Here is a 143,084-nt window from a genome sequence, read left to right as displayed (position 1 = left end):
AGATTGTGAGCCCTTTGGGGATCATTTTGTTTATGTTTATTTAATTTTCTGTGTAAACCACTTTGTGAACTTTGGTTGAAGAGCGGTATATAAATATTCGTAGTAGTAGCAGTAAATTAAAACAAAACAAAGATTATAATAAACTACAATATTTGATTTAAAAAAACTTTTTAACAGGTGTGGGTGAACAGAAAGGTCTTCAACTGGTGTCTGAAAGAACAAAGTGATGGTGCCAGGTGAATCTCACAGGGGAGGCTATTCCATAAACAGTGTGCCACCACCAAAAAGGCCCTCTCCCTAGTAAGCACCTGCCTCACCTCCCTTGGCAGGTGTCCTCGGAGCAGGGCCTCTGAAGAAGATCTCAGGGTCTGGGTAGGGACATAAGAGGCAAGGCAGTCTCTTAGGTGAGGTGGTCCCAATCTGTTTAGATTGGTGTGCCTGTACAGTTATGCACACATTGTGTTTAATGCATGCATAGTGGGGCCCTTCCTTTCTGTAGCTTGCATTTGAGGGGGCCTGTATCCTGGTTCATTTTTAAAGTGAAAGCATGTGCAGTCATTTATATAAAATATGTACGTGTGTACAGACATCAGTACTTATTTACAGCATAATGTCTGAATGGGGCTTGAATCTCCCTGAACTGGTCTAGACTCAACCACTACTGAGACCAGTGTTCCCTCTAACAGGGATACCTACCCGTGTTTCCCCGAAAATAAGACAGTGTCTTATATTAATTTTAGCCCCCCAAAATGCACTAGGGCAATTAGCAGTACATCAGAAACTACTGCTAGGTCTTACTTTCGGGGAAACAGGGTAGATGTTGTTGACTACAACTCCCACACTCCCCAGCCAAAGGCCATTGCAGCTGGGGATTCTGGGAGTTGTAGTGAACAACATCTAGGAATTCCTGTTATCGGGAACACTGACTGAGACTGACTGTGATACTGGTGTGACAGTGAGGAGTGGGAGAAGGCAAACTAAAGGTTGAGACTGATTAGGACATCTTTTATGTGGAGGAATTTAAAATGTTTTATTCTGACTGCAGAATTTTCAAGCAGTCCTCCTCTAATATCTGAAAAGCTGTCACATAGGAGATGATGCAGATTTGTTCTCTTTTGCTCCTGTGGGCTAGAACCGGTGGGTTGAAATTACAAGGAGATAGCTTTAGGTTAGACATTAGAAAGGATTTCCTAACTGTGAGAGCTGCTTGACAGTGAAACAGTTTTCCTTGTGCTGTGGTGGGCTCTCCTTTAGAGGTTCCCAAACAGAGGTTGGATGGCCATCTGTCAGCAGATTCCTGCATGAGCAGGGGATTGAACTACAAGACCCACCCAAGCTCCCTTCCAGCTCCAAAATTCTAGCATTCTACAAAATGTTTTCCTAGGTGGTTTTCACTACAAGACAAAGAGCCTCACTTAGAGATTTCCTTTCCCACGCTAGATTGGCACACAGTTTATTCGTGGAGTTTCTGGCGGGGAGAAGAAAAGGACAAGCATTGGGCTGGAGCTCATTACGAACCCCACAGTATTGTTCTTAGATGAACCAACGACTGGATTGGATGCCAGCACAGCCAACGCTGTCCTGCTGCTCTTGAAAACGTAAGTTGTAGTCGCATCTGGGAGTAGGATATGCCCGAAGCGCTGTTCGAAGCACGGTTCAAGTCCTTTGAAGGAAATTAGAAAGGGAACTTCAAGAAAACCGAGAGCAGGTGCTTACCTGCTCTCCGCCATCCCTTCCAGCTTCCTTCTGGGCTGGTACGTGTCCCCAAAAGCCCTGCACACCATTGGCACACACATGCCATATGCATGGTCAGCATGGTGTTGTGGATGCCATGTGTGTGCTGATGGCGCATGGGGCTTTTGGGGACGATGTGCTGCCCCAGCAAGAAGCTGGAAGGGATGGCGGAGAGCAGGCAAGCACCTGTTCTCTGTTTTCTTAAAGATCCCTCAAATCGCTTCGAACAAAAATTTGGATACATCCCTATCTGGGAGGCTGCAGATTTTGGAAAGAGATGTGCTCTCTGTATGAACAATTTACATGCATCCTGACCAGAATATTTATAGACTGATGTTCCTTATCCTGAATGGTATTTTTGAGGCCTCCAGGAACCTAACCCCCGCAATGCCACTGAGCTAATGCCTTGAGATCCACAGTTTCCTTATCCGCGGTAATTGCAGAGAACAGAACCCCTGGGAATACTGAGGTCCTTCTGTAGTTCTGAGAGCCAAGCTAGACATGATGTGGGAATTCCAAGAGGCTGGAATGCAGTGGAGAGCTGGTCTTGGGTTAGCGAGCATGAATTGTCCCCTTTGGTAATTGGGCTTTGCCTTGGTTTGCATTTGGATGGGTGACTATATGTGAGCATTTCGGCAAGTTATTCCTCTTAGGTGATGAGGCCATAACTCAATGGTAGAGCATTTTCCTTTTGCACATTTTGCACGCAGAAGGCCCCAGGTTTAATCCCTGGCATCTCCAAGTAGGCCTGGGAAAGACTCCTGCCTGAAAGCTTGGAGAAGCTGCTTCTAGTCAGAGTAGACAGTACTCAGCTAGATGGACCAATGGTCTGATTTAGTATAATGCAGCATCCTATATTCCTACTATGAATATTTACTGTATATACCACTTTTCAACAAAAATGCTCAGGGAAAAAGTGCTCAGTTTACACAGGGGAAAAAATCAATATGATATAATTAATTAATCAATCAATCATTCAATCAATTAATTAAACTTCTATACCACCCAAACCTACGTCTCTGGATGGTTAACATAAAACCAATTAAAACACAGATAAAAAGTTAAAACAATGCAACAATTTAAAAGCAGCCATAAAATTGAAAACAGACAGTTTTAAAAAGCTGGGAAGCTTTATATTGATATTATCTGTACCTTTGCATTTTAATTATGCATTGTTTTAATTATATTGTAAACCGCTTTGAGATTATTTTAATGGAAAGCGGTATATAAATCGAACAAGAAAGCAAGAAAAAGAAAGAAACACGAGGCAGATCCTAGCAACAGCCACTGGAGGGAGGCTGGGCTGGGGCTGGATAGGGGTAGTTGCTCTCCTGCTGCTAAATATAAGCGAATCGCCACTTTAAAAGGTGCCTTTTTGCTCAGTTAGCAGGGTTATTAGAATGGGAAGGGACACTTTTAGTCCAACTCCCTGCTCAGGGCAGGTAGTTGGAACTCCCCATGTCTTTTAATGTCTCAAAACCAGCTGTGGGAGAGGGGCATAGATTATTTGTTCATATTTATATACTGCCGCATCTCTAGGTGGTTTACATACAACATTTAAAATCCAGCAGAAATTAGAAACAGACAACAGTCAAAGGAGAGCTGGTCTTGCGGTAGCGAACATGAATGGTTAAGCAGGATCTGCCTTGGTGTCCATTTGGATGGGTGACTCCATGTGAGTGAGGGCTGTAAGATATTCCCCTTAGGGGTCAGGGCCATAGCTCAGTAGAAGACCTTCTGCATGCAGAAAATCCCAGGCTCAGTCCCTGGCATTTTAATGGAAAGTGGGGGCATTTCCAAGGAGGGCTGTGAAAAATCCCCTGCTTGAAACCTTGGGGAGCTGCTGCCCACCAGTGTAGACAATAGTGACCTAGATGGACTGTTAGTCTGACTCTATAAAGCAGCTTCTTATGTTAATTTTTTTTAAAAAAAAAACAATATAAAATTTAACTTAAAAGCTGGAGTAAATAGGTGTGTCTGAAAAGTAAAATTTTGAAATCAGCCAGAGACAGGAAGCTCTTATTCTGACACGGGGCGGAGCCACCATTGGGTCAACAGGTTCAAAGAACCCGGGCTGCGCTTAATCAGGGGCCGTGCCTCGCGGCCCCGACACCCCCACCGCATCTGACATCAGACTCAGGGGTGCTGGTTAACTCCAGTGCGGGGGCCGTGCGGCCCCTTCGGGAGCTAAACTGAGGCTGGCACTGCATTCGCAGTGCAGCCACAAAAGGCACTTCCCTGCCTTAGCAGCAAGGCTCTGTTCGGGAGTCAGACCACACCCCTCGTGTCTGATGTCAGATGCAGGGGGCGGGGCAGCGGCGGCAGCCGCACACGGGCCGCCAGCGGTCAGGCTATGCACCTGTTCTGACAGGGAGTATGTTCCAGAGTCCTAGGGCAGCAATTGAGAAGGCCCGTGATTCCAAGTCACCAAGAAATGACTTTGATTCCGAGTCACCAAGAATGATTCCAATGGTTTCAAGTCACCAAGAAATGACAAGTCACCAAGAAGTGAGAGAGACAGCGTGGTGTAGTGGTTAGAGTGCTGGACTAGGACCAGGGAGACCCGAGTTCAAATCCCCATTCAGCCATGATACTAGCTGGGTGACTTTGGGCCAGTCCCTTTTCTCTCAGCCTAACCTACTTCACAGGGTTGTTGTGAGGAGAAACCTAAGTATGTAGTACACCGCTCTGGGCTCCTTGGAGGAAGAGCAGGATATAAATGTAATAAATAAATAAATAAATGAGCCTTTGGCTACTGTAACCGAACCCCTCCTAATGATCTCAGCAGGTGGTGAGGTTTGTAACAAAGAAGGCACTCTCTTAAATGCTCTGGGCCCAAGCCATTAAAGGCTTTATAGGTGATAATCAGCACTTTATATTTTGCCCGGAAATGTGTGATTTGGATTGGGGCTGCAGGGGAATTTAACTCTTCCTCCCTAGTATTGCAGCCCAAATCCAAATCAGGCTCCTTTTCTCTAGAGAGGAAAACTTACAGGAAGGGCCATAGCTCAGTGGTACAACATGCACTTTCCATACAGAAGATCCAGGGTTCAGTTGCGAGCATCTCCAGGTAGGGCTGGGAAGACTCAACTCTGAAACCCCGGACACCTACTGCCAGTCCGTGTAGACCAGGCCTGCTCAACTTCAGCTCTTCTGCAGATGTTGGCCTACAATTCCCATAAACCCTGGCTATTGGCCACTGTGGCTGGGGATTATGGGAGCTGTAGTCCAAAAACAGCTGGGGGTCCTAGGTTGAGCAGGCCTGGTGTAGACAGTACTGAGCTAGATAGACCAATGGGTCTGTCTCGGTATAAGGCAGCTTCCTCTGTTCACTGTGATATTGCAATCTTATCTACATGTATTTGGCATGCTATTCTTTCCCAAGGGGAAAAAAAGGGAGGGCTGCAAGACTCAATGGCAGACATCCTGGCCAAGTTAAGTAATAATATTATTCAAGAGTTACTCTAAAGGACTACTAAATTTCATTAGGACTTCCTCTAGCAAATTTAGTCAGGAACTCATCAACCAATATCTGCAAGATATATGCCCCCAACCGCTTCTAGTAGTGCTAAAGATACAGACCAAGTATTTATTTATTTGTTTGTTTGCTCCGTGAACAATTTTCTATTTCTAAAATTTCTTCTTTTCTTTTCAGATATAGTGAGGGGAAATTAATATTGTGGAGGTTTTCCCCCACGACCCCATACATAGTTCAAATAACATATTGAATCAGATCACAATCTATTTAGGTGTCATAAAAACTTGTATCATAATTTTTTAAAAGGAAAAAATAACAATTCATGCAAATGAAGGGGAAATTTGCATGGGGAAATTTGGGAGAAAAATTTCCAATTCCAAAATGTCTGGAAAATCCATATCTCTGAAGGTTCTTTCTTTCTTCTGAAAGCACAGAGTTTAAAAAACAAAACAAAACATAACCCAAAACTGAAGGCAGCCTATAATTATTTTTCTTGTATTGCATTTAGGATGGCACAGAAAGGAAAAACAATCATTTTTTCAATTCATCAGCCTCGGTACTCGATTTTCAAATTGTTTGACTCCCTGACGCTCCTTGCTGCTGGAAGGGTTGTGTATCATGGCCCTGCATCCAATACTATTGCATACTTCAGATCTCTGGGTGAGTGTTCATGGCGTGTGCTCCAGTGCCCCACACTTTAGCCTCCCCCCCCCCAAATATCGTAAATTTATTAGTGAGTGAAAAGTGCTGGTGCTGCTTGGGAAAAAGGTTATCAGTAACACACAAAAGTGAACAGTAACACACAAAATCAAATCTGCCTGCCTGCTCCACCACATCCTCAGTTTGGTACTGGTCGTCAGGGCACTAGTCCATCATCATCCTGGGCCATGGCAATGGGCTGGGTGCATGTCTGGGTGTGTCAGCAGCACATCTGGTTTGGTGGTTGGCCAGGGTGGGGTGAGTTGGCAGTGGTGTTGCAGTGGGTGGTGTGGCCATGAGTCACTCGCCCGCCACATCCAGCTCAGGATAACCCAGTAGGGGGAGGTTGGCCTTCAGGAAGACCAGCTGCTCCAGCAAGCCAGCATCCAAGAGCGAGCAATGGGGCGTCACCACATCCTCAGATGTGAACGTTGGCCACATCCCTCTTGCTCTGACGTTGGTTGGCAGGCAGGAGAGGAACCATCTAGCAACTGCTGCCAAGTCTGGCCAGACTTGGCGATGCATTGCCCCAAACCCTGGATTGGTTCCATCTCTGGGTCTGCCACCAGCTCCTGCAGATACTGCAGAACAGGCTGCTCTGCACTGCCGCAGGGCTCAGTGGGCTCTTCCCATACCCCTGGCAAGGCGCCAAGGCACCCCCATTTGAACCACTGGGTGGAACTCCTTGGCAGAACTGCCGGCTTTGTTGGCACTTCCAGGAACAGCAGGAAATGGTGATGCCTCTGCTGGGGGTGGAGTGTGCACTAGAAGTAGGCATCATCTTTCCAGTGGCCAGGTGATGAGATGAGACACTGGCCAACCAGACTGCTTGTCCACCGATTGCACCCACTGTGCAACTGCCAACATCCTCTGCTTGAGAGCAGGAGTATCTGCCTTGCCGCTGCTAGGCAAGGGCACACCAAGCAGCCTCACGCTGCCAGCAGGAGCAAGGACCCCTGAGTGGTGCTGTTGCGGGTGCCTCAGCATTGCTGATGTCCCTAGACCCTTAGGGTCCTTACTCCTGCTGACCTGTGCCCTGCAGTGGATGCAGGCAGCATGTGTAGGGTCACCTTGGCAGAGCTCTCAGTGGTCCCTCACCATTCTGCTTTCAGTCCTGGAAGATTTGGTGGTGGTGGTACTGGGGCTGCTGGGTCCACCACCGCCCTCAGTCCAGGGCTGAGAAGGTCCAGGAACAACCAGAATGACTTCCTCCTGCTCCTCCTCAGCCTCAGACGGGGAGTGCGTCGCACTGCCAGTGGGGACTGGGGAGGAGGATGGAGACAGTGATCTGGCTGCTGGGCTAGCAGCTGATGACAACTTCTCCTCCTCGCGCTGCCGCTGTGGGAGCAGGCGGCCCCACCAGATAGGTGAGCCTGCATGTAACAACCTCTAGGGGGATGGTGGCGACTTGGGGAGTAGGCCCCTCCCCCATGAGCAGCAGCATCACCCCTCCCTCTGCCTGCCACTCGGCTCCTAGCTCTGCCCTGCACCTTCCTGGAGGACATCTTGTGGGTTTTAAATTAATGCCCCAGCTCTGTTGGGCAGGGAGAGGAAAGGGTTTGTGGCTGGGGATGGTCTATTTATTATGCTGTGTATGCCACACATGGTGCTATCTATGTAGTGCACACACAGAAGCTACAAAAATTAACACACACACACCCCAAATAAAGAAGCAGGCTTTATTTGAGGGGGGGGAAAGGCTTTTTTTGTGGAGGGAGCAAGTAACAATGGTGTAAGTCGAAGGGAAGGGAGGGAGAGGGGATTGCTGAGGCCTAAGCTACCCAGTACCCTCCTACCTCTGCTACCCAGCCCTCGTACCTACCTACCTACCTAAACCCCTTCCCCTAAACTAGGCCCCATTTAAAAGAAAGAACTCTAACCTAGCCAAGGGGGTTTGTGGGGTGGTTGGGGGGCTCACTAATCTGACGTTGTCATCTTTTGCTGTCTTCAGCTGGAGTCTGTCTGACCAGGAGCTCCAGGCAATCAGGCGAGGACATGCTGGCACTCAACAGCCGGGGTGAGGGGTGGGGCAGCTAGGGCTAGCAAAAAGCAGTTGGCATTGCAAAATAAAAAAGAAACAATGAGAGAGAGAGAGAGAGAGAGAGCGAGCACTCTCTCTCCAAAAGCAGAAGGCCTAGCAGAGCAGTGCACTGCTGCAGTGCACTGCAGAGTGATTCAGCAGCAAGCAGCGGGTCCAGCAGGGCTGTACAGAGCCCCAGCAAAAGCAGGGCAGCAGGCACAGCAAGGCAGCCAGCTCTCTTCCTCCAGATCCAGAGGCAGAGCGAAGCCAAGCACTGCCTGCCTGGACTTTAAATACACTTTGAAACTCCCTCCTTTTTGCTCCCCATCCCTCATCTCTTTCCTCCAGCCAATGGGGGTAGAGTTGCCCTGACAACACTTGATATGGAATGATAGCAAGCCAACCAGAAGAAAGGAGGTCGCAAGCCAATCAGAAGACAGTGGCAGAAAACCAATCCGCAAGGGAGAAAAACAAGTAAACAAGCAGACAAAATGGTGGCCTGAGGGCCAGTCCGGTTCGTAATCAAGCCAGATGAACCAACCTGAAGAGCCAATATATAAAAATATTGGCTCCTAATAGTGTGTTCTCTGGTAGATGTCAAGAGAAAACATATTCCCATGGCTGTGTGTTTACCAGGTAGTCATGGGAATTAACTAGTTTAATTTTAGCCAGCTGTCAGCATTGAATTTTAACTGGTTTAAAATGCCATTGCAGATTTATGTATAGAGTTGAGTGATTTTTTTTTTAATGCCCGACTTCCTTTAATGGACCCCAAATGACTCACTTTCCTGGGATCCCCAACACTCTCAGGCTTATGTTCAGTCACACCACTAGGCATTTACTGGACAATCTTCTGTTGCATGTGCTTAGGCTTCATTACGGTAGGGCAGAGGTTCTCCAATTTGGGACCCCAGATGTTGTGGGACTATGACTCCAATCATCCTAAGCCCCAATGGCCTTCTAGGAGCCAAGTTTGGGAACCCCTACAGTGGGGTATTTCAGGCTGTTAGAAAATGAATTTTCTTTCCTTTGCAGGCTATGTGTGTGAGCCGTATAACAATCCTGCTGATTTTGTTCTGGATATCATCAATGGAGATTCAACGGCTGTCACGAGTAAGGCTGACCTTAATGATCCTGAAGTTATAGGTATGGATGCTGAGAATCTTCAGACTAGAGATGTCTTGTTAAAGAAACTATTGATTCTGTGCATATTGAGCTGACCGAGTCCTTATTTGGGGGGCAGACAATGTTCTGAGTATGGTTAAGGTCTGATCTTAGAATGAGGTGGCAAAATGGACTGTACCACCATGGCAGGTGGGAGAAGCTACTTTTGATTGCTATACAAGCTTCCTGAAAAGTAAAAAGCTAGCACCCCAGGGAGAAAGGCTCTCTCCCATCTTATTCCCTGCTGTGCAAGTTTTCTGACTGTACAGCATTTTTTAAAAATCAACAACATAGGAGAGCATTCAGAAATGAGAATCTCTCCTGCTGCTAAATGTAAGAAGGCCACCACTTTAAAAAGTGCCTCCTTGCCCAGCTAGCAGGTGCAAGATCCCCCATACTAGTACACCAACATTCAAACTTCTATTACTCCTGTTGCATTGAAACTTCTCTACTACAGGGCCTTCAGGGTGAAAACAGAGATTCTACTGCAGACCAGTTTCAATGGGAACTCCACCCTAACCAGATCTTCTGAAGGCTAAATAAATGAATAATAGAATGAGAGCCCCAAATTCATTCTGCAACTGTGGTCAACCAGTCATGCAGATGGCCAGTGCACATTAGGGGTGTGCACGGAACCGCGGAGCTGCGTGCCAGCACTGGGGTGGGGGGTCCCCTTAAGGGCAGGGAGGGTTTACTTACCCCTCCCGCCGCTTTCCCCTCTCCGGCGCCCGTATTTCTTTGAGTAATTGGGGTGGCAGGATACCTCCCTGCCGCCCCTTCCCCCGCTTGGCGTGCAGTACTGTGCAAAAGGCTTTTGCACAGTACTGCACGCCAAGCGGGGGAAGGGGCGACAGGGAGGTATCCTGCCACCCCATTACTAAACGGATTTCCAAAGCGCCGGAGAAGGGGCGGCAGGGAGGTATCCTGTCACCCCAATTACTCAAAGAAATACGGGTGCCAGAGGGGGGAAAGCGGCAGGAGGGGTAAGTAAACCCTCCCCACCCTTAAGGGGACCCCCCACCCCGAACCACCCGAATCCGAACCGCCCATGTCCGGACCGGTCTGGAGGCCTATAGAATGGCCTCCGGACCGGTCCGGGCACATCACTAGTGCACATGCATGACAGCCTCCAAAATGTCTGCTGCCAGCGCAGAGAGTTCTGGAACGGGCTGATGCCGGCCTGAACTGGGCTGTTTGACACTGGGGGAGTCTGGCAGGGGGAGGGGGAACCGCTGGAGATTTCCTCGCTTCTGCGGCAGCACACCCTGGAGGCGGTGAGTTTCCCCCCACAAACATGTTAGAACCCCTGAACCAGCTTGAATTTGAGCCAAGCCAGGTGGTCTATTTTATGGGGGCAAAACTGAACATGCCCAGTTCAGTTTGATTCAGTTTGGACTCAAACCGAACCGGGCAAACTAGTTTTGTGCACACCCCTAGTTATGAGAGAGGAAGAAAAATTTCTCACTAAACACTCTCTCCACACCATGCATAATTTTATACACCTCTATCATGTCTCCCTTCAGTCTTTTTTTCTAAGTTAAAAAGCCCCAGGTGTTGTAGTCTTGCCTCATAAGGAAGGTGCTCCAGGCCCCTGGTCATCTTGGTTGCCCTCTTCTGCACCTTTTTCGGTTCTACAATGTTGAGATGCATCCCATAGACCAGCAGTTCCCCACCTTGGGTTCCTCGTGTTGTAGGACTACAGCTCACATCAATCCCAGTGTGGCTGGGGATGATGGAAGTTGTAGTTCTACAACATCTGGGGCCCCAAGGCAGGGAACTGCTGCCAATGGCATGCCTACAATCATGGGTGTGCCATTGTCCACTCACAACTGTGAGACAGTTGAGAGCACACGAGCTGTATGAACCAGTTTGTGTGTCTCACTTTTTTCGGCTTCATTTTTGTTGTCCTCCAGCAGAGATTGTTGAGTCAGACAGAGTAAACGAGACCATTGCAACAAGGTTGGCCGAACAGTTCTGCAAAACAGCTGCCTACAAAAATATGAAAGCACACTTGGAGGCAGTGTCGGCGGAGAACAAAAACAGGAGGATAATTTACAGAGCAATTCCATATACCACCCCCTTCTTTCATCAGCTCAAGTGGGTGTCCAGGCGCACATTTAAAAATTTGATAGGCAATCCACAAAGCTCCACAGCTCAGGTAACTCAAATGATTTTTTGCTTGGTTTTCCAGAAGTAATTATTAGGGAAGAAATGAAGCCTACAGGAAAACTCCGGTATTCGCGGGGGTTCCGTTCCCGGCTAGTGCTGGGGATACTGAAACTCCAAATACCGGGTAATTGGGACTATGGAACCGTGGGGGTTAAGTTCCCCCACAAGGAACCTAAGGGGTGGGGATGGGCCAAAAATGGTATTTTGGGTTGTCTTTTAAAAAAGAAGTTGGTGGGAAAATGGTCCCAAACCAGGTGAAAACTGTCCATGAGGGCTGGTCTGGACCCCATTTTGGGCCTCTCTGAGCATGCGCAAGTGCTCAGAGGAGCATGAAATGGGATCCAGACTGGCCCTCGCAGTCAGTTGGAAGAGAGGCTTGGAGGGAGAAGGAGCCCCCGTTGCTGCCTCTGCCACCATCCCTGCTGCTGCAGGTGCCTCCGTGGCGATTTCAAAAGGTAAAATGTGCCGCCTCCTCTATGCAGTCCCCACTGTTGCTGCTGTCATCTGTGGCGATTTTAGCAGGTAAAATGCGCCGCCCCCAGCACAATCCCACTGCCTCTGCTGCCCTCCTCCAACCCAATCCTTGCCAGATTCCCCTTTACAAGTATGGCCGTGGCTGACCCCTGACCTGCGGATACGCAAGCCTGTCTTTTTTCTTCTTCACGTATGCCGAGGTCGGGTGCCTGTTCCCCGACCGCAGACACACAAAACTGTGAGTCCTGAAATCTCGGATAACGAGGTTTGCCTGTATTTCTATCTGCAAATGAACGGACTTTTACATAACAAAGAGCTGCAAGCAGAAATGTGTATATAATGCATAGTATACGTTCTGTTCTTCCTTTCTTTACCTGGAACATGCCTGCTAGAGGAGAACAGGTAGTGGGACAGGGAATCGAAGCTGTGGGATCAGTTAACTGGCAAAAGAAGGATCCAGGAAACAATTGTAGACCCAGATACTCCAGCATGCATTTTGTCTGAGCTATCTTTGCTCTGGCTGATATCCCAATTAACATTGCACTAGTTAGTGCAAGGATGTCACACTAGTGCACTAACTAGTTCTGCTAAATTGGGTGCTTGCATTTCAGACTGTTTTTATTATGCTGATCATGATTTTAAAAAGATGTCTATGCCACCATTCTTCATAAATGAATTCATGGTAACAAAATTCATGAAAACACACAGTAAAGCACAAACCTCTAAATTAATAGAAAAATCATTAATCATAGAAAAATAAAAAGTCATTAAAACAGGGCAACCACAGAGAAGTGTGTAGAGTTAGGGAATGGCCTGCTGAGAGAGAGAAAAGTCTTCAACTTTCATTTAAAATTAAACAGGGAGGGAGCAAGCCTATGATCAAGGGTCAGGGAGTTCCAGAGAACTGGGGCCACCACTGAAAAGGCTTGCCCATCGGTCACTGAGAGTTGTGCTTGAGAAGGTGGAGGGATGTGTAGGAGAGCTCCTCTACCTGATTTCATGGGCCAGGCAGAGCTATATGGGAGTAGGCGATAGGCTAGACTGGTGGAACAGGGTATGCTTGTGCAAGCTGTGCCACGCCTCTTGCTGTGAAACGTCTTCCTCAGTCCATATATATGTTGCAGAAAATGATGCAAAGCTGTCACGCATTCAAGAGACGGAGCAATCAGCATCCACTCAACTACACAACCTTCTTGCGCAGGTTCATCTTTGTTCATTGCACTAGCACAGCATTAGCCCAGATGTCAGCCCGTGTTCCCTGTAACAGGGATTCCCAGATGTTGTTGACTACAACTTCCATCATCCCCAGCCGGATGATCTGGGAACTCCTGTTACAGGGAGCACTGATGTCAGCTATTGTCTCTAGAACAGCATGTCTGTCTTCTACTGTGTTTCCACTGAGCGCCTTTTTCAAAAAACTGTGCTGCTGTTTTTCAAAAATACAAAGTGTTTGCTAATCCTCTGTTCATGGTCCGTGAAGTTAAAAGCTTTGTGTGTGTATGTTGATATTATGGGGATCCCTATTAATTGTTTTGTAAAAGCTTGACCCTGTGACAAGAATTATGCTCTTAAGAGCTTTATAATCTTCCAGGGTTAATAGTCCTGACTTTTTTCTCACAATCATTTCTATCTCCCTATCCTCATTAGGGATGGATTTTCAAGGCATTCTTGAAAACAGTCCACATTTCCTTAAGCCCCTTTGGCTAATCTTCTTAAACTGGTCGTGATATGATCTTTGTTTCCCACTTCAGTTGGCTTAGCAGGAGAATTATCCTTGACATTTGGTCCTTTCAGCGGGGCCTTAGCGCCACGGTACCATGGATCAAGTGTTAAGGTTCATGCAAGCCCTCCTGCTTCAACACTGCTGAACAGCCTGTTACCATCATCTTGGCTAAGATTTCCATCACTTTTGCTTATTCTTAAGAAAGCACAGCAGACAGTTTTTAATCAGTTTGATTATTGTCATTAAATCAATTACTGTTTTAATAATTGGTCAGGCAATTCCATTTCTTTGATTTAATGTGTCAACAATACCTGGCTTGTTTTGAAACCCAGCAAACTTTAAACATCTTTCTGTTGGATTTTACCTTTCAGATGTTTTACTCTTCCCCAACCCTGCTTTAAACTCAAGTAAAATGTGTTCAAAAGATTTTTTTTTAAAAAGAAGTTTAAAAGCAAGGTTGATTTGATTTAAATCAGATTGATTTAAATTGCTTCACAGAAGGACTCAGTTTTAATTATTTAAATCACAATTTAAATTACTAGTCAGGAAGGTTCTTTTTAAGCATAGTTTTCTATAAAAGCACATTCTTGTTGTCTAATATAACCTTAATACAGTACATATTCAGAGGTAGATGCAGGTTTCATTTTTAGAAGGTAGGTACACTCTGTAATAGGTACACACTTCTTATAATGCTGTTTCATTTGAGCAACCAGGATTTTCATTGATTTTTTTAAAAAAGCAATTAAAAATCTGATTAAAATAAAAAATCTGATTTAAATTTTAAAAAATGATTTTTTGATTTTTTTTAAAAAAAATAATCGCTCTTTTATCAACTCTGTTTTAAAGTGAACATTATTTTATGAAGATGGGAAAAAGTTTTAGAAGCAGCTCAGATTTTAGATGGAGCTTCTTTTATTACACACAGTTCTAAGACCGGAGTGATATTTGATATATTTATTTATGACCCATGGTCAGCTTACAAATCAACTAGAAATAGTAGAATTAAAGGAATCCTACAAGAGGTTAACAGTTGCTAGAAAATAATAAAACATCAATCATATACAGTACCAATCAAAAACTTGACTAGCAATTGCTAACAATAAAATATAAATATAAACTAAAAATTCAGGAAGAACATACGCATGAAATAAAAAACTGACGTAACCACATAGCATTAGAGCAAAACTTCACCACCTTATATGTAATGGATGGAAATTGATCTGCCAGAAGATGAGAAGCACAAAAATCTTCTGAGCATCTTGGAAAGAGTGCCAGACAGGGAGATATCGACCGGAGTGGTAGAATACTTGTTCGGCATGGTGAAGACCCCAGGTTCAGTCTCAGGCCTCTCCAAGCAGCGCTGAGAAAGACCCTGGACTGAAACCCCGGAGAGTTGCTGCCAGCCAGTGCAGACAATATTAAGCACTACTGCGTAATAATGTATAAGGAAGTTCTGTATGTTGACAGGGGCGTATCTCTGGTGGGGCAGGCAGGGCATGTGCCCTGGGTGCCATTTGAAGGGGGGGCGCCATTTTTTAAAATTACATTTTTTTTAAATGGCCACCAAAAACAAAATGGCCACTGTGCATGCTCAGATGACCTCTGTGAGGCCCTAGGTCATGCCAGGCCTCTCAGAGGCCATTTGAGCATGCATGGTGTTCATTTTGTTTTCAGCGGCCATTTTTTAAAAAACAAAATTTATTTTAAAAATGGCCACCACACATGCACAAATGGGCCCTGCGAGGCCCTAGAGGCTAGTGGGGGGAGGGGGAACCTTTGCAGACCCCACCCCCATGGCCTTTAAGAAGCCCCCGAAGGTGCTGCAGCTAAAAATTTTTTAAAAAAAATTAATATAATATAAGTCACTGTACACATATTTACTTTGGCACTATGTACAGAGAATCAGGACTTGTGAATACTGACCTGAAGCTTATGATCTAGAATTGTATTCATTTGCTCTTACTTTGCTTCTTGTGGTAAGTGAGTTAAATGTGATGTCTTAATAATATGGCTATTAATGGTGAGTTTGTCTTTGAATCAGTGTGAAATCCTTAATATTAAGGCCCACTGGGAGTTTCTTGCTCTCTTTCTCTCATTTTAACTGTCATTCTGAAATACTAGAATATATTCCAAGCAGTGACATAGCTTATTCTGCATATCCTTTAATTATTTTCAGAGCATCTGGGAAAAGTCAAATTCTCCATTGATTTTTAAAACTTATGTAATAGTGATGCTACAATGCATAGTAGAGAATTAGACAGGCACTTCTGTTTAGTTGTCCAAGTACACCTCCACATAGTATTTGGGTATTTTAGGAGCCCCAGCATACTGAAATTTGTCATTTTCCAGCATTTTTTGGTCTGGCTATGTCCACTGCTAAATAGTTTTTGAAATATTAAAAGATTAACGAGCCTGACTTGTATTTTTCAGCTGATATTATGATAAAGTTATCTGAAAGAGGGGTGTCAGATGTTTGGACAGGGGGCACAATTTCAGTGCTTGCCCTAGGTGCTTTTTACCCTAGATACGCCTCTGTATGTTGGAGAAGGGCCATAGCTTAGCAGGAGAGCCTATGCTTTGCAGGCAGAAGGTCCCAGCCAGGGCCTGGCATCACCAGGTGGGCTGAGAACTTTCAGTCTGAAACTCTGGAGAGCTGCCAGTCCGTGCAGACCACGGGTGCACAACTCAAATGCCCCTGTGGGTCAGAACTGACCATAACTTGATGTGCAGGGGCAGGGGCAAGCACATGAATTATTATTACATTAAAATTAATTATTTAAAAATATTAAAGAGAGTGCAAAAGGTTGGAGTAATGGGGACAGGCAAGGGGGAAGAGGGATCGAGTCAGTAGTTGGGGAAAACCTGGTCTTGAGCAACCAACGGTGTTGAGCCACTGCTGCAGCTGGTCAGCAGGACATGCCAAGAGTGCTTCATGGCTCCTGCTGTTGCTGCAGGATGTTGCTACCTGCAGGCCATCAGAAAAGTCCTGAAGGCCAGATCCGGCCCCCGGGCCGTATATTGTGTGGGTCTAGTGTAGACAGTATAGAGCTGGATGGACCAATGGTTTGACCTCGGGAGAGCCATTTTTGGTGTGGCAATGCCATGGTCCGACTTGGTTTGGGGTAGCTTGTTCTATTCTAGACCATCTTTACCCACTATCTGGCAGGGCATGATTGCTGCCACTGCTGCCTTTCTGATTGCTCCTACGGGAGTTGTGATGCCAGATCCCCAATGTTTCAGGCAGGAGTCTCTCTCAGCCCTGCCTGGAGATACCATGGATTGAATCTGAAACCTTCTGCATGCAAGCAGGTGCTCTACTATTGAGCTACGGCCCCATCCCCTAAAGGGAATATCTTACGGAGCTCACATGTAGTCACCCCTCCAAATGCACCCGTCCAAATTGCAAAAAATGCAAGGTATATCCTGCTTAGCAAAGGGGGCAATTCACGCTCGCTGTCACAAGACCAGCTCTCTACACCTCACTCAGATGGAGTCTGCATTTCCCCCCAAATGTTTCCTCTCCCCGCTGCCGCATGCAAGGGAACCCCTGCTAACTTGGCAAAGAGGCACCTTTTACCGTGGTGATTCTCTTTATTTAGCAGGGGGAGAGTAACTGGCCCTATTCACCCCTAGCACAGTACCTCCAGTGACTGTTGCTGGTGTCTATCTGATGTTGCTTTTTAGATTGTGAGCCCTTTGGGGACAAGGATTCTTCTTTATTTATTATTTCTCATTTTTGGAAGGGCAGTATAGAAATTGAATAAATAATAATAATAATAAAATAATAATAATAATAAATTAATTTAATTGTTAATTTGACTCCCCCCCCTCTAGATATGCATTACAACTGTTCTGGGTTTAATTGTCGGAGCCATTTTTTCTGGAGTTAAAAATGATGCCAGTGGCATTCAGAACAGGTGAGTACATCTGAGGTATGCCTTTCGAAAGATGATTCAACATTGCATCTTTTGGAGTTGAAATTAACTGCTGCAGAAGACTTTAGAAAAAAGAAGAGTAGATCTCTCACGCTGTGGTCTTGAATATGCTTGTTTGGAGGGTCCTTTGACCATAAATTACTTGAAAGTCTAGTTGTGCAAATGTTTTAGGATGAGAAAGAGAGAGTGTGTGTAACCACTGTCTTAAGTACATTACACGTATACAATCCCATGAACTGACTGTCGGTCAGTGCCATCTGTTTCTGATTAGGTTTCAAATTTACCCTTGCAACTTGTTTTTAGGATTGAGATGCAAACTCCGTGCAAACCTGTTCCACTAAGGCAGGGGTTCTCACACTTGGGTACCCAGATGTTTTTGGACTTCAACTCCCATCATCACCAGCCAAAGGCCGCTGTGGCATGGGATGATGGGTGCTGAAGTTCACCAACAGCTGGGGACCCAAATTTGAGAACCCCCTGCGCTTAGGCCTGATTTACTGGATGGTATCGCTTTGCACTGCAAGTGAGAGAATGCAATTTTTGCTTACTCTCTGATATACCAAACTTTCTGAAAGTGCAATCCTAGCACACCTGGGAGGCAGGTTATCTCTCTCTCTCCTTTCCTGGTTTTCTTGTTTCAGCTTAGGGTGGTTTATTTTATTTTTTTTAAACGTAAGAGAGAGTTCAGCAATGCAGTTCCCTGGCAGTTGAATTCCAGTGGAGTTCCAACCTGCAATTGGAAGAACAGATCATTCTAACACCTTAGAACTCGTCCTCCTTATTTTATTACATGTGCACTACTTTATTCCTTGTACTGCAGGCCTAAGTGCCCATATTTGGGAATAAATCTCACAGTTTACGATGGGACACACTTCTGGAAAAGTGTGCCTGGGCCTGTACTGCCGTATCCAGAGTGCCCCTGTGGAAACATACAGCCCTCGTGGTGAGCATGGGCTGCCTTGTTCAAGGTCAAGGCATTGAAGGTGGCTCCTGTGCAGCTGAGCGCTGCAATTGCAACTGCACCATTGCAGGGCAGGAGGAAGCCTTTGCAGGGGAGGAAGCTGCATATGTCCTTTGTCTCCCCTGCACATGCAAAGAGCTTTTGGATCATCCCACTGTGCTCAACTGTGATATGTTCATTTTTAAAAATGTTCTTCCTGGTTTCTCAAACTGTGGGGTGGGACGCACCTTCTGGAAGCCCCAAGAAACTTCTGAGTGGTTGGGATTTTATGAGTGATCTTCCGCTGCTGCTGCTGCTGGAAAACAGATCCTTGTTTTCTCCTAAACGGGTGTTAGCGGGTGGTTCCCGGGTTCTGCAGCCCCGGGGTTGCTTCTGTGGCCACTGCAGGGTCTCCAGTGGCTTCTCCTCTCCCTGCTGGCCTCCCCCCAATCTCTGAAGGGCCAGTTTTGCCCTTTGAGAGTGTACAGCGACCATTTTTGAGGCTGCCGCACATCCACACTGGCCATTTGTGTGGTGACCTGGGTGCACAGAGGGGCCGAACCAGCCCCTTGGAGACCAAGGGGAGGCTGGTGGGGGGAGGAGAAGCCATCGGGGATCCCCCTGTGGCTGCAGCAGCATCCCCCACAGGGCCACTGAACCCGGCAGCCACAGTGAGTACAACTTTTTTTAAAAAATACTGCCCACTAACACCTCTGAACTGGCCCTGAACCAGCACAGGTGGGTTCGGTTTGAGCTCAAACCTGCTCACACATCCCTAGAAGGGAAAGGCTTAGGAGAAAACAGCAGCAGCTGAAGATTATTCATAAAATCCCATTATTCCCCAACCACCCCAGAAGAGTATGGCTTAAAAAAAAAAAAAAAAAGAATTGCCCGCGAACACCCGTGAACCGGTTCTAATTTGAACTGAGCTGGGCCCTCATTTGGGGGTGCCAGAACCGAACATGCCCGGTCTGGTTCAAATTCGGTTCGGGTTCATACCGAACCTTGCAAACCGGTTCCGTGCACAGCCCTACTCTCCCCCCGCCTGGGCCACCGCACTATAAAACTCGTCCCTACCAGTCTGGGGCATCACCTCACATTCCCTCTGACAAACCTCCTATCTTAATGAGATTGCATGGGATATTTTTTTTGGTGGATTGTGCCCTTTGTTTCCACTGGACTGATCAACTTGCTTCTGCCACTTCAGACCTATTCACATATTATGTTCAACACGTGTGCAATGAGAGTACAGTGTGTACAGATACAGATCTCTACACAGATACAGTGATTCACACATTATGTTGAATGCAGGTAGAGCAGTACACTTCCTATCTGTACTTGTATTTGAGGGACCTGTGCCCAGGTTTACTTTTCAGATGAATGCAGGCAAACACACACAAACGCGTATGCGTGTACAGACATCCATATACTTGTACAACATAATGTCTGAACAGGGCTCTTCCCTTGCTATAATGCGACCCCACCATATTCTCTTTCACTAGAGCTTCATGTCTGAGCCACGGGGTAGTTTTTTCCTGCCTAATGTTGGGATGCTTGTGTTTCCTTGCAGAGCCGGTGCGTTATTCTTCTTGACCGCCAATCAGTGTATGAATAGTGTGACAACCGTTGAACTTTTTATCACAGAGAAAAGGATATTTATGTAGGTAAATCTGCATCCTGATGGAAAATTGAGCTTATTCTCCTGTTAGTGGGCCTTATTTGTTTACCTGTCAGTTGGTGTAGTTGTGTGTCTGTCAGGGAACCCAGACGCATGATCATTTCACCACGGATCTGAACGTGATGTGTGATAAATCTTTCTTGCCACTTGACGGGATGGGCCCATAGCTCAGTGGTAGAGCAATCTGCTTTTCACGCCGAAGGCCCTAGCTCCAATCCCTGACAGCATCTCCAGGTAGGGCAATTAACAAAGGTTAATTGCGTTTAGCAGGCTATATTGCACCTGTTAATCTTTGATTCATATTGTTTAGAGCAGGGATTCTCAACGTTGGGTCCCCAGATGTTATTGGACTTCAACTCCCATAATCCCCAACCAAAGGCCACCGGGGCTGGGGATTATGGGAGTGAAGTCCAATAACGTTTGGAGACCCAGCGTTGAGAATCCCTGGTTTAGAGTCTTTACCACACATCTGCATCAGAGGTGTGGTAAAATCCTTCTTGCCACTTGGTAGGATGAAACTGAAGTTAGGCCCTAGAGCCTCTCTAGGAACAAGCCAATAAAATTGTAGGAAATGGAGGAGGTTGTGGCAAAGACACACGTTGTTGTTGTTATTTACTGTATTATTTATTCAAATTCTATACTGCCCTTCCAAAAATGGCTCAGGGCGGTTTACACAGAGAAATAACAAACAAACAAACAAACAAACAAACAAGATGGATCCCTGTCCCCAAAGGGCTCACAATCTAAAAAGAAACATAAGATAGACACCAGCAACAGCCACTGGAGGCAATGTGCTGGGGGTGGATAGGGTCAGTTACTCTCCCCCTGCTTGATAAAGATAATCGCCACGTTAAAAGGTGCCTCTTTGCCAAGTCAGCAGGGGGAACATACTGTGTTCCCCTAAAATGCCATCATTGCCTAAAAGTTGAGACCCCTTAGGTAACTGCCTTATACTGAATCAGACCATTGGGCCACATAACTCAGTATTGCCTGCACTGGCTGGCAGCAGCTCTCCAGGGTTCTAGATGGATCTTTCTCAGCCCTGCCTGCCTGGAGCCTTCTGCATGCAGACACAGATGACCTTCCACCAAGCTACGGCACTCCCCCATTCTCTTCCAAGTCACAAAGCTGGAATATTTTCCAATTCCAATTCCCCCCTCCCCTTTTTTGCTTTTCCATGTTTTTACGAGGCAAAACATGCTCCATTTCATGCCTCGTTTTTGCTGTGTAAACTGCTTTGAGGACTTTGTGTTGAAAAGTATAATTCCCACCACTTGTCAAGGTCAGCTGGAGAGGTAGACCAGCAGTTGCCACTGGCTCGTCTGGGGGCAGCTCGGGCCCAGGCCTTCTCCATGAGCTGCCTCTGAGCTTTGGAAGACACTCCCGAACGAGATACAAGGTTTGCCCTCTCTGCCAGCTTTCAAGAGGGCTGTGGAGGAATAGACACTTATCCCATCTATACTTTTACCGCTGCCACCAAGTAGACTTTTTGTATGGCTGGGTGTGCTACCACAGCCCTACACCTTTGCCAATAATCCCCCCCCCGCAAAAAACCCACACCCCTCAGTAGAGTAGAAAGGCTTATAGGTGTGGGGTGGAGACAAATAAGCAAGCTTCTAATCTTTATATAATAAAAAAGTTTACTTTGAGAAAAAATTGTTCAATTAAAACATTAACTTTTTGGGTTCTTTACACAGTAAAAATTTGAACACACAACAGTTACCATAAGAGCAATGCCCCTGAGGCAGGATTCTAGATGTTGGTGACACTACTGGGAGGGATGCAGACCCCAGAGAGCTCCAAGTGAAGCACATGTCAGGCGAAGGGGTCAGGACCTTGGATAGCTCCTAGCCAAAGCAAGTGAGCTGGATATAGCAGAGTAGATGGGATGCTGCTCCAGCAAATGTCTAGTGCTAAATGCAGGCTTTTGTAGCTGCTTCCCAGAGTGCTCTAGCTTGCTTTCCCTGGGGGATGCTCTGTAGCTTAAAGGGGTCTTGTCCAATTTAGTAGATGCTGACTCCAGTGGCACTGGTAGTCTCTAGTTTGTATCCACAGGTTGTAGCAAGAATGCTGGATTTGGTTTTCCTGATGTGAGGAGTTCTGGTGTAGAAAAGTTGCCCAGGTGTTGAGTTGTGAGATCGTACCACCTTACCTCATCCTCTGACCTGTCCACCTTGATCCCTGGGGGAAGGGATTCTAGAGCCAGGATGATGACAAAAACACACTGTAAGGATTCCCGGGGAAGATAAGCAGTGAGGCAAGCTTTCCTGGAAGGCTTGTCCACCATTACTGATCTTCTCATTGAGGAATCCTTCTGAGGAATCCCTGCTCCCAGGTTTTACTGTTTGCAAACAACTGCCATTTGTAAATGCATACGTTTGATGACATAAGTGAGGGATATTCATGCATATTTTTTATTGTAGGCATGAATATATAAGTGGTTACTACAGAGTGTCTGCCTATTTCTTCTCAAAGATAATTGCTGATTTGATACCCATGAGGACATTACTAAGCGTCATCATCACTTGTTTAAATTATTTCACGATAGGTAAGTATCCAATTAATTCTAATTATCCCCGCCCCCCTGCCACCCATTGTGAACATTGTGACTCTTCTCCTGCTTCTCTCGTGACATGTAAATTATATGATAAGTTAATTCTGAGTTAGCAGAAACTGTAAACATAACTGGTGCTCAGATGGCAGTGGTCCAGAGCAATGTTCCCTCTAACAGGGATTTTCAGATATTGTTGACTACAACTCCCATAATCCCCAAGCAAAAGCCATTGCAGCTGGGGATTATGTGAATTGTAGTCAACAGCATCTGGGAATTCCTGTTAGAGGGAACACTGGTCCAGAGGGGGCCTGACTTCTCAACCTTTTCTGACAACCCCTTTAGGTATTGATTTTGGAAGGCTATGGAAGGCATAATTTGATGGAAATTGAGAAATTGTCTATTTCACTAAGAGCCTACCTACCTCCCCCCCACAACCCCCATAATTCAAGCTCTGAAAATACCCTGATCTAGTTATCCCTTCCAGGTGCAAGAGCCCTAGAGCTCACATGAGCTTCATTCATTTCACATGCCATTGTGCAAGTCGAGCAATGGTCACGAATGGGGAGCTCTTCCAAGTGGGTGAATTTCTGTTTTCAAGGAGTTTGCTGGCCTGGGGTGCTTTACTGCCAGGCTATGTATCATGTACAATTGGTGTAGAACATTGCTCTAAATTTTCAGAATGGAGCCATCTCTGCAACAAGCTGATACCTATCATTTTATGTATGGTTCTAGTTTCAAGTTGTTAGTTTGATTTATATCCCACACTGCCCCACAATCTCAGAGTGCTTACAGCATTTTTGGGGGTGGGTGGGTAAAAAAATAATCCTGGTCCTAAAGGGCTCACCATCTTAAAACACAATTTTGGCATTCGCACAGCTTGTGTTGTGCAACTTGTGCACACACAAGATTACTAGGCTGATGTACCATTGCACAGTTTGTCAGCCGCTATATTTAAATATTGTAATATTTTGCACACTAACGAAATGCAACCAGGGTGGACCCTGCTTAGCTAAGGGGACAATCATGCTTGCTACCACAAGACCAGCTCTCCTCTCCTCAATGCTAGCAGAAGAGCTGCTTTGTTTTGAGCATGTAATTGTGTTGTTGCCGAGAATCCCTAAAAACAACAACCACAACTCTAGTTGATTGAATGAGATAGATGAACTAAGGTATCTAGTGCAAAATGTTTCATGTTTTTTGATGTCTTAAGCGCGTTTCATGGAAATACAACATGGATAGAAATCCAGTGAACTAAAACAATATAGCTTGTTTGTTTCCTTATCATTCTGTGCAAGTCGAGACTTTCCTGTCTGTGATAGTACTTGAGAGAACTGCCAATGTGTGTCAGAAGGCATCATTCCCCATACTTTCCCAATGGGAGAGTTATCCCTCATTTTCTGGGAAATGAATGCATTTTCCCACCATTTCTGATTTTTCTGGTAGTGTGGACCATGTCTGGAACCTAGCTGCCAAATGGCATGTTCCTATATTTCGTGGTTTGATCTGGGAATTTCATGTCAGTGAGTGAGGCCCACGTAGCTTTATGTATTTATTTATTTATCATTTGTTTAGGTTTCAAGCCAACTGTAGAAGCCTTCTTTATCATGATGATCACTGTTACATTAGTCAGCTACACCGCCAGTTCTATGTGTCTGGCAATAGCGACAGGTCAAGATGTGACATCTGTGGCAAATCTCCTCATAAACATTTGCTTTGTCTTTATGCTTGTGAGTGCTCAATTGTCCTTCTTTCCTTTTTACCCCGTATATTTATCGTCTTGAAGGTGCTTTGTTGCATGCAGCTATAGTATTCTCAGGGCTTCCACCCATTTAAAATCTTAGTTGATTAACCACATGGATGTGAGTGTGTTGATATTGTTGCTACATTAACAGTATCTTGAGTAAAAACAATATTCCTGAAGCAAGAAGCAGATTGTTGTTAAGTGGTGCATGTATGTGTAGTTATAGTTAAGGAATTGGAATGTATGATGCTTGGATCTATGTATGTTTTCAAAATTGTAATCTATAACTTTGTATAAGAATTGCTGCACAATTAATTAAAGGAGGCACACTTTAAATCCACTTCTGGGCCACCTGCAGCTTCCACACATGAAATAACTCAATGGGTTCAGTTGAGGTCAAAGGCAACAAGAACAGTAGCCGAGATGAAATGCCTCCCTGCCCTGCATTTTCAGTGCCCCATTTGTTGGTGATATTTTGGCAATTTGATGTGTGTGTGTGAGAGAGAGAGAGAGAGAGAAAAGGGAGGGCTTACTGGTGACAGCGGCAGCTGTCGTTTTGGTGGCTGCCGTTTCTTTTCCTTGCATGCCTCTCTAGTGGTGAAAAAAATTAAACCCCGTAACCAGACTAAGGCCACCTTCAGACATAACACAGAACTGAAAGTCTGCCCCGCACCCACGTTCTTACCTGTAAGCATTGGCCTCTACTCTGCACTGCAGTCTGCAGAAAGGAGGGAGAACTGGATGCTGGCCTTCCTCCTTTGGCTGATGGATAGCCACAGCAGCCAATCAGGATGGAGACAGGGAGGAGCTTCCTTGCCTCAACTCTGGTCCCAGGGAAGGCTGCCTCCATTACTGAATTCGGACGTAATGGAGGCAGCTGCAAACTGGAGGCCTGAGCAGCAAACCTCACTTCAACCCGAGGGTTTGAACTGGAGTTTAGTGAGTGAACCCTCAGGCTGAGCTAGGGTCCGAACTGCAGTTTCCTCCATTTGGATGTTCAGGTTTGGAGATCTGACTGCTCCACCTCCAGTTCCCTGTTATGTCTGAATCCAAAGTTCGTGGGGGGTGGGCACCAACAAATGGAGGGGAGGCAGTTTATCTGCTCTTTTTAAGTCAACTTGTGGCCTGGGGAAGTTATACCATTGCAGCACTCGTGGGCGGAGCAAAAAAATCAACACCAATCAATGCATGAGTTCATTTTAGTAATTTGCAAAGTATTTCATTTTCATGTGATGTGGTTAGCTAAGGAAAACCTAAGTCTGGCAAACTGTTTCATTTATGCCACTTCAAATGTTTGTATGTTGAAGTAGTGCAAAAGTCTACAGAAGTTGCAGTTCTCTAATTCAGTCAAAATCCACATAGTTTGTAAGCAGTTTTTATCAATGTGTCAACAAAAGAAAAGAAAAAAGAATGATTTATATACAAAGTTTTTCACTAAGCAACTTCACCAATGGTTACTTTTCTTGCCACCAATTAACAGAAATGCTTTCCCAGACCTTTCCCACAGAGTCATTGCCTAGCAAATTGTCCTAAAAGTTCTGTAATAAATTTAATTATTTGTGAAAAACGTAGCAGCACCTCTGTAGCATGACTATGGCCCTGCTTTTCATCTCCAGACACACCCCCTCCCCTCACTTTGTCTTTAAAACTCTCTGCTAAGAACTCCCACTCAGCCCTAAGTCATCTTCAGTTTGCTGGACTTCAGAAAGAAGCTGTATCTATGCTTACTGTAAATAGAGATGAAAAGCTCCAGGTTATAGTCAGTAAATATGAAAGTCAAATGTCCAGATATGTTTTTGAATGGCAGTGAGAATGTTCGCTGGACCCAGTGCCTGCGTTGACACAAGTGCAGAATTCCGTAGGACTCTAGAATAATTTCCGTTCCTAAACAGCTCTGCTTTCCCCTGCCTTGTTTCATGTTTTGCAGATTTTTTCCGGCTTGCTGGTAAACCTTCCAACCATTTCGCCTTGGCTTCTGTGGCTGGAGTACTTCAGTATCCCTCGATATGGCCTGAATGTTAGTATGAACATTTTCATATAGAAACAACTTTTTGGCAAGAAATACATTTAGAACTGGTTCTCAAATACTGTCTGGACTGTGTTGACACAGCTGTCAGGCAGATGCTGTTCTCTTCCTCAGCATAGCATAAAACCCCCAAAGAAGCTGATCTCGTGCTTTGTTCCACAGAGCTTTAGGGAGGAGTTACAGGGGACAGGGATACCCAGATATTGTTGACTACAGCTTCCAGCATCCCCAAATGTAATAATGTCTGTCTGTCTATCTATCTATCTATCTATCTATCTATCTATCTATCTATCTATCTATCTATCTATCTATCTATCTATCATATTTACATACTGTCCAAAACCTGTGTCTCTGGGTGGCTTACAATAAAAACAACACAGATTAAAACAAAATTAGAAGAATGTAAAAGCAATGATGGAGTCTATAAGTCTAAATCTTGGATGAAGAAATGCATCAACAGCCCCTTTAAAAGCAGTCAGAGATGGGGAGGCTCTTATTTCAGCAAGGAGTGCATTCCATCGCCTCGAGGCAGAAGGCCCGTCCCCGAGTAGCCACCAGATGAGCTGGTGGCAACTCCTCCCCAGATGATCTCAACAAGTGGTGGGGAGAAACATAACAGAGAAGGCGTTCTCTTAAATAATCTCTCTTTGGCTGGAGATTATGAGAGTTGTAGTCAACAACTGTTTGTTTTTGAATCCCTGTTCCAGGGAACCCTGGTCCTGGGGACCTAGTCAGGAACACAGGAAGCTGCCATATACTGAGTCAGACCATTGTCTGTCTAGTTCAGTATTGTCTTCACAGACTGTCAGCGGCTTCTCCAAGGTTGCAGGCAGGGATCTCTCTCAGCCCTATCTTGAGAAAGCCAGGGAGGGAAATTGGAACCTTCTGCTCTTCCCAGAGTGGCTCCATCCCCTGTGCTAACACTTCTAGTCTCTCATTCATATGCAACCAGGGCAGACCCTGCTTAGCTAAGAGGACAAGTCATGCTTGCTACCACAAGACCAGCTCTCCTCTCCTCACTCTAGTCTCTCACTGGCTCTGGAGCTCACTGGCAGAGCACATGCTTTGCATGCAGAAGGTCCCAGGTTCAATCCTTGACATCTACAGGTACACCTGGTAAAGTTACAGCTGGTAAACGCCTGCCAGGAACCTTGGGAACAGGGGCGTAACAAGGCTGGAGTGGGCCCAGAGACAAAATTTTAAAATGGGCTCCTCGCTGAATACAAACACACACACACTTCACAATATATAGTCATGTGACTTGCCTCTGGGGGGGGCCTCAGGCAGCCACCTCCCCTTGCCTAATAGTAGTTACGCCCCTGCTTGGGAAGCTGCTGCCAGCCAGTGTAGACAGTAGTGAGCTAGATGTATCAATGGTTTGACTCTAAATACGGCAGCTTCCTCTGTTCCCATGTGAAGACACATGCACAGCAAGCTTCCAGAAGCGATTCCCCTGGTCATCATGGGTTGTCCTTCTGGGGTAGGTATATCCATTGTAATGCTCACATCGTGCTTTTTATAAATGTCAAACGTGGCTCTGGTTTGCATCAGTTTAGCTGCTTGACAGGCAGAAAATGGACAGCACCACCAAAGACCAGAGGGGAGGCAGAAGCAGAGAGATGCAAAACATACATCTAAAGACACTTCGAAGACCTCTGTGACTTTCTGGCTGAGAAACCGTGCAACATCAGCCCAGCAATGTTGTGTGCATGCAAGTGGCATTTAAGAAAAGGAAGCCCATTACAGAGAATGAGCTTACTCTTGTGTAATGCCATTTGCACAGTGTTTGCAGTTATGCAGCTGGCGTGCATGCAGTGTTATTGGGCTGATGTATCCTTGCGCAGTATGGCAGCCACTCACTACACAAACTTTGGATCTATATTGTGGAACGATCTCTTTTCCCCCAGCATTTCTTTCTGTTTGCAGTTAATCTAGTCAGTTAAGCGAGACAAGCTTTAAATCTCTTGTCTTCAGGAGGTTCCATCACTATGTCAGTCCTTGTGCACGCTGCAGAGGATTCTGGGAAGTGTTTTTGAGGATGCTCATGTGTGTTGCTGTCCAGGCCTGCAGACCCTCACTTTTACTATGTATGCACTAACTCTGTGTCCTGAAACAGGCTCTCAACTTTGGGTCCTTGGATGTTGCTGGATTACAACTCCCATCTGGAGTGTTGCTAGGTACTTTAAAAAATCTGGGTCTAAGGCCCACAGCCCCACCTCTGATAATTGAACTGAATCATATCCCTGCCCCCGCCTCCAAATAACTACATATGCTTTTTAAAAGTCTCCAATATTATCATCCAGCACCTATGAAGGTGGAAGCAGTGGAGAGCTAGGTGAGGCTGTGAGCTCTCTCCTGTGCTCTGTGCGGGTGCCTCCACTGCTGCACTTCCTCTCCGGAAGAGGTCATGGAGGAGGGAGGTGGCTGATGAGATTCGGGGCACAGAGCAATTCAGTGTGGGCCCGTGCCCCATAGGCCACCCCTAATGATGCCGCTGACCCATCACCCTCAGTTCTGGGTTGGGATGCCTGGCCCAGCTCCCCTACAGCTGGGCCAGGCCCAGCTCCCCTACAGCTGCATGAGGCAGTGGAGGATTGATAGAGGTGGGCAAACTGTCTTTCAAGGGAGCTTGTTTGCAATTACTCTTGATCTCAGTGGTTTCCAAGAAAGCCCAGGACTCTTCAGAACACACTGAAAAATCTGAAACTCGCCGCCATCTCTGTTGCTTAACACTGGCATCTAGTGGTTAATGCTGCAAACTGCATTTGCATAATGTTGCAAACTTACAATGCCACTCGTACAAGCTGTACTGGTGTGTATATTAGAATCAGACCAATACAGCTTACGAGGAGCATCACTATGCAGTTTGCAACATTATTAGTGGGTGTATTATTAGAATCAGAATCACCTTAAGTGGCGCAGCGGAGAAATGCTTGACTAACAAGCAGAAGGTTGCCAGTTCAAATCCCTGCTGGTACTATATCAGGCAGCAGCAATATAGGAAGATGCTGAAAGGCATCATCTCAAACTGTGTGGGAGGAGGCAATGGCAAACTCCTCCTGTATTCTACCAAAGACAACCACAGGGCTCTGTGGGCGCCAGGAGTCAAAACTGACTTGACGGCACCCTTCACTTTATTAGATATTCCTTCACGGGTCCTGGAGTAGATTTCTTTCATCAAGAGGTGTCTCCAGCAACCTCAGATGTTGCTGCCCTTAATGTCTGGAACCTCCCCTCAGATCACCTTTAAGATGCCTCCTCTCTTACTTCCTTCAAATCCCTCCTCAAAATTTGCAGTCTGGGAGTACTTCTGGATCCACACCTCTCCCTGGTATCTCAGGTTGAGGTGGTGGCCAGAGGGGCTTTCTGTCAGCTTCGGCTGATACGCCAGCTGCGTCCGTTCCTTGAGATGAATGACCTCAAAACAGTGGTACATATGTTGGTAACCTCCAGACTTGACTTCTGCAATGCACTCTAGGTGAGGCTGCCTTTGTACGTAGTCCGGAAATTTCAGTTGGTACAGAATGCAGCAGCCAGGTTGGTCTCTGGGACATCAGTGACCACATCACTCCTTTGTTGATTGAGTTACACTGGCTGCCAGTAGGCTTCTGGGCAAAATACAAAGTGCTAGTCATAACGTGCCATCAAGTCGATTTTGACTCCTGGCGCCCACAGAGCCCCATGGTTTTCTTTTGGTAGAATACAGGAGGGATTTACCATTGCCTCCTCCAGTGCAGTATGAGATGATGCCTTTCAGCATCTTCCTGTATCACTGCTGCCCAATATAGTACCAGTGGGGATTCGAACTGGCAACCTTCTCCTTGTTAGTCAAGCATGTCCTTGCTGTGCCACTTAAGGTGACTGAGAAGTGAATACCTGAACTGAAAGCTCCTACAGTAATTTGAATGTTGCATCTCCTCTAACTTAGGATATCGTGAAGTATAATTGTGAAGCATCCTTCCAGTGGCTGTTGTTGGTGTCTACCACATTCAGCGGCAAGAAATGTTCACCAGTTCTCAGTTCACCAGCCAGCCAAAATACTTTACTTGTCAGATGATTTTCCCAAGCTATGTTCATACATTGCTTGTCAGAATATTTTTCACTTGTCGGGCATCATTTTTTACTCATCTTGGACTAGTAGACTAGTTGATTTCCTGAGCTCTGTGTCCATTTCTGTTCAGATTGTGAGCCCTTTGGGGATACGGAACCATTTAATGAATTTATTATTTACTTTTCTGCATAAACTACTTTGGAAACTTTTGATGAAAATAGGGAGGTGCATGAATGTTTCGGCGGGGCAGGGAGCTGTACCTTTAAGCACCTTTAACCACATCTAAAAAAGGACATTGTAGAACTGGAAAAGGTGCCGAAGAGGGCAACCAAGATGATCAGAGGCCTAGAGCACCTTTCTTATGAGGCAAGGCTACAACACCAGGGGCATTTTAGTTTAGAAAAAAGACGACTGCAGGGAGACATGATAGAGGTCTATAAAATCATGCATGGAGTGGAGAGAGAGAAATTCTTCTCCCTCTCACACAACACTAGAACCAGGGGTCACCCCATGAAAATGATTGCCAGGAAATCTAGGACCAACAAACGGAAGCACTTTTTCACACAACGCGTGATCCACTTGTGGAACTCTCTGCCACAGGATGTGGTGACAGCTAACAGCCTGGATGGCTTTAAGAGGGGTTTGGATGACTTCATGGAGGAGAGGTCTATCAAAGGCTACTAGTCGGAGGGCTGTGGGCCACCTCCAGCCTCAGGGGCAGGATGCTTCTGAGTCCCAGTTGCAGGGGAGTAGTGGCAGGAGAGAGGGCACGCCCTCAACTCCTGCCTGTGGCTTCCGGCGGCACCTGGTGGGCCACTGTGTGAAACAGGATGCTGGACTAGATGGGCCTTCTTGGGCCTCATCCAGCAGGGCTGTTCTTATGTAAGCATGAGCAAAGCAGATCCTTACCTGCTTCACCACCACCCCGCCGTTTTACTGTGTGCAGTGCTGCATCACTCAGAAGTCTGTGCGGGGCTTCAGCCAGCAGCCTGCGTGTGGTGGAAAATCAGTTCTGAAACTGAACACGCCAAATTGATTCGTGCACATCCCTAGTTGAAAAGTGGTATACAAGTAGGAGTAATTTGTAGTTTCCTTCGTGAGTACCATGTTTATCTGAATCCAAGGCTAGGTTTTCTCCAAGTTCTTTGATGTTAGAAATTGCGAGGGTTTGTCTTAAATTCAGAGTCTTTTCATTTGGGGTAAAATACAGATATAATCTGTGTTTAGCCTCTGTTTTTCAAGGGGGTCGTCCTTAAATTCCATTGTCTTGTAGTCAGTTAAATATGGTATCCCTTTGTGTTTAACAACACTGCAGCGTACCTATTATTTTCCCCTTCACAAAGGTATGTCAATACAGAATCCTCTTCAGGACCAAATGAGATGATACAGTATGTAGTTTGTGCTGTTGGGGCCAGCATGGTTATTTTTAAAAACCATGTAAGTAGCAGCCATGCAAGACCCTGACTGGAACTGCAGTTGAAGCAAAGAGTTAAAGCCCCTTTCCCTCCACATCCAGATCAGGGCCCAATCTAGCTGTTTACATTAAATAAACAAACAGGCAGGCCCCAATCACGCAATTAATGTATCAGCTCGTTTGTCCCTCAGATATTAAGTGCAGGTATGAGCAAATAATTCAGTTGTTCATTTTCAAAGGCATTGCAGATCAATGAATTTACTGGGCTCCGGTTCTGCGAGACCTCCGCAAAAGGAACGAACACAACATGCATCACGCCCAGTCCATTTACAATGTAAGAGTTTTCCTGTATTGCAAACTGCAGCACTATTGGGATAAGATGAATTCTGATTTGGTTTTTAAAAACAGCTAAGTACCCCAGTCCCATTCTGCTGTTGGTATTCCTGCATGGGGGCACGCACACCTCTAGCTCTTTAAAAACAGTGGCAAATCCCAAGACAAGTGCTTTGCTCCCCATTCACCTCTCAGTTTCCTCCCATCTAATGGACCTTTTTTTTTTTTTTTTTGGCTGTTTAAAATGTTTTATTTTGTTCTTTGAAGACTGGTGGGGCATTTATCTACTCTGACTGTGATAGTGAAAGGAGACAAAACCTATCTCTCTCCGGGCATTGCTCTCCTTCCCACCCACCCTCATTAGAGCAAAATTGGTAGACACAATAGTTGCACTGGAACAAGGACATAGGAAGCTGCCATATACCGAGACAGACTTTTGGTCTGTCTAACTCGGTATTGTCTGCACAGACTGATAGCAGCTTCTCCAAGGTTGCAGGCAGGAATCTTTCTCAGCCCTATCTTGGAGATGCCAGGGAGGGAATTTGGAACCTTCTGCTCTTCCCAGAGTGGCTCCATCCCCGGAGGGGAATATCTTACAGTACTCACGCATCAAGTCTCCCATTCATATGCAGCCAGGGTGGACCCTGCTTAGCTAAGTCGTGCTTGCTACCATAAGACCAGCTCCGTTCCTGTCCTCAAGATTCCACTGGATTGGGAATACAGCAGGTCCAGACTTTAGAATGGGGAAAAAGGGGTGGTGGTGGTTTATAAATCTGGAAAAGGCCTAGGGGTGTGGTTTCATGCAGTTATGGAAGAGGGAGAGCTTGCTACTGCTGTGGCAGGTGTCTCAGGAAAAGCCTCAAATAACTTGATCCTATACTCTTGAGAGGTTTAGTACAGGGTAGATTAGGATTTCTGTCTTCCCCATACTGAGGTCATTCACACAATCAAAAACTGTGTTCTACCCAGGTTTGGGAGCTGTTTGAGCTCCCAATTTTCAGTTGTGTGCAAGCAAGGTAGGAGGAAAAGCTACCCAGGTTTTCCTCTTACCCTGCTTCCACACAACCAAAAATTGGGAGCCCACACAGCTCCCAAACCTGGGTAGAACACAGTTTTTGATTGTGTGAATGACCTCGTTATCTCTCAGCACCATTGTTTTAAATTACACTAGGTAGCAGCTTTTAGAACCAAACAAGAAAATAGGTAAATTAAGAATGTGCATTTTAAATAACTTTTATCCTGTTTTTGTTAGATGCACTGGAGAAGAATATCTGAAGATTCAAGGCATCAACATAAGTACCCGGGGCATGTTACAGAATTACGTAGCTCTTTTATCTATGACAATCGCTTTCCTCACGATTGCATACCTTAAATTGAGATTTCTAAAAAAGTTTACTTAAATAATGTAGGGTGAACATTCCTACTCAGCACTGCACAGTACTTTTATAGTAAACGTGTAATATTTGTAAAGTATATGGCTCATTAAATGTTTTGTTGATTTAAAGCACATCCTATACCATAAAAAGCTAATATGTGTGGCCGTGCTGCCCGTGTCTTTTTGGGCCGTGCTGGGCATGCGCGGAGCGCATGCCCAGATCGGCCCAAAAAGATATGGCTGCCCAGATACGGGTGGCCATGTTGGAGCAGGAGAAGCGGCAGCCTAGGAGAAGCGGCCGCCACCAACGGGAGAAGAGTGCTGGTGAGGCGGCGGAGCCGCGGCCTTGGCCAGAGGTGGCGGTGGCCGTGGCAGGGCGACTGGCCCCGATGGCGGCGGCGGCCACCACGGCGAGAATGCAGGTGAGGTGGCGGTGGCCGCGGCGGGCGACTGGCCCCGATGGCGGCGCCAAAACTGCGGGTGAGGCAGCAGCAGCCGCGGCGGGCCGACTGGCCCCCCATGGCGGCTGCCGCCGCCAAGGGACTATGGGCGCGGCGGCAGTGGGGCTATAGGTACGGGCGAGGCGGTGGGGGCAGCCAGAAAGGGGAGGCCGAAGGTGGCGGGGCGGACTGGGAAGGACTGAGCCCGCTGACGGCCGCACTCGGGGGGGGGGAGCGGGGGTGGTCTACTAGCGCCCGTTAATCTAACGGGCTGAAAATTGCTAGTAGACATATATTTAGAGAGAGAGAATTGCTTTTCCTACAAATCTGTCCTCTTCAATCAGTGGCCAAAATAGGTGACTTTAAGCATGGTAGTTTGTATCCTTGATCCAGATTGGGTCTGTGGGGAGGATGCAACTTTTTTCATTTCATGCTGCACTCCCACCATCACCCCACAGCTGCTATTGGTCCTAGCAGGGAAGCGGCCATTGGCATTAACAGTACACTGCCTCCAGTGGTAAAGAGCAGAAATAGCAGGTGCCATGATGTTAAATATAGGTTTTCTTCCTTTCCATGAAAAGAGTTAGAGGCTTCGTATTATTCATTAAAGACTGCAGAGTAGAAATAAGAACTGTAGCTCCCAGTAGTGCTTTCCCTCTGCTGTAACGGAATGACCTCGAGAGACTTACCGCATTTACTTGAAAAGAAAGAGACTCTGAATTTAAGACAGTGCTTTGAAAGAGAGAGTTTAAATGCAGGCCATACCTATATTTACCCAAAAGAAAGAAGACTCGAAGATGACCCTCACTATTTTTAACAGAAAAGAATTGGGAAGAAACTTCATCTTGGATATGGGTAAATACGGTAACAGCACCTAGTCCAGTCTGTGGATCTGGTGTATGTCACAAAGAGCCAGCGTGGTGTAGTGGTTAGAGTGCTGGACTAGGACCGGGGAGACCCGAGTTCAAATCCCCATTCAGCCATAAAACTAGCTGGGTGACTCTGGGCCAGTCACTTCTCTCCCAGCCTAACCTACTTCATAGGGTTGTTGTGAGGAGAAACTCAAGTATGTAGTTTTCTCTACATACAAGGAACTACTGGGCTCCTTGGAGGAAGAGCGGGATATAAAATGTAGATAATACTAAAAGATAATAATAATGCCATTCAGGCAGCAGCTGGTCACCCAATTCAGAGCCTTTTCTCATATTACACGTGCTGGAACAGAAGGTGTAAACCACTTTTGCTCCCCATTTCACACTTGCACAACTTCCAAAAAGCAAGTATGGGATTCTCTTCACTCCTCATTACACTCCTCAGAATTATAACGGCCAACTAAAGGTACAAACTTAGATTGTGTTCGCTGAAGAGCCAAGGCCCAAAGGAAGAACACAATGAACCAGTTCACACTTAATGAGAAACCAGAGTTTCCCTATGGGGGGGGTGGCTCCTGAGCCCCCAGGCTTCCTCCTCAATTTGCATGTAACATCTTGGTTTATTGAAACTGCAGCTTGTGTGAAGCCAGGAACTGTGGGTTAATTGTCTTTCAAACCAGGATGTGAAACCAGAGTCAAACCATTTTCTGGCTTTGCACAAGCAATACTTTGAGAAACCAGAATGCTGACACTGCAGCTCCACAATGGGGCCATGGAGTAGTGGGAGGGCAAGCATGTGGGCTTGGGAAGGTTAGATGTGGAGGTTGTTCTCATGATAGGGTGGGCGGCGGGAAAGGCTGCAGAAGCCCACCTTCCCTGCAGATGGTCCATTGCTGCCCTGGGGAGCATGGAGGTGCGGCATCCCAGCCCCTGGAAATCCCACAATGCACTGCACAAAGCATGGTGCATTGTGGGGATTCCCCCAATTATGGGCGGGCTCCCGTCAGTGTGTCAGCACCGGTCAGAAAAAACATGGCTAAGGGAGCGCTTACCCCCTTCATCCCGTTTAAGAGGCCGGCTTGCCGCTGAGGCACCACCAGGAGCCAGTTGGCTCCTGCGGATTCTCACGGGCAGTCAAGCCTGGTCTTGGCTGCTCATGTGAACAGCCTCGTCGTGTCCACTGAGTGAGAAATTATGGCTTCACTTTGTATCTGAACTGGCCTGATTTAAAAACAGCTGACATCTTGACTGAATTACTCAATGGAAGCCCCACTGAAATTAATAGGCCAGGTTAATCATGACTAATTTCAATCGGACCTCTGTTGAGTAATTTAGTCGAGATGCAAGCCAACAAAAAACAAGCAGGTTTTCGAGATACAAACTCTGTTCCCTCAGCTTAGCTCAAAAGGCAGGGAACTGAGGGTCAAGAAATTGTCCAGCCGTCCTGTGTTCATTTAATGATTATGACAAATATTTATATATTGCTTTTCAACAAAAGTCCCCAAAGCTGTTTACATAGATGTAAACAAAAACACAAACAAAATGGCTCCCTGTCCCCAAAGGGCACACAATCAAAAACAGCAATGCAAGATAGACAGCAGCAGCAGCCACTGGAGGGATGTTGTGCTGGGGCTGGATAGGGCCAGTTGCTCTCCCACTACTCAATAAAGAGAATCACCACTTTTAAAAAGGTGCCTCTTTGCTCAGCAGGGGGGGAAAGAAGCTTTGTTTCCCCCTGCCCCCATACAGACAAATCACTGCATACTGTATAAAAGCTTTATTGGGTGATGAAGTGGTCACTAGTAATTCAATACATCTTTGATTGCAATGGAAGACTCTGTATCAATAATAACTATTGACAGCAAAAAACATGTATTTTCTTTCCTAAAAAGACATTCTCCTAGAAACAGGACAACAGCACTGTGGGACATAAAAAGGATACAAACACAAGTACCTGAGCTGCCATACCCTAATTGTATGGTACATTGTCATATGCATGGATATCCCATGAAATCTCATTGCACTTCAAAATGAAGTTTGTTATGAAGTAACAACATGTTACAGAAATACAAACAAATATGATTATTAATGCAAAGCATTTTGGTTTTTGTGTACATGCAAAATAATATTAGTGCTGGCTATTAAGATACAACCTTAAAACAACATCAGGGCATGTTATGTCCCAATGGCAGTTTCCCATCTACTATGTGAGCAGTGGAGCACCTGAAAGAGCGCATGGGAAAGGGGCAACACTTTGCTCTGGGATATTCCCAGGCTCCACTAGTGGGCAACTATGTGGACTGCACTGCTGACACTGGCCTCTGCCACGTGGACCAGTTCAGAACCAGCATGGGCTAAGGCACTTCACATCTGGTCCCCAGCTATTAGCATTCAGTTGTCATTCAGTGTCCCTTGAAGATTCACACATGTAGGGGTTGTGGGGGGGATATGCCCACATAAAATGATCTGCTCTGCAATCTTGCAACACCACTAAACCAATCTCTTCAGTTTTTGTTTTTTTGGCTAACGAACTGTAAACTGTTCTCTTTCGGTGCTTAAGAATACAAGCTATACCCCATTTCAATGGCCATTTGGACATAGTGCTTTAAAACCGCTGCGTAAGTCATGCTGCACGTTATGCACTCCAATGGACATTCTCTTCTGTCATTCATTTTTATATGTTCCATTATTCAGAAGAACTGCTACTCACTTTGCTGAGCAATTCGTTGTTTGAGAAGCAGATTATATGACTAATTTGTCCTTTTGACTTCAATGGGACTACTCTGAGTAATTTTTCTCATGCTTGCCACTGATACTTACTTTTGAGTAAACAGGCACAGGACTGAGCTGCACTCCACAGTCCCAAAGGAAAAGGGAATAAGTTTGTTAAATTGCAAGAGGACAGAAACCCAGTTGTCTGGTATAATGGCAGAGCACATTGTTGACTCTATTTATTGCACTGCTTTTTGTTTTAATGTGCTTTATATATTTTACACAAAATAATTTCTAGATTAATGACGGACATGATGTGTAGCCTACTGCCTCCATAAGGATCCATGGCAGGGCTCTTGTGGATTTCAGAGGAAGCTCTGACACTGCTTTGAGGCAGCCTTTGTGGAAGCTGCATTTCTGCAAGCTTCCCAATTTGGGACAATGGGGAAACCTTTAGAAATGCAGCTTCTGCGATCACCAATATTTCCCCCCTAGAGGATTGATGATATTTTAAAAAGGAAGAAGCACAGAGTCCAGGGGAGAAACTCTCAATGTATCATATGCCCGATTTGTATGAACACATGTAAAACAGTTGCGTAGTCAATGGGCTGACAGTTAATTGTACTAGCTACCTATTCTTTTCCGTAAATGGAGAAACACGTACCATTTCAAGTCAAAATGTTTATTTTCTTATTAAAAATCTGGCCTTTAAAAGACCAGCAGGGACATAATGCAACAAGGCCGGCTTACTTTATAATAAAAACAAGTTAAGCTGTTTCTCTGTACAATGATTCTACCTCCTCCTGCCATTTAGCCAATTCACTAATGGTGGGAAATGCTCAAATTGTTTAGGCAACAGAGAACTGCTTCTAGATATGGACATTGTTCCCACCATTTCCCCCTCCTCCACCATCCATCCCTTCTGTGGATTGCGAGGAAGAAGGGCGGGAACTCCGAGTCTGGGATTGGCCATTGAGTCCCACTGGGGTTCCCAATCGGTGGCTCGCTTGGGATGCCGTATCATCTGATTCCCAGCGTTCCAGTTCTTCTCGAACGAGTCTTTCCATTTGTTCCCTGTGGATTTCAGTGTCATGGCCCAACCTTTCATCCTAGGTACAAATATGATAGTCTCCAATCATACAGAGGTTAACAAAGCCTTGGGGGGAAACACACAACCTGCACTGCAGGAAAACATAAATATTCCTAAATTCAGTCTAACTTTAATGAATTGTTCATGCTTTGAAGAAACATATCCTCAGAAGGTGTTCCCTGCTCCCTTTCCCCTTTCCTTGTGTTCATATCATATTATGAATTATATAATTATATTTACATCATATTATAATTCATATATTAATAATCAAGGGATTTTTCTTCTCCTCAATTGTTTGTATATCCTCCCCCCCCCCGCTTATCCTTGATTAAATTACATTATTATGAATGCTGGAACATAGGAAGCTGCCTTATACCAACTCACGACCGTCCATCCAGCTCAGTAATGTCTACACAGCCTGGCAGTGGTTTCTCCAAGGTTGTAGACAGGAGTCTCTCCCAGCCCTAGCTTGGGGATGCCAGGGAGGGAACTTGGAACCTTCTGCATGCAAGCATATAGGTGCTCTTCCCAGAGTAGCCCCATATCTTACATTGCTCACATGTAGTCTCCCAATTCAATTGCAAACCACAGCAGACACTGTTTAGCAAAGGGGACAATTCATGCTTGCTACCACAAGACCACCAACTTAAATGGTGCAGCAGCAAAATGCTTGACTAACTAGCAGAAGGTTGCCGCTTCGAATCCCCGCTGGTACTATATAGGGCAGCAGTGATATAGGAAGATGCTGAAAGGCACCATCTCATACTGCACGGGAGGAGGCAATGGTAAACCCCTCCTACCAAAGAAAACCACAGGGCTCTGTGGGCGCCAGGAGTCGAAATCGACTTGATAGCAAACTTTACCTTTACCTTACCACAAGACCAGCTCTCCTCAACCTTTTAGTTGAAATAAAAAGCAAAATAAATGAATACATACACACATATTCCTAAACTACGCAGTAATCAGTAACCTACTATAAATTACAATTGGCTATTCAAAGTAGCCACTTGACTTGGAAAAGAGAAACAGCACAAACAATAACCACAATGCCAAGCACATTACATTGGCCTGTCTGCCTTTTTTCTCAGCACAAGTGAGTTTACCTCTGTAACCCCATCAAGCAGCCTCCCTAGCAGATCTCTCCTTTTCAGTTTTGTTCTCTCCATCGCTTCCAGCTTCACAATGACTGCATCGATCTTCGAAACAATGCTGCCAATGGAGTGCTCCATGCGGTCCACGCGCCTCACCAGCCTAAAAGCAAAACACTGGTTATTGAAAACACACACTTTAACAACACAGATTACACAACACAGATTAAAGATTACAGAAAACTGGTATAGCTGTAGTCTGGCACATACTTCAGTCCCTAGGAACCACAGTGACTGAGTTATGAACTGGGAAGTTTCTGGTTTAAATGGCACTTGGGGTGGATGTTGGGAAACCACAATCTCTTCACCTCAGCTCTCCATCTCCAAACCTGAACAATTCTTGCCAACCTTAGAGAGTATTGTAGGAATTGTGACAAAACTATGTATGGGCTCTTAAACATACACTGGTTGACAGCCTCCGAGGCATTTAGTGCAGTGCCGCGCACTGCATGTGGGGGTTGCACAGCTGTCAGGGATCCAATTCTGGGCCACACAGAGCCCTTCCAGGGGAAGGTTTGTTGTTGTTGCTGCTGCAAAAACTGGGTTCTCTGCTGCTGCAATACAAGGATGTCTCAGTGTGGGTTATGCTTCTCCATGTGGCTCAAAGGCACTATGCAAATTAAGTGGAAGCCTTTAAGAGCCAGGGATCATAGCTCCACCCAGTTCTTTTAGTCCTGCGTTTGGCTCCAACCAGTTCTCTCTCAGCTTTTCCTCCGATTGCTTCCTTTTTTCTCCTTCAATGCTTCCTGCCCACTCCAACCTCCTGCCTACCCTTAAAAAACACACGAGGGTCTCACAGGGGCAATTCAGCATCTCTTGTCAATAGGGGCCATAGAGCATGTCCCAACAGTTCAATGGGGTACAGGCATCTATTCCATCATTTTCACGATCCCCCCGCAAACATTCTCAACTGCAAAAGTGAAAATTCCGCTTGGAGTCTTTAAGGTCAATCGCGGGGGCCTTCTCGACTGTCTAACCACAATGGACCTAAAGAGGCTTACTGGCCATCCCAATACATCAGGACAGTCGACACCTACTGCGCTTCCTTTACACAGGTGCACATTGTCAATACAAAGCACTCCCTCTCTGCCTCTTCTCAGCACCGTGCATATTTACAATAATCTGGTCACCAGGGCTAGTGCATCTCCACCTCCTGGGCACATGGATATTTGCGTATCTGCACAAACTGTTGCTAAAATCCTCTTCATTTCAGACAGCCCATGGGGGCCTACAAAGCACCCTTCAGGTGCTCCAGGACCACAGCTTCTTGATCAGAGAGAAAAGACAGCTCATCCCATCTCACCAACTGCTCCATCTGGGCGTTCTGATAGACATGCAATGGGACAAACTATTCCGACCCCCAGTGCACAGGTTCATTCTGGAGAATGAAGTGAGACAAGCTAGTGCTGATATCCCTTCCGCTACTTTCCCTTTCCAGAATCCTGGGGCTGATAGTGGCAGCCATGGAGGTGATGCCATGGACATGCTTTCATCTGAGGCCCCTGCAGCGTTTTTCTTCTACCATTCAATCCGGAGATTGCAGTAAAATCCAGCAGGTGGGTCACCCTGTCCCTGACGCCTCTGGTACTTCGATCCCTGAGCTGGGGAATGACTATTCCATACCTCTTGGTGGGAAAGGAGTTCCTGGATCCGCCCTGGATCATCATTGCCACAGACACCAGTAAGTACAAGTGGAGCGCCCACTGCCTCCACAAGTTGGCTCAAGGAAAGTGGTCAAAAGATGAAAAGCAGCACAGTATCAACTGGCTGGAGCTCTGAGCGATCCTGATAGCACTCTGGGTGTTCCAGTCCATCAACATGTGTAGATACACACAGACAACACCATGGCAAAGGAGCCATGTGGGGACCAGGTTGGAATCAATGCAGGCGGAAGCGGTCTTTTGGTTCCAGGGGGCCTAACAGCATGTGATATCCATGACAGCCCACCATGTACAGGAAAGACTTGAACACAGTGGCAGACTGGCTCAGACAGAAGGAACTTCTCCCAGGGAAGTGGGAGATGAACACAAAAACCTTCCACCTGATCACGACACACTTCAGCTGGCCGTCTGTGGACCCTTTTGTGACTCCAGCCAATGTAAAGTTACAGCATTTTTTCTCCAGGTTCCCCTGCCCTCAGGCAGAGGTGGTGGATGTACTCTCAGCTCACGGGATGAAGGGTCTCCTGTATGCCTTCCTGTCGACCCTGCTCCTTGCCTGAGTCCTTCGGAGAGTAAAACTCAAGGCGCAAGTCATCTTTGTGGCTCCATCCTGGCCAAGAAGACCCTGGTTTGTCAGAATTCACCAACCTGGCCACAGCAGAACACCTGATGCTACCAGTCACGGAGGACCTTCTTCAGCAGGGCTCAGTATGTCATACAGATCCAGGCCGATCAAAGCCACCTGGAGACTGAATGGTGTCTCCTAAAATGGCACGGCTATTCATCCAAGGTGCTCAGCACAATATGAGCCTCCAGATGTCTTTCAACAAGTAGGATTTACGAACATACCTGGAGGGCCTTCCTAAGAAGGTCTACCAAGCATGCAATCCCCAAGAGATCGGCTACTATGAGGCACCTCCTCCAATTCCTCCAGGATGGACTGGGGTCCATCTGCAAACATGTTAAAATGCCAGGCTGCCTCCCTGGAAGCTTTTCACATGGGGCTTTTGAGGCCCTTTAACTCGCATCTCCTCAGGAATGGAGGGGGTGCATTCACATATCAGCTAGATTTACCCCAAAGTCGCTGCAAGTTATCGGGGAGCAGTGCACACACAGTTTGGGTTTTTCACTCTGCATTAAAGTGTAACCCGATTTATATCCGGGATTTAAAAAAATCCATTATTTGTGTCAGGTTTTGGGGACAACGTTGAGTTCGCACTAAAGCCTTCCCATAAACTCATGGTAAAACCTGCTGTGTGTAAAAGCCCCTGGTGGGACTTGTCTCAAGGGTTTCCAAATGCTCTCTGCAACAGTATCTTCACTCAAAGTGTTTCCACAGAGTGGCAGCTCTGCTCTCTCCCCAGTGGGCACCGTCTCCCTACCTGACAGTGGCATACTGTCCTTCAGGCTCTCCAGTGTTCCCCTTTCGAACCAGTGAAGTCCGTTCCACTACGCCTCCTCTTTAAAGCTTGCCTTCCTCATAGCGGTCACTTTTGCCTGCAGGGTGTCAGTACTCTGCACCCTGTTGGTGCATAAGAACTTGTGCATTTTTTCCTGAGGTCTTGTTGGGCTAATTCTGGCCTCCCCTCGCCTCCCCCGCCCAAACGTAGCCTCACCTTTTCACATGTCACAAGATGTGGTTTTGCCCTCATTTGCTAAAAGCCAGTACACCTGATAGAGTAGGCCTGGCGCAAGTTGATGTCCAAAGACATACATAAAGCATACAAAACATATTTGTACCATGCAATCACATTCTGTTTCCTCTTTACCTTCAACGATGGGTCAGACCGTTGCCTCGCTGACACCATAGCTTGGTGATTAAGGGCTTGCATAGCCCTGGCTTTGAATCCCAGTACCTTAAGACTCCTACTAAAGTGTTTGCTCATCCTACCAGGGCTGCAGCTACCTCAGCTGTTTTTTCTACTCATGCTCCTGTCCGGGTTATTTGTAGAGCAACTACCTGGAGGGCTCCTTCTACGTTCACCAGACGTAGTTTGGACTCCTTCACCTCCGCCCAAGTGGCTTTCGGAAGGTGGGTTTTCCATCTGGTGCTTCCTCCAGAATAGGTGGGGGTGTTCCCTCCCTAGTTGGGGTCGAGGACTGTGATATGTCCCCACACTGAGACATCCTTGGATTGCAGCAGCAGAGAATGGAGCATTGGTTCACTCACCGTGAAGGCTTATTCTTGCTGCTGCATCCAAGGATGTCTCGACCCTCCCTTCAGCACCCATGCCTCCTTTTATCTAGGGAACCTTTGCAAGTTATTTTTTTCAGACTGCTCGCCAGTTGTTCCTAACACTTTGGGGTTTGCTTGTTTGTCATGCTTTGCAGTTTCACTTGTTCTCTGTTTACTGATCAATGTTTATCTTTGAGGTACTCTTTGCCTCTTTGCCTAAAAGAACCGGTTGGGGCTATGCTCCCTTGACTCTTAAAGGCTTCCACTTAATTTGCATAGTCCTGCCTTTGAGCCATGTGGAGAAGCATAACCCATACTGAGACATCCTTAGATGCAGCAGCAAGAAGAAGCCTTCACGGTGAGTGAAACAATGCTCCCTTCCCTCACATGCGCAACACAACTTTGCATTACGGAATGCTGCAGAGGTGGTTTGTATGCTCTGCCTCTGCACTGTTCAGGTGTCAGCCACTATAAATGCTAAGTATTATAAGATTCAAGAACATAGGAAGCTGCCATATACCAAGTCAGAGCATTGGTCCATCTAGCTCTGTACTGTATGCACAGACTAGCAGCAACTTTTCCAGGGTTACAGGCAGGAATCTCTCTCTCATCTCCTATCTTGGAGATGCTAGGGAGGGAACTTGGAACCTAGATGCTCTTCCCAGAGTGGGCCCATCCCCTAAGAGGAATATCTTAGCATGCGCACATGCAGTCTCCCATTCAAATGCAAACTAGGGTGGACTCTGCTTAGCAAAGGGAACAATTCATGCTTACTACCACAAGACTAGCTCTCCTCCCTGGGCAGCTGGTGAAGAAGTTACATGGGTTTATGACCAAGATTAATTCAAAAATACTGAAGTGCTGTGGCATTTCTAATGGAACAATCTGCAACTATATATACTAGTCATACATGTCTTGTGGAAAATATCTCTCACATTCACTGAAGAGCTTAGCTATGCAAGTCACAGCTCCTTTGAACTGTAGTTGACTGCTTATGTTCTCTGTCACTACTGTAGCTCAAAGCAGAATCTATTCTATCCTTGATTTTTTATTCAGATGAAAGAAGAGTAAAGGCAGTTTGTAGTAATGGACTTGGAACCCTATTAGACAGAATCTCCCATAAAGGACAAGCAACACTAAGCAAGAGTGGCTTAGCCAAGCTAAAAAGGTCTTTAACACACAACAGCAGTAGCATGCCTGCACCTCTGTAACCTTCAGAATGCCTAGGCATTAAAAAAAAAAGATAGCCGTTTTCACTCACTGGTTGCATGCTCACCTATCTGTGGCCAACAAAGGGAAGGCAACATACCAACAACAGGAACACAAAACAACTGAAGAGAGACCAGGATGTACCATGTTCAGTGTTCCCTCTAAAGCGTGCACATGTGTGCTCGCTCACGTTTTTTGATGTCCACTCAGTTAATTTTAGATTCTGCTCAGGTTTAATTGGGAAGCCCCCCCTCTGAATGCATGTGTGCACACACTGCCTTGATACGGCCGCTCAGAACAAAACTCATTCCGCACACAGATTAAAAAAATTAGAGAGAACATTGACCATGTTGTACTTTTCTTCTAACGTAGCTACACAGATGCACTGTTTCCCAGAAACTATTTCCATGGTTTTTTTGCTGGTTCATTCATGGATCATTTTTAGTGTACGTGTATTATTTTTCCCTCTTGAATTTCACTGCATCAGCAGCATTTCCCCCTCAGTCTTATTTTTCAGCTAGGATTACTTACAATAATGTTGGGAGAGGAAACTTCCAGAAAGGGGGTGGGGGGGAGGTATACACAGAGTCAGCAAAGATACCTAAGAGCTGTGGCTGATCTACTGCACAATGCTCCAACTGCCTTGCAGTAGAACATATGTGCAGTCGTGCAAGACCACAGAGTTTCATGATAGAGGGGCATTCTTTCCAATGGCTTTCTGCTGCACAACCAATTCTGTGGTCTTGCACAAGAGCACTCTTGTGTAACTATGCAAACACGCCAGTGCAAGGCAGATGGAACGCTGAGTTGAATGTCAGCCTGTGTCCATAACGAGTCGGCAGAAGGCAGAGTGTGATCCACTAGCCAATTTCTTGTTGAGCAACAAGTACCTACTGTTTTCTAAGATTCTTGCACTGGATCTGGTGGACTATGGGGATTTTAATTAATTAATTAATTAATTAATTAATTAATTAATTAATTTTTTAAAAAACCAACTAGATCACACAAGACTAAAGTTCCCTAAACTTTAGGCAAAGTCACCTCAGGACCTCCATGACCTAAATTAATATTTTACAAACAATATCCATAGTTGTGCTGGAGAGGAAAAAGGTATGTTAAACATATTCCAAAACTCCCGTATTAACACCACTCACACTTGAAACTCTTCATAGGAAACCCCACTTGAGCTGCTTCCTCTCCTCCTGGAGCTGTGCCCACTGTCATCGTCATCATCCTCTTCAGAGTCATCTAGGCTTCGTGGGAAGCTGCGGCCACTCAATGGACGGTTCAGAGAGCTTCTGTCTAGCTCCAAGTCCTCCTTTGTGGAAACATCAAAGCTGTAAGGCTCTCAGTGTAGGCACCATAACACTCTCTCTCTCTCTCGTACCATGGCTGTTAAAATTAGGGACCCCTGTTCACTATACTTTCACATCCAAAATTCTGCATAAATGACTGAACAACTTCTCTAGCATGTTTCTGGATAAGTTATACTTTATGTCTTCTTAAATGTCATTGGGTTGATTCGGGAATGTCTATGCAAGATCTTCCTTGTCCAAACTTATAACTGTATTCCATTACCACAACACCAGCCTGAGGCATTCATAAGCAGAACATACGGAGCAAACTGAACAAATTGTGCAAGTTTTAAGTTGTTTCCCTGAAAGCAAAAGTAGAAGTGTTGGTTCTGGATCAATAAACCTTCAGAATTTTGTGGTGCAGCCATAAATATTTCCTGCCAACATAACACAGATAAAATAAGTATTTCTTCATTTCACTGGGTAAACCGGTGATGCTGAAATTGTAACTCACCCTTTCTTTCTCCAAGTCATCTCTCATTTGCTGATGTTCCAGCTCAGTCAACTCCTGATCCCCATCTTGGTCATACTTTGTAAAGATCGCTTCAATCTCAGCATCTGTGTGTCCCTTTCTGGAAATAAAAGTGAACATGCATCTCTGATATTTAATCTACTTGCTTTAAATGATTCAAGAAAAGACTGCCAAAAGTTGTAACATGGGAGGAGGGAATTTGATGTTTTTGTCAAGATAAGAACATACAGTTCTCAATACAACAAACATTACGGGTTCTGCAATGGTGTTCACTATCACTAACATGACCAGAACTGCCACTCCCTACAAAAATATGCTCTGGAAAAGAACAGAAGGTTGGTGAAAGTGCATTAAGGAGTAATTAATATGTATAAAAGCAAGCTCAGGAATGCCAACCTGAGTGCTAAAACATGCTAAATCTGAAGCCCCAGCCCCCTGCACTACGTTCCAAACACTACTCACCACCACTGACCTTGAACTATAGTCACCAAGAATCCTGGGGTGACTAAATTTTTTAGAAATGGAGAAGAATGTGTTCAAACGTACCCCTTCAGATCTTGCCGCAGTTCATCAAAGTTTAACTTGCCTCCGCCTTGACGTAGACTCTCTGAAATGTCATCAACTGGTGTTTTTTTCAATTTTAACCTCACCATAGCTTTAGTGTATCCCTGAAAAATGAAAATAATACATTGTACATCAGAGTTCTTCACTGCAAGGCCCTGGGGCCAGTGGCAGTCCCCATCAACCCTAAGTGCAGCCTCTTGGCTGACTGTTTATTGGGCTTATGTGAAGCTGCCACTGAGCCTGAATACTCTGCATTGTCCCCCTTTCATCATGTGGAGACAACCACTCTCACTATGCAGTGCTGTGCTTGCCCACTGTGAGGGGAGGGGGTAGCCCTGAAGGGAAACAGAGACCCCTTGAGCTCCTGCATCTTCATGGAAGGCATGTAGCCCTTCCCAGTACTTTCCACATAGAGTTCTTAAGAGAAGGCTCTGTCTCTCTTAAAGGGCTCTCCCAGCACGGAAAAAAGCATGGCACAGTGCAGAGTTCAGCACAGTGGGAAATGGCTCTCACATTGCAGGTTTTTAGCCCAAGTGGCCCCTGCATTAAAACCAGTGAAGATCATTGCAGCATATGGTCAAAGCCCAAGAATTTTGAAGCAAAGGCTGGCAATCCACTGAAATGGTTTCATTTATGAATGCTGTGCCCTTTCCCTCAAATTCTGTATGCTGTGAGCCTCCTACTTCTTTTTCAGATGATCGAGGAAAATCCATGGGGCAGAAATCTTTGTCACTGGCCTAGAGCATGTGCACTGCTCTTGCCTGATCTACCATTAATAGGTCAACTATGTTCTATGGGACTCAAAGCTGACCAATGCGGTTTTAGAGATGCAGAGCTCACTGCCAGAGAGCCAAGTTACAACATCTTGCGCTTGGGGGATAAGTTGTGCAAGACACAAGGATGGAATGGTTTTGTCAGACCTGTGATTTTATCTATATATAATGTATGTTGGCATTAGACCCCACTGTCTTGAAATCAGTTTTAAGCAAAAGGATACTGGATCCATTCAAAAGGATTACCAAATGTACTTTATTCCCATTAGATACTTTTCCTATCAGTCATATGTAAACAAACTTGAAACTGCACCTGAGGTTTTAGGCTCTGGGGCACTGTGGACATAGAGGCGTTGCTAGGTGCATATCTGTGGGGCAGGCTAAGGCACAGCAATCTAAACCCTTCACTTGTGTTGCCCAGTCTCAGGAAGAAGCTACCCTGATTTGAACTGTGCCGGAAGGTAGCTAGAGCCAGGCTGTGGCTGGAACCTTTGACTGGCATGGGGTTGCAACCAGGGAATGCCATATTGCCAGGCCTGTTCCATGGAACTGGAAGGGGCTAGGTAGGTCAAACTTGCAGTTGCCTTCCAGCTCCAGCAACCATATGCTAGCTGTTGAACTAAGTAGCCATTCCCAGCCTCCAGTGCATGGCCTCTTTACAAAGCAGCCCTACTGGCTGCAGTGCTTTTCCTCCCTACTACAGTGCTTGGCCGGGGTGCCTTCACATACCTGTTCTGCCATATAAAAAAGCTGGATTGCACCTAAACCATTTTATGATGTATCGAGACAGAGGCTTACATATTGCACAAAGATCTGTCTATTTAAGCAAGAGCCGCACATAAGCTGCTTGAGAGCCATACTGCAGCCTGCCTGCACAATCTGTTAAGGCGGGGCTGCTTTGCGCCTACTAAAGAGCACATCATTACAGTTGCAATCCTATTGCCACTGGGAATGAGTAGCCCAGCAACTGCGCCAATGTTCTGCTTAGGAGGCACAGAGCAGCCCCGCCTCAACCAGCTGTGTGGGTGAGCTGCAGAGTGGTTTGCAAGCAGCGTGTGCCCCTCTCGCTTAATGGTTGGATCTTTGCGTGGTATGTAAGCCAATGGAAACAGAAGTGAAGTGATGTGCCATTTAAGGGAGGCAATACAAATAGTGTTTGGTTTTTACCTTTTTTATAAGATCTGACAGTTCCATTTCAGCCTTCTGCTGCGACATATCCGATTTCACTTCTGAGTATGCATCATTGATGATAGCCAGAAACATGTTCTGTTGACGACAAATATTTCAAAAGTAGTTTAAAATGCTAAACCTTTGACTTCATTAATGTAACATCCAGGATATGTTAAGTCTTCTGTAGTTATGCCCACCCTGTCCTGAGGCTTTATGCACATCTTTCTGATATGCAATTTTACGGAGTATGGATCACACATCCCATTATCAGGAGGGCATACACAGGAATCTATGTGCCTATTGGCATACCTTACAGAACTACGTCTGATTCTTGTTTATGCACATGGCTCTCTTTACATCACAAATAATACTAAAATATTGTTCTGCTGGTTAGAAAACAAAATTTAAAAGGTTCACATTACTTATGAGAAAAATAGAATTGGCAGGCAAATATTAGCAAAATAAGGTTGTGATAAGAATCTGACAAGGTTCGGCTTTCTACCACATTGATAAACAAAAGATTTCTGGTTTATCAGTGACTGTACCTTTCAGGTACATGGATCCATTAAACTAAACTGGTATTAGCTGCTCTGATACTATGTTGTAAGGAAGAAAATAAATCAACATAAATAAAATTTGAGAAGATGATGAGCAACTAAAGTTTCAATAAATGCTTACATACCAAAAGAATGAAGAACATAAAGAACACAAATGTAGTGAAATAAATTGGTCCCAAAACTCTGTTAGCTTCTTCAACCTCTGTAAAGTCAAAATCTCCCAACAGGATGCGGAACTGAGTCAAGCTTTAAAAAGAACAACAAAATCTTAGCTGATAGTTGGGTCAATGTCACAAAACTGAAAGCACCTCAACAGTGAGCAATAATCCCTCAATGTTTTTTTTCTAATCAATGCAAAAATATGTGGCTGGGAGTGCCTGCACAAATAAAACTCAAGTCCAGCCACAATGCAAGGAGATCTGCTTTATACCTTTTTAGAATTGTTTTAACATTTAAAAATGTAAGCAATCATTAGGTCACAAACTGAGATAAGTGCTAAACTAAAATGAAATTTTCATACAGCAGCACACCCTGCAGTTTATCAAAGCACTATGTGTGGATTTAAAACTTCAGATAAACCGATGAAGCTACTAATAGTGATTGCATGAAGGCTCTGACATGTTACAGCCTTTGCAGAATGGCATGAGCCAAGATCTCGCCACTTGTCTGAATCTACTTTATGTGCTCCCTTAATGAAATGTCATTTTCCACATTGCAGAGGTGCTATTTATTAAAATATCAAGTGCCATACCACGATCCTCCAAAAGAGCTACAAATCAGTACTATGAACACAAAACACTTTTTTCAATTGCTCCCAGCCATATGTTCAGCCCTTCCTAGATTAGGTGCTAAACTACTACAGAAGCAACCATTTGGATGAAAAAGGAAGTTAATGGATAGATGCAAGAAACTGCTGATTCACACATTTCATGGCAGGAAGTCATGGCCAATCCTGGATCCTGGCTCACATATCTGTATGATTCATGTAGCTGAAAACACGTGTTGTATGCACATGTTTTTCTGATGCACACTGTATTTTTTAAAGGGAAAAGTTCCAGTGTTTTAATGCAAACTTTACATTTCCCAGGAAAAAACCTCTCTCTGAAGAATTAGGGCTGATTTCCACACGAGCATGGCGTTCCACTCATTCTCTTTTACTATGCAAACTGCTCTGGCACTTTTTATTGAAAAAACAGTATATAAATAGTAAGTAGCAGTAGTAATAACAATAATACTTCTTACAAGGCTATACATAGGAAAGCAGGGAAAAAACCCATATATATTTTATTATTTGTGGGTTCCTGGCATATGTCCACAGCAGTACAACAGAACTGTGCATATACATGGTGTAAATGTGAAATGTCCTTTATTGGCATACCTTCACATAACCATGTGGGCATAACAACATAAGACTACAACTGCCTGATTTCTGAAAAAGTTGCAACTCTTCAAAACAAAGCGAGGTGGGGGGGGGGGTGTCCTCAGGAATGTCAGTGCTATGGGCAGAACAAATTATAATCCCCTTACTGCTATATCTGCATATCCTCCTTCCTGGACTCAGTCACACTGACCTGCTCATTTGCTCTTCTTCACAATACTTCTCTTGCGGCTATCTTTCTCTTTTCAAATATGGCAGCTGTGCTCAAGCCCTAGATTAGTTGCTGTTTTTCTCTCTCAACTTGAAGGAGTCTGGAAAGTGCATCATGCAGCTGCCTAGTAACTTCAAACTAGCTTTCTCCTTCCACTGGCTTGAGAGTAACTCAGATTGACCTATGGGGTTAATGCTTCATGCGGAGGAGGGTCAAAAAATGGCAGTAGGGATGGTAAGCAGGCGGAAGCATAGTGAAGTTGACTCCCTACATATCTGACAAAAGGAGCAAATGCCATATCAGTAACCCTGGAATGACCTCATGCCCTACAATACACGTTTTACCTTGATAGAACTCTTGCTCTTAAGCAAATACTTCAAGTCGATTACATATAATCATATTCTGAAACACAACATGTACATCATTTTGGATCACACCAACCTTTAGAGAAATTAGAAAAATTTAAACCTAGAATTTTGGAACATTTATAAGCACACAGACAAATGGTTAGAATTTTAACAACGAATTTGACATAAGCTTCTCTTTTTGGTTTGCTAATTCTCTTTTAATGTTTTGAACATTTTGTTGTGGCACTTACACGCTGTCCTGGAGAGTACTGAAATCATCAATCTGGGTGCCAAACACAAGGTAAGCAAGTTGAGCATATGCTAGGAAAATGATGAAAAACATGATAGCAAAGCCAAGAACATCTTTGGCACATCGTGACATAGTGGTGGATAACTGGCTCATTGTTCGATTAAAGCTGATAAATTTAAAGAGCTGCAAAAGAATAAAATGACAGTTAAAGAGCTGGATAGATCAGTGGAAGGATGAGTAGCAGCTGGAAGAATTAGGCTGCCAGCTACTGTCAACTGCAATGAGCTCTTACAAGAGCCTGAACATAAAATCTTCCCTGAGAATCCCTGAATGCCACCCTGAACAGCAGCTGCCAAGGCACAGCAACATCCCAAACTATGGTTTGTTGGTTCAGATGCAACACCAAACTATAATCTACCCAAACTGTGGCTTGCAAACCAGCTTCAAACTGTGGCTTCAGGTTCTGGTTTGGTGACCATTTAAAAACCATTGTTGTGTGGCATTGCATCAAACGTTACTACAAATTAAGCTGACATTATGCCTGAACTCTCTACATGGGCTCACCCTCTTCTGTCTTCACTGGGAAACTATATGGAAGTTCAAGACAGCAAAAGGGAGCAAATACACCAAATAGAATGTCAATGGAAGCAAAAACGTTTTTAGATATGGCAATCTCTCAGAGACATTTTTCTGAGCCAAATTCTGCTTTCCTATTCATTCATTCATTCGATTTATATACCACCCTTCCAGAAATGGCTCAGGGCGGTTTACAACAAAATAAAAACAATTAAAATCAAAACTATAATTCAAACTGTTAAAAACCCCGGAAAACCAGGGCAAACATTTAAAACAATTTAAAACAGTTTACAACAATTAAAAAACCCTGGAAGGCCAGGCCAAACAGATAGGTTTTAGGGCTTTCCTGGAAGACAACAATAAAACTCAAATTGCTGATTTCTGCCAGGAGTGCATTCCATAGCCCAGGAGCAGGTACAGAGAAGGCCCACCTCTGAGTCGCCACCAGACGAACCGGTGGAAACTGGAGATGGACCTCCTCAGATGATCTTAACGTGCGGTGGGTATCATGCAGAAGAAGGCACTCTCTAAGATAACTCGGACCTAAGCCATTCAGGGCTTTAAAGGTGATAACCAGCATTTTGTTTTTTGTCCAGAAATGTATCGGCAGCCAGTGTAATTGTTTCAAGATAGGTATAATATGGTCTCTCCGAGTTGCCCCGGAGACCAATCTGGATGCCACATTTTGAACTAACCGAAGTTTCCGAACTACATACAAAGGCAGCCCCACATACAGCACATTGCAATAGACAAGCCTGGAGATTACCGGCTGATGCACCACTGTTTTGAGGTCATCCTCTTCAGGGAATGGGCACAACTGTCAAATCAGCCGAAGCTGATAGAAAGCACTCCTAGCCATGGCCTCCACCTGGGATACCAGGGTGAGGCTGTACTCCCAAGCTGTGTACCTGATCCCATCCAGCACAGGAAGATCTAACTCACAGCTCAGATTCTGAGCCCCTACAATGAGCACTTCCATCTTGCTTGGAGTTAGCTTCAATTTGTTATCCCTCATCCAGCCCATTACTGCCTGTAGACAGGCATTTAGAGAATGAGTGCCATTTCCTGAAGATGAAAAGGAGAAGTAGATTTGGGTGTTATCGGCATACTGATAACACCCAGCACCAAACCTCATGATGACCTCACCCAGTGGTTTCATGTAGATATTGAAAAGCATTGGTGACAGAATGGAGCCCTGAGGGACTCCATATAACAGCTCCCATTTTGAGGAGCAACTGCCACCAAGCTCCACCACCTGGAATCTACCCAAGAGATAGGTGTGGAACCACTGCAAAGCAGTGCCCCCTATTCCCAATAGGGATGTGCACAGAACCGTGTCGGGGAGGCTCAAAGGTGCAGGCATGTCAAGGACTTCCAGTTATATTTGGACAACAGGGATGACAGGGCAACAGGGAGGTACGCTGCCGCCCCGACAAGCTTTTATGAAAACGGACGCTGGCAAGGGAAAAGTGGCAGGAGGTGTAAGTGCACCCCCCACTCTTAAAGTGAGACACCCCCCACCATCGAGCCGGCGGAACCACCAGTTCTTGCTTCTTCAAAGTCATAAATATTAATGTTTTAAAAACAGAGATGAATATTGATCTACAGCCCTCCCCACCGCATTTGCTTTAAATATCACAATAAAGTTTAAGTTACCTTCATCCAGACAAAAAACATAGTGACAGCTGCAATATTGTTGAACTGAGTTTGCCAATACACTAAAGGTGAAAAATTTGGGAAGCTGTTTTGATTTTCCAGCAGCTCCTTCAATAACCTGTCCACAGTAGATGTTCGATATATGTTAATTCCTATAGCTGCTATGGATAGCTGAGTGCAGAAAAAAAAAGAGTATGTAAATAATATGGAACATGGATCTTAGGAGGAGTTCAACTTCCCTTCATAAGGATGCTGCAGTTCTATGTCCTGATTACATGTTTTTTGCAAGAGTGCTTAGGGCATCTTTGGTAGAGCTGGCAGGGGCGGAGCCACCACTGAGTGAACAGGTTCAAAGAACCCGGGCCGCTGCTAATCAGGGGCTTCACCTGGTGCCCCGCCCCCCTGCGTCTCACATCAAATGCATGGGGTGCAGCTTCGCTTACAAACGGGGCTGCATTCCCCGGTTTGCAGTGTGGCTGGGAGCTGCTCTCCCTTTAAAGGCAGGGAGAGTGTTCCTGGCCACGCTGTGAATGCGGTGCTGACTGGTGGGGGAGCAGCTTCGCTCACAAACAGGGCCGCCCGCCCCCCCCCCCCCCCGTTTGGGAGCAAATACCAACCAGCACTGCGTTCAAAGCATGGGCAGGAACGCTCTCCCTGCCTATAAAGGTGTGCATTCTGATATGATTCTTCCCTGCATCATCATTAATTCAGAAGTAGATATATGTAGCACAAACAAAAACAAAAAACCCAGGTTGCTTACCTGTAACAGATGATCTGGTAGTGGTTCCATACATTCATAAGTAGTGGGTTCTGCGCCTGCACAGATCAGCTTCGGGAAGAATTTGTTATCTCCTTGCGACGCCAACCGCCCATTGCATGTGACTGCAGTACCCTCTAGTGGCAGTTAGGTGTCTCAGTATTCAGTTTCTTGATGGCCGACATAGCAGCCAGGTCTGGACGTGGTATGCGCACAGTGTTCAGTGGCTTGCAATTCCTGCAGCGGGGATGGATGGGCAGGTTTTATGAATGTATGGAACCACTACCAGATCATCTGTTACAGGTAAGCAACCTGTTTATCTGGATAGTGGTTCTAACATTCATAAGTAGTGGGTGAATTACGAGCTACCCAGTTGGAGGCGGGTAAGCATTGCACGTCACTGTAACACCCTTTTGAGGACCGCCCATCCAAATTCTGCAGCCTTAGCAATGCGCAGATCTATGGCGTAGTGTTTTACAAACGTCTGGTGAGACGACCAAGTCGCTGCTGTGCAGATATCCGTGAAATGAATGCCTGACAGATGTGCCGCAGATGTGGCGTAAGCACTAGTGGAGTGTGCCCAGATTGCAGTTGGTGGGCTGACTTCCTGTTGGTCATATGCCAACAGGAAGTCAGTTAATTCTACCAGCCAGAAAGACAATTTCTGTCGAGTAGGTGAATACCTTTTACACTTGCCCTGCAGGCCGACAAATAACTGAGGTGTCTTACGAATGTCTTTTGTGGCCCTCAAATAGAAGAGAAGGGCTCGGCGAACATCTAATGAATGCATCGCCCACTCGAGTGCGGATGAAGGTTCCTTGAAAAAGGTGAGCGACACAATTTCGGTATTAAGGTGAAACTCAGTAACAATCTTAGGACGGAATTCGGGATTAAAGCGCATGATGACCCACTCCGGATATATCCTTGTATAAGGTTCATCTATGCGGAGCGCACACAGCTCACTTACTCGCCTGGCCGAGGTGATGGCCACCAAGAAGAGTGTCTTTAGGGTCAAGAGTTTCATCAATGCAGTTGCCAGTGGTTCAAAGGGTGGGTCCGTCAGTGATGAGAGCACCAAGGAGAGACTCCACTTTTCAGCCGGCGGTCGAACTGGTGGGTACAAATTATTGATGCCTCTCAAGAAATCCTTACACCTTGGATGGGTGAAGACCGTCTTTCCATCCCCCGCACCATGGTGTGCCGAAATAGCTGCTATATATACCTTAATCGAGACATTCTCCAGGCCGCTCTCTTTCAGAGTTGTTAGGTATAGAAGAACAGCCTTCAGGCTTGTTTCTTTGGAGTCATAGCCCCTAGAGACAGCATGCGCTGTAAACCTGCGCGACTTTGCTCGGTAGCTGCGCCTTGTCGACAGCTTACGGGTGTTCAGGAGAATCCTCCTTAGTAGCCGATCCTCCACGCCGTGAGACTCAGCACGGGCAAGCTGGGGTGCACAACTTCCCCTTGGTATTGAGTTATTAGATCTGTCCATTGTGGCAGCCCCCTGTACCTGCCCTGGGACAGAATAGCTGCGTGTACCATGGCTGCCTTGGCCACCATGGGGCAATCACTATCGCCTGAGTCTTGTCTTGTAGAAGTTTGGCCACCACCCTGGGCACCAGTGGGGTTGGAGGATAGGCATAAAACAGTTGTTGGCTCCATTGATACTGAAATGCATCCCCTTTTGCATCTGGGCCGATTTCCATCCTGGAGCAATAGTGGTTGCATTTGCTGTTCCTGAACGTCGCAAATAGATCCACCTTCGGTCTGCCTCAAGCCTGGAATAACTGTTCCAGTATCACTGGATTCAATTCCCACTCGTGCTGGTCCAGCACAAGTTCCCTACTCAAAGAGTCCACCAAAACGTTCACGGTGCCCTTGATATGAATGGCAATAGGATAAATCCCGCGTGGAATGCACCAATTCCACGACTGTAGACTGAGGCTGCATAATGACCTGGACACTGTCCCGCCTTGCTTGTTGACATATGCAATGGCTGTTGTATTGTCCATCTGCAGCTGGACGGTTTGCCCCATGAGCTTCTTATGGAAGGCAATCAAGGCCTCGTACGCAGCCAGCAGTTCTAGAAAGTTGATATGCAGAAGCCTCTCTTTTGGCGTCCATTGCTCCTGCACCTTGTGGTGTAGTAGATGGGCACCCCAGCCTTGCAGCGAAGCATCTGATGTCACCATGGCAGATGGCCTCAGAGCCTGGAACTGTACACCGTTGAGCATGTTTGTTTCCTTTGTCCACCACGTCAGTGAGTCCAGCACTTTGTCCGGTAGCATCACCCACTTGGATTGTGGCTCTAGCCTTGGCCCGTAAGCTCTCAGAAACCAGAGCTGTAGCTTGCGCATGCGTAGTCTTGCATACAAAACTGTGGTGGTGCAGGACGCCATCAGGCCGAGAATCACCTGTATAGTCCTTGCTTTCTGCACTGGATTCCTCTGACACAAGAGGATGAGCGCCTGTAGGCATGAAAACCATTCTCTTGGTAGAAAAGCCTTCTGGGCCATTATGTCCAACAGCAGCCCGATATATTGAAGGTGTTTTGTTGGCTGTAGAAAGGATTTTTCCCAATTGATGTTCACGTCCAGATCTTCCAACAGGGTAGTCACCATGTGCACATGCTCCAGCAGTTGTTCTCACGTACTGGCCGTCAACAGCCAGTCGTCCAAATACGGATAAATGGACAATCCTTTTGTTCTGAGATAGGCTATTATCACCGCAACACACTTCGTGAATACCCATGGGGCGGTGACCAGGCCGAAGGGTAGCACGTTGTATTGATAAATTTCGTTCCCCATGGTGAAGCGGAGAAACTTGCGATGGTTCTCCTGAATGCCTATATGAAAGTAAGCATCTTTCAAGTCGAGCATTGCAATCCATTTCTCCCCGTGGAGGAGAGGAAGGATGGCTTGCAACGTTGTCATCCTGAATTTCTGTACTTCCATGTATTGATTTAGGCCCTGGAGATCCATAATTCGTCTTATGCCCCCATCGCTTTTGGGGATTTGGAAGTAACGGGAATAAAATCCTGACTGGCTGAAAGCCCTCTGGACCGGTGATATCGCCCCCTTCATCAAAAGCTTTTCCACCTCCTCCCTCAAGACAGGGGTTTCCGGAGTGTATTTCACGCCCAGAAATGGTGGGTATTCCTCGAACTCTAGCGCATAACCTGTCGTTACTATGCGCAAGACGCAACAGTCTTATGTTATATGGTGCCATGCTTGGGCATGGCTTGCCAGTTTGATGGTAACTCTGGCATAGTTCAAGGAGATGGTGTTCCTTGCTGTGATGTTGGTCAGGTTGCTTTAAAGAGGAGAGTTGTATGTTGGCAGTGGGCTCGCCTCCGGATCAAAGCTGCTGCTTTGATTGTGGTGTTCTCTTATTGACTGATTGGCCCTGGTTTTGGGATAATAAGGGTGCTTGTTGCTGTTTCCAAAACGCTGGTAAGGTCGCCTGAAGTCTCGTTTATCGGACTGTCGGTAATTGCCCTGTCGCCTCTGGTATTGATTGTACTGATTATTTGGGCGGTATCTGTTAATATATCATGCGCTGGTGAAAGATCGCGCAGTGTTCTGCGATTTCTTCCATTGCTCCATATTTTCATCGGTCTTGTCTGAAAACAACCCCGCACCATCAAATGGAAGAGTCTCAATATGATCTTTCATATCCTGCTGCAGACCTGTAGCTCGCAGCCAGGCATGCCTCCTTAGAATAATGGATGATGTCAATGTCCGGGATTCTGACTCAGCTAAGTGCTTTGCATTAGCCAATTGCTGACGGGTAGCTGCAGTAGACTTTGCGAACACAGCCTCAAACCTTTTCATAAACTCGCCTGGCTTCAGCTTAGCACACTGATCGAACAACGCCTCCCACAGGGAATGTGTATATCTTGCTTGACAAGCCACATAGTTGGCAATTTTGATAGACAAGCATGCTGACGAATACGTGCACCTTCCCAGAACATCCAATTTACAGCCCTCCTTATCCGCAGGTGTGGTGTGAGGTTTGCCGCCTTTAAATTTTGTTGCACAATCAACTACTAAAGAATTTGGAGCAGGGTGATGCACCAAATAAGCATTCTCCTCCTCTTGGAAGCGATAGAGCGCCTCTAAATGCTTTGAGGTGGGTGTCGAAGTCTGGAGCACTTCCCAAGCCAATTTTGCCGCCCTGGTGATATGAGGCAGCATAGGTAAGTACACCAGCTTCAACCCAGAAGCCGCCTTCATCATGTTATAGACCGGGTCCTCTAAGTCAGTGGTCTTCTCTTTCAGGGATAGGCCTAAGACCTGAGCCATCTCAGCTACTTGTTGATGATAGCCTTTCATCTCCTCATTGGGCGACATCGAAGGAACTGTTGCAACATCAGAATCTGGATCTGGGAGAGCAGGAGCCTCCGGGTTGTCTGGATCAGGAGTTGAATCAGAGGTGTAATCATCCTCTATATCATCATCGTCATCAGATGGAACAGGTGAGTTGCCAACAGCAGTCGAGGCCACACATACTGGTACATGAGTATGTGTTGTCTGAATTGCTACTTGGTGCAGAGTGGATCTTGGAAGCGGTGGAACCTGTGGCACATTAGCTTGTAGGGAAACGGAACACTGACGTGGTAAAGGCACTGATGCCTGAATGGCCATCTCCGTGCGCTGCACTGGCGTTAAAGCTGTCTGCAAGGCTGTCTCCTTACTAACCTTGGTGGTTTGTTCTCGTACACGCAACCATTCCCTAAATAATGCGTAGTCTCCGCCAGGTATCCACACCATGTCACCCAACCACCACTGGGTAAGAGTCCTGAGACCGGCGTCCCTTTAGCCGACAGAGAAGGTGTCTTTGGAATTTGCCCAGGGAGGTAGTGAGCCTCGTGAAAACCTGCGAAGGTCCCAGTAGAGAGTGTACTTTCTTCAGAGTGCAGCATACCGGTTAGGCGGCTAGCCTTCTGGTCCTTGCTTGCCCCTGGTGTCATTGGGCATGCCACTGGCATAATTTCCTCCATCAAGATAGGTTCTGCCAACATCGTCTCCTCCTCGATGTTGAGCTCAAGTTCGATGTTGGCGTTGAGCTCCGTGTCCAAAACCACTGCAACTGTAGACTCCGACGCAGCCATCGATGTCGAAGCCATCAACGTCGACGGGTGAGCCACGGGCACAGTCAGTGAAGTCTTGTCCCGACGTCGTGCCTCTGGATTCGAAGTGCGGTTTGCAGTCTCTAACCTGGACTCTTTCGACGTTGACTGTTCACGGTGTCGAATGTCTTGTGATCGAAGCCCAAGAGTCAGCGGCGACTGATAGGGCATCGGAGCTGGAGACAAGGAAGCCGCTCACCGTCGAGGGATCACATAATCCTGCAGGCCCGAGGGAGAAGGGGTAAGCTCCACAACTTGGTCACAATTTTTATGCTTCTTATGGGCAGAACCGCGCCCAGAAGCGTCATTCTTGTGCTTTCTCTTTAAGCCAGACAGTCAATCCTCTGGCCGTTTAAATGTCGATGAAGGGTCTGATGCCGAAGCACTCGACATCGTGGCCCTCGATGTCAAAGTGGCAGATGCCGTGGTTTCAGAGGCTGAGATTTTCCTCGACTTCCCCGGATCTTTAGACTGCGCTACTGGCGCAGGACACGGCGCTGTATCCTTCCGAGCAGCACTAGGCAGCAATGCATCTTCTAACAAATAGACTTTTAAGACGTGCTGCCCGATTTTTAAGAGTCTGTTTATTGAAAGTAACGCAGACCGAGCAAGATTTTGTATCATGCGCTTCCCCTAGGCAAAACAAACAGAGGGTATGGCCATCTGTTGAGGGGATCTTTCCACGGCAATCGGTACAACGTTTAGAAGTAGTCTTGCCGGGTTTACTCACCTTGCTAACGCTGCTCATTTTAGAAAGTGGTAGCTGTTCTGTTCCGAGGTCGTAGGGGGAGGTCCGAGATCGTGGTCAAAGCAGTTGGATCAAGAAAAAAACGTAGTCAAGTCCGTTCCAGAAGTTCAAAACCTTATCAATTTAATGCCAAAACCAAGGGTAATCCGTAAGAAAGGTCAAAGTCCGTATCCAGAAGTCCAAAAAAGCCTTTAAACAAATAACAAACTTTCCACGAGGAGCAAACAGTCTCTGAGTACTGATCGCAATGGTGGTCAGAAAGAAACTGAATACTGAGACGCCTAACCGCCACTAGAGGGTACTGCAGTCACATGCAGTGGGCGGTTGGCATCACGAGGAGCTAACAAATTCTTCCCGAAGCTGATCTACGCAGGTGCAGAACCCACTACTTATGAATGTTAGAACCACTATCCAGATCAATAGTTGCCCTTGAATAATTTCTATTCATTTCAACGGAGAAGATTCCCATGGCCTATGTCCATTAGAACTAGTGTTACTGTTGTGCCTTCACAGAAACATAGGCCCATTAATATTTTGCAAAAGATATCAGTGCTAGCATTGAAAGGTTCATATTTATTAGATTTCACTTACCACAATGATGAGAATATCAAGACAATTCCAAAGACTCCTGAAATAATACAGTCTGTGAATATGGATTTCCAGGATTTCTTCCACAACATAATAAAGGATAAAGAAGCAGAATACAATTTCACAGACAGCCAGGAAGAAGTCAAAAGTGGAAATGTAGTGAATCAGCTTCACTGGTTGAAATTGCCAAGATGTAAGGAGGCCACCAGTTGGAGGGAACTCCACCAACAACCTGAATTTAAAAAGTAATTGAATGTATACTTAATATTTGAATTACAATTGGGAGGGTTTGAAATTTGCTCTGTGGACCACTGAAATGTTATAAGCAAGAAGCTTTAAATAAGTCCTAATGCTTTCATGAGTTTCAATTATTTTAAAAAATTCCCTGCAAAATATTTTATAAAATTAATTAGGTCCTAGACCCGCAGATTTTACATAAATGCCCAGTGTACATCCTTAGAATTGATGCATATTACATTATATACATACACACACAATCCCATTTTATTTCTACAACAGCCCTACACAGTAGGTTAAGCTGAAAGACAGCAACTTGTAAAGATTACTCAGTCTGCTTCATGCTAGAGTGCAACTTTGAACCCAGAACTCTCCATTTCTCACTTTCTTAAGCCACAAATCTGCCTATAACAAAAGTTTCAAGAATGTAGGCCTTAGGTCAGGCCTGCTCAACTTAGGCCCCCCAGCTGTTTTTGGACTACTACTCCCATAATTCTCAGCCACAGCAGCCAATAGCCAGGAATTATGGGAATTGTAGGCCAACATCTGCAGGAGGGCCGAAGTTGAGCAGGCCTGCCTTAGGTCGAAACAGTTTCTCAAATGCCAGACTGACACAACATTTTCGTTTAAGCATGACTGATGACATTTTATATCACTTTAGTAACTGTGCGCCAAAGGTTAACATTCTTAAAAGAAAATGAGGTAGCAGGTAGCATTTAATACTAAGCTTGCACTCTTATACAAGTAATTCCCACTGAATTCCCAAGGCATTAGCTGACATCCTAATGAAACACCGGGACAGTGAGGGACTGTCAAAGAAAGGAAACAACATATTTTTGTTCTTCCATGGTGCTTCCAGAGCATGGGAAGAATGAGGACATTTCACCTATGTGCACAAGACCACACAGGTAGGACTCGGGAAGTTGCATGCAAGCCCCAGTCGGATCTGCCCAGTCCCTCTTTACCTGTGTGCTTTGTTAGTCAGGATGTGAGTCACTGTCCTGGGGAGAAATTCAAGGGGAATTACTTTCAAGTAAATAGGCCCAGGATGGGACTGTGAAAGTCCTGCATCTATACAGTGGACTCTGACAACATGGTGTAACATCTGAGAACTCTAGACTCACCTCACAATGCAGAAAAGATTGATGTTTGCATTATATACTGAAAAATCAATAAATGTTGCCCTTGTGCCCCTATCAAGCCACAGGTTGTTCTTAAGGCCAGCAATCAGTATAGATGTCTCCTCTCTGCTCTTGGAGAGATCCTGGTAATATCCAGCTCCGCTGTATGTTGCAATCAACCCCCAATGGCTGCTCCCATTCAGATCTTTTTCACTGGTGTAAGTCCAACTGAAAATGCAACAGGAAAATAAATACTAGTATATTACTTTCATTAAGCCCTGCTTTTATGCAGGAAACCTATAAGGTTTTTTTGAGAATTATCTTTTAGCGTCAGAAATAAACATTTTAACTATTCAGGAGCATGATTTTTCTTCAGGCGTATTCAGACTGTTAACATAAAAGCAGCCTAATTTTTCTTCTGTTAACATAAAAAGTGGGGAGGGGTCAAAGATGTCAAATAAAACAAAGGGGATATTCACACATGCAGGCACAACCAGGCTAAGGAAGCCCAGCTTGGTTTTGCTGGCGTGTGTGAACTCCTGGGAGCCACACAGTTCCTGGCGGCGGCAAACCCACTTAGAGAGCTCACCTCTTAGCCTGGGTTTTGGAACAGAACCGGACTACTTGATCGTGTGTTGGTGCCACATGGCTCCTACACTCGTGCAGTGCATTATGGAAGTTCCAGGGGCCTCGTGGCCCCAGAAACTGCCTGCTGCCAGTAGGAGCTGGCCATCATCTGGGCAAGCGATCTGCTCGCCCTGCAAGGGAGAGAGGATCGTCTGCAGGGGAGGTAAGCATTTTGAGGCTTCCTCCCCTTGCCCCTTTCGAGCCCTTTCTTCGATCGTGAGAAAGGACTCAAAGTGTTTTTACAGAGACACCAGAGAACATTTTGTAATTTTCAATCTCGTGCATTTCAAGTTTTGTAATTTTCAATCAGAGATTCAGGAATTCACTAAACCACTCCTAGGAGAATGGGAAATGCCATTCGCTACATGATTGCTAAAGGAATACTTACGCAGTTCCATTGCGAAGCCCAAATGGAGCAGTATCCTCACTGACCACAGAGTAAACATCGTAGCAATCTTTAATTTCATCTTTTAAATCTTCAGGTATTGAACAGGAGTCATTCCTCACTCTCAGTTGTCGGATACGAGGCACTCCCAGAAGCAGGTTCTCATGGTAGATGAAGCTTCTATTCTCTGCCACTGTTTTATTGTTGTACCACATCTCCCAGTAGAGTCCATCTAGCAAAGGGCCCTCAGTGAACTAAGAAAGAAAACAATTTCAGGGAAATTAACTGCTCTTTACTGAATTAATAGTTCTCTTATTCTCCCTTTCAGGCACAATGCCTCACAAGGCAGCTTACACACACACACCACATATGAAACAGCAGTAGTGTACTGGAAGGGCAGGGTATAAATATTTTTAATAATAATAATAATAATAATAATAACAACAACAACGACAAGTTATTAGAATCAACTACAGTAAAAAGCTAGAAAATACAACACATTCACTAAAAAGCAGGCTGAATGGTGCATGAAAACTGCAAAGGTTAACAAAAAGCTATGTGGGGGGGGAGGAGAGTTTTCAGGGCTCCTTTAAATGTTGCCAAAGAGGGAGCTCAGAGGATTTCTCCAGGGAGAGCATTACAGAGGTGCTGTTCCAACACTGAAAAAGCCCTACCACCATATGAATTTGGAGTAATAGTGGGCCAGAGAGCAGGGCTTGAGATGCTAATCTTAGGACCTGACCAGGTTCATATAAGTTCAAGTGATCCTTCAAGTAACTTGGTTCCAGGTTGTGTAGAGCGTTAAAGATCAAGACCAGCACTCTGAATGTGACTCAGAGGCATACTGGTAACCAGTGAAGCTGCTGCAGATCAGATGTTATCTCATCAATCATTGTGCTCCCAAGAGCATTCTTGTGGCAGCATTCTGGACCAGTGGAAGCTTCTGAACAATCTTCAAAGGCAACTCTGAGAATCCTCTAAGATGGTTCTGTGGTGGCAGCTAAGGGAGGAGAGTGTCCTTCAATGCAATCCCATCTAGAACAGGAGGAAATAGATCACTACTCAGGCATGTGTACTAACCCTTTTGCTCTACCTCAATCTACCTCCCCCAAGGTTTCCTTTCAAGAGACAGCAATTTCAAATGGAATAAATGAACAAAGGAACAAACAATTCAACAGAGAAGGCATAATCCTCTGTGCATGGCAATCCATATTCTGGGGAAACCAATCACCTGTGGTAAGAATTGTTTCCGGTGACCAGGGAAGGGATATTTTTATAATCTGGAAGATAATTAGGTTTCCCCCACTCCTGCTACATCAGCAATGTACCAAAAAAATGAGCAGATGTATGGGTAGAAAGGTGGGCTAGTATAAAGAAAATCTTATGGGCAACTTTTTCAATTGACATTTGGAAAACTGTATTAAGGCCTATAAAAAGTCCTAGCAACACACAAATTGACCTAAAGCAATTACTTTAAATTACTTTTATATTGCATCCATATGCTGAAGATATTATTTGAATTCATTACTGTTCAAGCACCAAAATTCTGACTTGTACCTTCCAGAAGTCTTCCATTGTGGACAGCATTTTAAAGTTGGTCTTCTCCATTTTTGACACTGGTGTGTCCAGAAAGAGCTGTGACATCACCCTTGTGTAGTAGTACATACTAGAACTCACCATCCCATATGACACTATAAAAACGAGTTTCAAGGGTGAAAAACATTTCAAATAAATTATTTTGTTTGAGGGAAAAACAAGTAAACATACATGGCAGTGGCCAAAATCCTAATGTACTCATGCAACAAAGTTGTGCTAGTGCAAGATGATCATGTAGCTGCACTAAACTGCTCTTGTGTTATTGCACAAATGTTCCCTGCAAAATATATGAGGCGTGCCATAGGTTATGCACTGTGTTGCACAAGTACGTTTGCACTAGCATAACACTAGTCTGGAACATAAGCTCCAATTTGGTGCAACTATTTATTTATTTATCTATTTATTTATTTATTTAACATATTTTACACCTCCCAAAACTTACGTCTCTGGGCGGTTTACAACCAGATTAAAACAAAGATAAAACGTTAGTTAAAAACAAAAAACAAAACAAAACAAAATTTAAAACACAGCAATTTAAAACACAGCAATGCAGAGCAGTGCCTCCCACCCCAAACCCCCTCAGACGCTCCAGAAGGATACTATGGTCGATAGTATCGAAAGCTGCCGAGAGGTCCAAAAGTTCCAACAGAGACACACTTCCTCTGTCAATTCCCAGTTGGAGATCATCCATCAGGCTGACCAAGGCAGTCTCCACCTCATAGCCAGCAACTAGCTAGTGCAACACCCTTGTACTAGTGCAAGGAGGATGTCGCTCAGTATTTTTATGGCAGTGTGACAGGCAAAGGCCCATGTTAGACTTTGTAATCAGTCACGGGATGAAATGTCTCATGGATCTATTTAGGATTAGTCTGGACCTGATTCTCTTTTTTAAAGAGTGGGGACAGGAGGGGCAATCCAAAGATTCTTGTGTCCAATTTTTGCCACCGCCCCCCATTTCAGGTTCCACTCCATAACTTATACACCTAAGTCGTTACACAATTTTTTCTGTGCCATGAACTCTTTCAAGTGAATACTTCAATGAATCACTGAATGTAACCACTACCTTCTATAAATATTAGTGACACTTTGCTCTGCAGAATGCCAGCATTAGGGACCCGCTGGGACTACTGCACAATGTGAAAGGCAGCCCTGACAGTGTTGTGGAGGTGGAATGTTGCACAATGGCCTAAAACAGTGCGTGGGCACTTGAGTCGTGCTGCTTCCATTGCAGAAGTGCCCGAGCATTGTTTCAGGGCTCTGCCCAACTTCTTGCCTCCACCACACCGTCAGGGCTGCCTTTCACATTGTGCAGGAACTCTGTTGGGTCCCTAAAACCAGCATTCCACCGCGCAGAATATCAATGTCAACCCAATCTTGGAAATCATGGCTGACATCCAGAACAGCAGAGCACTTGTGGATAGATGTTGAGCTAGTGCAAAACTGTTACACTAGCTGGGTGTGCTACTACAAGTATGCTTGTGGTTACGTAATAGCAGCACAACCTGCTGCATACCTCATTTAGTTTAAGGGAATTTTAGCAAAGGAGCACAATTTTTTTTTTAGCAAAACTAAGCAATCTTCTTGCACCAACAAAACTTTGTTAGTACTCAAGCATTTTATTGCTCCAGATATCAGCCAATAACCTTATCCTTGGAGAAGAGCTTTTTAAAATCCCCACTATACCAAATAATCTAAACAACCAATTATTGCACTAAAAAAATAGCAAAAGAGAGGGGAAAACTTACAAATACACAGAACCAGAAGAAAAAGCAAGTATGTGATTAGTTCTCGTAAAACGCTTTTCAGGTATTTCTCCCTGCTTGTGGTTTCTTCCATTAGTCTTGTACCCCACAGACCTTGGGGGGGAAAAAACAAAAACAGGAAGCCACATAATATGCCATGTACTACAATATTCACTATCTCCAAAGTATGCACCTGGTTTTAATCTGATGTGTAAACTATGATATTAATGTTTCCCTACATAATAAATCACCAGATCCACATTACATTGTTTTAACATCTTTTAAGTGATGGCTGAAGATTAAAGAGTATTAGCCAGTGCGAAGTGATTTCCTCTATTATTTTCATCAGTAGTTTTCAAACTGTGTTCAATCCATTAGGATTCAGCACAGATAAAATCACTGTGGCAGAAAAGCTTCCCTGATGTGCCTACTACTGTTTGCTTACCCACCACAACTTCCCCTGTAGTGCTCTGGATAAGTTCTAAAGTGCACTCTTCATACACGCAGTATGATCTCGAAGCTTAGCTAGTGATACACATGAAATGAGTGTGTACCCTAGAACATATACCAGGAGTTTCTGATCCTGCAGAGCTGAGGGCTTGCACAGCAGTCACACAAGAATTCTTTGACAGATATGTCAATGTAAAAATGGTTCCCTGTAGGCAGAAAGTTTGAAAACCTTTTACATAATGCAGTGCATTTGAAGTCAAAATGTTCATGCCAGTAGGTTCATGAATTCTGTCACACAGCAGGAATGAACAGCTGAGGTATGCTAAAACAGCAGCCGCCAAGGGTAGTAGGCCAACTCAGCATAATGGCAGCAGCATACAGATGGGAGATCCAATAACAACATGCAGAGAGGACTTTGAGGCAACTATCTAAATACTTAGAAGGGCAGTTGTCTCTAAAATGCAAATCTTACATTGCTTGATGTCCAACCTCTTTTACATTTCAGATGTGTGCTTATCCAATTCAGAACTATGTGCAATGTGGATCAGATAATATCCTTAAGATTTTTGTTACAAAGAGCCATCTTTTGAGAACAGTAGAAAAACAGCTTTTTCTTTAAAATATTCTCTGCCAAGATTTGCAAACTACAGCTCTGTCGGAGTACATTTTAAGCTTTCTGTTACCTAGTCAACCAGTATGTGCTCATTTGTTCCAGTCCAGGAAAACCATCTAGTTACAAATGCCAGGAAGCTAGCTGTGTTACTCTGTAACAGTAAAACAAAACAAAACAAAAAAATACTAAGGGTACTGTGACATCTTAGAGACTGATTTATTGAGGCAAGAGCTTTGTAAGCAGCTTAAGTCATATCCTAACTCCTGAGCTTAGCAAGTACCATGCATGAACTGAATGTGTGCTGAGTATGATCTTAAATCAAGAAAATAAATGTCCAGCTCCAGGATATAACGGGGGTCCTTTCCACAGCACAGTCTACTACTGCAAGCATGGACTGACTTAAGTCTTGCATGGTCTACTTCATTTGTTATTAGCATCTCCATAGTCCACCACTGAGTTTACATTTTCAAAGCAAGAGTGAGGCTCTCTTAAAAGTTGAGGCATAAGTGACCCAAGTATGCACTCTTCCTTAGTGGATCAAACTAAAATCCATTGAGTCCAGAAATCTTTGCAAAAATCTAAACAACTAGCAGGAATTAAAGGGCTCAATAGAAATGTGTCAGTGGTCTGCCAAGGGATTGTATTTTGCCCATCCCTGGTTTACAGTATGGTACACACACAGTGGAGATGGGGACTCATTTATTGCACAGGATTCAGGAGTCGTCTGCTAAGGTTTGAAAAGGCATCACATTTTCCCAGCATGTCCAGCCAATAAGGCATGGTATGTGGATTATATTCAAAGTAATAGCTTCTTTTTATTCTCTGCTACACAATACTGCACCTGCTCTCTAAAGGTAAAGTTTGCCTGAGATTTCTAGGGAAGCCATTATTATGCAATGCAGCTGGGCAGAGTTGGTTTCTGAGGCCAGCAAAAGGTCATAAAGGACTGTCACTTATTCCGCATCTAAAGGGACCTCTGAAAATATGCCTAGTGCTAGAGGACTGAGAAGATGCAAGGGAAGCAGGCCAGATTTCCCTTCCACCACTCCTAACAGCAGGTAGAGGAGTAACATAGCTGACAGCATGGCCAGAAGCTACAGGTAACTGCATCTCCGGGAAATCAGAACCATCTTGTGATGAGTGGAAGATGTGGCCAGTGGTTATCTGTGTCCACTTACAAGACTGCAGTACCTACATTAAGTACATCCTTGGAGCTGATATACTTGTATTTTTATTCTCTAAACAGCAGCTGCAGGGGGTCTGATTTGGATCAGGACCACAGTGTGGGGAGGGGTGCTTTAACTGCACCACAATATCAATTCAGCTTGCCCTCCTCCCCCACCGCTGCTGTTTAGAACACAAAAAAGACCACTGGCTCCAAGCATGTGCTTAACAAAACATATAGTTTGGCCATCAGACCAGTGTTCTAATTTTTTCCATCTGTGTGCGTAATGAGTTTTGTTTTGGGCGACAGTATTATTTTATTTATTTAGAGATTTAATATACCGCCCAATCCACAGACTCAGGGCAGTGTACAAACAAGAACAGCATCTGAGATTTTAAAAACAAACAAAAACAAAAGAGCAAACGCCTGGCGGAAAAGAAACGTCTTCAATGAGGTTTAAAAGGCTGAAAGGGAGGAGGCAGACCGAATTGTGTGTGTGTGTGTGTGTTGGGGGGAGAATTCCAAAGTAAAGGGGCAGCAAACAGAGAAAGCCTTTCCACGGGTCCAAGTACTATGGACCTCTCTGAGACCAGGGACCGAAAGAAAGGCAACCTGAGAAGATCTCACATAGAAGTATCAAGGCAGTTTGTGCACACCTGCATTCAGAAGGGGGCCTTCCTGATTCCACCTGAGTAGTATCTAAAATTAACTGAGTGGACATCAAAAAACGTGTGAGCGCACGCACATGCACACGCCTTAGACGGAACACGGCATCAGACCTGTAAATTGCCCAAGATAATCAGCAAAGGTTGTGACTAGAACACCCTCAATTGCCCATTTGCCTAGAGAACTACTGTTACAGAATGACATTTTGGAATAACATTGTGTTTACATAACAACCTTAAAATGCAACACTTATATTTTAAGGACTTGTGTTTGCAAGCTTAACATCCAGCCTGATGAGGAGTTCTGTGGAGAACTCAGAAGTTTGCTGCTCACAACCTTGCATCATTTTGGTTGGTCCAAAGAAATATGTTATTCTTTCTCAGGACCAATCAAAATTCTGGGGCTTATTTGGAGAGGCACTTAATCTGGGATAGTTGTCTTATTGTTGCTCAGTAATAATTGTTTTGTTATTCAATGGGCCAGTCTGGATTATACAGTCTCCAGCCTACATGATTTATGAGAGGGATGCACCCAGAACGTCATGTGAACGCCTTGGGATGTTCTCCACTGAAGTCCTGACCTAGCACATCCCTTTATAAGTGTTCAATTGAATGACTATCAAACAAATATTGAGTGTGGGTATAGGGGCCATTCGGATGAACAGCTCCCCCAGAATAAAGGGATGCACCAGCAGGGTGACACCCATGGAGGACATCCCAATACGCATGTCCTCAGGACATCCCTTCATAAATGCATGTGCCAAAGGCTGTATTTGTCAGAATTGGCTCAAAAAGCATTAAATGCTGGGCCAGTGAAAAGTGCCATCTCTCTGTTTCTCTGTTTTTAAGCTGATGTTTGGTATTCACTGTTTTACCTACTGATTTTGTAACCCGCCTTGGGCATGCTTTAGTGAAAAGGCGGACTATAAACCAAAACCCTTCCTTCCTTTCTGATACATCCCGAGCTCTGCTGCTGAAGGAGTACACCAAGATACGATGTTGACCAAAGCCAACTTGACTGAGGCAGCAGAGAGGAGTAAACAAGGGGCGAAATTCTGGACCGGCAGCTCAAAGGGAGGCGGGGACGCGGGAGGAGGAGGATGGAGCCCATCGCCAGAGGGCGGAGAGCGGGATGGTGGTGGCCCAGAGACGACGACAAGAGAGAGGAGGCCAGCAGCGACTCACCTCGCAGGCGGCGCGCCAGCCCCTTGGCCCAGGCGACGCGGTAGGGCGGGGGCTCGGCGGGCTCCTCGTCCTCCCGGGGAGGGAAAGGCGAGGGCGGCGCGTCGCCCCCGCCTCCTCCTCCTCCTCCGGCGGGGCAGCGGCGGTCTCCTTCGTCGTCTTCCTCCTCCTCTCCCCTCCGTCGGCGCCGCCTCCGCCGCTGCCTCCCGCTCTCGGCGTCTTCGGTCCGGCCGCTGGGCGCCCCCAGGGAAGGCGAAGCTGCCTCGCCGCCGCCGCGGCCCCCCCATTCCACGTCCATCTGCAGCACCGGCCCCGCTGCCGCCGCCGCCGCCGCCCTGGCCCCTTCCTCCTCCTCCGGCTCGAAGCCTGGATTGTCCCGGCTCCAGGCCTGTCTCGAGCAAGAGGAAAGCGGCGGCGACGGCGAGCAAGAAGAGCCGCCGCTGCTGCTGCTGCCGCCGCCGCCGCCGTCTCCGACCCCCAACGGGTCCCGCAGCCGACCCAGCTCTAGCTGCTCGAGGCCGCCCGGGGGGCAAAGTCCCGTCCTGCTGCCTCCGCCGCCGCCCCCCGCGCCCGCCATTGCCCTCCCCACTTCTTGCTAGCAGCGCCGCCGCCTCAGAAGTTTGAAGTTTCCCCTCAGCCCAGCCAAGTAACGGGGCGGGAAAGCAGGGCCGTCGTCGCCTCTCCCCGCCCACAGCGCCTCAGCAGCCGCCAGGCTCCTGCCCGTCCCGACGGAGAGGAGCTGCCTGCTATAGCTCCGACTCAGGAGGCGCTCTGAGGAGAAGAAAGGGCTGGGTCTTGCCCCCTCAAGCATATTTTCCCGCTGTAAGCCTGTTGAATTCAGGGAGATTCGGGTCCTGCCCACACGTGATGTTCAACGCCCCGTACAATCTGTGCTGAGTACACACGTGTGGTTCTGTGCACACCAACGCTTGTGCGGATTATACGTTTAGCCGTCCACCTCGTAGAAGTACCCGGTGTTTGACAGGGACTGTATTCAGGACAGTTCACTTGAAATTGAATGTAGGCGGTATAAGGGGTAGGTAGGTGGGCTTGGCTCTCCAACTGTGGACTCCAACTAGAACTCCCATCATCTCCAGCTGCCTATTTTGTCCGGGCCGGAGATTATGGGACAAGAGCTGGTCTTGTGGTAGCAAGCATGACTTGTCCCCTTAGCTAAGCAGGATCTGCCCTGGTTGCATCTGAATGACTTGATGTGTGAGCACTGCAAGATATTCCCCTCAGGGGATGAAGCCGCTCTGGGAAGAGCAGAAGGTTTCAAGTTCCCTCCCTGGCTTCTCCAAGATAGGGCTGAGAGAGATTCCTGCCTGCAACCTTGGAGAAGCTGCTGCCTGTCTGTGTAGGCAATATTGAGCTAGATGGACCTATGGTTATATGGCAGCTTCCTCTGTTCCTATGATGGGAGTTATAGTTCAACACAGCTGTACAAGCTGCCTTTTGATTGATTGAAGTGCCGTCAAGTCAGTGACAACTCTTAGTGACCACATAGATAGATTCTCTCCAGGATGGTCTGACTTCATCTTGGCCTTTAAGGTCTCTCAGTGGTGCATTCATTGCTGTCGTGATCGAGTCCATCCACCTTGCTACTGGTCTTCTTCTTCTCTTGCCTTCAACCTTTCCCAGCATTACGGACTTCTCAAGAGAGCTGGGTTTTCACATAATGTGTCCAAAGTATGAGGTGTGCATGTTTATTTTACGACCCATGGTCAGCTTACAAATCAATTACAGATAATAAAATACAGAGAATCCTGCAAAAGGTTAACAATTGCTAGAAAGTAATAAAACATCAATCAAATATAGTACCAAACAGAAACCTAACTAGCAATTGCTAACAAAGTATGAATACAAAACTAAAAGTTCAAGGAGAACATACACATGAAATAAAATGCTGTCGTAACCATATAACATTAGAGCAAAACTTCGCCACCTTATATGTAACAGGTGGAAATTGATCTGCCAGAAGAGAAGAAACACAAAAATCTTCTGAGCGTCCTAGAAAAGGTACCAGAGAGGGAGATATCAGGGAGCATCTTAGCTCTCTGTAAAACGGGCAGTGGAGCAATATATGTTGGATGGATTCAATCTCTCCATAGCCACAAGGGCATATTCTATCTTCCCTAGGTATTCTCTTTATTCTCCCCACAAGCACAGCCGACGGGAGCATATCATACCTTGCTCTAAAAAAAGTCCTCAGATAGCGCGAGTTCTCTAAGGTATACAAATATGTAGTGGGACCTCTAACAACAGTACAAAAACCCAACCTCCTTCTTGAGCATTCAGGGATCATAGACAGTTCGTGTTGATTTTCAATATCCAGGATTCTCTGCTTCAAGGCTAGTAGAGCTTGATTATGGCTCAGCAAAACCAGATAATCCATGGAAAACAACAGTGAAAGAATTTTAGCATGAATTGCCTGGGCCCATGAGGACTGAAAACCATCAGCCAAAATTGCCAAGATCCATCCTTGAGGAAAGAAGTTTATCCTAAGCCAAAAGGCTAGGATCAGCATCCAAGCTCTGGCCTCAATTCTCAGAACACCCAGATCAACTCTCAACATCACAGAAGAAGCACATCTGGGTGCTCTCAGGATTGCCCTAAGAAATTTATTTTGTACAGCTTCCAGGGGTTTATAGGAAGGATAGGGTCCTATCTGCGCACCATACAATAGCTGACTCCTAGCTTTGGCCGAAAACAACTTGAGAGCCGCAGATATAATCTCGTCTCCTCCAGTATAAAAAAACCTCTGTATAGCCAGGGAACTTCTCTGAGCCATCAAGGTTACATATTCCATATGAGCCTTCCAAGTCTCTCTGGCATGCAAGACCACTCCCAGATATTTATAGGTATAAACCTGCATGAGCTGATGATTATCTATCAGTCTTCTCGCAAAGACCATAACCTTCAACTTCTGATAGTTAATGGAGAGCTGGTTGGTTCTACAACAAAGAGCCAGATGTTTCAAGGCTCTTCTAAGGCCAACTGACAATCTGGCCATAATGGCAGCATCACCCGCATATAATAATAGAGGCATACTTACTCCTGCAATAGATGGAGAATGTAAACTAGAGTCACATAAACAAAGGGCAAGATAATTAATTAAAAAGTTTAAAAGTGTAGGAGCTAAAATGCACCCTTGTCTGACTCCTTTACAGGTAGGAATCGGCTGGGATAAAGCTCCTTTGGGATGAGGTCTTATTCTAATATTTGAATTTTCATGAAGCTGTTGTATCAAAAAAAGCAGCCACTTATCAATGTTGGTTCACCCCAGCTTCTCCCACAGAAGACATCTAGGTATAGAGTCAAAGGCTGACTTAAAATCGATAAAGGCTACAAAAAAAGAGGACCGGGGCTTGCTTCCATATTTTTCAGTTAGGTGCCGGAGAATGAATACCTGATCGAGGGTAGAGCGCCCAGGTCTAAATCCAGCCTGCTCTTCCCCTAAAATGGCATGTTCGTCTAACCAGGCTTGCAGATTAACTAAAAGATGTTTGGCATACAACTTGCTCACAATGCTTAAGAGCAAGATAGGTCTATAATTAGAGGGAATATTCCTCTCTCCCTTCTCTTGCCTTCAACTTTCCCCAGCATTATGGACTTCTCAAGGGAGCTGGTCCAAAGTATGATAGATAGTTTGAGCCTGGTCATTTGTGCCTCAAGTGAAAATTCTTGATCGATTTCTTCTAGGATCCATTTCTTTGTTTTCCTGGCTGTCCTTCAAAAAGTGAAACTGATCTGTCCTAACTACATAAAAGGAGTTGCTGGACACCTTCGCATCAGACACTGCAGTAATTGTGGGGTCTGAGACTATGTTGACCTGGATATGAGAGATTTTATTTAAAAAAAAAAATCATAAAAAATGTCACAGCAGGTAATTGATGGTTCCAAATTCTGATTCATGGGAGGAGGGGCTTGTACTAGCCCTCTCACAATCCTAAACAACTCTGCTGGATGCAAATTTGTGGATGCAATGTGGGCAGAAAAGAATTGTGTATTGCCTGAACATATATATCCAAATGCATTCTAGGTTGTAATCTGTCAGATGCTAGTTGAGTCTTTCTTTACTTGTGCTTCAGTCGTCTGCCTCGCAGCTTCAGCCCCCGGAGTCCTTCTGTATATCAAGGGGCCAGTTTTGAAGTGGGTCAGATAGGACACTTCAGAGTGAACATGTATACTGCTCTGGTGAATTTGCTGTTCCAATTCTCTACTAGTTCATCAACAGGATCACCAGCAAAGCCAGCACTAAATCCTTCTAAGGTGTCTTGGTAGCCTATTGGATCCAATAACCTTCTTGGGCGGACTATCCTAATAGGCCCCTCACCCCTGCAGAGGTGGGATGTGGTTGTGAATCCAATCTTAAACAGATGGTAGTCAAGAATGTGTACGGAACCAGATGGGGGTGGCTTGTGGGGGTGGGGGGTGTCACTTTAAGGGCGGGGAGGGTGCACTTACCCCTCCCCCCCAAAAGGGCCTCCAAACAGGTTCGTGCACATCCCTAATGGTAGTCCATCCATGACAAAGGGGAAATAACAGGAATCCCCACCCACAGAAAACCACCCTGATCAGAGTGAAGGACCAGATCAAGTGTGTGACCAGCAATGTGTGTTGGTCCACAGCAATGTGTGGACCACTTGGGATAGGCCTATAGTTGTCATGGCCGCTATGAACTCCTGAGCCACCCCAGACAAATTGGGCCTGAAGTGAACATTGAAGTCCCCCACTACAACAAATCTTGGAGACTCCAATGCCAAGCCCAAGACCATGTGTGTCAGCTCAATTAGGTGGTCAGCAGGGTGATCGGTACACCAACAAAGTCCCAGTTTATCCCTGGTCCTCACATTTAAGTACACACATTTGATATGGTCAGATACTTTGACAGGGATCCTGGTAACGGAGATGTTATAGATCACAGCCACTCTGGGTCCCCACCCACATCCTCTAACCTACTTTTCAACAGAATAACCTTGAGGGAGAAGCTGGAACCAGACTGGGCCACCAGCCTCCCCCAACCAAGTCTCTGTGATACATACCAGGTCAGCTCCTTCATCCATAATCAGATCATGGATGATTTCTGATTTATTCTGGACCGAACTGGCATTACAAGAGCAAGGTGAGGCTCTGTGGGTATACTTGTTTCTGAGGGTATACTTTGGAGAATAAATAAGACTGCATTCATATGCTAATTCATAGCACTTTAAATTTTATTTCCAGTGTTAAATGATTAAACTACAGTATTGTAAAATAACAGCATTCAGTATGTGAATAACATAGACAGCTCTGATCACTGTTTCTTGTTTTACTCTTTCATAATGGTAATGACCATGAAATTGAGCAGAAAAACTATGTAGCTGAAGAGCTCATATTGCTAAATGGGAAGGGAAAGGTAATATTGTAGGCTTTAATTTGCTTCTTTAACAGACCTGTATATTTGTGCCTTGACTAATTGATATCAAATTCACCCTGAAATTTACTTTGAAATAAATATTAGCTGATAGCACACTAAATTACTCTTGAGTAGTTTTATCGAAGTTAAGTCGTGCTTTAGGGTAATTCCTAGGTAGTATCATTGACTAACAGTCTGGATGACAGCCAGATATGAAACCTCTTGCCTATTTCCCTAGTTCAGAAAAAAACAGTTATTGATTTGAGTCCAAGTTTTAACACAAAACTTTATTCCCTCAGAAACAGGAATGTAATTGTCAATGCTATCAAGCAGTTTCAAGAAGTTATGCTACTATTATCAAGGATCTCAGGATCATAGGCCTCCTACTGCATGTCAGCACCACGTGGAAGTTCAGGTTCCATGTCCGCTGTGTACCAGGATTTTATCGCCAGTGGTACATCTCTGGACAATAAGGCCTATTAAAAAAAAAAAGACATTATCAACTGTGCTCTTTCTAACTTACGCCTTAAAGGGAACACTGGTTATCAACAGATCTGCTGTAGACTCCCAATCTCTGGTCCTACGCTCTCCTACACTTCACTTTGAGTGTCCAGGTTTGCCTTGAAAAAAGAATATAGAATAGATCAGTTCATCTGATTACTGAAGAGCCACTGAAGCAGGAGTTATGAAATCAAGCAGTGACTGATTGAGGGATAAATGAGGAGTTCCAAAAAGAAAAAGAAAGCTCCCACCCCCACCAAAACAAAAGTGTCTTACTAATTTGATGCCACAGTTCACAGGAACTTGGAAGCTGTGAGGTAAAAGCTGCCATATGGCTGGAGATATTCTAAGACCAAGCAGGTCTTGACATCACCACAGGATGTGCCAACATGCTTTCCAGGTGTCTTTTGCTCACCTGAGGGGTGCGGTTAATCTGAATTGCCCTTCTACATGCTCTTTAAAGTGCTGTTTAAACAGATTCAGATAAGTGCCCCCTCAAAAGATGCCCCCCCCAAATATGTAGAAATGTCCTCTGGTTATATCAGGGCAGGCTCATCTTGTGTGCTGGGCAGTGTTCATCCAAACTAGCCCAATGATGAATAAAATTCAGCTTGCTAGGATTTTCTAAATTTGCCCTATTTAACACGATAGCTATAATTGTGCTGTGTCAGCAGTACCTAACGTCACATGTTGTGAGAAGTGGTGTCTGATTTCTTTTTTCTTTTTTTTAATGGATTGATCTCTCAGGATACATTTCGGTGCTTCTATAGCTGATTATACAGTAATTTATTTGCAGCTGAAAGAGCTAATGCCAGCCATGTGAACCTTAGACAAGCCACTGTCAGTCTGTGTAGACAATACTAAGCTAGATGGTCCAATGGTCTGACTCAGTAGAAGGCAGCTTCCTATGTTCCTGTGAAAGGTTAGGTATACTGACTATGAACATTGCAACAACTGGTGCCAAGATAATACCTCTCTTAAGTTTGTAGAGTACCATACTACATTATTTGAACACTGTCATTCTTACCTCTTCCTCAGTTATGTCATTGCTTGTTTCTAAAGGAAGAGAGATCTGAAAGAAGCAAGAAACAAGGAACCCAGTTTTATTAATTCCTGTGATTAATGTAATTTACAGAATTACAGTATGTTTTGGAAACTCACTGAAATAACATGCTCTCTTATAAAAGCACTGTGGGATAGGACCATGGGCATCCTTTCTGCAAAGCAAATTATTCTGGAAGACCTGCAAACAGGGCATGAAGACAACAGCCACCCTTCCAGTTCTTTGGTCACCAGTAACTGGTACAACAGGGAGATTCCATTTAGCAATCATGGCTAATAACCACTGATAGGCCTATCTTTCAGTGAATTCATTTATTCTCCCTTTAAAGCTGCCTAAACCAGTGGCCATCCTGTGGCAGCTAATTCTATAAGTTAATTATGCATAGTGTGAAGAACTTTCTTTTGACTGCCTCAGATCTATTATCTCTCAATTTCTTTGGGTAACCCCAAAAGCTAGTATTATTAGAGAAAGAAAATGTCTCTGTAGCTCACTTTATATACTGGCTTGTTAAATGCCTTAGGTGGTTATAGGTGTTTGTGAGCAGAATGACCCTCAAAATGCTTAAACCATATAAAAATAACCAATATCTGTATGAAAATGCAGCATTTCATATCCCAATGCTCTGTTCACCACATTACTATATTAGCATGCACAAGGTTTGTTTTTTCTGTTCATTATGTATGGTAACAAATGAAGTGATGAGGAGCTAATGTTCCCAGTGGAGTAATATTGGACGAATTAATCCACTTTCAGTGCTTATGATAGTTATGATTGCCTTAGATTGTAAGCCTGTGGGCAGGACTTCTTTTTAATTTTAATTTTAATTTTTGTACAGAATGTAGTGATTTTAGATGCTGAATAATCTTATATCTATTTCTGAAAGAACAGAAAATATTATGATCCTTATGATTATGTAACAGGAGTGCCTGTGGGTAAGAGGCAGACTTGGGTACCTGTGGTAAATATTATGATCCTTATGATTGTGTAACAGGAGTACCTGTGGTTACTGGCAAACTTGGAATGCTCTACAGGCATGTTGACGATGAAAACAATTGAAGAAGAAGAAACCTAAGGGGGCCAACCCCCTCAACTGTCCCCATGTAATTCTATGGGACAGAATGTTTGCAGACTCAGCATGCAGTTAACAGACAAGCAGTTGGGCAGATCTAATGGAACTCTGTGATGAGGAGAGTGGGAAAAGGCTTGAACAAAAAGAGTGGGAAATGTCTCAGCTTGAAGAATACTTCCTCTAGACCGTCATGGCCCCTTCTGCTTCTGAGAGGGGAAAGTGTCTAAAACGCTTTTGTTTTCTCACCAGCCATTTTACAGCTTTGTGTTTTGGAGGGAGGAGGGGTCTGACAGATATAAGCTCTTGTTGTGAGGAGTTAACCCATCCCCAATGACATAAAACCACTGTATGTGTGTCAACTCACAAATGATGACCATGGGCTTGTCTCTACTGATTTCTGGTCCCAGACGAGGCAGCCATACAATTGATTTGGTTTTTGGGTCAATGGTGGACAGTGGTGCTCCATGGATAGTCCAGGAAGCCTCAACACTGTTATCATGGATGGATCACTATCTGGTAAAGATTGAACTGAGGGTGGACTCTCAACACCTGTGCAGGGGTGGGGGACCAGTTAGGACGGTCCACCTCTGGAGGTTTATGGATCCTGATGGATGCCTGATGGCTCTGGGGGAGTTTCCTGCTGAGAGAGTGGACGATCCTGCTGACACCCTGGTCTCCCTTTGGTATGAGGAGATGGTTTGGGCGATTGAACCACCAAGCCCAAGCGACTCCCTGATATACAGGTGAGTTGCGGACAATGAAGCAGGCTGGTAGACGGCTTGAGCATCATTGGAGGAAAACTCAGAATGAATGTGACCGAACATAGGCTAGAGCACATATTAGGGCCTACTCTATGGTGGTGATGACGGTGAAGAAATCCTACTTTTCCGCCACCATCGCGTCAGCTCCATGTCATCCAGCGGAGCTTTTTCAATTGGTTCGGGGCCTCCTTGGTGAGGACCCCAAAGACCATCAAACAGAATCCTCAGCAGCTCTCTGTGACCAATTTGCTTTACATTTTGCAGATAAAGTCACTCATATCCGTTCTGACTTGGATGCCAAGATTTTTGCGGCACCGGAACTGGATTTTGCCGACGCACCATCTGGTCTTGTTATTTTGGTTGGTTTTCAGACTGTGTTGTCTGAGGAGGTGGACAGGCTGCTTGGAAGGTTGAGGCCTACCACGTGTGTCCTCGACCCTTGCCCTTCATGGCTGGTGAAGGCTTGTAGGGAGTGACTGAGTCCATGGGTGGTGGGGGTGGTGAATGCCTCTCTAGAGCAGTGGGGTGGTTCCCACTTGCTTGAAGGAGGCAGTCATTAGGCCCCTCCTTAAAAAGCCCTCATTGGATCCAGATGACTTAAATAACTTCTAACTTCTTTCAAACCTCCCCTTCGTGGGCAAGGTGTAGGAGACCATGGTGGTGTCTCAGCTCCAGGCAGCCCTGGATGAATCTGATTACTTCGATCCTTTCCAGTTTGGCTTCCGACCTGGATATGGGACAGAAACTGCCCTGGTTGCCCTGGTGGATGACCTACACTGGGAGATAGAGGGAGTGTGACTCTGTTGATCTTCCTGGACCTCTCAGCTGTTTTCGATACCATCAACCATGGTATCCTTCTGGGACGTCTCTCTGGGTTGGGACTTGGGGGCATGGTTATATAGTGGCTCTGCTCCTACCAAGAGGGTCGTACTCAGAAAGTGGTGCTGGGGGATGCCTGCCCGACCCCTTGGCCTTTGGCCTATGGGGTGCCACAAGGATCTATTCTGTCCCCTATGCTGTTTAACATTTACATGAAGCCCCTGGGAGAGGTCATTCATAGGTGTGGGCTGCAGTGCCATCAATATATTGATACCCAGCAATACCTAAGTCAGCAGACACCAGGGAGGCAGTGGATGCTCTGAACCGGGGCTTGGAGGCTGTTCTGGACTGGATGGGAGCAAACAATATGAAACTTAATCCAGAGAAGACGGAAGTGCTCTGGGTTGGTAGAACTGATCATCTGAGTAATGAGGTAAATCTGGTCTTGGACGGGGTCACGCTCCCTCTGAAAGATAAAGTCTGCAGCTAGGGACCCAACGCTGTCCTTAGAGGCGCAGGTGGTGGCGGTGTGCAGAAGCCCCTTTTACCAACTACAGCTGGTACGCCAGCTGTGACCCTACTTGGAGAAGTTGGACCTGACCTCAGTCACTCATACATTGGTAACATCCCAATTGGACTACTGCAATGCGCTCAATGTGGGGCTGCCCTTGCCGATTTGGAAGCTCTTCAGCTGGTTCATAATGCTGCCGCAAGGATGCTCGTGGGTGCAAGTTGCTTCACAAATATTACAGCCATCATGTGTCAGCTTCATTGGCTATCAGTCTGCTTCTGGGCTAGATTCAAGGTGCTGGTATTAACCTTTAAAGCCCTACACGGCTTGGAGCCAGGTACCTGTCAGACCACATTCACCCATATGAATCTGCCAGGGCCCTCCGCTCATCATCTCAGGCCCTGCTACTAACAGAGATTCTGTTAGCAGGGACTAGAGACAGGGTCTTTTCAACTGGCCCCTTGGCTTTGGAATACCCTCCCTGAAGAACTTCACCCTCAGTGTTTTTAAAACACATCTTAAAAAAATCTTTTAAAGGAGACTTTTAAATGCTCAATTTTTTGTTATATCTGGTAGGTTCATTAGCTTTTTATAATTTTCAATTTTTAGCTTTTAAAAACCTTTAATTTGAACCTAATAATGATTGTTGTTTTTAATCTGACAACTTTTTTGTTTAATTTAGTTGATTTTATTACTTTTGTTGTACCTATCTTATTGTTGTGAGCTGCTCCAAGCAGTAGTGCACTATAGGGGTGGGGTATAAATATTTTAAATAAATAATAAATAAATAATAAACTTTCCTGAAGAACAGAGGGGGAAGTTGAGCATTGAAACTGTTAATTTGCTGATCATTCCATATTCACATGAACACACACAGTCACACAATAAACTCAATATTCACCATTTTTTCCTCACATCTAGGATATACTGCAGCATTTTGTTGAGAGTCCTAATCTGTTTTTCAAATAAATCTGTGCCCCACTTTTCATTAAAATTACTAAAGCAGCTTACTGAAACACACAGCACAAGGGAAAGTGCAAAGGAAAACAATTCAAAACTAGCTTAACCCATGCAGGGCATCTGTACGCTAGTACTTGATTGCTCCCCTCACCCCCTGCTTACAGCCCCCCCCACCTCACAGATATCTCCACCTTCACCTGAGTCACACTCCTGCTCCTCTTCCTCCATCTGATTGCTTCCATCCCCCTCACCCCTCTTGGTCACTCCTCCATCCCCTTACTCCATGCCTCTCACCCCTCATTGCTAGTGCCTATTGGCCAAGCTGTAGCCCCCTATCCCCAGAGATCTCCCCACCCTCACTCGAGCCCTGCTCCTGCTCCTCCCCACAGGATCAGCAGCAGTTGACCAGGCCCTTCCTTGCTGCCGCCACTGCCATGGCTGCTCATCCCCCTCAGGCCATGACAGGCCCACCTGCCTCCCTCCACCAATGGCCTCTGTTGCCCCAAACTGCAGCAGTGGTTGACTTGGCCCTTCCTTGCTGCCAATAGGCACTGCCATGGCCGCTCGTTCCCCTCTGGCCACTGACAGACTCGAGACTGCTGTTCTCCCTTCCTTCTTCCTTCCTTCCTCTCCCTCCTTCTTCTCTCTTTCTCTATCCTCTACCCTCTCTTCCCTTCTGTCTTTCTTCCCCTCCCTTCTCCCCCCCCCTTTCTCTTTCTCTCTCCCTTCCTGGGTTAACAGATCTTGTTCATCTTGTTTCCTCATCTAATTCACACAACGGCAGCCTCCTTCTCCTGAAGGGGCTCTTTCCTCCCTCATGACTCCTCTCTTCGCAAACCCCTGCCCACTATCCATCTATCTATCTATATGATTCCTCTCCTCTACAATCAAGAACATCTTCTGACTAGTAACAGTTGCTTCCCAACTGATCTTAACCATCACAGGCTCTTCCTCCCTATCTGCATATGGAATCTTCACTGCCCAATCACCACAGTGCTTCTGCTCGTGAAATCGCAAGAGCTGCCACTAGAGAATTATATATAGAGACTAGTGTTTTTAAGCCCGTTAAAATAACGGGCGCTAGTACTGAGCCTGTTTTAGAGCTCTTCCCTGGGGCTCAACCCCAGCAGCAGCACTTGAGACCCAGAGGTAAGCCTGCCTGCCCATCTCCCCCACCCAGCCCAGAAACATCACCCCAGCCCCCCAGTCAGAAGCCTCAGCCCCCATCCTTTCCCCTCCTTCAGGTCTGTTCCAGCCACACCTTCCCCGCTCGACGACGGTCTCTCTCTCTCTCTCTCTCTCGCTGCCTGCTGCTGCCACTCCTTCTATGGAGCTCAGCAGCACCTCCGCCTTGTCGGCCACATACCTTCCGCCGCCCCCTCAGCCCGCTCGCTCTTCTTCCCACCGCTTTGCGTGGCCTCCTCAGCCAAAGCGACCCCCTGCATCGGCGGGAACTGCAGTTCGTCGGCCCTGCTCTTCCTTTCCATCCCAGCCTCCCCCTCGTAACCTCTCTTGCCACCTTTCTTCTATTTCTCTGGAGTTCCCGTGGCGCTCCGGGCCCCCAGCCGCCATTCCCCCTCCCGCTGCCGCCAGCCTGCATGCCGCGGCCGGTCTCCCCAGCTGGGCAAGGGCCCCAAACTCTCCCCCCCCCGCCCGGCTTCGGTGGCACCGCCAGGCCTCGGTGGCGGCTCTGCCACCGCCTCGGCCGGCTTCCCCCACCGCCTCTTCCCCCCGCCCGGCTTCGGCGGCGCGGCCAGGCTTCGGCCATGGCTTCGCCACCACCTCGGCCACGCTGCGTCCTCTGGGCGAGCCTCGGCTAGTTTCCCCCGCCGCCTCTTCCCCCGCCGCCTCTTTCCAAGTTTCCCCCACCGGCTCTTCCCAAGTTTCTCCCGTGGCCACCTTTGTCCACTCCGCGGCCGGGCAAAGCAACAAACATGGCCGCCTGGTCCCTTTGTCTGTTTCTGCCTCGGCCGTACTGCGCATGCGCTCCGCGCATGCCCAGAACGGCCGAGGGAGGCACGGACACACGCCTGGGTGTCCATGGACGGACACCAAGGCTTTTATTAGAGAGGATTATACCTAACCTAGTATTATTGTTATTATTGTAGTGCTGCTACTGTTGTTATTGTCAGAAGCCACTGCCAATAAATGATACGAACACACTCTTGGTTGTTGCAGCTCCGTTCTGTGCACAAGAATAAATGAGTTTGGGCTGGTTCATGCAAATATGTATGGCGCCTGAGTTCTTATGCCTTGGTTACTCAGCATTTCATGATTCATAATTCATAGCTGAATGACCTCACTGAAAACATTAGTACTGAAAGTCTAATATTTTCAGCATAATCTAATGAATTAGTCTAAATTCATTAAATTATAATGCGGTATATCCTTAAACCAATCAAAGAATAGTGAAAACTTGAAATAATAAATGGAAGCCCCTAATTTACTGAATGCTATCGTTCTTACCGCTTCTTCATTGTTGCTTCTATATGAAGGATAAAAGTCCTGAAAAGAGAGCAACCATGACAGAAATAAAATGCTTCTGTTGGAAGGTCATATTTGATCATTTTTGTACAATGTTGTCTTTTCCTGCATTGTTCAATGGGCAGGAAGAAGCTTTGCAGCTTACTTAGGAGTGGTGCTGTGGCTCAGGGGTAAAGGATCTGCTTTCCATGCAGAAGGCTGCAGGTTCAATCCCTGGCATCTCCAGGAACTTTTGCACACAACAGGCTTTACCATAAGTTTACTGGGAGGCTTTACTGCGAACTCAAAAGTTGTCCCCAAAACCAGACACTGATAGTAGATTATTTTACCCCGGATATAAATCAGGCTTCACTCTAACAAACTGTGTGTGAACTGCTCCCCAATAACTCACAGAGACTTCAAGACAAATCTGGCCGATATAGGAATGCACCCACTCCATTCTGGAGGAGATGCGAGTTAAAGGGCTTTAAAAGCCCCATGTGAAAAACTTCCAGGTAGAGCTGGAAAGGACTCTTGCCTGAAAACTTAGAGAGCCGCTGCTAACCAGTGTAGACCAGGAGTGCACAACTTGGGCCCTCTAGCTGTTTTTGGACTCTAACTCCCAGCATCCCCAGCCACAGTGGCCAATTGTACGTAGTCCGGAAACTGCAATTGGTACAGAATGCAGCAGCTGGATTGGTCTCTGGGACAACACAAAGGGACCATACATACTGTATAACACCGGTTTTGAAAGAACTGCACTGGCTGCCGATATGTTTCTGGGCGAAATACAAAGTGCTGGTTATCCTATATAATAAAAGGCTAAGTGAGTGGCTGTGGCTTTGGAACGTTGGGGATCTGCGTCCCTGCCTCCCTGGGTTGTTCTGGGCCTGCGCAAAGCGCAGGCCCAGAAGAGCCCAAGGGACACAGGACCTCAGACACCAGTGTCCCACAGCCACGGGCGGCCATTAGCCGGTGTGTGGCGGCGGGGGAAAGTGGCCAAGGCGGCGGCTCTGCCGCCGCCTCGGCCATGAGCTGAGGCACGGCAAGAGGAGGCCGAGGCAACCAGAAGCGGCCGCCCTGAAAAAGGCGAGGGCAATGGCGACGGGGGAAGACCAAGACGGGGGACAGGGAAGCTGGGCGAGGTGGCGGCGAAGCCGCCAACGAGGCCCCCGCCCGCTCACAGCCGTCGCCCCCGCCTGCTCACCCGCCCTCCCAGCTGCCCAAAATGAAGCTGGGCGAGGTGGCGGCAAAGCCGCCAACGAGGCCCCCGCCCGCTCACAGCCGCTGCCACCGCCTGCTCACCCGCCCTCCCAGCTGCCCAAAATCACCTTCCCCGCTCCCCCCAAAAAAGATTAAGGGCCAAAATGGCCCATGAGAAGGTTGCCGCCCCCGCCTATCGCCCTCCCAGCTGTCGAAGACCACCTTACCCGCTCCAGCCCGAGGGAAAAGAGAGGAGCTCACGAGCAGAGCTCCTCTCTGTGCTAAGTCACTGCTCAAACTGCCACTATGGACGCAAAGACGCCTATTGCGTCCATTGCGACAGTGTGGGCAGCAGCTTAACACAGAGAGTAGCTCTGTTCCCGAGTTCCTCTCTTCTCCTTCGGGCTGGAGCGGGTAAGGTGGGCTCCGGCAGCTGGGTACGCGGGAGGGCGATAGGCAGGGGCGGCCACCTTCTCATGGGCCATTTTGGCCGTTATTCATCCACCCCCCCCAAAAAAAAGTAAAAGCAAAATAAGGAAGAACAAAAACAGAGACAACAACAAAACAAAAAACAAAAAGAGAGAGGGGACAAGGGGGAAAAAAAGAGACAGAAAGAGAGAGAGAGAGACAGAAAAGACGGGATAGAAAGCTAGCGCCCGTTATCATAACGGGCTTGAAAATACTAGTTACCTATAAAGCCCTTAACAGCTTGGGTCCAGGCTATTTGAGAGAGCACCTCCTTTGTCATAAACCCTGCCAGCTGATATGATCTTCTGGAGAGGTCCGGTTATGGTTGCCGCCGGCTCGTCTGGTGGTGACCTGGGACTGGGCTTTCTCTGTGGCTGCCCCAGGGCTTTCGAATATGCTCCCCGCTGAAATAAGAGTATCTCCTTCTCTTTTTGTTTTTGGAAAAACTCTCAAGACTTACCTGTTCCTGCAGGCTTTTAATTAGAATGAATTTTAATAACTTGTTTTAATAACTGTTTTATGCTATTGTTATTGTTTTGTATAGTTTTTAATCTGTGACTTTTTATATTGTTTTAAATTTTGTACAGCACCTAGAGATGTACATATCAGGCTGTATAGAAAATATGACAGGAGAGAGAGAGAGAGAGAGAGAGAGAGAGAGAGACAGAGAGAGAGAACCAGTAAAATATGTTCCACATGCCTGGTCACAGATAGTAACCGTGCTGCTGCATTTTGTACTAGCTGGAATTTTGGAACCATCCTCAAGGGGAGCAGCCCCATGTATTGCAATTGTGCTACAATATGAGCCTTATTCACACATTATGTCCAACACTTATAGAGTCTCTGTACAGTGTACACTGGTACAGCTCTGTACACAGATACATATTCAAGTTATGCTGAACACAGGTACATCAGTACGCTTCCTATTTGTACCATGCATTTGAGGAGGCCTGTATCCAGTTTCAATTTTAAACTAACACAGGTACAGTCATTCACTCAAAAACATGTATGATTGCATAGACATCTGAATGCAGGTACAATATAATGTCTGAATAGGGCTATTTCAGTAGGTCAAATGGGACATTATTGCACCTCTATCAGCTAATAGCTATTCTTACCTCTGCTGTATTGTAGTCATCACTTTCATCTAGATAAATAAGATCCTGAAAACAAAATATAATGAAAAATAAAATGCTAGTGTTAGAGGGGGGGAAATGTTATCATTTCTGGACAATATTGTCTTTCAGTGGCCTGAATGGATGATCTAGCACCATTAAAGCCTTGGCACTGAAAGTGCTGGGGTCAGTCAAAGCACTGTGGGAATGTGAGTTGATAAAATGTTAATGGAAAGCCCCCAATACAGTGAAGATGAAAGGTATCATTCTTACCTCTCCTCTAATGTAGTCATCACTTTCATCTGAATAAAAATCCTGAAAATAAAATATAATTAAAATATAATGCTAGTCTTTGAAAAGTCGTATGCTATCACTTCTGTACAATATTGTTGTCCAATAGCATGGGAGATATATGCATCAGCTCAGCTGGTATTCAAAGTTGTGGCCAGCTTAGTTCTTGAGGTGTACTGTTTGTAAGAATTAGTAAATCACAAAGGAACTAACAGAGACATTCAGAAGGAAAATTATGGCATGAATCCTGTTTATTAGAAAAGAAGCAAAGAGGTTATTAGATGTAGGAAGAAATCCATTTTAATGAACACAGAATGTCAGAGAGATTTAAATCTGTAAAGTGTTCAGAGCCTTAAGAAACATTCTTAAGTGCCTTGGAACAGCAGCATATGCTCACAATGTTTGTGAGAGAACATGTACATCAGACTCTATGAGTTTCTCTCTTAGGAGAGCGACTTTGGGACAGCTTCACACGGCATGTATTTTAGGTGCTCAGCTGGCAGCTAGCCAGGATTGGCTGCACCTTCCTGCCAAGGGCATATTCCGTGCCAAACCTACATTTACTGTCACTATCACCTAATGTATGAAGTGGCCCATGTATTTCAGCTATTAGCAGTACTATATTCTAAAGGGAAGCCTTCTTACAGTCCATGTACTTCATTACTTTGGACTGAAATAAGAGAGCACTGAAAACAACATTGTTTTTTTTTAATACTGGTTGACATCCAGACTAAAGTGTTTGTGCAGTGAGGCTGCACGTGCGTTCCAGGGGAGGAGCGATTTTTGTCAATTTCCCCTTGTCTCTGAAGCTGACTGTGACTCCTGGAAATATGTCCTTGGGTTGCACAGCCTCAGCTTCTGAGGGAAGGGAAAATTGCCTCTTCCCTGGAGCACATGCATAGGAACGTAGGGACATAGGAAGCTTCCTTATACCAAGTCAGATCATTGGTCCATCTAGCTCAGTATTGTCTACACAGATTGGCAGCAGCTTCTCCAAGGTTGCAGGCAGGCATCTCTCCCAGACCTAACTGGAGATGCTAGGGAGGGAACTTGGAACCCTCTGCATGCAAGCATGCAGGTGCTCTTCCCAGAGCGGCCCCATCCCCTGAGGGGAATATCTTGCAGGGCTCACACATGTAGTCTCCCATTCAAATGCAAATCAGGGTGGACCCTGCTTAGCAAAGGGGACAATTCATGCTTGCTACCACAAGACCAGCTCTCCTCATTAACAGCACAAGTGCTTCATTGGTCTGGATGTTGGCCACTGTGATTTCTTTAAACAGTCAAAGCATAATGAAAGTTGTTAGCCATAAACATATAAATGAACAAGTTCCAGATTTAGCACTGCTATTTTTAACCTCTTGGTCATAGTCATCTTCGGTTATCCTCCAAGGAAAGCTCTGGGGTGGGGGGGAAAGGCAAAATATTAGATGGTGGAGAGTCACATTTCTGTTGATGAAAGTGAGATTAAGACATTTCTATCAAAAATCAGGTTATGTGAAAAATGCCCCTCTTTATTGATTACTGATGTTGATTCACTTCAAACCATTTCTCAGTCTACTTTGTAAACTCTACTTGATAGTTGGTCTCTGGGTCATCTCGGAGAGACCACATCACTCCTTTGTTGTTAATACAAAGTGCTGGTTAGAACTTATAAAGCCCTAAACAGCTTAGGCGCTGGGTATTTAAGAGAACGTCTTCTTCATTATGAGCCCCACCGCCCACTGAGGTTGTCTGGAGAGGTCCATCTCCACTTGCCGCCAGCTCGACTGGTGGCCACACAGGGACGGGCCTTCTCAGTTGCTGCCCCGAGACTGTGGAATGCACTCTCTACTGAAATACAACCCTCCCCATCTCTGACAATTTTTTAAAAGCACTTGAAAACCCACCTCTTCAGCCAAGCTTTTTCAGCTTTTTAAATGTTTAAGTTTTAATCGGTTTTTAATTTTTAGATTGCCTACATTGTTTTAAACCACCTTAAGTGGCACAGTGGGGAAATGCTTGACTAACAAGCAGAGGTTGCCAGTTCGAATCCCCACTGGTACTATATCGGGCAGCAGCGATATAGGAAGATGCTGAAAGGCATCATCTCATACTGTGAGGGAGGAGGCAATGGTAAACCCCTCCTGTATTCTACCAAAGAAAACCACAGGGCTCTGTGGGGGCCAGGAGTCAAAATCAACTTGATGGCACACTTTACCTTTTACCTTACATTGCTTTAACATTTTTGTGTATGTTTTAACTTGTTTTATGGGCGGTGTACAAATCTGACTGACAAACAAATAAATTATTATTATTATTATTATTACATTTATATCCTGCTCTTCCTCCAAGGAGCCCAGAGCGGTGTACTACATACTTGGGTTTCTCTTTCACAACAACCCTGTGAAGTCGGTTAGGCGGAGAGAGAAGTGACTGGCCCAGAGTCACCCAGCTAGTTTCATGGCTGAATGGGGATTTGAACTCGGGTCTCCCCGGTCCTAGTCCAGCACTCTAGACACTACACCACGCTGGCTCTAAATAAACAACACGCTAGATAAGAAGACCCCTGGGGTATCAGATCAAGTCCAGCATCCTGCTTCCAGAAGCTGCCAGTTCAGATGTTGCTGAGAGGCCCACAAGCAGAACCTGAAGGCAACAGGCTTCCACGGCTGTCAGTCCTCAGCAAATGGCCCAGCATGGAGGCTGCATTTCGTTCTTATGGGTAGTAGCTGTGCAAAGGGCTATTTTGCATAGCTGACATCCTGACTAAATTACTCAACAGAAGTCTTGTTTGCAGCATGGCCAGGATGGCTTCTCCCTGCATGCAAAGGCAGGGAGAGGCATTCCCGGCCAGGCTGGGATACTGGGAGCTCTCACAAGAAGAGCTCTCCCTTTTCCAGCCACAGTGTGCTTGACCAGCTCATGATTTGGGTGACCTGCATTTCACCCGAGTAGGGAACAAGGTGGGGATGGGAGTCAGGACCAGACTGACAGGCAAGTCAGTCCCAAGAAGCCCCATGCGCTGTCAGCACGCACATGGCATCTGTGCATGTGTGGGTGCCATTTGCATGGTCAGCAACACCATGCAACCAGTCTGAACCTTGCAAGCCTCTCCAGGAGCATCTCTTTTCACACTCCTTGCAAAGCTTGCAGGAAGCATGAGAAGGGGAGGCTGCTGGCAACCTTCCCTCCTCCCAGCAATCCATGTACTTTCAAAGTTTGCCAGGGTTGGCTTTGACAGGGGGCTGGCACCCACCAGGTGTGTGGAGCAATCAAGGCAGCATTTTGTGCCTTGCCTCAGGCACCACAATAGCTTGAGCCATCCTCGGATATTAGCAGCTCTAGCAGGTGCAATCCCAGTTGGGAATGGGCTGGACATCTCTCCTCCTCTGCTGCTGTGAGCCAGTATGCTGGCCTGGCGAGCTACACAACTCCTCCTGGTCACCATGCTCCCTGGCAATGCCCCTGGACATCTCCCCATTCACTCTGGTCTGCAGAGGGCAGATGCTGAATGTGGGCAGAGTTATCTCTCCTGAGTTAGAACCCTGGAGAGCCAGAATAGGTCAATCAAAACAGGGTGAAAACTTGTCATGATAAACTGTGTCAGTGGAAACTTCCTGATGTATTAAATGGTACTAGCTAAATGCACGCAGAGCATCTGCATTCAATCAATCTACTTGATTGCTCCCCTCGCCCCCTGCCACAGCCCCCCTCACCTCAGAGATCTCTCCACCCTCACCTGAGCTGCACTCCTGCTCCTGCTCCTCCATCTGGTTGCCTCCCTCCCCATCACCCCTCTTGCTCACTCCTCCATCCCTTTACTCCATTCCCCTCACCCCACTTGGTCGTGGCAGCAACGTTGCTGGCGCCTATCCCCAGAGACTTCCCCAGCCTCACCTGAGCCTCACTCCTGCTGCTCCCCACAGGAGCAGCAGCAGCAGCAGTTGTCCGGTCCCTTCCTCACTGCAGCTACCATCATGGCTGCTCATTTCCCTCAGGCCGCTGACAGGCCCAGGTCCGCCCCTTGCCCACCTGCCTCCCTCCACCAATGGCTTCGGTAGCCCCAAACAGCAGCAGTAGTTGATTGGGCCCTTCCTTGCTGCCAATAGGCGCCATCATGGCCACTTGTTCCCCTCGGCCACTGACAGGCTCAGGCCCATCCCTTGCCCTTCCTTCTTTCTCTCTTCCTCTCCCTTCTTTTTCTCTCTCCTCCACTCGGTCTTCACTTCTGTCTTTACCCCCCTCCCTCCTTTCTCTCTCTCTCCCTCCCTTCCTGAGTTATCAGATCTTGTTCATCTTGTTTCCTCATCTCATTCACACAACAGCAGCCTCCTTCTCCTGAAGGGGCTCTTTCCTCCCTCATGACCTTTCACAGACCCCTGCCTACTATCCTTTTATATATAGAGATTCCTCTCCTCTACAATCAAGAACATCTTCCGACCATTAACAGTTGCATTCCAACTGACCTTAACCATCACAGGCTCCTCCTCCCTATCTGCATTTGGAATCTATCTGCCCAATCACCATGGTGCTTCTGCTTTCACAGGCTCCTCCTCCCTATCTGCATATGGAATCTTCACTGCCCAATCACCAAGGTGCTTCTGCTTCTGAACTCTTGCGAGAGCTGCCATGCAGGGGATTAGCCACAGGTATGCCTTAGTGATTATATATATAGATTGCCTTTACCTTCCGTCCTTTGATGTCATTGCTTGCATCTGAATAAATAAAATCCTAAAAAACAAATAAGGGGGGGAAAAATACTAGTGTGTGGAAAGCTCCTATTTTTTCCAATTCTGCTTAATGTAGTTTTTCATATGGAAGTTTAGTGGAGAGGAAGTTTTACATACTGGATTAGTCATCAGTGATTGAAATGCCAGGTCTTTTTCAGGAACCTGAAAGCACAGATGACAACCGGTTCAAATATTCTATCCCTAACATTAGAAATCTGAATACCACCATTATTTGTCATTAAATCCTGTGAATTCTTGTGCTGCTTTCAGGGGTAGGGTTGCTTTATGTGCTAGGCTATTTAACCCCTATTAACCCCTGCAAAATGAGCAAAGAGACACCTTTTAAAGTGGTGGTTCTCTTTATTGAGCAGTGGGAGAGCAACTGGCCCTATCCATCCCCAGCATAGCATCCCTCCAGTGGCTGTTGCTGGTTTCTACCTTAATAAAGATTTTATACAGTTCATCTGTATGGGGGCAGAGAGAAACAAAGCTTCTTTCCCCACTGTAACTGAGCAAAGAGGCACCTATTTAAAAGTGGTGATTTTCTTTATTGAGCAGGGGGAGAGCAACTGGCCCTATCTATCCCCAGCACAGCATCCCTCCAGTGGCTGTTGCTGGTGTCTACCTTACGTTTCTTTTTAGATTTTAGCTCTTTGGGGACAAGGAACCATCCTATTATGTATTATTTATTTTTCTATGTAGACCGCTTTGAGAATTTTGTTGAAGAGTGGAATATAAATATTTGTCGTTGAAATAGTATTTGATGACTGAATGACTGAACAAAACAGAAATGATGAAAGTGGTATTTAAAATTAGTCCAGTTACAGTACAGTGAAAACTTGCTGTGATAAACCAAGTTATAGGAAAGGCCCCAATGTACTGAATGGTATCGTTTTTACCTTTTACTGATTGGCATCATTGCTTATGTTTAAAGAAAGAGGACTCTGCAAATAAAAGTATTTTTTTGTTATGCTAAATATACTATCATTGATGGTCATTAAATCCAGTAGATTCTTATATTGCCTTTGTCCAACTAGTTCAGGAGAAGGGATGCTTTACGTTCTAGCCTATTTGACGCCTGACTGACTGAACTTACTGAACTTACTTCATCAAAACAGAAATGTTGAACGTGGTATGCAAAATTGGGTCCATCAGAACTAGTGAAAACTTGTCATGATAACCTTAGGTAGTGGGAAACCGCCAGTGTGCTGATTGGTATTGTTTTTACCTTCAATTCAGTAGCGTCATTTCTTGTGTCTGAAGAAAGAAGAGCCTGAAAACAAAAATAAAATTCTACTGTTGCAAAGTCATATTTTATCATTTATAAATTATAGAACTTCACTATAATCTGGTCATAATGGGCCTTCAAGTGCTTTTTGAATATCCTAAGAGAAAGACATGGCAGAGCTCCATTGGGAGGGCATTCCAAAGCTGAGAAGCCACAACCGAAAAGGAAGTGTCTTCAAACCCCACCAACTGAATCTCAGTCGGTGATGGGACCATGAGCACAGCATGAGATGCTAGGTCCTGGCAGTGAAAAAATAATGGGAACTTGTGATAAACGGAGTTAGCGCAAAGCCTAGAATGTACTGAACAGTATTGTTTTTACCTTTAGTTCACTGGCATCATTGTTCATGTCTGTAGCAAGAGGATCCTGAAAACAAAAAACAAATCCTGGTGTTGAAAAGACGTATTTTGGCATTTGTGTATAATGTTGTCTTTCTCATGGCAGTTCATTGGGGAGGAAGTTTTACATACCGGCTTAGTGATTGAAATGGCAGGTGATTGAAATGGCAGGTCCTTTTCAGAAGCCTAAAAGGAGAGACAAACAAACCATATCAGTATTCAACTTGAAACTTACTGCAAGAATCATGTCTGTGCCATAACTGCTATCCTTAATGTCAGAAATCTGAATAATGCTAAAGATCATCATTATATTAGGCAGATACATATGTTGCTCTGGTACATGCAGTTCATTTGATGCCTGAATGACTGAACAGACAGAATATTTTTTTAAAAAGTTAGCTAAAAGTTTTAGAAGTTAAAAAGCCACGAGACAGAGATGACAGATAAAAACATTACAAAGCCTCTTTGAAAAGATGGGCCTTGGAGAGAGCAAAGATGGCGTCCTGGAAGGAAACATCCAACTAATCTCCTCAGGTGTTTTCACTCTTGTTTGGTCTATCTTTCATCAGCAAGATGAAGATCGGAATGCGTGCAGAGCTTGGCCCTCCCTCCTTGGGAAAGTCTGGAGGACTCTGGACGACCCTCTGGGAGAGACCTTTCTGCTCCTAGCATCAGGCTGAATGGTGAGAGGTTTCTACCAGCCTCCTAAAGGATGACCTTGCTACATTCTATCTTTAACTTATCCTTACCCATAAAAGCCTTGGGCGTGCGTCCGTGCCGCCCGTGTCTTTTTCGCCCGATCTGGGCATGCGCGGAGCGCATGCCCAGATCGGGCGAAAAAGATACGGCCGCCCAGAGACGGGCGGCCATGTTGGACCAGGCGGTGGCCGCGGCGGAGCGACTGGCTCCGATGGCGGCCGCCGCCGTTACGGCGAGAGGGCCGGGAGGAGCAGAAGCGGCGGGCCAAGGAGAAGCGGCCGCCGCCAACGGCAGGAGGAGAGTGTGGCCGAGGCGGCGGCGGAGCCGCGGCCTCGGCCAAAGGTAGTTGTGGCCGCGGTGGGGCGACTGGCCCCGTTGGCGGCGGCTGCGACGCCACCGAGAGTGCGGGTGAGGCGGTGGCGGGGCGACTAGCCCCGATGGCGGCCGCGGCCTCAGCAAGAGGTGGCAGTAGCTCCCCTTAAGGCTAGCGCCCGTTATTACAACGGGCTAAAAATTACTAGTTTCCTAATAAATCTCTGAGACAACCACGGTTTAACACTGGAATTCAAGTTGACAAGATCCTCTACAGTTTTTTTTAAAAAAATCTGACTGTATTAATTTTGAATCTCCATGGACCCCCCCATTAGATGAAATGACACTAAGAGGAAGACTGAATGGGAGACGAATAGAATTTTGCATGACCCACAATTGACTTTTTTGGCTTAAGTTTCTGAAACTCCTTCTTGCCTTTCTTTATTCTCCTGTTTTCACTATTTTTTGAACCTCTCACTGACTCTGTCAGAGGTAAACGGCACTAGAGCTGGCTGAAAGAGGAAAGAAGCTTTATATGACTGTTGGTGAACTTTAATTAGTTCTTACTTCTACTTTGAAGAACTCGTGCAAGTGGCCTTGGAAAACATTGGCAGCTCAAGTGATTAATTATTCTTTTCACAGCATTGGACTCTCAGCACTGATAAAACTCTTTTATGGCTGGTAATTAAGCTCTTTGTTTTCAATATGGCAGCACTTTCGTACTTTTAGTAGCAATATTGAAGAGGAGATGGAATGGAAGAAGTTTTAAATACAGTATGTACATTGAAATTTGGTAATAGAAGCTTTTTTTGGAAAGGAGTTTCTTAAATTTATAGTCCTTGTCATTATTACAAACTATGGTGATGGAAAATGGGTGAGAAGATATAATTTGGAACATTCCGGCATCTTTTGGACCATTTTTATTTTCTGCTTATTGGATGAGCACACTAGTGATGGAGTATAAACATCATTCAGCATTGTAAACCCTACCTAGAAGTTAAGCCCAAAATTCAGCATTTTGAAATTGGAATCATCATAACGAGAAGAACTAAGACTTTTCTTAGATGTTTAAAGGGGGGGGGCAGGAAAAGGTTTACTACATGTAACCTGATAACACATTTTCTCATGCGCAAGTTTCTCTTTGTCTAGTTCAGGCATTGTTTAGTCTCCCCGCTGAGTTTTGATATCTTTCTTGGGAATGTTTGTTAAGGCTTTTTTGTTAACCCTTTGATGGTACTCCAAAGATTCTTAATACTATCTAATTATTTGATTTGATTTTCTCTAGACTCTAGGGTTCTTTATTATTTTGCTTTGATATTGGGAAGTAAATGATATTGAGAATTACCATGGAATTAAGTAATAGGGTTTTCTTTCCTTTCCCTTCCTTTGTGAATTAACTGCCGTTATTATCTTTCTTTTTTTACTAATGGTTTTTTTTAATTTCTTGATTCATTTTAAGATATAAATGTATACATCTAGGCAATAACAACTGATATATAACGTTGATCTATATGCCCAATTTGTTATTTTAGCTATTACTATTACTCAGCTTATTTAATGTGAACATACTCAGTTTTATTCCCTCTTATGAAATAGCAAATATAAGATATTGGTAATAGGGAGATCAGTGTTTAAGGGCATATAGTTGAACTTTTCAGTTGAAACTATAAGGTTGAATAGATTTTATTGAAAGCTGATTTTTTAAATCTCTTTCCTGCATTGGATTCCCTGCTATTATTTGCAAAAGTATTATAAAGACCAGGGGGAAAAGTTTATATATGTATACACTTAGTTTATTATTATAATTACTGTTATATTTTTGTCTTGTATGTGGAATTGGTTATTTCCAACATAAAGACTTGGCTTTATGTATTCCATTTTAATTTAACAGCTGTTATCACAAATTCTGTGAAGAGGGAAATCTTTATACTAAAGGGTAATGTTTTTCTTTCTTCTTCTTTATTTTTATTTCTTATTTCTTATACCTTGGGTCAATTATCTGATTTTCAGAAGATCGAGAGTCCCAGATTTCATATTAGTATTTCATATAATCTCTCCCCCCACTGCCTTTCTCTTTTTCTTTCTTTCTTTCTTTTTTTAAAATCATGGGTTAATAATCTGATTTTCAGAAGTAGACAGCCCCAAACTTCATACTAATATTTTATAAAATCCCTTTTCTTTTGGAATTAACTTTTTCTTCTTTCTTCTTCTCTTTCCCCCTCTTTTAAATTTCTCACTATTGTTTTGGATACCAGTCATGAACATTTGTCAAAGCGTTTAGCACTTGGGTTGTATGGGATGAGAATCCAGTCATGGCTTTACAATATTTAAACTTCAGGTCTCTGCTGGTCAGCCTTTTCCTCTCTAACAAGTATTCTTCTTCTTTCCTAAGCCTAACTGGGGAGCCAGATGAAAGGTTCAAAATTCATTTTTCATTCATTTTTCTGTTTTTTCACTAGATAGATTCATTTCTGTATTTATTTCCTTTGTTTGTTTGTTTTTAGTGACATTCCTATAGATAATACCTTTTGAGCTTATAGATTTTAATATGATTCCCTGCATTGTTGTTTCTTCTTTCATGTTCTTATTATTTTTGGACCTCTCATTGAAGCTGTTTATGGAGAGGAGAGTCAATATGATGTGATTAATGTGATCTGCTTAAGATTTTGCTGTATAGTTATGACACAGAGTTGGATATTTATTTTATCCAGCTTATGTTCTACCCTGATGGAACTATGAAAATTATGTAATTATTTTAGAACTTTTATAAACAGCATTGAATTTATGAATTTCTCCATCTGCTACGTATGGCATTGAGATAGGTGTACGTGAATTTATAGCATTTTACTAGAGAAGTCTGTAATAGAAGCTTTTCAATGTCCTTGTCTTATCAGAATAAGGATTTCTAGTGATACTGAACGTCTTTGGCATTTTTCTAGACTTTTGGATTCTTTTTTGATTATTTAAGATATCACTCGCCCATCAGCTTAATGAACAACAGAATTAAAGGAACTTGTACTCACTGCATAAATCTTTCATTATCCTGTATGGAACCTTTTTTTATTTGTTGTTCAGAGAAGCTGGGACGAAAAAGATTAGAAGATTTATGACTTTTAAAAATCTTTCTTCTTATTTAGAAAATCATTATTTAGTATTGAAAAACACAGTAAATTTTTAAAAATTTACTCTTTTTTCACCAGATTCATTAGATTTAGGATTTTGGAAGATTCTCAATAGCTTTTAGATCCCCCTCCTTCCTTCTCTTTTTTCTTTTCTCTCCATTCACATAGGACTTAATTCAGACGAAGGATGACTTGGGAAATTTAGACTATCTCTAAAGAATAGAGTTTAATATTTGGGATGGGTATTTTTACTGCAGAACACAGTGGGTGTTTTAATTACTTATATTACCTATATAGCAGAATTGGTTCTCTCTTTATCCAGCTGGTTCACTGGGAGGTTCAAAATTCCATATAAATGCCTAGATTTAGATTTTGTGTGGCTAGTCAATTAAATATATGTTACTCCATATGTGTGTGTGTGTGTGTGTGTGTGTGTGTGTGTGTGTGTGTATACCATTACTATTTTTGTATCTTCTTATTAATTGGGATTGTTTAATGATGGATAAGATCTTGTTTGTAAACATGTATGTTTGCTGGGATCTCAGAGATGTAACATTTTCTGTTTTTACTTATAATACTAATAAAAGCATTTAAAAATCTTAAAAAAGAAAGAAAGAAAAGAAAAGATGGGCCTTCAAGGGCTTTCTGAATATCCTAAGAGGGGGACATGGCAGGGCTCCACTGGGAGGGCATTCAGAAGCTGAGAAGCCACAACCGAAAAGGCCCTGTCTTCAATCCCCGCCAACTGAATCTCAGTCAGTGAGGGGACCATGAGCACAGCATTTGATGCTGGGCCCTGGCAGTGAAAAAATAATGGGAATTTATGATAAATGGAGTAGGCGCAAAGCCTAGAATGTACTGAACAGTATTGTTTTTACCTTTAGTTCACTGGCATCATTGCTCACGTCTGTAACAAGAGGATCCTGAAAACAAAAAACAAATCCTGGTGTTGAAAAGACGTATTTTGGCATTTGTGTATAACGTTGTCTTTCTCATGGCAGTTCATTGGGGAGGAAGGTTTTACATACTGGCTTAGTGATTGAAAAGGCTGGTGATTGAAATGGCAGGTCCTTTTCAGCAGTCTGAAAGGAGAGACAACAAACAATATCAGTATTCAACTTGAAACTTACTGCAAGAATCATGTCTGTGCCATAACTGCTATCCTTAATGTCAGAAATCTGAATAATGCTAATGATCATCCTTATATTAGGCAGATACTTGTGTTCCTTATATTAGGCAGATACTTGTGTTGCTGTGGTACAAGCTGTTCATTTGATGCCTGAATGACTGAACAAACATAATCAAAGCATATGTACTGGACGTGGTATCTAGAATTGGGACAGTTATTCGGGGCATCTCACAAGAATCACAGGACAAAAAAGCAGATAAAGTTTTTTGGTTTTTTTTTTAAAGTTAGCTAAAAACAGCAGCCAGTTAAGACCAACCTCAAAAGTTTTAACAGTTAAAAAGCCATGAGGCAGAGATGACAGATAAAAACATTACAAAGCCTCTTTGAAAAGATGGGCCTTCAAATGCTTTTTGAATATCCTAAGAGGGGGACATGGCAGAGCTCCACTGGGAGGGCATTCTGAAGCTGAAGAGCCACAACCGAAAAGGCCCTGTCTTCAATCCCCGCCAACTGAATCTCAGTTGGTGATGGGTCCATGAGAACAGCATTTGATGCTGGGCACTGGCAGTGAAAAAATAATGGGAATTTGTGATAAACGGAGTTAGCGCAAAGCCTAGAATGTACTGAACAGTATTGTTTTTACCTTTAGTTCACTGGCATCATTGCTCACGTCTGTAACAAGAGGATCCTGAAAACAAAAAACAAATCCTGGTGTTGAAAAGACGTATTTTGGCATTTGTGTATAACATTGTCTTTCTCATGGCAGTTCATTGGGGAGGAAGGTTTTACATACTGGCTTAGTGATTGAAAAGGCAGGTGATTGAAATGGCAGGTCCTTTTCAGCAGCCTGAAAGGAGAGACAACAAACAATATCAGTATTCAACTTGAAGCTTACTGCAAGAATCATGTCTGTGCCATAACTGCTATCCTTAATGTCAGAAATCTGAATAATGCTAATGATCATCCTTATATTAGGCAAATACTTGTGCTGCTGTGGTATGAGCTGTTCATTTGATGCCTGAATGACTGAACAAACATAATCAAAGCATATGTACTGGACGTGGTATCTAGAATTGGGACAGTTATTCGGGACATCTCACAAGAATCACAGGACAAAAAAGCAGATAAAGTTTTTTGGTTTTTTAAAAAAAGTTAGCTAAAAACAGCAGCCAGTTAAGACCTACCTTAAAAGTTTTAACAGTTAAAAAGCCATGAGGCAGAGATGACAGATAAAAACATTACAAAGCCTCTTTGAAAAGATGGGCCTTCAAATGCTTTTTGAATATCCTAAGAGGGGGACATGGAAGAGCTCCACTGGGAGGGCATTCCGAAGCTGAGGAGCCACAACCAAAAAGGCCCTGTCTTCAATCCCCGCCAACTGAATCTCAGTTGGTGATGGGTCCATGCGAACAGCATTTGATGCTGGGCACTGGCAGTGAAAAAATAATGGGAATTTGTGATAAACGGAGTTAGCGCAAAGCCTAGAATGTACTGAACAGTATTGTTTTTACCTTTAGTTCACTGGCATCATTGCTCACGTCTGTAAGAAGAGGATCCTGAAAACAAAAAACAAATCCTGGTGTTGAAAAGACGTATTTTGGCATTTGTGTATAACGTTGTCTTTCTCATGGCAGTTCATTGGGGAGGAAGGTTTTACATACTGGCTTAGTGATTGAAAAGGCAGGTGATTGAAATGGCAGGTCCTTTTCAGCAGCCTGAAAGGAGAGACAACAAACAATATCAGTATTCAACTTGAAACTTACTGCAAGAATCATGTCTGTGCCATAACTGCTATCCTTAATGTCAGAAATCTGAATAATGCTAATGATCATCCTTATATTAGGCAAATACTTGTGCTGCTGTGGTATGAGCTGTTCATTTGATGCCTGAATGACTGAACAAACATAATCAAAGCATATGTACTGGACGTGGTATCTAGAATTGGGACAGTTATTCAGGGCATCTCACAAGAATCACAGGACAAAAAAGCAGATAAAGTAATTTAAAAAAACAGTTAGCTAAAAACAGCAGCCAGTTAAGACCAACCTTAAAAGTTTTAAAAGTTAAAAAGCCATGAGGCAGAGATGACAGATAAAAACATCATAAAGCAGTTCCTGAGAGAACATGGAATCGTGCATCTAACCACAGTAGCTTATAACCCATTACAGAATGGAGTGTCAGAGAGAAACAATAAAAGTCTTCTGGATATGGTAAGATGCATGCTTGCTCATGCACACCTCCCACAGAAACTCTGGGGAGAGGGCATCATGACTACTGCATACATACAAAACACAATGCACACAAAGGCTGTAGGGACAACACCATATGAACTTTGGCATGGTCATAAGCTGTCCATGATACATCTGCGTCTCTTTGAATACACGGCTTATTCATACATCCCAAAGGGATTGTTGTAGGCTACTCAGCTCAATCCAAAGGCTACAGAATTCTGGATCCTGACACCAACAAGATAACCATCAGCAGATCAGTGTATTTTGATGAGAATGAAAGAGCTGTGTCTTCAGAGGGGGCTTACACTGAAGCAAGCGACCAGATCAAACACCCTGACAACTGGAGATTATGCTTCCTGATGCCAGCAGAATTACGGAGGAAAAGACAGCAGATCCAGATGCAACCCCGCTCGACACAGAGACCTCCAGCGATCCACCAGATGCACCTGAGATAGTGGAAGAGACCTCAGAGGGTGAGGTGAGGCAATCAACGGGCGTAAACAGAGGTGTTCCAGCCCTGAGATTGTCCTACGTTGCAAGAACAGCGGAACAACCAGAACCCTTGTCATGGGAGGAGATATCCCAGCTACCACAATCAGAAGCCCATAAGTGGAAACAAGCTGCAATTGAAGAGCTTGAGGCTCTACAGAAAAACAAAACCTGGACTCTTACTAAGCTACCTCAAGGGAGGGAAGTTATAGGCTGCAAATGGGTTTTCAAACTCAAACATGATGCTGACAGTGAGGTTCAGTGCTACAAAGCCAGACTAGCAGAGAAAGGATATTCACAGAAATATGGAGAAGACTACGATGAAACATTTGCACCAATAGTCAAACACACCACAGTAAGAACTCTGTTAAGTATTGCTGCTAGCAATGGAATGCACATTGAACACCTAGACATGAAAACTGCATTCTTGCATGGTGAATTGGAAGAGGACATATACATGCAACAACCACCAGGTTTCTTAGAGAATGGCAAGGAAGACTTTGTATGCAAACTGCAAAAGAGCATTTATCATTTAAAACAGGCTGCCAGAGTGTGGAACACGAAACTAATGATATGCTACTTAAAGCAAACTTCAAAAGAAGTGAAGCTGATCCCTGCCTCTACACCAAATGCAGAGATGGAAAATGGACCTACATTTTGGCATATGTTGATGATTTGATTCTTGCTTATGAGAATCCAGATGACAGCAAGGAAATAATGCATTATTTGAACAGGAATGTGGAAGTCAAGCGACTTGGCAACATCACACACTACTTGGGCATTCAAGTACAAAGAGAGAAAGATGGAAGTTTCCTCATCAACCAAGAACAGAAAATTAAAGAACTGATGAACCTGCTGAGACTGGAAGATGCAAATCCTACACCAACTCCAATGGAAGTGAACTACATAAAGCAAGAAGATCAAATTGAGCCACTATCTGACAGCCATAGATATTGTGAAGCATTGGTTAAGCTTCTATACATTAGTACACTCACTAGGCCAGATATCAGTACAGCAGTTAGCTTACTTTGCAGAAAGACTGTATCACCAACAGTCAAGGATTGGAATGCAATTAAGAAACTTGTTAAGTACCTAAAGGTGCACACTTTAATCTCAAGCTACTAGCTAGCAGTGAACCAAAACTAGAAGCATACGTAGATGAAGACTGGGGTGGAGACCTAACAGAAAGGAAATCCACCAGTGGCCACAATTTTCTATGGAGATGGAGCCATAAGCTGGTCAAGCACCAAGCAAGACATAACAGCAGCATCTACCACTGATACAGAATATGTATCAGCTACACAGGGCTGTCACGAGAGACAGTGGCTGTGTCAACTACTGAAAGATCTGGGCATAGATGTACCACAGCCCGTACCACTGTATGAAGACAACCAAGGCTGCATTCAACTCTCCAAACAAGAAGATGTAAAGAGGTGTACGAAGCATATTGACGTAAAGTACGATATAGTGAGAAATCTGCAAAAGGATGGACTAATCAAGCTGATCTACTGTCCAACAAATGAAATGCTTGCAGATCTACTTACTAAGCCACTATAAAGACCCTGCTCTGAAGGGTTGAGGGGAAAAAAAGAATCTTATAGACTGAGTCACAAGACATCGAGAGGGGGTGTTGGAAGTGAAGGACTCTATGCTGCCTCATGCCTCAGTGACAGAGGGGGACAGATTAGTGAGTCAGAGGGCTAGAGGGGTCAAGACATTGGTCATCCCTTCTCTCTACTGCTCTGACATTATCCCTTTGATATGTAGATTGCTACGCTCAGGGACTTCCTTCCTGCCTGCCTCTCTCTCTCTCTCTCTTCCTTCTTCTTCTCCTCCCTATCACGCACGCTCACCTCACCATGTGTGCAGAGATGCAGACAGCATCTCTCTGCATCCTGCTAGCTAGATAAATTAGAGATTCTATCTCTCCACTTTCCCATCTAGAATGGAGTTCTCAAATAAAGACTCCTTTTATTGATTTGAAACTATGAACTGGCTCCAAGTTTCTTTTGCTCTCAGCAAACACGCATGCCTGGGCAGACTCCACTGTGATTTGCTTCTGTGAACTCTGCTGTAATAGAAGGGTATATCTTACCAGAGAGAATTCCCAACAGTTTTTACCTTTAGTTCACTGGCATCATTGTTCACATCTGTAGCAAGAGGATCCTGAAAACAAAAAACAAATCCTGGTGTTGAAAAGACGTATTTTGGCATTTGTGTATAACGTTGTCTTTCTCATGGCAGTTCATTGGGGAGGAAGGTTTTACATACTGGCTTAGTAGGTGATTGAAATGGCAGGTCCTTTTCAGCAGCCTGAAAGGAGAGACAACAAACAATATCAGTATTCAGCTTGAAACTTACTGTAAGAATCATGTCTGTGCAATAACTGCTATCCTTGATGTCAGAATTCTGAATAATGCTAATGATCATCCTTATATTAGGCAGATACTTGTGTTGCTGTGGTACAAGCTGTTCATTTGATGCCTGAATGACTGAACAAACATAATCAAAGCATATGTACTGGACGTGGTATCTAGAATTGGGACAGTTATTCGGGGCATCTCACAAGAATCACAGGACAAAAAAGCAGATAAAGTTGTTTTTTTTAAAAAAAAGTTAGCTAAAAACAGCAGCCAGTTAAGACCAACCTTAAAAGTTTTAACAGTTAAAAAGCCATGAGGCAGAGATGACAGATAAAAACATTACAAAGCCTCTTTGAAAAGATGGGCCTTCAAATGGTTTTTGAATATCCTAAGAGGGGGACATGGCAGAGCTCCATTGGGAGGGCATTCTGAAGCTGAGAAGCCACAACCGAAAAGGCCCTGTCTTCAATCCCCGCCAACTGAATTTCAGTTGGTGATGGGACCATGCGAACAGCATTTGATGCTGGGCACTGGCAGTGAAAAAATAATGGGAATCTGTGATAAACGGAGTTAGCGCAAAGCCTAGAATGTACTGAACAGTATTGTTTTTACCTTTAGTTCACTGGCATCATTGCTCACGTCTGTAAGAAGAGGATCCTGAAAACAAAAAACAAATCCTGGTGTTGAAAAGACGTATTTTGGCATTTGTGTATAACGTTGTCTTTCTCATGGCAGTTCATTGGGGAGGAAGGTTTTACATACTGGCTTAGTGATTGAAAAGGCAGGTGATTGAAATGGCAGGTCCTTTTCAGCAGCCTGAAAGGAGAGACAACAAACAATATCAGTATTCAACTTGAAACTTACTGCAAGAATCATGTCTGTGCCATAACTGCTATCCTTAATGTCAGAAATCTGAATAATGCTAATGATCATCCTAATATTAGGCAGATACTTGTGTTGCTGTGGTACAAACTGTTCATTTGATGCCTGAATGACTGAACAAACATAATCAAAGTATATGTACTGGATGTGGTATCTGGAATTGGGACAGTTATTCGGTGCATTTCACAGGAATCACAGGACAAAAAAGCAGATAAAGTATTTTTTTTAAAAGCTAAAAACAGCAGCCAGTTAAGACCAACCCTAAAAGTGTTAGGTTAAGACAAACCTTAAAACTGCTGTTCCTAATGTCAGAAATCTTAATACCACCATTGATCATCATTAAATCCTTAGATTCTTATGCTGCTTTTCGTCCAGTTTGTTCAGGGGAAGGTATACTTTATGTTCTATCTCAGGGGTTCCCAACAGGGGATACTGGTATCCCTAGGGGTACTTGAAGGCCTTGCAGTGGCTTCATGCAGTCCTCCTGCCTCCATACACTGTAGCCACACTGTTTGTTCCCCATCTGAGGATCACCTCCTTGAAGCCAACATCCCCAGCTATATATCCGCTACAGAAAGGGAGGGCGGAGGGTGAAGACCCTCCTCTTCTCCTCCTGATTGGCTGGCTTTGTGCTCAATCTCCCTGTACCCCTCCCCTCAGCCCGACTGACAGGATGTGAGCCAGTGGCTTTAGGAGCCTGTTTCCCTAAATGTAACATTTAAACTTGTGGTTTTTTATGTATATGTGTGTGTAGAAACACACATTTAGTGCTCATCTCCTTGCTTTTGAAATTGGTAGGATGTTTACTTGTTCTATTAATTTCAGTGGGAATACTCATGAGTACACCTATATCGGGCAGCAGCGATATAGGAAGATGCTGGAAGGCATCATCTGATACTACGCGGGATGAGGCACTGGTAAACCCCTCCTGTATTCTACCAAAGAAAACCACAGGGCTCTGTGGTCACCAGGAGTCGAAATCGACTTGACAGTGCACTTTACTCATGAGTAACTCAGGGTCAGACTGGGGGCACTGAGAGGGCAGTGGAATGTATGTGGCGAGGGTGCTGGGTTTTGAGCAGAATGGGTACTTAAGGGTGGGAGTACTTATTGCTGCCGAGTGCGGCGGGGTGTAGGGGCTGTAGAGTGCGGCCGCTGTAGATTGCTGTAGAGTGTGGCCGGGAATATACCCTGTTGCCCTGTGGGCCAGTCCGAGCGTGGAGTAACTTAGTCTGAATGCATGTCATTGACTGGAGTAGCCTCTCTCATAACTGCAACATTTAAATCTGAGGTTTCTCAGCTGAAGGTCTGTGACAGGAGGGGTTCACTTGTTAGAAAGGTTTGAGAACCCCTGTTCTAGCCTGTTTGATACCTGTACCTGAATGACGGAACTGAGTCCTCCAAAATGGAAACGCTGAAAGTAGTATCTCAAAATTAAGCCAGTCACATTATAGTGAAAATGTGTTGTGATAAACTGAGTTAGCAGAAAGCCCCCCTTGTACTGAAGGGTATCGTTGTTACCTTCAATTTAGTGGCATCCTTGCTTACATCTGAAGAAAGAGGAGCCTGGAAACAAACATCAAACCCGAGTGTTGAAAAGTCATATTTTATCTTTTCTGTTTAATGTACTTTTTCTCATGGAAGTCCAGTGGGAAGAAGAAGTTTTATATACTGGTTTTCTTGGTGAATGAAATCCCTGTTTGTTTTCAGCAACCTGAAAGCCTAGATAGCAACCCATATCAGGAGTCAACTGGAAACTTACTGCAAGAATCTTGTCTGTGCAATAACTACTATCCTTAATGTCTGTCAGCAACCAATATCAGTATTCAACTTGAAACGTATTGCAAGAATTGTGTCTCCAGATGGTGGAGTTCATGCAGAAGAAAGCACTCTCTGAGGTAACCCAGACCTAAGCGATTCTGGGCTTTAAAAGTTGTCACCAGCGTTTATATTTATGTGTATATATCATGAACATATTGGCAGTTTAGAGTACTTCGGGGGGGGGGGGCAGACTGGAGGCTACCATCTTTTTTCACCGGTGTCTCAAGGGTCAGTCATGGGTCTTGGGACTGCAGCCTGGACATGCTTTGGTTGATCTTTGACATGGCCCTGGAGTGGAATCCGCCCTCACAGTTCTCAAGGCTTGATTTTGTAAATCAATGACTGAGCTTGAGGGCATGTGTTGTTGTTTTTTAAGTGACAGAGAGAAGTAGAACAGAGCTGAATGGTAGTTCCTGGTATCAACAGACTTAATGTTCCTTTGGTTGTAGTAATACATGCCAATGTCTGGCCACCAAATTCCGTATGGTAACATTTTCCTTCAAAGCTTTTGTGCACATTCCAGGCAAACTTACTCTACATAAGCATGTTCTTGCAGGCTTCTGTGCTACTTCTTAGTGTGATCTTACCGTATGTACATATGCTGAGCAGGGACCTCGCACCATTGTTTCAGCGCCACCTGCTGGCCATCACTTGCATTCTGAGAAGAAATTACCTTTCCCCTCAGTTGCCACAAAGTGGTAATGAAAAAGGAGTGAGCTCTTCTTGGAATGCAAGAACTGACTGGCAGGTAGTGCTGCAGAAGTCACATGATGTCCCTGCTCAGCATGTGCACAGAGTGAAGATTGCACTAGGACTTGCACAAAAGCCTGCAGGAGTATGTGTAGAGAGAGTAACCTTGCCCCTGCATATACGCCTGTGTACAAAAGCTTTGAATGTGCATGAAAACTTTGAATGTTCCTGTTTATTGCCATGTGGAAAATGCTACAGATTAATGCTACCGCTCAATGAGAGCCAGAGAACCACTATGTTTTGTTTATATCCATGGGCACAGATATGCACCCGCCCAATACAATATTTCTGGGCCACTTCCAGTTTTCCATTTGAAAGAATGCTTTCTGTACCTGTTCCATTTTCAGTTTCCCCACAACTGTATGTGCCACTTCTGGTATCTTGAAAGAGAAAAAGTGGAAAGAGATGATGAGAACCGATTCCCTGCTATGAAGTCATCAGAACAAATGTACCATTCATAGCTTATTTGTGCTGCATATGTAATGTACTTACAGGTAAAGCAAAGGCAATGCTGAAAAGACACCCGCAAATCACAGCAATCTTCATTGTGAGAGATTCTCCGGAGAATATTTTGCAATGGTCTGTTGATGGGACACACACTGTTATCAAAATCTTAGTGGGATGTTTCTTTTGCATTGTTCTTTACTTTTTGGAGTTGAAGCTTCTGCATATGTGAGAATACTGGCTGAGATCCAGATGAAATTACTCCTGAGTAGACACTTACTTGTCCTGCTGAAATTGCATAATCCTGTAGAGTAACACTGTTGCCTGAGTAATACTGTTGAGTAACTTAGTCTGGATGTGGTCCACTTTATCCCTTTCTTTCACTGTGGTTGGCTTCACATGTCACACTGAATCTGGTTTTGCCGAGTCACCGGAGCCCCAAGAAAACATGTGTGCCTTTCTACCAGCATCAGAAAGGATACACCAACATTTGGAGTGTCATCTGAACCCAGCAATGTCGGCATATTCTACTGCTAACAGTTCAATCAATCAATCAATCAGTCCTTTATTACAATCAGAGACCAGCATAACCTGCTTACAGTTTGTATCTCGACATTTGTACCTAAGATCTGAAGTGAGGGACAGATGTCAGGTTCCGAGCCGTTGACTAGGGATGTGCACAGAACTGGTCCGTGCAGTCCCGGGGTGGCGGGGTTAGCTTTAAGGGACAGGTAAGGCACTGTCTCCCTGTTAGCTTCTGCCCCACCGGGCACGCCAGCCATGAGTGTGGCAACACTAATCAGGGTGCAAGCTGGAATGTTGCAGCTCAGAGTACCTGCTTTTTTGGAGGGTGCCAGCGGTAAAAAATGGTGGGGCAGGGGCTGACAGGGAGGCAGTGCCTTCCCTGTCCCTTAAATCTACCTCCCCACCCTTCGAACTGGTCTGGACGCCAGCGGACTGAGCCACCACTAGAGGAGGGACAACTGGAGAGATTTAGGCTTGGGGCAAAGGACGGCTTTCTCAGTGAATTGACAGTCTGAGAGTGGCAGCATTGCCCATTGTGTGTACAATCATCCTATTATTGCCTCTGGTGTTGCAGGGTTATATAATGTCTCAAAAACCTGCAAACCTGATTGACCAGAGATGGGAGTGGTGTAAAAGAAGTGTGTGTGTGTGTGTGTGTGTGTGTGTGTGTGTGTGTGTGTACATGATAAGGGCAAAGATGCTACTCTCATACAATTTTCAATACTCTGTGAATGTCATGGTCTTCCTCTAGAAGAAGAAGAGAGAACAGCACAAGCCGTGCTAGGAAAGGGACTGAACATAAAACAGCCAATATCCCCTGCTAATGTGGCAAAGAGGCACCTTTTAACGTGGTGATTCTCTTTATTTAGCAGGGGGAGAGTAGCTGGTCCTATCCACCCCCAGCACAGTACCCCCAGTGACTGTTGCTGGTGTCTACAGTAGCTGATGTTTCTTTTTAGACTGTGAGCCATTTGGGGACAGGGATCCATCTGATTTATTTATTATTTCTCTGTGTAAATGGTTAATTGTAAAACACCCTGAGCCATTTTGGACGGGCAGTATAAAAACCAATCAAACAAACAAATAAACCACCATAAGCCATTTTTGGAAGGGTGGTATAGAAATCGAATAAGCAAACAAAACAAACAAATAAATAAAATGAAATAAAATGAAACAAACAAATAAATAAAAATTGTCATGCCTTTATATAAATCTACTACTGTGCACTGTCCTGATCACCCCATCTCAAAAAGAAGTTGGAAAGGGTAGACTAGAAAGGGTGAACTACAGTATGAACTCGAATTGGGAAGGGTGGGCCCATCCTTGCAACCAAATGTTGGGCAGAAGGTGAGTCCAGCCAGGATCCCATGAACCGTTCATGTGTCACAAGAATCAAGATCGGAGGATGGGGAAGTGACTGTGGGCTAGCTACCATCTGGGTAGGATGGCAAAGGCCAACCAGCATTGTTTACTCTGCTCTGTATGAAGGGCAGAGGAAAAGCACGTCCCACACCATCCTACTTAGACTGCGGCTAGCACACAATCTCTTTCCTTTCTCCCTACTTCAATTTTGCCAACACATGACCGTTGCACACATGAGTCTTGGAGGTGCCTAAAGAAAGGTGTCCAAAACTTGCAGCATGCTCAGGCACGGGCTTAGGTAAGACAGGCACACCAGGGATATACGGCTTGATGGTCTTTATGAAGCCAGGGAGGGGCCATAACTTAGTGGTAGAGCATCTGCTGTGGATTTAAAAGGACTCAGATTCAGTCCCTACAATCTCCAGGGACCTTTACACACAGCAGGCTTTACCGCGGGTTTATGGGGAGGCTTTACTGCAAACTTGAAGTTGTCCCCAAAAATCCGACACAAATAGTGAATTCTTTTACCTCAGATCTAAATCAGGCTACACTCTTAACGCACAGTGAAAAACCTGAATTGTGTCTGAACTTCTCCTTGATAACTTGCAGGAACTTTGGGGTAAAACTGGCCGATATGCAAACTCATCCCCTCCATTCCAGAGGAGATGCAAGTTAAAGAGCTTTAAAAGCCCCGTGTGAAAAACTTCCAGGTGGGTTCGAATCCCTGATGGTATGTTTCCCAGACTATGGGAAAACATCTATATCGGGCAGCAGCAATATGGGAAGATGCAGAAAGGCATCAACTCATACTGCATGGGAATGGTAAACCCCTTCTATATTCTATCAAAGAAAAGCACATGGCTCTGCGGTGGCCAGGAGTCGACACCGACTCGACAGTGCAACTTTACTTTTTAGAGCTAAAAAGGATTCCAGTCTGAAGTCATGTGAACTGCTGTCAGTCAGTGTAGACAAAGCTGAACTAAATGGACCAATATGGCAAGTTCATCTATGCAATTTATCATCTCTCCAGTAATACTTCTATAAGAATAATGGCCTACCTGCAGGGTTGTTGTGAAGTTTAGCCTGAACAGTAAAGTGTAATATAAATGGAAGTCTCATCATTACCTGATCTGAAAAAATACTCTTCTGGAAGTTTGCTGAAGCGATCCGGGCTCACTTGCTTGGAAGATGTCCTGTCCTTTCCTTGTACTGCTTGATGCCTGCAGCCCTCTGACATTTAAATCCTGCCCCAGACACCAACCCACCAATCCTCATGAGGTACTAGAACAGAAAAGAGCACACACTTTTTTATTATCATCGTTTCCATATTTCTCTTACATTCTCCCCGCCTCCTTTTTTTTTTTTTTTTGCTTTTTACGGACAATGTCGCTTATTATGATCAGATCCCATTTTCAATCTTTAGTATCAAGTAGGAGGATTTAAGGGGTACAAAAAGGTTCATTCAGTTCTGTGTAGGAGGTTCTAAGGGGCATGCCGTCATTTTTTGTTTGCAAATTAAGCCCAGCTTTCTCTCCAGAGATCAACTGATAAATGCATTTAGATTTTTCATGGGTGAAAATATCGTTACTGAATATCTGTGTGTCTCAGTGATTCACTAAAGGGACAAGGCAATCATTCACTGATACAGGAGAACCCCATTATCTGTGGGGGTTCCATTCACTGCTATGACCGTGGATAGCAGACCCGTGGATAATGGAGCATCAAGTGAAGGGGAATGGGGATGTGTGTTCCAAGTTCCTGGAGACTGCAACAAAACAAAACAAACAAAACAACAAAAAACACCACCCCAAAATTGGTGGGAAAAGGTGAAAATAATGGAAATAAATTGCCCTACCATGTTTTGTGGGTCTGCAGCTGTCCTGCAAGCCCCCCCAGAGTCCAGAATCCGCAATTTTACTGCAATTTTCATGGGGGGGGGAGTAAAACAACACTTTTTGTTGAAAAAATATAAATATTTGTTGTTCCAAGAATAAATAAATAGATGTGTTCCAAGAACATGAGCCGCCCTGTGGCCACTACGAAGAGGAGCCACTGAATCCCACGCACCTGCCACCTTCCTACAGGCCCCCTCTCATCTGCCACCTCCGCAACGGCTCCACCAAGCTCTGTAGTGGCCCCACACTAGGCAGGCCCCCTCCTACCCCCTCATTGGCTGCCCAGCCCACCTGTCCCCCCTGCCCCCCCATTCACTACTACCCTCCACTGGCCTCTGCAGCCTGGTCGCAGTATGATGACATCACTGCCCGCAGGCAGGTGGGTGGGTGGCCCGAGTCAGCAGTGACGACAGCGACAGAACACAGGCTTTCACCTGTGCCACGGATTAGTGCTCCCTGGCATTGTGAACCAGTTTTAAACATTGCTGCTGCTATAGTTTGTAGGTATGGTCGTGCATTTGTTATTTTTTTCATGATTTACCGTATTTTACGGGCTATAAGACGCTACGGACTATAAGACGCACCTTAATTTTAACCCAGTTTTTCAGAGTTTTAACATATTAAACTGTTAAAACATATAAGACGCACCTGAATTTTGGCGGATATTTTTCGAGGAAAAAAGTGAGTCTTATAGTCCATAAAATACGGTAAATGGTCCTAGTGGATTTATGCGCTATAGTTATTTGCGTTTGCTACACTGCAAAGTGGCTCTCTTACCCCTGGACTTCGGGGCTGAGGTCCAGGGCCTCCACACTACTTGGGGCCCCCCAAATAATCTTTAGTCTGCCCTGGGTGGTGTGGTGCTGGCCTGCACTGTGCCAGGAGGCCGAGTGTGTGATTGTGACCTGTGCCGGGTGCTTTAGAGACAGAGGGGGGAGTGGGGAAAGAGAGATGTGGGATGGGAGTCTGTGAAGGTGCATGTTGAAATGTTTCTGCTCATGCGTATTTGCATAAATAAACCTGTGTAATATTCTTACATTCTTGTGTGTTCAGTTGCTATTTGTACCCTCAGGAACCCTTGTGTTTCTGAGGGTACACAGTTTTTTTGTTTGTGTGTGTGTGGGGGGGGGGGGGGAGTGATGCTTACTTTGTTGGAGGGGGGAGCTCCAGAGCCCTTTAGGTCCAGGCTCCAAAATTACCTAAGTGCACCTCTGACGCTGCCACCACTTTGGATATATCCTATATTACAGTGATTGGCAAACTTGGGTCCCCAGATGTTGGGGACCAACATCTCCCATCATCCGCAGCGACAATGGCTGAAGAGGCTGATGATGTCGTCCAACAACATCCGGGGTCTAAATTTTAGAACCTCTGTTGTATAGAAAAAGAGGGGAAATAACTAAATAGATATGAATGACTGAAGATAAGGAATTCAGACACAGAGAGCACCTCATGAGGCAGCTTATTAAATGTAGTGCATATATTATTGTCTCCCTGATAAAAAGATGCCCAAATGTATGTAAGTAATGTAAAGATGCTCTTTTTTATCCACAGAGACAGAAATCCCTTTCTATGTCCCAAAATAAATTAATTTTTGAATAAAATGGTGGGGGAAGAATTAGGTCGATCAGGGCAGTAAAATGTTCCCTCATTTGTTTTTCAAGTACTGTCTGTGCTCATTAATCACCTGAGAGTCAAGGCCATGGTGATACTTCTTTTGAAGAATAGTTTCTATATTTAGGTACTTAAATATAGATGGACGAGTTTACTTGTAAGCACCTGCTTCTGACAGATTCCCCTGCTCTCTCCCGCCCCACTAATGAGTTAAACAGTGAAATATCAACCCAGAAGTTAATAGCTGACCAGTTCTCCACCCTCATCTGATGAAGGAAGCAGCTGCCTATAAAAGTTCATGCCACAAAACAGCTGCTTCCTTCATCAGATGAGGGTGGAAAGCTGGTCAGCTATTAACTTTGGGGTTGATCCTTCACTGTTTATCTCGGTGGTGGTGTAGGAGAAATTACAGAAATCTATAATGGAGTCACAAAGCCATGAGACTGTCATCATTAGTATGGGTGACTTTCTGCACGATCCCCATCGCACACTAAGGTCATCTGAGGAGGTCCGTCTTCAGTTACCACCAACACGTCTGGTGGCGCCTCGGAGACGGGCCTTCTCTGTAGCTGCTCCTGGGCTGTGGAATGCACTCCCGGCAGAAATCCATAATCTGAGTTCATTTTTGGCCTTCAGGAGAGCCCTTAAGACCTATCTGTTTGGTCTGGGTTTCCAGGGCTTTTAAATTCTTTTTAAACTAGAGGTTCAGCCTGGTTTTCCAGGGTTTTAAAAACAGTTTTAATAGTTTAAGTAGTGATTTTATGTTTTTATAGTTTTCGGTTTTAATTGTTAATTGATTTTAGTTTTGTTTTAATGTGAACCACCCTGAGCCATTTTGGAAGGGCGGTATAGAAATAAAATAAAATAAAATAAAATAAAAAATAAGAAGGCTTATGAGATTACCATGTCTGTGTATGCGTTTGTTCGTCCCCCCTCTAATAACATAGGAACATAGGAAACTGCCATAGTCAGACCCTTGGTCTATCTAGCTCAATATTGTCTTCACAGACTGGCAGCGGCTTCTCCAGGGTTGCAGGGAGGAATCTCTCTCAGCCCTATCTTGGGGTAACTTTGTGTACCCTTTGTGTTAGAGGGTTTGTGTGTGTCCCCACTCTAATAATTAAATGGAGCCTGATACAAACCAAATTCACAACGTGTGTGTGTGTGGTGGGGGGGGGGGGCTGGGGACTTCATGACAATATGCCATGTTGTTTCAAAATGGCTGCCACTCAAAGTCTCTAGACAGCACTGTTTTGTAACTCCTGTGTTGACCGTCGGATACAAACCAAATTCACAGCATATGGGAGGAGGTCTCAGGGGACCCTGACAGGGATATTGTTTTGCCAGTTCATCATGTTGTTTCCAGACAATGGCCACTCAAAGTATAGACAACACCCCTTTGTAACTGATGTGGTGACAGTAACGTGTTATGTGGTATCCTCAGTGGCACAAACCAAATGTACCACATAAGGGAAGAGGGACTAGGTAAGGCTCCCAGAGTTCTGCTTAGAACGACTTGTTTTGTTTCTTAAATAGTAGCTGGCCGGTTGTGGTGGTGGTGGGGAGGGAGGATGGAACTGGGACCACAGTGATGTGGAAGATTTTTAAATAATTAACCCCATGCCATGGTCAGGGGTGTAGCAAGGTTGGAGTGGGCCGAGAGACAAGATTTTTAAGTGCCCCCCCCCTGCCACTGATGCTCAGCTCATGAAGTAAATATATATATACAAGTGAATTTCGGCCCGTTAAATAACGGGCGCTAGTAACGGGCGCTTCGGGCCCCCGCCGCCATTCCCCCTCCCGCCGACAGCCTGCATGCCGCAGCCGGTCTCCCGGCCGGGCAGAGGCCCCAAGGTCTCCGTGGTGGCCGCCACCCTCCCTCCCTCCCAGCTGCCGAGACCTCCTTACCAGAGTACGCCCACGTCAGTCGGGCGATAAAAGTTCCTATTTAGAGAAGGAGAGAGAAGCTCGCAAGCAGAGCTCCTCTCTCTGAAAAGCCTCTTCCCGAACTGGCACTTTGGGCACAAAGGACGCCTATTGCGTCCTTTGCGTCCATAGTGCCAGTTCGGGCAGTGACTTTGCACAGAGAGGAGCTCTGCTTGCGAGCTCTTCTCTCCTTCTCTAAATAGGAACTTTTATCGCCCAACTGACGTGGGCGTACTCTGGTAAGGAGGTCTCGGCAGCTGGGAGGGTGGGCGGGCGGCGGCGGCCGCGGGGGCAATTACATGGGCCGATTTGGCCCTTAATCATGGGGGGGGGGTTTTGGTTCAAAAAGGAGGACTTGGGCAGCTGGGAGGGAGGGCGGGCGGTTGGCGGCGGTGGCCGCGGGAGCAATTTATTGCTACGACGATGGGGACATCAGCCATCGTTTGGGGCACTGCAGCTACTTTGGCCAACATGGCCGCCCGTGTCTGGGCGGCTGTATCTTTCTCGGCGGATGCCCAGAACTGCCGAGGCTCTGCGCATGCCCAGAACTGCCGAGAAAGACACGGGCGGCACGGCCGCACACTGAAGGGTTGTATTATGGAGGATATATATATATATATATATATATATATATATATATATATATATATATATATATATATCTCCATCCTATCATCCTAAATTCTAAACATCATTCTGAATTATTTTTAAAAAGGTTTTGCAAATTGTGGACGATAAAGTCATTTAATGGTACGAGAGAAAGACATGCTGTTCTGGTAGCTCCAGGTCTTAACACCCACATCAATTTCGGAGGATGAATACCCCAGCAGGTGCACGGCTGGGGGAGTCAGTCAAGTCACTCAGTCATGTGACTTGCCTCGAAGGCAGTGGGCCCCCAGACAACTGTCTCTCCTTTCCCTATTATAGTTACGTCCCTGGCCATGGTCCTGGAGGAAAGCTGCCACTGGCACCAATGACAGATCCCCTCCTGGGCCAAATAGGAGCTTTGGGGTGTGTGGGCCATAGCCCAGTTGAAGCACACATACGTTATATGCAGAAGGTAGCAGGTTCAATTCCTGGCATCTCCAGGCTGGGCTGGGAAAGACCCCTGCCTAAAACCCTGTGGAGCTGCTGCCTATCAGGGTAGTCAGTGATGAGCTAGAGGAATCAAGGTCTGTCTCAGTATAAGGCAGCACAGAGATGGGGCTATAGCTCAGTGGTAAAGCATCCATTTTGCATGTTAAAAGTCCCAGGTTTAATTTCTTGCATCTTCAGGTAGGGCTGGGAAAGACTACTGTCTGAATTCCTGCAGAGCTACTGCCAGTCAGAGTTTTCCAGGGCTCTGGCTGCTGCCAGTCAGAGTCAGTACAGACCTAGATGGACAAATGGTCTGATTCATACTGCAGCTACATTATGTGTAGTATTTTTGTTAGGGCCATGGAATTAGAATGGTTAAAACTCTTGTACCCCTCACCATTGTCCCATCTGGGCACCCTGCAGCTGCTATTTAAGGGGGGCGGGAACTGGAAGGACAAATGACATTATTTGTGTCATATCTAGTTTGACTCTAACTTTCAGGGACATAGCTAGCCACAGCCACTTGGTGGAGCTGTCACATTTTGATGGGAGACTTTAAAGAAACCAAAGGAAAGAGTGTGATTTCTTCATAACTAGTTGAAGCTCCTATAACCTTGTTAGTGAGTTCACTGTGTGTATTTTAGCATCTAGAAATGCTTGCTGGAAATGTAGATGTTGAATTAGATCCATCCTTTTTGTCTGCAGAAGTTTTTATCCGCTTGAAATGAATATATTCCTAAAATAAATTCCTGAAGTTATTATGTACCCATTTTAAGCACTGTGCAATGCGCACAGTCAGAATAGCTTAATGGAGATTTCAGGAGAACTTAGCCTTTGGAAAGAGGACTATCATCTTGTAAAATCTACCCTGAGCCAGCTAGGGGGAATGTTGGCTGGCCAGGAATGGACAAGCCAGGTGAGTGACATTTGGAACAAAATGGAGCAAAAACTCCAGAACAAAATGTCATCTGTGCACCATGCCACCCAGCAGTCCTGTGAATCTCTATATTTATTTCTCTAAGAAGTACTCGTGGCTAATCTCATGTGTGGCAGCTCTCATGAGAGTTCACGAGCAGCTGCTGATTAGCCACGGGGACAGGGGAAAAAGCGGTGGCTGGCAGGAGGTGGCCGCCGGAGGGCAAGCAGTGGCCAGGCTGGTCACGGAGGGGGAACGAACTGGGGTGAGGTGGGGAACGAAATGGGGCTGATGGGGGGGGGGGAGAAGAACAAAATGGAGCTGAAGCGGAGGAAACAGGGAGAACTAGGGGTGCAGATGCTCTGCGCCAGGTCAGCTAGTTTATCTGATAATTCTAGGAGCGATACCACCTTCAGTCTCTTGAGGGTGCATAATTCAACTAGTTGGATCTGGCAGTAAACCACACTAACTAGGGGTGTGCATTTTGGAATTTTCTTGTTTCGATTTGTATCCGAATCGAAACACCCCCATTTTGTTTTGTACCCAAATTTTCTGAATCCGAATCAGCCCTGTTTTGTTTTGTAGCCAAATTTTCCGAATCCGAATCGATTTGGATTTTTAAAAAGGGTCCCAGGGCAAAAAGAGTGGGTGGTGGTGGTAGTGTCCAATGGGTGGAAGCTACCACCCAAATTTCAAAGGAATTAGGCAAAGGGCTGATTTTTTTTGGTGAATTTTTAAAGTTTACACATCTTTAAGAATTTTCCCATAGGGAATAATGGGGATTCCAGCAAATGTATCACTTCAAATCAAGGGGAAAGGGATGACCCAGAGTGGAGTGTGGTGGGTGGTAGTGCCCAACGGGGGCAAGGAAACTTCCAGAATTATCTCAAAAGAATTAGGAACATAGGAAACTGCCATATACTGAGTCAGACAATTGGTCTATCTAGCTCAGTATTGTCTTCACAGACTGGCAGTGGTTTTTCCAAGGTTGCAGGCAGGAATCTCTCTCAGCCCTATCTTGGAGAAGCCAGGGAGGGAACTTGAAACCTTCTGCTCTTCCCAGAGCGGCTTCATCCCCTGAGGGGAATATCTTGCAGTGCTCACACATCAAGTCTCCCATTCATATGCAACCAGGGCAGATCCTGCTTAGCTATGGAGACAAGTCATGCTCAGCCACAAGACCAGTTCTCCTCTCCACTGGGCAAAGGGCTGATCTTTTGTGAATTGTTGAAGTTTACGTGTCTTTTAAGATTTCTCCCATAGGGAATAATGGAGGTTTCAGCAGCCTCATAATTCCACTTGGGGGGCACTGGGGTTTCCCAGAGCGAGGGGTTGTGTAGTGCACATAGGGTGCCAATGACCTCCATACCCACAAGCCCTTGGGGTACTGGGTTTTGTGTTTCTGAGGTGTTAATTGTAGATTCTCTGGTAGCATATGAGATTTTCAGTGAAAAACAAGAATCCACTCTCATATGCTACCAGAGAATCTACACTCAGAACACCGCAGAAACAACAGAACCCAGCACCCCATGGGCTAGCAACCCTTCCCCTGGCCAATGTGGGGTCAGTAAAGAGTGGGAAGAAGCAAAAGAGCCAATGCGGAACAAAGAGGGAATTGTCAGCAGGTCAGCCCATGATTTAGGTCACTGATCAGAAGGCTGGAAGGGTGGGAAATTCAAAGAGATGTCAAACACAAAATGGAGACTGACTCAGAGATCACTACAAAATGGAGGTCCGAAACAACAAAACGTTTTGTAGCTGAAACAGGGATGTTTTGTTTTGTATACAAAACTTTTGGAACTGGAAAATGGGTGTTTTGTTTTGTCTGCAAAACACCCGAAACAGGCTGTTTTGGGTACAAAGTGTTTTGTATCCGAAACGTTTTGCACATCCCTAACACTAACTTCTTAGCATTAAGAATAATTAAGCTAGGAAGAGAACCAAATCAAGTCCCAGATGTATACAGTTTCATCTTTTTATTTAACTCACAATTATCAACAAAATATACATTGCAACATTAAACCTTTTCGAAGTACAGTATCGGAAGATGTAACATTCACTCTGAATGTAAATCAGATTTTTTTTTCTAGCATCTCTCTCTATTTTCTTCATAACAAACCGCCATGAGACAGATCAGGAAAATATGCAGCAAGTAGGGTTCCCTAAGCAGGTATTTCCAACTTTGGGTCCCTAGATGTTCTTGGACTTCAACTCCCATCACCCCCCACCACAAGCTGGAGATGATGGGAGTTGTAGTCCAACAATATCTGGATACCCAAGGTTGGGAATCTCTGCTCTAACAGACAGGATGGTTAGTACTGTACATAAAGCTGAAATCCAAAACATACTGACTCAGGAGACAGACAGCCCCACTGAACTCACTGGGACTTACTTCCAAGTAAACAACACAGGATCTAGCATCACGTCTGCCTGGTTAGTGACCCTGCTGCCTGCAATTGCTACAGTTTGAAATCAGACTTAGGGGTGTGCATATAATAGGGAGCAAACATTCAAGTACAAATTGCATTGCCCTTCTCTAATTCAGCAAAACAGAAAATAGAAACGAAAACCCGCCCCAGTGGATTTGGGCTCCAATCCTAGCTGCACCCATTCATGTGCAGATCCAAGGAAGTGCTCGTAGGGGTTTCTTTGGACCCGGCCATGTTTTTATCATTTAGAGGATGATCTCATTGTTCTCAACACTGTGGTGATCCTCTGTGCTGTCAAAACTTTGGTTGCTGACGTCATGGTCATGATCTACTTTTTGGAGTTCCTCACTGTGGGCTTTCTGCTGCTCACTGCTTTCCTGGCTCTCCAGTGAAATGGTGGCCTTGCTGTTGTCATGGTCGTCACTGTCATGGTCGTCTTCAGCACTCTCAGGCTTTTGTCGGCTGTCGTTCTCCTGGCTCTTGTCCTGGGACGCGCTGTGGACCTCATTGCTGTCTCTCAGGTTGCTCTTGTCACCATCCTCTGCACTCACATCTTGACTTTCGAAAGAGTGGGCCTTGGAGGAAGCAGATTCACGGCTGTCCACGTCTGGCGTGCTGTCAACTTCATCCGTTGTGTCGTGGGAATCAAACTGGAAAGCCCATGAAGGGAGAACTTATCAATGGCCATTCCAAAGTGAGAGGGAATATGTACACGACTGACTTAAACTGGGTTAACAACCATTTCTTTTCCTCAGGGATCTACACTTAGAGCAGAAAAACTCTGAGGTCATACAACAGAATACTTTCCCCCAGACTGCAGCTGAGGGGAAAATCAATGCTCTCCTATTTTACAAACGCCATGCAAACAGAAAACCAGCCCACTGCCACATGGCTTTCTAGGCTAGAATCCCCCCTCCTTGCCGATGTCCTCCTTTTCTATTTGCAAGGAGCTTCTAACTTGAGATTGCATCCAAACATGGCATCTGCTGCTGTCTACAGTCCATTTCCCCACCTCAGCATCTGACCACCCCATTGCCACCTGTAAGAGGGCTAGAGCCATAGCGCACAGATAGAGCATCGGCCTTGCATGCAGGTTCAGTCCCTGGCATCTTCAGGTAATGTTGGGAAAGACTCCTGCCTGAAACCTTGGAAAGCCTCTACCACCCGCTGCACACAGACGATACTGAGCTAGATGGACCAGTGGTCTAACATGGCATAAGGTAGCTTCCTCTGTTCCTAAGCCATCTCATTCTGCCCCTGTAGTGCTGTAAGAATCTCTAGGAGAGGATTCTCAGCATCTGCACCAAATTGTACTTCCCAAGATGCTATGGGGGAAACCATGACTGTTAACACTGGTATAAAACAGCAAGGAGCACAGACGCTTTTGGTGTTATCTATGTGTCTCTTAAGGAAGGGACAGGACGGAAGAGCTGGCTAGTAAGTGACCCTATGTTTGCTTTCCAGTCAAATTCTGTCTCAGGGCATCTGAGATAATTTTTCTCTTTCCTGGACTTTCCTAATTTTAAAACAAGAACACACACATGTGGTGTCATTTTATTTTATTTTAAGCTAGGGGGATCCCAAACACATTTCCCCCCTTTCCTGGGATTTCTAGGACATTTTACCACAGCTGTCCATCATCCCTTATATTTTTTTAAGCAAGAGAATTTCCTCAGAGAGTTTTCCTTTCCTTCCAAGGAATTTTTTTGCAACATCTCAGGACCTGTTTCAACTGGCAGCTTCACCGTGACCACAAATGAGGTTATTTCTAAACATGTTGTTTTGGAATATCTGACTTGTAAAAGCCACTGTGATGGATGGCCTTTTACTACTTCACCGCACATGAGTGTAACCAGAGATTGCTGCTGTTTGGAAAGGGAAGATAACGGAAGGAGAGTCACTTGGCTAGGACACGACTGTAGGGAGGGACCATCTGCTTTGCGTGTGGAACACCCCCAGTTCAATTCCTGGCATTCCTGGATGAGCCCCTGGTGGCACAGTGGTAAAACTGCCGCCCTGTAACCAGAAGGTTCGATCACAGTTCGATCCTGACCAGGGGCTCAAGATTGACTCAGCCTTCCATCCTTCCGAGGTCGGTAAAATGAGTACCCAGAATGTTGGGGGCAATATGCTAAATCATTGTAAACCGCTTAGAGAGCTCCGGCTATAGAGCGGTATATAAATGTAAGTGCTATTGCTATTGCTATTTCCAGATAAGGCTGGGAAAGTGCCCTGTCTAAAACTCTGTGGAGCTGCTGCCAGCCAGTGCAGGTGATACTGAAGTATCACCTGGTCTGACAATATGGCAGCTTCATATGTGATATAAACGAGCATGTAGCTCAGTGGAAGAACATGTGACATGCATGCAGAGGCTCCCGGGTTTGATCCCTAGCCTAAGAATGTAGGATGCTGCCTTCTACTGAGTCTTGGACTCATCTATTGCCATTCCACTCTTGGTCCATCTAGATCAATATTGTGCTCTAGCCCAGACTCTCCAAGGTTTCAGGCAGGAGTCTTTCCCCCAGCCTTACCTGGAGAGGCCAGGGATTGGCCCTGAGACCTTCTGCATGCAAAGCAGATACTCTACCACTGAGCTATGACCCCCTCACCAGCATCTCCAGGTATGGCTGGGAAAGATCCTGCCCTGGAGGTCTGCTGCCTGCTAGTGCAGACAATGCTGAGCTAGATGGGCCAATGGTCTGACTCAGTAGGAAGCAGCTTCTTAATCCTAAACATACCATTGCTGACAAGGGGAATGAATCCATGAGGGTTGTGGAGTATGAATGCCCAGGGCAAAAATGCAGCATGTGCACTCACAGTAGAGAAGTTTCAAACAGGTCAACTGACCAGCTATTTTTACTAAAGATTTGGGGGATGAGCAGGTAGCTCAGTGGAAGAGCATTTGCTTAGCATGCAGAAGGTCCCAGGTTCAATCCCTGGCATCTCCAGGTAGGGCTGGGAAAGATTCCTGCCTGAAGCCTTGGAGAGCTGCTGCCGGTCAGTGTAGACAATACTGAGCTAGATGGACTGAAGGCCTGACTCGGTATAAGGCATCTTCCTTCTGGAATGAAGGCTGATGAAATAAATGAGCAACTAATTATGCCTCTCACTTACATCTTTTTGCTGCCCTTTGGCATTCCAAGTTCATCCACCCTGGGAAAAATCAAATAAGTGGGAATCACCTTTCCGGATTTCTTGTGTGCCTTCTCCAAAGACACCAGTTCTGCTTTGACCTTCAGTCCGTAAGGTGCGCTATCTCCTCTGCCTGTGAAGAGCTCAGGAGTGACAGGCAGGGAGAAAGGAGCATCTGTGGGGTAATCAGTGACGACGTTTTCATCCGACTCGTCCGATTCATGGGAATGAGTATCGTCGTCGTCGTCAGCATCATCATGGTCATCTACATGGCTGTGATCATCATCATCTTCCTTGCTTTTGCTGGAAGTTCCCAGAAGGGTCTGGAAAAGAACAGGAGCAACATAGTAGTACTATGGGTCCAAGTCTGAAATCTGAGGCATATTTTCAGGACTGTGTATCTTTCTCTGACTCCGCACTACACAAACACAGACATTTGTATTGGGTGCAGATTTCAACCCTCGTTTTCAAGGCCAAAACTTACACCAAGAATATGGGGTAGGGACAACCCACTGGCTGACATCCCAGCACTGCACTTGCACAAGGCTCTTGCACTAGCCAGTTGTGCCAAGTCTGGAGCTTTGAGTCCCAGACTAGTATGCAGAGTTTGTGCTTGCACAACAATCTGTGGCATGCCTCGCAAGTTTTGCGTGGAACTTTCATGCAAGAGTGCGATTCTGAACATACCCCGGGATTTAGTGCTACTATGTGCTAATCTTGCACGAGTGCAACTCTGCTCATTTTGCAAGTGCAGCATTAGTCAGGATGTTGGCTGGTGCCCCTGAGCACGTGCAGAATACCTCTTGTTTATCATTGGGATACAACCTGGCCAAATGTACTTCTGGCTACTGGTTGACGTGATGAGGACAATTGCTGAAAGTAGTCCCATTGAATTTAAAAGGGCAAGTTAGGCATTGCCTAAATTGTCCTTTTTAATTTCAGTGGGACTACTAATCTTCATCATGCCAGCCACTGACCAGGATTAGTTTTCCCTGCCATGGCTCAGCCTTGTAGTCAAAAGTTACAATGAATGTGGTAAAATCAAAGGATGTGGTAGTTTGGTAGGTTTATGTATGGGGGCTAGGGGTCAGCAACTGAAGGCCCATGGGCCAAACCTGGCCCAGAGAAGGGTGTCACTGTCACCTGCCACTCGCTGCCCCCACTGCTCATCCAGAGGTGAAACAGAGGGAGGGAGGGAATGGAATCTATGACATTACAACCATATTTACTCTGCAATTGCCTTCTGGAGTTGTTTCCCCACTTTTTATAGGGCTTTGAGATGACGTTGTAAGCAAATTCTTGTCCCGTTCTCCCCCCGCCCCTGCAATCTCCTGTTCCTTTGGGGAGCTCATTTATTCCAATCTCGCTTAAGGAAACAGAAGAGCAGCAGGATGCTTGCAGGTGTTACTGGTCGTCGTGCTGTTGCTCTCCCTTCCCTGCAAAATTTACAGCTGCTTTCCCCTGCTCCAAATTTCTTGCTTCATTGAAGCTCTTTTTTTCCTCCCCCATGTATTGTTTCACTTTTAAAACCTCTGAACCGGGGACTGGGGAAGGCTTTTGCACTGAGTCCTTTGCAAACCTCTCAAAGGCTAGGTGCAAATGCAGAGGATTTGCCCTGCCCTTCTCTGATTCATGTGTAGCCACAGAGCTTGGAAAGCTTCCACTGCTTTCCAAGCTCCAGAACTCCAGGCCAGTCAGAAAAGGGAGGGAGGAATCCTCATTACCTGCACCTTGGAGAGGTTTGTATACAGTGACAAGAAATTTCCCACCCCAAGAAAGACACACCCTAAAAATGGAGCATTCCAAAATGTGATTCCCCTCACTGTGGTCTGAAGTGGAACATTCTATTCTACCACCTCACAATGACAACACCTCATTCTCTTGGCAAATGATGCTTCCTAAATCCATCTTTGCAAGATCATGCGAAGGCAAAGAAGATTCAGTGGGTGAAGGGTGGTAGTTAACCCTTCTTGTGCCTGCTGATTCCCCCCCCTACAAATAGCACGCCCCCCACTCGGCTTTATTTTTCCTCAGCTGGCTTATTTCCTTTCTCAGGGCAAAGTTGGCAGAAAAACATGGTTGGAGGTATTGACAATTGCAGTGGTAAACTGGTGGGCAAGAAAAAGGCTGAACTTCCCCTATGGTTTACCAGTTGTCCCCTACAAATGTTTTCCCTAGCTCTTGTGCTGTTGTTACGAAAGAAACTTGGGATTAGGAACCTGGCGTTTATCTCCTAACATGCAACTCTGCTCAAGTATGCTTAGTGGTGTTGCCAACCTTCCAAAATCAGACTGGAACCTCCAGGAGACGACTGAAAATAATTGTGGAGATCTTAATGGCTTGGTTGGTGTGAAAAATATTATTGGGGAAATACTTGGGCAGGGGCTGGGCTGGGGAGTCTCCAGGAATAGGTTCAGTCAGAGTTGGTAACCCTAGGGCAGGGGTAGGCAGCCTTGGCTCTCCAACTCCAACTCCCATCATCCCCAGCCACAAGGTGTTGTAGTTCAGTAACAGCTGGAGAGCCAAGGTTGGGCCTAGGCCCATAATAGTTCAGGAAAGAGCTGTGAGCAAAAGGATAGTAGAGGTGAGAAACTTGTTCAGAGGTAGGGACATGCAGAACTGATTCGCGATCAAACCAGACAGCCACAAACTGGGGCGGGTGGAGTGGTTCAATCACAAACTGTCCCGAACCGCTCCAGGCTGGTTCATGAAACCGCCCAACTGATCAGTTTGATTGAACTGGACCATATACCTGTGGTTCGGTCTGTATTTGTACCAAACTCAGAGGTAAATAGATATACAGTACAACCAAAGCAATATTATGTGGTATAATGTGTTGGCAGCACTAACACAAACAACACCCCTGCTATCTAGCAAAGAGGCACCTTTCAAAAATGGCAATTCTCTTATATTTAGCAAGGGGAGAGCAACTGGTTCTCTTCCGCCCCAGCATAGCATCTCAGCAGTGGCTGTTGCTGGTTTCTATTTTACATATCTTTTTAGACTCTGAGTCCTTTGGAGACAGGGAACCATCCTCTTATTATTCTTTCTATATAAACCACTATGAGAACTTTTATGTTGAAAAGTGGAATATAAGTAACAACAACTTTTGGTAATTTAGGTGCACAACACTATAGATGGAAACTTACTTGTTGCTCAGTGATCTCGTCACTTTCTTCTGAAGACAAGGAGTTCTGAAAATGAAATATTAATTTCGTAAAAGAAAAGTCTTCTTTTATATACAATTAATGATCCCAATGAAAAAAATGTAAGTCCTCATAGTTTTAGATGTCATCCTAAACATTGTCTTCCTTGAAATCATAACATATATAATGAAACTGATGCCTGGTAGATTAGGGACAGAAAAAAGCCTTATTCACACATTATGTTCAACGCATGTACAATCTGTATACAGTCTTCACATGGACAGATCTTCATGAACACATTAACAGAAGAGTGGCACACTGATTTGGATAGCAGGAGCCAGTGCCCATTTTGCTGGTCTTCCCTACTCTGACATTCTTGTATGCTGTATAATTTATCTAGGTCAGTGGTCCCCCAGATGTTGGACTCAAATCCCCATCATCCCCTTTGGCCATTGTGGCTGGGGATGATGGGAGCAGGAGTCCGACAGCATCTGGGGGCCCAAGCTTGGGAATCTGTACTCTGTGAAGAGAAAGTGTTTCTTACCGGCTGAGAGGCCACGTCATGCTCTTGGGACTCGTGACTGTTCACGTGCTCGTGACTCTGTTCCTGGCTGTGTGAGTGGTGGTCCTTGTGCCTGTGATCGTGGTGGTGGTGACCCCTGGAATCCTGCAACAATACAAGAACAATGGTCAGCATCCAACATGCAATGTCCCCTAACGCACAGTACTTGTAGGGTAGCCAGTTCTGATTTGAAGTTTTCCCCAGAGACTCACCCCCCCCCCATATTTATCACAACATCAAAACATTGACACCTCCACAATTGCTTTCAATGGTCATCTGATGCCAGTTCCTGGAAATTAATGCCAGTTCCTGCAGCCTACAGTCAACCTTTTATTGTGGCTGGGGGATGAGGATGGGATTTGCAGTGCAACCGCAGCTGGGGAGCCTCAGCTTGAGAGACCACCCCCTGATAGAGTCCACCCCTGATACAGAGGTCATTCACATGACTGAATTGGGGGGGGGGGGCAAGGCTGGCTAAACTCACCTTCCCTCCAGACGAGTACTGTTTTGTTGCTGAGAGCACAGACTGCACTCCCAGACGATGTGTGCTGTGTGCTGCAGTGTAGACCAACGGAGATCCCACAGTGCACTGTGCGACACACACGATGCATTGTGGGATTCCCACAGGAGACAGGCGCTCAAGGCACCCAGCCCCAGCAAACACACAATCCCGGAGCCCCAGTGAACACACGATCCCATATAGTCCGAGCAAACACTATGAGGCTGTGGGACATAGGTGAGGCTATGGGACATGATCCCATAGCCCCAGTGAACACACAGTCCTGGAGCCCGGGTTAAGGGCCCACCCGAGCCCTTAACCCTGGCTAAGAGCCGGATTTCACAGCAGGGCTAGCTGGCGCTGCCCTGATGGGATCAGGCCCAATCCCAGCGGTTCTCACATGCAGCCTAATGCAGGCTGGGCTTCCCTAGCCTGGGTTAGGGTGCACATGAGGATAGCCTCATAGTCTCCCACCCCACTCCCACCCCTAAAATCGTCTATACAATCATGAACAGTTTGGAGAGAGTGAATACAGAAACAACTTTTCTTAATTCTAAGGGCCAAACAACATTAGTCCTACATGTCTGGGGGTTTGGTTTTTGTTTGGGGTGTTTGGGGGGGGTTGAGAACCCCAGTACTACTCACACAACACATCCCTCCGTCTCCCGCCATTTTGAAGGAGGCAAGTATTCTTGCCTCTGATCTTGCATGCCCCCCCCAATCACTGAAATGGGGGCCCCTTTTCACAGGGGGTTAGGGGGATGGACTAGTTCACAAGAAAGGGGCCCAGTTTCAGCTCACCCCTAGACAACAGGCATAGATAATCTGGTATCACTACATTTATCCAGAACTGTGGTTGGAGGCTGTTGAGGCTGAACTGTTGGTTCTCAAACTTGGGCCCCCAAGAGTTGCTGAATGACAACGCCTATCATCCCTTCAGCCATTATGGGTGGGGATGATGGGAGTTGTAGTACAACATCTGGAAACCCAGGTTTGAGAGCTCTTGCTTTGGAGAACACAGTGGCCATAGGAACTGACTGACTGCAGCAAACTTACATGCTTTCCTTCTGCGCTCCTTGAATCATCATGGTGTTTTGATTTGCCAACCTTTGAAAGGAAGGGGTGGGGGAAAGGGAAGAGAGAGTCAGTGCTGATTCACTGTGACTGCATGATGGAAATGTGTGTTGTTCTTGGCTGATTTGTCACATGGTGATTGTACTTACTGGCACGGCAAAGGCAATGGTGAAGAGACACAAGAACAGCACAGCAATCTTCATGGTGATGGAGTCCCTGTTAAACATTTGGTAATGGTCAGTTGGGGACACCGGAAACAAAACAAAACAAACATTTCATATCTGTGTTTTAGGGCTAGTCCAGGGCTGCTCAACTTTGGCTGTCCTGCAGATGTTGGCCTACAATTCCCATAATCCCTGGCTATTGGGCATTGTGGCTGGGGATTATGGGAGTTGTAGTCCAAAAACAGCTGGGGGCCCAAAGTTGAGCAGGCCTGGGCTAGTCCAAATATGCAAAACTAGAGCATGGTTTAGGCCAGAGGTAGGCAACCCTGGCCCTCCAGCCGCTGTTGAAAGATAACTCCCATCATCCCCACCCAGGAGGGGAAATGTCACAACAGAATCAGTTTCCTATTATATACCACCACCATCACCACACAAAGCTAATTTGAGCAATGGAAGAGAATTCGAGCTATTCAGCATTAGGCTAGATTAGAAGGACTTCTCAATTCGCTGGACATGTGACCTTTGCAGAGAATATGCCCTTTATGGTGCTGAATCCAGGAGAAGGATAGTAGGGGCATCTTCTTTGCATACAGATATCCCCAGGGTCAACCCCTGGCCTCTCCAGGCAGAGTTGGGAAGGACTCCTATTTGAAACCTTGGAGAGCCACTGCCAATCATTGTGGACAACAGTGAGCTTGATCAGGGGTTACCAACCAGTGGTACTCCAGATATTCCTAAACTACAACTCCCATCACCACCAGTTACTATTTATTTATTTATTTATTTATTTATTTATACATTTATATCCCGCTTTTCCTCCAAGAAGCCCAGAGCAGTGTACTACATACTTGAGTTTCTCTTTCACAACAACCCTGTGAAGTAGGTTAGGCTGAGAGAGAAGTGACTGGCCCAGAGTCACCCAGCTAGTATCATTGCTGAATGGGGATTTGAACTCGGGTCTCCCCGGTCCTAGTCCAGCACTCTAACCACTACACCACGCTGGCTCTCTTATTGTGGCTGAGGATGATGGGAGTTGTAGTTCAGCAACATCTGGAGTATCAGATGGTACTGGAAGGAGAGCTGGTTTTGTGGAGGCAAGCATGATTTGTCCCCTTAGCTAAGCAGGGTCCACCCTGGTTGCATATGAAGGAGAGACCACATGTTAGCACTGTAAGATATTCCCCTTAGGGGATGGAGCCACTCTGGGAAGAGCATCTAGGTTCCAAGTTCCCTCCCTGGCATCTCCAAGATAGGGCTGAGAGAGATTCCTGCCTGCAAACTTGGAGAAGCTGCTGCCAGTCTGTGTAGGCAATACTGAGCTAGTTGGACCAATGGTCTGATTCAGTAAATGGCAGCTTCCTATGTTCCTATGTACCACTGGTTGGGAATCTCTGAGCTAGATGGACTAATTACTCAGTATTGTTTATTTAACCAATTTGTATCCCATCCTTCTAATAACATTTTCTCGGGGAGCTTGCAATCAAATAACATTCATTTTAAATTGATTTAAAATCCAAACAATTTTAAAGCAAATAGCAAAGTATAATAAAACAGGAGATAAAAGCAGCATAACTTCAATTTTTAAAAAGATTTTTGTTAAGCTGGTGAGTTCTGCAGGTTTCTACTAAGAAGCAATGTTCCGAAATAACATGGTCACAGACTGAACAAAAGAGCAATTTACAAGAGCAAAGTTGAGAAAGCGAAGCTTTCCGGCACATTTTTTCTGCTGCATGTGGCTTGGTTCACTTGCTTGAGTCACCAGGAGTTATTTGTTCACATGTTCTTTGGCTGTGGCCATTGCGGTATGGATTATCTAGCCTATGCAAGGGCTGCTAGGTGAATGGTGGATGTGGTGGGATGAAGCCTGTAGGTTCTTGGCACCTACCTATTATGTGGATTTATATATCACTATCTTCAGCTAACTTATTCCAGAGTAGTCTACCTGGATGTTTGAGATTTAAGGATTACAGTTGGTGAAGGAATGAAAAGATTGTGTGTGTGTGTGTGTGTGTGTGTGTGTGTGTGTGTGTGCTCCCCATTCAATTGACATATATATTTTATTTGAAAGACTAGACTTGTTTCATACAGTCATTTGAATCTATGTAATGTGAATTACCAACTTTATTGTGACTGTGTGAATCCATGCCGAGGTGAGAAATTCAGGCCATAAACCATTTTGGCATGGGTTCACACAATCACATCAGTGTTGGTAACCCACATTAAACCAAGATTCAAATGACTGTGTGAACAGGGCTAATATCTCTTATCCAAGAATATCATAGGACAATAGAAAATTGAATGCAGCTCTATGGAAACTTATTTCCATAAAATTATATGCACACTCACATAGCATGTTGCATTCTGGGATGATAGAAATCCAAAGGAATACTCTGGTTTAAAAAATTAACCAATGGGCAGATGTTGCAAAATCTTGTGGACATTCCAGGGAAAAATAAAACTTATATGGTGTTTCCCAAATGGGCAACTGGTAGCTTTCCCCCGCTCTGAGCCTTGCAGATTAGAAATTTAATGAAAACATAATGTTCACGGTGAGCATAGGCAGATTTTGTGATGATCGATCCTTCCTTTAGAAGCATTTCAAGATCATAAGCTAATATTTCCAAGTCAGGAAGGATCAGATTGTTCAGGCTGAGACTGCAGGGGGAAAACTTGATGATTCAGGGCTCAGGGGAGACCAGAAACTGATGCATCATGATGGAACATGGGGCATCAGCAGCCAGACTGATGGAGAAAACTGGCACACCTCTCTGTGTCTGTCCTTCTGCTTTGAAAGGTTAATGAGCACTTGGGCTAAGAAAGAAAATCGACCGAAAAGCTTTGCATCAAATATATTTGAGTAAATTCATGAAGAGAAGTGGGATGGCGAAGCACAGGCTATTGCAACGCTAATAATATGCAAAGCTTTAAGGGAGAAATACTCCGATCATTCTATAGACATAGCATGAGAGATCACGGCTCTGGGAAGGTTACAGCATTTTCCTGTTTGATGCTGACAGGGCTTAATTTGAGCCCAGACTTACCAGGAGTCTGCCCTAGGACACATGAAGATATAACTGAGTGCCCTTGAGCATACACAGAGTGACTTTCCCCACTGCTGAATAATCACAACAATGCCCATATATATCTGGGACTAGGGAGAAGGTCTGCCAACATGGTTGCCAATTCTTTCCCCTGATAAGGCACTTCTTCCTTCATCAACTGTATATTGGGCCATTTATTCAGCAGGTGAATATTTCTGCACTTCATAAAGGTATAGGAGTCCTGGCAGCAAAACATTTGGCAGTTCTAGATTCCAGAACACAGAATCTGAATTTCTGGCAGGCTTTTAAAAATGATTACATTGCAATTATTTATTTACATGCATATCCTGCTCTTTCTCCAATGATCCCAGAGTGGTGAACATGGTTATGTTTATTCCCACAATATCCTGGTTAGGCCGAGAGATCTGTGACTGGCCCAGAGTCACCCAGTGAGTTTCAAGGCTGAGTGGGGATTTGAACTCGGGACTCCCGAGTGCTAGCTCAACACACTAAGCACTACACCATACTGCTGCATTGCATTTTTATCCCATCCTTCCTCCAATAAATTCAAGACAGCATACATTGCCTCATTCATTGTTTTCCTCCCAACAACCCTGTGGATAGGTAAGATTGGCTCAATATTACCCAGGGAGCATCGTGGCAATTTGAATTCGAGACCCCCAACTCCCACCCGAGTCCTAATCCATTACCCTGACCATTACACCACTCTGGGTCTCTAGGCTTAAGCCCCTGGGGTTCAAAGTCAATGCCAGTCTCCTGCCATTGAGATGCCAGGATCCCTCCCTGGCATCTCAATGTAGCACCAAGGATGGTGGAATCCAGACCGCCTCTCCTGCAAGGAGTACACTGCACTGCAGATTGTCAGTGGTAAGATTTAGGAAGACAAATGTGTGTTTGGATGCCCAGCCTCTCTTTGGCAGAAGTCGTTCTGGGAAACCGCTCCTTTCCCCCACATCCCTAAAAATCCTCCCAGGTACAAAGAAGCCTTGGAAATTAAATCAATTCCTCAGTCACCTTCCTCTCTGTTGCAATGCTCCGAGGGTGTACAAGCTCATATATGTAAAGCCTATTTCAGATGCTGCTGCTGCAAACATAGAAGGCAGCTAAAGGAAACAGATAAGGAGAAAGAGCAAGTACCTTCTGTTGGGTCTGGATCTGAAGTCTCAGGCAGAGGTCTGCTCACTTGTACGGTGGAACTCAAGGCAGTGCCCCAGATCACTTGCTGAGAAGATGCTGAGTCTTCCTTCCTCTGCCCTCCTCTTCTGCTGCCTGCCATCTGCAGAGCTCTGGAATTTAAACTCTCTTCCAGACAACCACCAGCCAATCCCCACGAGCTGGAAAGGATGAGGTCATGAGGTTTCTTGTCACTGTCCTCCCACTTTTCTCCTACATTTCCTCTTGGGTTTTCGTGGCTTTCTAAGCAAACAAGAAACTACTATGGTTAAAGCATTACTTATGCTCAATCCCATTAACCGGTGTTTCAGATCAACGCCCAGCATTCTGCATTGAGCCGGTGGGTTTTAAAGGCAATTGGCGTTTTGGCATGTGCTGGAAGGAGAAACCAGCTTGCTCTGAGCTATTTTGTCACGGATGCGGAACAGCTTCATTGGAAAATGACTCATTAGTAGCTCAGGAGGGAAGGGGCTCTCAAAGCATTGGGGCTGCACACAAACCGCTGAGCACGGAATACGGACAGGAGCACGCACATTTTTCAGTGTAAATGACAAGGTGATGCTTCTTGACATTAATTTGTGAGCAGCTTATTATCATAGATCTTAAAACTTTGACAATCTGGAATGGGGGCGGGGAGGAAATAGCCAAGAGCTGCCCAAGGTACTGCAGTGCCTGCACTGAAGCACAGAAGGCTGCCTTACGCCCCTGTCCATAGTGGGGGCCAGATATTTTCAGAAGGGACCCTTGCAAACTTTGAAAGTGCACAGAGAGCGGGGAGGAGGGAAGGTTGCCAGCAGTCTCCTCCTCAGTCCTCATGAGTCCTGTAGGCTTTGCAAAGAGTGTGAAGTTATGCATTCCTTGCAAAGTTTGCAAGGGTCAGATCGGTCCCAAAGAAGTGCTCCCATGGCAATGGCATAAGTACATAAGAACGGCCCTGCTGGATCAGGCCCAAGGCCTATCTAGTCCAGCATCCTGTTTCACACAGTCGCCCACCAGATGCCACAGGCAAGCAGCAAGAAGCAGGGAGACGTCTTACTGCCCTGCTGGCGCCCCAGTAATCTACTGCCTGAGGCAACTGCCTCATCACGCCTCATGAAAGGGTCGCCCCTGGAAACAGCAACATCTATTTTTCAATAAGCCACTTGCCCCCTTTCCCTGGGCAAGCACCAGCTCGCTTCAGCACACAGTATGGTTGACCATCATCCCACTTCTGGTTTGCAAGAGAGCTGAACCAAATTCAGCACAGCAGCCCCACTGAAGTCTATCTGTGTGTATGTTCATATGCATTCTGCTATCTCCATTCCTCCTTCCATGCAACCCGCTTCCTGTGTGACCCCTGGAGTGGCATTGTTGCCACCTTCCCTTGCTGCTCTTGGCAATGTCTCCAACTTCTGCCCATGTGATGAGGGAGGATTGTGTGGTTACATCACACACTTGGCCTGATGAGACACACACAGTAGACCTAATGGCTATTATGGGACCATGCTATTTATCCTAACCATGTGTCCAGAAGTTGCTCTCTGAGCAAGGACAAGATGGTGCAAGCAAGAAGGAAGGAGGGAGGGAGGGAGAGAGAGAAGGAAGGAGGAAGGAAGGAAGGAAGGAGGTGGCGTGTTTGCTTAAGCATGGCTTTTGTAATGGCCACCAAAGCAGTGAAGGAGGAGATGGAAGCAGGAAGAAAGGTGGAGCATAGAGGTGGAAAACAATGAAGGGCAACAGAGGATAGCTGTAGCGGGTGGGGGGGGGGAATGGAGCAGGAGAACTATGGGTGGGGACCTCACCTGTCCCCATCCTGGAACTCAAGGACACCTGTGTCTCTGGTGAGGGCTAAGTGTGGATTTCACATGTAGGTTTCATGACCACAGAACCAGGGGCGTAACGAGGCTGGAGTGGGCCCAGAGACAAAATTTTAAAATTGGCCCCTCACTGATACACACACATTCACTTCACATGTGACTTGCCTCCGGGGGGGCCCACGAGGCGTGGGGGCCCCCAGGCAGCCGCCTCCCCTTGCCTAATGGTAGTTACGCCCCTGCACAGAACCTTCTCTCCTTTCCAAACATTGCAACAGAAATTGGTTTTTATGGAAAGGAAAAGGGTCTGCAAAGAAAGCGAACACTTTTCTGGCCAACAGCCATGTGTTGTGGATGCACCACCAGCACAGGCAGAGAACTATGGATCTGTCGAGAGATTGTTTTTGAATGGCTTGTGCCCGAGGCACCGGTCTCACGCCTGTTCTCTGCCTGCAACACAGATGCACATTCAACCCCAGGAGAAAGTCCTGTGTAAACATACAGCTGTAGCTTCATCATGGAAGTAAGTGAACACCAAGTGAACATTAGATAGGGATATTGCATGGCCCTTCCGATTGCATTGGGGCAGTCACAAGAGGTGGTCTTTTTTTACTGGTTTGCATTGGGAGCAGCAATGCATCTAATGGGATAGGGATACCTCTAAGAGGAGGTGTCTGGATTAGAAATCCACTTCAGAGTGTCAGCACTGGGGAGCAGGGCCAGCATCTGCGGTTGCCAGAGTAGGAGCACTGTAAGATATTCCTCTTAGGGATGGGGCAGCTCTGGGAAGAGCACCTGTATTCTTGCATGCAGAAGGTCCCAGGTTCATTCCCTGGAAGCATCTCATGCAGGAGCGTAGCAGGACCGCTGGCGGCCTGTGTACGGCCGCCGCTGTGCGGCCCCGCTGACCCCGCCCCCGTGTCTGATGTCAGACGCTGGGGCTAGCCACGCCCCCCACATCTGACATCAGATGTGGGGGTGTGGTCTGGCTGAACGGAGCTTGGATGCTCCGTTCGGCAGAAAGACCTTCAGTTAGTCTTTAACTGCTGAAGGGGCCGCACGGAAGAGCCTCTCCAGGGCTGTGTTGCGAAGGCAGCACCAGTCTTTTAGCTCCCGAAGGGACCGCGCGGACCCTGCTCGGGAGCTAAACTACCGCCCCCACGTCTGACGTCAGACGCGGGGGCGTGTCAGGGCCGCGAATGGCGGCTCCTGATTGGGCAGGGCCCGCGTTCTTTGAACCCGTTCGCCCAAAGATAGCTCCGCCCCTGATCTCATGGTAGGCCTGAGAGAGACTCCTGCTTGTAACGTTGGAGAAGCCGCTGCCTGTCTGGGGAGACAATACTGAGCTAGATGGACCCATGGGCTGACTCAACAGAAGGCAGCTTCATATGTTCCTATGACACCTACCAAGACCCATGCCAAAGCTGGATGGATCAAACTATAGCGACTGGACATTTCAGATAAAATCCTATCTGATGAGCCAAGGACTGGGCAATGTTTTGGAGGACACACAGAGTTGCAGTGAGCAACAAGCAGGTGCATGGAAGCTTTGGGATTCTCAAAACAAGAAAAGTCTTGGAATCCTTGGATATTCCCCTCAGGGGATGGGGCTGCTCTGGGAAGAGCATCTTCATGTTTGCATGCTGAAGGTTCTTCCAAGTTCCCTCCCTGGCATCTCCAAGATAGGGCTGAGAGAGACTCCTGCCTGCAGCCTTGGAGAAGCCGCTGCCAGTCTGGGTAGACAAAACCAGAGGAGGGGAGAGCTGGTCTTGTGGTAGCAAGCATGATTTATCCCCCTAGCTAATTAGGGTCCACCCTGGTTGCTTCGAATGGGGGAGACCACATGTGAGCACTGTAAGATATTACCCCCCCAGGGGATGGAGCCACTCTGGGAAGAGAAGAAGGTTCCAAGTTCCTTCCCTGGCATCTCCAAGATAGGGCTGAGAGAGATTCCTGCCTGCACCCTTGGAGAAGCCGCTGCCAGTCTGTGTAGACAATACTGAGCTAGATGAACCAATGGTCTGACTCAGTATATGGCAGCTTCCTATGTTCCTAATCTTGGGCCCATCACCGAGCACCTCCTTGCTGCTGCTGTTGTTGCTCCTCCACCTCCTCACCTCTATCACCTGCTTGCTTATCTGTCCGCCTGCTCTGGTCCAGAAAGGGCAAGCAAGCAAAGGGCAGAGCAAAGGGCAGCGGAGGTGAAGAAGAGGCCGAGGGACTGCAGCAGCTGCCTGACACCACCTGTTCTGCAGATGCCAGCTCTGCATCTGGACGAACCAAATCAGTAGCAGCAACAATAAAGAGGAGGAGGAGGGAGAGAAGCCGCAGCTGCAGTCAGGAGGAGATGGGCCCACTGACGGAGGGGGGCACACAGAGATGGTATGCTAAAAGAGTCTTGCCCAAGGTGGCCCATCATGAGCAGGTGCTGCTGACAAGTGAGCACCTCAAAGGAGAGAAATAATAATAATAATTATTATTATTGTTTTACATTTATATCCTGCTGTTCCTCCAAGGAGCCCAGAGCGGTGTACTACATACTTGAGTTTCTCTTTCACAACAACCCTGTGAAGTAGGTTAGGCTGAGAGAGAAGTGACTGGCCCAGAGTCACCCAGCTAGTTGTATGGCTGAATGGGGATTTGAACTCGGGTCTCTCCGGTCCTAGTCCAGCACTCTAACCACTACACCACGCTGGCTTGCACTTGAAACGTAGCTGCTGGTGAATTGCCACTCAAAAAGGCAGGAGAGGGTGCTTATTCACAACCCCATTCACACGTCACATTCAACACTTGTACAATGCATGTACAGTGTACACAGGCATAGTTCTGTACACAGGTACAGTCATTCACATGTTATGCTGAACGCAGGCACAGAAGCACATTCCCTATCTCTACCATGCATTTGAAGGGCCTGTATCCAGGTTCACATTTAGAATGAGCACAGCTACAGTCATTCACACAAACACATGTATAGGCACCGGCGGCAGCACACTTGTACAGCATAATGTCTGAATCAGGTCCGTGAGTTGGTCAGATCGAGGGTATGCATGCAGGCCAGGCTGCTGTTTCAGGCAATAAGTCCCCGGCAAAATTTGTCTTTCTTCTACATGAACCTGCTCGTGACCGGAGATAAGCTCTATTCTTACATTATGTTGTACAAGCGTACAGATGTCTGTACACTTGTACATGTGTTTGTGTGACTGTGCCTGTGTTCATTTAAAAAGTGATCCTGGGTACAGGGCTTTCAAACACATAGTACAGATAGGAAGTGTACTTCTGTACCTGTGTTCAGCATAACATGTGAATGACTGCACCTGTGTACAGATCTGTACTTGTGTACACTGTACACTCGTTGTATGAGTGTTGAACATAATGTATGAATGGGGCTTTGATCTTCAGGGGTTCTATGGGTACGCCCATTGGGTACTCAGAGGTTGCTTGGGTACCACTGAAGTGAGTGGAAATTGTAGAGGCTCTGTCCTTAGAATGCTTTCCCCACAGAGCATTCCTGATGCCAAGAAGACAGAAGAATGTTTTCCATCTGGATTTCCCCAGGCCTTCTAAAGTATCATCTGAATAGCTTTTATACTGCTGCATCTATTCTTTGATGGTTTCTGCTCTTTAATGTCCTTGTTTGTTCTTGTGATCTATTGTTTTATTACGTATGGCTAGCCATCCTGGGATGTTAAATGGGTCTTCTGGTCCAAACGGTGGGATATATAGTTACTTTTTAAAAAAAATGAAATAAATAAAACAGCCTGTGAGTCTTATGTGGCTGTTCATGGCACCCAGAGTTCCACCAATATTCCGCTGGTGTTTCCCAGCAGTGAGCATGCGCCGTGCAAAGGGGAGGGGCAGGTGTGCAAAACCATTGTGCCTCCTGCTGTGCTCCTTCCAGGGTGCCATTGCTCACACGCCCCCCTCATCTGATCAAGTGAGCTGGCAATCGACGTCACACGACTGAGATCAGAAAGCCAGTGTGGTGTAGTGCTTAGAGCAGTGGTTCCCAATGTGGGTGCCTCCAGTTGTTGCTGAACTACAATTCCCAGTGTCCCCAGCTACAACGTATTGTGGCTGGGGATGCTGGGAGTTGTAGTTCGGCAACATCTGGAGGAACCCAGGTTGGGAACCACTGGGTAGAGTGGTGGGCTAGGACCAGGGAGACCTAGGTTCAAACCCCCACTCAGCCATGGCATTCACAGGGGGATCCCAGGCCAATCACAAGCTCTCAGTCTAACCTACCTGACAAGGTTGTTGTGCATAGTAGCAGCCCATATGGATGGTACAGGGATTCATTTCTATCCCTCCCTTCCTCCAAGGAACTTCAGGCAGCATACAAGATCCCGCCCCCCAATCCAGCCACACAACCAGTAGCAGCCTGTATGGGTGGGAAAGGGGGTGGTAAATGAATCACGGGTGTGACTGATTCCTGTTTTACTCGCCCCACTCTGGCTGCCTTGCTCTGCCTCATCTCACTGCCACCTTATTAATTCTTGGTGTGCTGGCTGGTTATTCTCCCAATTCCACAACTGGGCAAAGAACCAGCCTGCATGCCAAGGGTTAATGTCGTTGTGAGCGAGACAAAGCAGACCGAGGCGCCCGGCGGGGTGGGGTGAGGAGAGTGGGAAAGAGCTGCAGCTCCTTTATAACCCCCTGTGGGAGGAAAGCTGATCTGGTGATAGCATGCATGAATTTGCTAAGCAGGGTATGTCCTGGTTTGCATTTGAATGGGAGACTACACGTGTGAACACGAAGATATTCCCCTTAGGGATGGAGCCGCTTTGGGAAGAGCATCTGCATGTTTGCATGCAGAAAGTTCCAATTCCCCTCCCTGGCAGCATCTCCAAGAGAGGGCTGAAAGAGACTCCTGCCTGCAACCTTGGAGAAGCCGCTGCCAGTCTGTGTAGACAATACTGAGCTAGATGGAGCAATGGTCTGACTCGTTAGAAGGCAGCCTCCTGTGTTCCTGTGTCCTGCTACTGGTGGTGCAGCTAGATGTGGGGAGATATTGTATGCTGCCCCAAACTCCTTGGAGGTAGGGTGGGATAGAAATGTAAGTCCTGATGTCACGCCACCAGTAAGTGCCACCAAAGCAGAGGGGAGGGATGAATTAGAGGGCCCAGAAAGCAACAGGGCAAGAGGCACACAGGGATGTCAATTTATCCTACTGCATCAGTACCATTAACGGTACAGGTAAGCTGCAAAGTGTCAAGCACCCTAGCAGCAGGATGATGAGGCACCTTCTCTCTGCACATGTTCACGGGGACGGGGGACTCAGGGGTGGGCCAACCCTCACAAGCTTTGAAAGTTCATGGGGAGCAGGGAGGAGGGCTGGTTGCCAGCAGGCTCCTCTTCTCTCTTGGTGCGACTTGCAAGTTTTGCAAGGAGTGTGAGGAGAAGTGCTCCTTGCAGAGTTTTCAAGGGTCAGATCAGTCCCAAAGAGCTACTCTAGTGGCAACAGTGAGGGCCATCTTGCCACCCTGCTGGAGCTCCGATAATCTGCCACCTGAGGCGACTGTCTCACCTTGCCTCATCAAGGACTACCCCTGGTGGGACTTCTGCATATAGCATGAAATGGCCTTAACTTTGCAATGCCCGGCTTTTATTGCACAGGGGTCTGGTTTTGCTTCTGCAGTGCAGAGAAATTGCCACCAGAGGGCTCCTAATCATCCTTGCCAATACTCTTGCCTTAAACTACTGTGGTCATGCTTGCTTGTTGGCAGTCAAGATAAGGGCAGAAGAAGAAAAAACCAACATGAAATTTTGAGGGAAGGTGTTTGGAATTTGGATTAGGAGAACCAATTTCATCCAGACTGGAGGTGGGGGCGAGGAGAAGGAAGACGTTGGTACATTCAAGAATAATATTATCTCTTGAGTTTCTAGGAAAACAATGAAAACAAAATCTAGGTTGAAAAGAGAATTAAAATCTGGGTTTAAAGTCCCACTTGGCAGCAACCATGTAAATAAGGTATCTGTGGTCACAGCTTTCCAAAGCAAAGCAGGCTGACTAGTAAATAGCAGTTTACATGAAAAACAAACAAAAAAACCCCAAAATATATTTTCACGATGGCTGGCGATCTTATTGCTGGGATGGGGGAATGTTTGGTGGGGGAAAACCACCAGCAGTTAGGATCATGGATGAAATAATCTAAAGTCTTCACTTAAATTACTCATCTAATAAAAACCTGAAATAAGAAACATGTTTATAAATTGAATGGCATGTTCTCACTTTCAGCTGGAGGACAGCAGAGAACAGGTTGTTCCCAGTGGGAAGGGATCACTCCTTGATTTGTTGAAAATCACGTACACAGTGAAGGGTAGAGAAGATGACCTACAGATCTCATTGGGAGATATATACTGCTGAAGATCCCTTTTCCCAAGGTGACCGCGGCAGGCGGTGGGGGGAGTTCCTTAATTCCTGCACAAGAGTTTCCAAATGTAAGTGTATATTTTTACTGATAAACAGGCAAATTGTACTTGCTTGCAAGCGTCCTACGGAGGTAGGTTTAAATGGTTGACATACTGTGCAACATTCTGCCTTCCTTGTAACAGAATATGCCTGTGATTGCACAAGAGTGCTCTTGCGACACTGTGGCATGGTGGCACGACTGCTTGTGTGCAATTCTTGCACTGTGCACAAGGGTGCTCTTGTGCAATTGCATGTGTGTTCCATTTTGTGGCAGATGGAACACTGGTTACACATTATGTCAGCCATTTTTTAAAAAATTGATTTTGACATAGTCAAACATTTGAGTTTAAATATTTCACGGCCACAGTCTAGAACCCTGCAGTATCCTCTCTAACCCCGTTGTCCCCACTGCTCAGTGCTCAAGCATTTATTCATCTATTTTTAATGTCTATATACCACCTTATACAAATTCAAAGCAGCCGGCAAAAGAGTTCAAATTCAAAAGCATGTCAAAACCGAAACAAAAAACCATAATATACAGAAGCACAGCAACCACAACTGACCAAGTGGGGAGGGGGAGAATAGTGAATAGAACCCTTACATGGGGAGTGGTGCCATCCCACCTTAAACTGACAGTTATCTGCCACCTGGGCGCTTTCTAGATTAGCTGCTCAACAGCAGCAAAATGCTTCCGTTCAGGCAAATCGCTTTCAAAACGTAAACAGGAGGGGGAGCAGTCTCACAAAAACTAAGACCCCGAAAAAACAGCAACTTCTTTACATTGAATATACGACATCATAGCTCTATATCATAGCGATTAAATTTGAAACAAGGCATTGGAAATCTGAACAGCACCCTGCTGTCAGCATAGGGACTGCAGTGTCACAATACAGGAAGTGTGGAAGCACGCTTCAGAGATTCGTCTGACTCCGTTGCAGGGTATAATCTGGAAAGCACCCTGCTAAAGAAGCCATCCCTGAATCCCACCATATTGGATAATTACTGGCCAGCCTCTAAGCTCCCTTTTTTGAGCAAGGTGTTTGAGCATACGATGGTGATCCAACTCCAGGGATTCCAGAAGGTGACTGATTATTTAGTTCCTTTTCAATCTGAGTGTGGAGATAGCCTTGGTCGCTCAGGTGGGTCACGATGGGAACTCAACAGGGGGAATTCAACAGAATTCAACAGAATCCTGCTGCTTCTGCTGGACGGCTTAATAGCTTTCAATACCATCAGCCACCCAATGGTGCAGCGGGAAATGACTTGACTAGCAAGCCAGAGGTTGCTGGTTCGAATCCCCGCTGGTATCTTTCCCAGACTTTGGGAAACACCCATATCGGGCAGCCACGCTATAGGAAGATGCTGAAAGGCATCATCTCATATTGCACGGGAGGAGGCAATGGTAAACCCCTCCTGTATTCTACCCAAGACAACCACAGGCCTCTGTGATTGCCAGGAGGCCACACTGACTCGACGGCACACTTTACCTTTACCATCAACCATGGTAGCTTTCTGGCCAGCCTGGCAAGGGTGGACTTATGGGGCACTGTTTTGAAATGATTCTGTTCCTTCCTCTCAAGTAGGTCCCAGAATGTGGTGCTGGGGGACGTCTGCTTGACTTCATGGCCTTTGGCTTATGGAGTCCTGCAGGATCACATCCTCCCCGCCCCCCGCGCCCCGCTCTTTAATATCTACATGAAACCAGTGGCAGAGATCAGAGGTGCACCTAGGTAAATTTGGAGCCAGGACCTAAAGGACGTTGGAAGCTCAGCCCCCCTTTCCCTGCAAATTAAGCAGAATCATGCTTTGCTGGGCGACCACCCGGGACAGACTAAAGAGGATTTGGGGGGCCCCAGGGGTTGTGGAGGCCCTGGACTTTGGCCTCTGGCAGAGATTGTCCAAAGGTTTGTGATGGGGTGTCATCAGTGCTAATTATACCCAGTTATATATCTCACTGCCAGTCCCGGTCCCAGAAGTTGTGATGTCCCTGAA

The 143,084-nt window shown here is 45.5% G+C and overlaps 4 protein-coding genes and 1 non-coding gene across 29 annotated transcripts in view; 2 read left to right on the top strand and 3 right to left on the bottom strand.

Annotated features, from left to right (window-relative positions):
* The window catches only part of LOC128328414 (broad substrate specificity ATP-binding cassette transporter ABCG2-like), a 46,188-nt gene extending 12,582 nt beyond the window's left edge, over nt 1–33,606 (top strand). For 3 of the 7 annotated variants that reach the window (XM_053258387.1, XM_053258385.1, XM_053258388.1), the window contains 11 exons: nt 1,441–1,598; nt 5,721–5,872; nt 8,967–9,077; nt 11,009–11,253; nt 17,296–17,378; nt 19,907–19,996; nt 22,438–22,562; nt 24,141–24,295; nt 26,237–26,326; nt 32,040–32,134; nt 33,386–33,606. In XM_053258387.1, coding sequence (XP_053114362.1) covers nt 1,441–1,598; nt 5,721–5,872; nt 8,967–9,077; nt 11,009–11,253; nt 17,296–17,378; nt 19,907–19,996; nt 22,438–22,562; nt 24,141–24,295; nt 26,237–26,326; nt 32,040–32,134; nt 33,386–33,533 — 1,452 coding nt within the window. In that variant the 3' untranslated portion in view covers nt 33,534–33,606. Of the gene's footprint in view, nt 1–1,440; nt 1,599–5,720; nt 5,873–8,966; nt 9,078–11,008; nt 11,254–17,295; nt 17,379–19,906; nt 19,997–22,437; nt 22,563–24,140; nt 24,296–26,236; nt 26,327–32,023; nt 32,135–33,385 lie in introns of all 7 variants that reach the window. The other 4 variants (XR_008309193.1, XM_053258386.1, XR_008309194.1 and 1 more) reach the window with 4 other exon arrangements.
* Nucleotides 33,607–36,582: 2,976 nt separating this feature from the next.
* Nucleotides 36,583–71,998, bottom strand: PKD2 (polycystin 2, transient receptor potential cation channel). 3 transcript variants are annotated; one of them, XM_053254264.1, is made up of 15 exons: nt 71,136–71,998; nt 67,061–67,171; nt 65,277–65,410; nt 63,723–63,973; nt 62,711–62,935; nt 61,353–61,581; nt 54,126–54,296; nt 51,895–52,076; nt 49,833–49,953; nt 49,148–49,246; nt 47,190–47,311; nt 46,626–46,743; nt 45,971–46,131; nt 39,726–39,873; nt 36,583–38,641 (listed from the first exon to the last, which is right to left on the bottom strand). In XM_053254264.1, the coding sequence occupies exons 1-15, from the start codon at nt 71,707–71,709 to the stop codon at nt 38,402–38,404; spliced, it is 2,886 nt and encodes a 961-aa protein (XP_053110239.1). In that variant the 5' UTR covers nt 71,710–71,998; the 3' UTR covers nt 36,583–38,401. The 3 variants fall into 3 exon arrangements, with proteins under 3 accessions (XP_053110239.1, XP_053110238.1, XP_053110240.1); XM_053254263.1 differs by having other exon boundaries at nt 45,971–46,134; nt 71,136–71,996; XM_053254265.1 differs by lacking the exon at nt 71,136–71,998 and adding an exon at nt 70,830–71,067 and having other exon boundaries at nt 45,971–46,134.
* Nucleotides 71,999–76,330: 4,332 nt separating this feature from the next.
* On the bottom strand, nt 76,331–116,770 carry LOC128326767 (polynucleotide 5'-hydroxyl-kinase NOL9-like). Of its 17 annotated transcripts, none has more exons than XM_053254274.1 (26): nt 116,703–116,770; nt 111,347–111,502; nt 108,383–108,471; nt 108,223–108,270; nt 106,841–106,885; nt 105,200–105,253; nt 105,050–105,094; nt 104,346–104,387; nt 104,196–104,240; nt 101,016–101,069; nt 100,866–100,910; nt 100,148–100,201; nt 99,998–100,042; nt 99,254–99,307; nt 99,104–99,148; nt 94,225–94,278; nt 94,076–94,120; nt 93,695–93,739; nt 92,584–92,628; nt 92,423–92,467; nt 89,113–89,154; nt 87,737–87,778; nt 87,467–87,511; nt 84,681–84,719; nt 78,059–78,103; nt 76,331–77,006 (listed from the first exon to the last, which is right to left on the bottom strand). In XM_053254274.1, exons 2-26 carry the CDS (start codon nt 111,456–111,458, stop codon nt 76,914–76,916), a joined length of 1,317 nt encoding a protein of 438 aa, XP_053110249.1. In that variant the 5' UTR covers nt 111,459–111,502; nt 116,703–116,770; the 3' UTR covers nt 76,331–76,913. The 17 variants fall into 17 exon arrangements, with proteins under 17 accessions (XP_053110249.1, XP_053110243.1, XP_053110245.1 ...); XM_053254268.1 differs by lacking the exon at nt 116,703–116,770 and adding an exon at nt 116,457–116,499; XM_053254270.1 differs by lacking the exon at nt 116,703–116,770 and adding an exon at nt 115,639–115,769.
* A 2,840-nt stretch (nt 116,771–119,610) lies between these two features.
* Nucleotides 119,611–133,230, bottom strand: SPP1 (secreted phosphoprotein 1). Its single transcript, XM_053251714.1, has 7 exons — nt 132,855–133,230; nt 128,641–128,707; nt 128,474–128,524; nt 126,901–127,023; nt 126,360–126,404; nt 123,261–123,533; nt 119,611–120,728 (listed from the first exon to the last, which is right to left on the bottom strand). The coding sequence occupies exons 2-7, from the start codon at nt 128,692–128,694 to the stop codon at nt 120,324–120,326; spliced, it is 951 nt and encodes a 316-aa protein (XP_053107689.1). The 5' UTR covers nt 128,695–128,707; nt 132,855–133,230; the 3' UTR covers nt 119,611–120,323.
* TRNAA-AGC (transfer RNA alanine (anticodon AGC)) lies at nt 122,949–123,026 on the top strand. The gene has a single exon. It is a non-coding gene; the product is annotated as a tRNA-Ala (tRNA).
* Nucleotides 133,231–143,084: the final 9,854 nt, after the last annotated feature.

The sequence above is a fragment of the Hemicordylus capensis genome, chromosome 5 (assembly GCF_027244095.1).
Source record: "Hemicordylus capensis ecotype Gifberg chromosome 5, rHemCap1.1.pri, whole genome shotgun sequence".
NCBI lineage: Eukaryota > Metazoa > Chordata > Lepidosauria > Squamata > Cordylidae > Hemicordylus > Hemicordylus capensis.
This window is presented reverse-complemented; position numbering and strand designations above follow the sequence as displayed.

Bases quoted from the DNA above. Each gene is read 5' to 3' on its own strand.
- PKD2 (XM_053254263.1), bottom strand. From the start codon at position 71,709: ATGGCGGGCGCGGGGGGCGGCGGCGGAGGCAGCAGGACGGGACTTTGC. The intron at 46,135-46,625 runs GTGAGTTACAAT...GTTTCCACAAAG, and splicing joins ATGACTTGGAGAAAGAAAGG to GAGGACTTGGAGCTAGACAG. The intron at 39,874-45,970 runs GTGAGTGGTGTT...TTTTGCTTTTAG, and splicing joins TCCTATGAAGAGTTTCAAGT to GCTGGTGAGGCGCGTGGACC.
- LOC128326767 (XM_053254274.1), bottom strand. From the start codon at position 111,458: ATGTCAGAGGGCTGCAGGCATCAAGCAGTACAAGGAAAGGACAGGACA. The intron at 100,043-100,147 runs GTATGTAAAACC...TTTTGTTTTCAG, and splicing joins CCTTTTCAATCACTAAGCCA to GATCCTCTTGTTACAGACGT. The intron at 87,779-89,112 runs GTTAAAAATAGC...TTTTATTTTCAG, and splicing joins AAGATGACTATGACCAAGAG to GATTTTTATTCAGATGAAAG.
- SPP1 (XM_053251714.1), bottom strand. From the start codon at position 128,694: ATGAAGATTGCTGTGCTGTTCTTGTGTCTCTTCACCATTGCCTTTGCC. The intron at 127,024-128,473 runs GTAAGTTTGCTG...GTATTGTTGCAG, and splicing joins GGAGCGCAGAAGGAAAGCAT to GATTCCAGGGGTCACCACCA. The intron at 126,405-126,900 runs GTAAGAAACACT...TTTCATTTTCAG, and splicing joins ATGACGTGGCCTCTCAGCCG to AACTCCTTGTCTTCAGAAGA.